At 38.3% G+C, this 111,665-nt stretch overlaps 6 protein-coding genes across 9 annotated transcripts; 2 read left to right on the forward strand and 4 right to left on the reverse strand.

Annotated features, from left to right (window-relative positions):
- Window positions 1-15,407: 15,407 nt before the first annotated feature.
- Window positions 15,408-17,310, forward strand: foxe1 (forkhead box E1). The gene is made up of 2 exons (XM_042485744.1): window positions 15,408-15,484; window positions 15,567-17,310. Exon 2 carries the CDS (start codon window positions 15,671-15,673, stop codon window positions 16,769-16,771), a length of 1,101 nt encoding a protein of 366 aa, XP_042341678.1. The 5' UTR covers window positions 15,408-15,484; window positions 15,567-15,670; the 3' UTR covers window positions 16,772-17,310.
- Window positions 17,311-19,704: 2,394 nt separating this feature from the next.
- Window positions 19,705-34,336, reverse strand: spag5 (sperm associated antigen 5). The gene is made up of 25 exons (XM_042484303.1): window positions 34,248-34,336; window positions 33,700-33,765; window positions 33,485-33,610; window positions 31,113-33,397; window positions 30,801-30,993; window positions 30,511-30,627; window positions 29,759-29,851; window positions 29,518-29,652; window positions 28,936-29,055; window positions 28,753-28,845; window positions 28,317-28,451; window positions 28,100-28,193; window positions 27,834-27,981; window positions 27,614-27,664; window positions 26,191-26,365; window positions 25,333-25,466; window positions 24,669-24,837; window positions 24,204-24,342; window positions 22,237-22,480; window positions 21,040-21,172; window positions 20,831-20,911; window positions 20,338-20,487; window positions 20,161-20,235; window positions 19,942-20,022; window positions 19,705-19,836 (listed from the first exon to the last, which is right to left on the reverse strand). The coding sequence occupies exons 2-25, from the start codon at window positions 33,736-33,738 to the stop codon at window positions 19,765-19,767; spliced, it is 5,082 nt and encodes a 1,693-aa protein (XP_042340237.1). The 5' UTR covers window positions 33,739-33,765; window positions 34,248-34,336; the 3' UTR covers window positions 19,705-19,764.
- Window positions 34,337-36,268: 1,932 nt separating this feature from the next.
- trmo (tRNA methyltransferase O) lies at window positions 36,269-40,091 on the reverse strand. The gene is made up of 6 exons (XM_042485445.1): window positions 39,914-40,091; window positions 39,522-39,682; window positions 39,110-39,284; window positions 37,928-38,085; window positions 37,044-37,637; window positions 36,269-36,652 (listed from the first exon to the last, which is right to left on the reverse strand). Exons 1-6 carry the CDS (start codon window positions 40,000-40,002, stop codon window positions 36,417-36,419), a joined length of 1,413 nt encoding a protein of 470 aa, XP_042341379.1. The 5' UTR covers window positions 40,003-40,091; the 3' UTR covers window positions 36,269-36,416.
- Window positions 40,092-41,118: 1,027 nt separating this feature from the next.
- Window positions 41,119-43,575, reverse strand: hemgn (hemogen). Of its 2 annotated transcripts, none has more exons than XM_042485563.1 (4): window positions 43,353-43,575; window positions 42,904-42,982; window positions 41,622-42,448; window positions 41,119-41,500 (listed from the first exon to the last, which is right to left on the reverse strand). In XM_042485563.1, exons 1-4 carry the CDS (start codon window positions 43,414-43,416, stop codon window positions 41,388-41,390), a joined length of 1,083 nt encoding a protein of 360 aa, XP_042341497.1. In that variant the 5' UTR covers window positions 43,417-43,575; the 3' UTR covers window positions 41,119-41,387. The 2 variants fall into 2 exon arrangements, with proteins under 2 accessions (XP_042341497.1, XP_042341496.1); XM_042485562.1 differs by having other exon boundaries at window positions 42,892-42,982.
- Window positions 43,576-47,698: 4,123 nt separating this feature from the next.
- Window positions 47,699-55,103, forward strand: anp32b (acidic (leucine-rich) nuclear phosphoprotein 32 family, member B). Of its 2 annotated transcripts, none has more exons than XM_042485613.1 (7): window positions 47,699-48,336; window positions 51,134-51,283; window positions 51,378-51,500; window positions 52,645-52,837; window positions 53,122-53,246; window positions 53,337-53,403; window positions 54,932-55,103. In XM_042485613.1, exons 1-7 carry the CDS (start codon window positions 48,283-48,285, stop codon window positions 55,009-55,011), a joined length of 792 nt encoding a protein of 263 aa, XP_042341547.1. In that variant the 5' UTR covers window positions 47,699-48,282; the 3' UTR covers window positions 55,012-55,103. The 2 variants fall into 2 exon arrangements, with proteins under 2 accessions (XP_042341547.1, XP_042341545.1); XM_042485611.1 differs by having other exon boundaries at window positions 47,717-48,336; window positions 54,929-55,103.
- Window positions 55,104-59,762: 4,659 nt separating this feature from the next.
- Window positions 59,763-111,012, reverse strand: coro2aa (coronin 2Aa). 2 transcript variants are annotated; one of them, XM_042484831.1, is made up of 12 exons: window positions 110,715-111,012; window positions 77,469-77,669; window positions 74,166-74,282; window positions 73,187-73,336; window positions 72,442-72,621; window positions 70,628-70,744; window positions 68,878-68,982; window positions 68,696-68,792; window positions 66,887-66,999; window positions 66,674-66,764; window positions 65,150-65,409; window positions 59,763-63,086 (listed from the first exon to the last, which is right to left on the reverse strand). In XM_042484831.1, exons 1-12 carry the CDS (start codon window positions 110,727-110,729, stop codon window positions 62,952-62,954), a joined length of 1,581 nt encoding a protein of 526 aa, XP_042340765.1. In that variant the 5' UTR covers window positions 110,730-111,012; the 3' UTR covers window positions 59,763-62,951. The 2 variants fall into 2 exon arrangements, with proteins under 2 accessions (XP_042340765.1, XP_042340766.1); XM_042484832.1 differs by lacking the exon at window positions 110,715-111,012 and adding an exon at window positions 86,902-87,205.
- Window positions 111,013-111,665: the final 653 nt, after the last annotated feature.

A 111,665-nucleotide genomic window follows, 5' to 3' on the forward strand; every position in this document is an offset into this window, starting at 1 on the left:
CTGACAGCATAGATAGCGAACAGACCATGACAACACCTGTGGAAGCTAAACAAAGGAAAGTATCTGCTTTGGGGCAGACCTGCACCTGCACAGAGAGAAATCCAGGTGAGTAGGTTTCTGATGAGGGAGATTATCAGCATTGTTCAACAGTATTTCCTCTCTCTCCCTCTCTCTCTCTCTCTTTGGCTTACTCACTTGCTAGTAATGTTTCCTCAACAGTTGACCCACCTTTAACCTGCATTTGCACCCGCTTTTGGCTGTCTTTGCCAAGCAAAAGCACCGGGCACCTCAAGACAAAACCACAAAGACCACTTATCATCCAACTCGCTAAACACCGGGAGAATAATTCCTCATTATGTCACAAACGGCATCAATCTAAAATACTTTTTAAGACAATGCTGCTTCAGGCTGTCTGTGTTTTTTTAAATGTGTTAAATTTACAATTGGGGAGGGTTACACTGAAATAACATTCCTTTTCCAGGTCTAATTACAGCAATTATACTGGTAGCAGATCTTTAAAAGATTCAGCCCACAAAGGGAAAGATATGTTGTGTTTGAGTGCCTGATTGCTTGCACACAAGATGTGGCTTGTATCGGCTTTTTCCTTTAAGTACAGATAATCCACATGTGTCAGTGATTGAGGAGGTACAAATCCCACTGTAACAGACACACAGGTGGCACTGGAAAGAAATAGCATACCAGTCTAGATTTCTCTCTTTCTTCCTCTCTGGCAAAATACCATGAGAGCCTGAGTCATAAGAGCAACCTCCCTTTGCAGATACAGGTATGCGTGAGATCTGCAACACCCAAAACACTGCTGCCTCTCTGTCTTTCCTAGATACACACTTACAAGTGGACTGCTCTGCACCACATCCTGTTTGAGTGGTCATGCTCTAGTCTCTTACTCAACTCATGCACAAAGATGTGCTGCAACCACTGCCATTGCATGTGTGTGTGTGTTCTCTCTCGTCTTTTATTACTCTGGCACAAACTGTAACTAGATGATGTGACGTGAAACTTAAAATAACTGGATATCTACTTAATGATCCGTAATTACTCATTTAAATCCAGCAACAGCAACACTGGATATATTTATCTTAACCTTCAAAGAACCAAGGCGGATTCTCATTGAGCTTTGTAAACTAGAAAATATAAGTAAGTATTAAACAAACTAAATTCTCAACTCTCACAGGAGTGAAAGGAACATTTTACAAGGTGGGGCAACGAACTGTGTGTGTGGTTCCTATGATTAACAAAATCTTTTTAAAAAATTAGAAAAAAACATTTCTGCAACACATTATGATAATGCTTCTCTCTCTTCTTCTAGTAAAATACCAGAGTTATACCATAGCTCTATCTAAAAAATATTTAAATCAAACAACGTTCTTTGGTTGAGCTGCTCTCAGCTCATAGACGTGTGTGATGACAAGTCATAAAAAGTCCTCACTTGGTTACAAAGGTTAACATGAACCCTGACAGTAACATGCACAGGCATAAATGGATGAATCATTGTGACTTTGAGTATCTCCCAACATTTGTGTTTTTTTTTTAACTATTAAATGGATTGACATCAAAGTTGGTTCAGACATTCATATTTCCCTCTAGATTAAATGTAATAATTCATAATCCCTGGTGATTCCCTGACATTTTTTCCAGCGCCATCACTGGATCAAAGTTAAATTTTTTCCAAAACCCAGTCACCAGAATAGATTGGCATTTTATGTGTCTGCAAAACATGGATATTTTACATTTGTATGTTATCGTGTAGCAGATTCGATGAAACTTTACGTTTAATAATAATAATAATAAGAGATTTTATTCAGAATGCACTCTACATTTGAAACAAATCTCAAAGTACCACAAGATAAAAGCATTAGAATAGAAAAATTGATTAAAAAACAACTAAAATAAAAGCATATTCAAGAAGAATGTAGCTTTAGGCTGCACCTGGTTATGGTTAGGAAAAGATCGCATTTTGGCATAAAATACCTTGTTTTTTGTTTTTTTTTGCACAATCACCCCTGGAACTGTGGTAATGTCTCTATAAATAAATAAAAAAAAGCTTTTTGTGATATCTGGGCAGAAAGGACAAATCAATGAGGGGCTAAAAAACTAATTTCTATAAACAGATTCTGCAAATGTATGCAGCTTCTGTAGGTGACGATACAAGATTTTGGTATCAGAAGTGTTCGGGTTTCTGTCTGGAGTCTAAGTAATATTAACCAATCACATCTGAACGACAATGAACAGCGAGGGGAAACACATCGGCCAAAATGCAATCTCATATCAGCTATCGTATAACAAGTTGCTTTATAGTAGATAAATGTTTATCAAACTTAGACAAAATGACTGGTACGGAAGAGGAAGTTTTGGCCCAGATATCTGCTGGCTACACCGTGTCAACACAAAATACTGGCCCTCACCCCCAGAAGATTAAATGTTGAGATGGGTGTGTTTGGTAGCTACAAAGCCGTTGGAAGATGCAGCAGTGACTCACTAAAACACATCTGGTTTTGTTTTTTGTTGGTCTGCAGCTTGGCAGGTGTCTCTCCTAGGTGACACGCTATGTCACGGAAGAAACATTGATATGATCCAAATGAAAAGTTCAAATGTAAAGTATCCATAGTTTGAAGAAACATGCAGTGGCAACATTTTTCTTCTGGCAACTGGGCTGTTGTTCAGTTCTTTGGTTTACGTTTAAACATCTGTAAAACCATTGACACATACTTTGTGTTGCCAAATGGTAGCAAGCATGCTAAAATACTTGACAAGGATAGACATGATATAAACAATTTACCTGTTAGCCATCAGCATGTTAGCATGACCACTGCGAGTATATTAGCACTCTAATGTTAGCATTTTGCTCAAATCGCCACTTTGCCTAAGCACAGCCTTACAGAGCTGCTAGCGATGCTTAAGACTCTCAGTCTTGTTATCATGTGTTTTATTTATTTAATTGTTTTTTATGTATCTTTTGTTTACATCTGTGTGTTTTAGGACCATTTTTCAAATTTCTCTTCGGAACAAAAAGGTCAGGTTGAAGTTGAGGAGTCACAGAAAATAGTCAAGTGGTGCACGATGGATGCAGTTTTGTCATTGGAGGAGGCATTACCTATTGCTTTACAAAATCCACTTACTGTTTATGATCCATTTATATGAAAATCAATCATCTCTTTGTATTTAAAAAAATTCAGCAGGTTCAACCTCGCACAATGACAAACATGTATTTTCAGAGCCCTTTTTACAAGTGCTCCATCTGCCAGGCTTAAAAAGACATGTCAGGAGTTTGACAGCTGAGAAAACACGACACTGCGCTCAGGGATATCAGTGGAAGCTGGATGAATACCTGTATCTTCCTGCTTAGGAATCAGAGGATTTAGGCAGCGGTGAAAGCTTGTCAGCAATGACACACACATAAGCCTTCTTATGCATGACTGAAAATTTGCAATACCTACGACCAAAGCAGCGATTATGATCGAGTTGAAATAGAAGGTTTTGTCCATTATTGCTGCAATTATGGAGGTAAATTTTTGGCACGGTGCCTTTTTCACATAGATAAGACAACAGTATATGTCTGGTAAATATGAAGCTACAGCCAGCAGCTGTTTAGCTTAGCATTAAGACTAAAATCAGAGAAACAGCTTGCCTAGCTCTGTCCAAAGGTTACAAAATCCACTGACCACCAGCATCTCTAAATTAAATTTAACACCTTATACTATTCTTACAAATTAAATAAACATGATTTTAAATATTGAGCTTTAGAGGTGTTACTAGGTAGATTTTGTTAACCGGGCGAGCTGTTTCCCTTTCTTTCCAGTCTAAGGATGTATAATGTTCTAAAGATATAGTGTAAAAGATTTAGGGGGATTTAGTGGCATCTAGCAGTGAGGATTGCAGATTATAACCAGCTGAAATTTCTCCCAGCTGGAATTTCTTTGTTGTTGTTCATTGCTCAGGAGGTTTTTACTGTGAGCCAGTTAATCTGCAAAGGTCTCTTCCCTCCCAAAAACATATGGAAGCAATTCCAGTTGCCTATGACATAATACCTAGAATTATCATGAGAATCTTCACCAACATGTTATCAATAAATGTTTCTCTACCACTGTTTTTCACTGATAACTTGAGATGCAGACATTCAGGAGGTTTTTAGCAGGAGTTGAATAACCCACAGAGTTCTCTTCCTCTCCAAAATAAATTGACCCTTTGATATAAATATGTAAAAACACTGAATAAAGCAGTTTCACGTTAAATAAATCTTTGCTTTATCAACACTGCTTGTCACAGAGTAGCTGCCGACTACAGCAGCCGGCGAAAAAACGCAAATGGCCCTGTTTAGAGCCAGTGTTTGGCTTGTTAAGGCTACTGTAGAAACATGGCAGTGCAACATGGCAATCTCTGCGGACGAAGACCCACTCCCTATGTAGATATAAACAGCTCATTCAAAGGTAACAAAAACACAATGATTATTAGTTTCAGGTAATTATACACAAAAATACAATATTCTTAATATATTTCATTTAAGCCAAATCCCACCACCCCCCACCCCCAAATTCTACACACTGGGCCTTTAAAACGACATGACTTTGTAGTTTAAATTGCGTGCCAGTGCGTGCCCACACACAGAAGGCACTGCACTGCACAGCTCCAAAAAAAAAAAAAAACAGCAAAAGCTTTACTTCATGGGAAATACTTTGCCAAAGCCACAAGAGCTCTGTGTGGTAACAACTCATCTCCTCTGACTCCTCCACCCTCCGCCTCGCTTTCAGACGAAGACACACACACACACACAGAAATGAATCCGTGTTAATGAAGTAGAACAAAATAAGGAGGATAGTGCTCAACTTCTAGAACCATCCTAACGTGCAATCCTATTGTGCAACTGAGGTCCTTTTCATGTGCAAGCACTGGTAAAAATGCTCATGTGCGGCCGGCTGGGCTCTGTGCAGGCTGAGACATCTATGAGGTGTTGACACATGGATCCTTACAGAGCCCATCTGACATAGATGCTCTGACATTTGCAGCCAGGCATGACTATAATTGTGAGCTCTGTTACAGTGCAGGAGAGATACTGTCTCTATCAGGTGTGGGTGAGTCATTCTGTGTGTGAGTCATACAAGAAAACCTGATCCGCAACTGACTATGAAGAGGGATTCAAAAGGTGGATCATTTTATTATCTTTTGATAAATTATTAGAATAAACCAATAAGTATACAAATAAAGTTTATTTTCATTGACTTGGTCAAAATATTTTCTTCCCCTGCATTAGAACTGCACCTCTTATCTTGCAGCATTAACATGTGTTGATTATTTAAAGTGATAATTAGTAAAGTAATAAGACCTGATTGGAGTGTCACTGGGCGACTTATGAAGCTGGTCTGTATGGTGACCCTGAGAGCTCAACGCACTGCAAACATACACAACACAAACATACAACAAAATATCTTCAGCAACTTGAGGACACATGCACAGCATTTGGGCCTAGTCCACATGCACAGGTATTTTAAAAAGTGTAGCGTTTTCTGTACATTTTAACAACATGCAAACTGCTTTTTGGGTCACTGAAAATGGATCTTTTGTAAAAGTGCTTCAGGGTGAAGATCTTCAGAAACTGTGTTTTCAGTGATGGGGTGTAGACAAGGAGAAACTGTGTTTTTGGCTTATGATGTCAGTGTGCTTGCCTTTTTGTCCTTTGTGACGCGACACAGATGAGGCGACTTTAGTGCAATGGTGGAGGTGGCCAAAATAGTACTGGTACTGATAGGTCAACATCTTCTGCTCTTTCTACATGTGGCTTTTGGGTTATGGTTATATTACTGCTACTGTTGGTTTGGCATGCTTGTGTCAGATATCCACTGTTTGTGTTTTGCTTATTATTAGCCTGCCAATACAAATAGTCTGGGAAAATACACAAAATGTATTATGAAACAGAATAACATTATGTTACTTGGCTGTAACGTTAATAGCAACTTTTAGAACCTAGGTAGTTGTTAAACTACAAGTAGGTTGTGACGACTTGATTAAAAAATTAAATCACTTTGCATAATTTGTTTATCAATTATAATTGGATTACCATAACTGGTGATCCTTAAATTATTTAATCTGCAGGCTAATAATAAGCAACAGGCTAACGCTGCGTTAACAGCAGACCTGAAATTTACAATACTATCTGAATAATGGGATCACAGTGTTAAATATGCCAAAAAAGTCAGATTTATGTGATTTTCCAACACCATTGATGGCAAGCTGATGTTCAAATTTTACCAGACAATGAATCGATTGCTCTTTTTTGGCTAGCAAATCTACAAAGCAAATCTACGAGCCATTTGCATTTATCGGTGTTTGGCTCGTGGATGATGGCAATTTAGTACCCTGGATCGAGTAGTGTGCGTTTTGAAGTTGGTATGTCTTCATTTGTTTGCATTGTGTCTATTTGCAATGCTTTAAGTTATCAAGGCCACAACAGATCTGGCACTGACGCAGCAGTTCAAATTTATTTAACTATTTAATTGACTCCGATGGGTGTGGACTCAATGTTTGCTACATTGTGTTTTAAACTGTTTGGTGTCAGCATGAAAGGGACTTTTGTGTACTTGGATTTTGTGGCTGAAAACCACAGTTTAACATTGTTTAAGCTTAAAATACAGCACACCAGCACATATAGGTACAATGGCCCAAAAGAGTTTAAACTCTTTGCAGAGTAGCCTGTAATCCAAACAAAAATGTAATGCTTTGCAGTCACTAAAGATAAGCACATCTTTTACTGATATTTGTGGGAAGATGGACAAAAGAGAACTTCTCATTTTCTCACCTTCACACATCTGGCCAACCACAGCATTAAGTAAGTGTGATGTCAGATCATTTTCAGTTTTGGGAAGCCATTTCAAACATTTAAAATGTGTGTGTGTTTACTTGTGTAGGGGGAGGGGGTTTCAGGCCTACTGAGACCGTAAACCTAGATGTCCCCTTTTTCGGGTTCGGGCTAGGGGTCTTGCTGAAGAAATACCAAGGCAGCGAAATTAAGGCAGCACTGTAAGAACACCTCCTTTCTGACATAAACCATCTGTCCTCTTTACACATGTTGATCCTCAAAACTGTTCATGTTGTACAGTAAATGTATGATCACCATTTGGCACTCCTCTCTCAGGTCATCAGTCACTCAGTGTGCCATTCTGACACCACATACTAGGCAGTTTTACATCTGAAAAACTAAAACCTGCAATGTTTTGGTTATTTGAGTTACTTGAATTTAAGGCCAATATTCACTCTCATTTCAGCTCAATTTTTGGTCTGTGCCACTGAGAGAAAAATCTGTCTCTTTAGCCTGGCTTTGGTGGGTAGTGAGGTAGTACTTTTTCTGCAGGATTCTCTGCCATAGTTTCTTATCACGGGCTAGATTTTCTAAAACCTGAAATCACACGCAAGCAAAGGCGCAAAAGTCTAGTGTTCTCTCAGTCCACTTGAATCACAATATGCTCAATGTTTATAATGGGATTCCTGCCCACTGTTGCCAAAATAAAACTACTCAAGCCTTGAAAGGCACCATAATTTATTTCATATTATTCACTATAAATGACAGAGGTTTCCTTTTTTTAAAGCAGTGAATATCATGATGTAAAATTAAGCTTATTTGTATTTGAATTTGAGTCTAATGCTGCTTTTCTGAGTGTGTGTGTGTGTGTGTGTGTGTGTGTGTGTGTGTGTGTGTGTGTGTGTGTGTGAGACGTGTGCGCGTGTGTGTGTGAGACGTGTGCGCGCGTGTGTGTGACGTGTGCGCATATGCTGACCCAGTAAGGCTGCTGTGGAACAAGTGAAAGTTGCTTGTTTGCATTAGCAGCTGCAGGGGCTTGGTGAGGTGCAAAATCCTGACGGTTGACTTGCTCCAAACCCGGGCCAGTTTACATAACTGAAGCACTGCACTGCCCGGGGAGCCTGCCGTTAAATCAGTGTGTGTGTGTGTGTGTGTGTGTGAGTGTGTGTGTGTGTGTGTGTGTGTGTGTGTGAGTGTGAGTGTGAGTGTGAGTGTGAGAGTGTGTGTGTGTGTGTGTGTGTGTGTGTGTGTGTGTGTGTGTGTGTGTGTGTGTGTGTGTGTGTTTAGTAGACGCATTGACAAAGGGGAATAAAACTTGTGGGTACATGTAGTATGAAAAAAAGTGTCAAGTAGATTTATCTAATTTATCCTGCAGGTACAATGAAAGAGATAGTTCACAGTGAAGACCTACAGAGACTTATCACTCGAATCTGAATCTTTCTTGCCCTTAAGGAGCTTAACAGTGACGTCTAGCTCATTGTTTAGTTATCTGGTCATTTTTTTTTCCGTATACGCCTTTCAAAGATACTCACAAATTTAAAAATCATATCTAAAAATGTGAAACAAGTTTCTAAAGATCCTCCATTATCTACTCTTTGCTGCATGTGAAATGTGATTCGTTTACATCCAGTATCAGTGCTAGAGTCATCCAACACCTGTATATGTGCAGCCATCAAATGGTTAAAGTCAAGTGTTCAAATTCAAATGTCTCATTTGTTTGTCTTTGTTTGGAGAGAGCCGTTTCTCTCTGGCACAGCCAGAAGTATATGTGAGAAACAAAGTGAAGGGCTCTTCATTTGCCTTGGCTGCAGCCCTGCTCTCCTGTGCAGCTGTCCCAGCCTCCAGCCATCATTTCTGTCTCCACACTGGGCGGTGATGGACAGGTGGAGGCCTCTCAGGGCAGCATCAATGCATGGCTCCAGGGCCCTTAGTTGCAGAGGCCCCAACATATATTCAGTGATGCCAAACCCAAGTACACTTCAACAGCAAGACTCGGTTTGCACACATGATGAAAGTACAAAGTGTGGACAACATCCATGAAAAATGAATGTTCACTTTAAGGTAATTACATTTAAATTTTAAGTAAGGCAACAAAAGTGAGTTAATGCATCCATACCCGTGCAACCTAATCCTTGTATTGTATTGATTTTCAGAACAATTCCATACTGTAAACAATTGACAGTACAACCTCCCAATTTGTGATTGTGAATTACTAAATTCATACAGTAGCTTTTCATGAGTGGTTTATGTTATTCTCTCAACCTCCTAGAAGTTGAGGATGCATTAATCTCTGTAAAAAGATATCTGCATAAGCAGAAGTTCTGGTAAAGGAAGCGTTCTGGTTTCCGCGTGTAGTCCGAATAGCAATGACCAATCAAGTTTGAGTGAGCACTGGATGCCTTCTGGTAAAAAGTCAGTGGGGGAAGCAAAAGAGGCAGAACGCATTGGCCGAAATGCAATCTCAAAACTTACTGGCTATCGTCTAAAAAAATTTGAGCATTTTATGAGCTTTTTTGTAGATAAAAATCTGGTCATTGACATTGTCTCAACTCCATTCTCATGTCTCAAGTTGCTGATCGGACTGTAAACAATGACCAAAACACGGAAGAGGAAGTCTTCAACAACATTAAAAAAACTTCAACTCTGTCCTTAAAAACTTAAATGCAAATATCAAGTTTTGACAGATTTGGATCATGCAATAAGGCATGCCTTCTTTGTTCTTTTGGTTAAGATGTACAACTAATAAGACAACTTGTGGATGCACCTCAGAAAAGTCGAGACTCCATCTTACAGAATGATAGCCGGTGTACCGCTGTAATCGGTGATTACAGACCTTTCTCTAGCACTGACACATGCAGCAACTATTGATGAAAGTGAACTGTAAAGCTGTGAGCTGGAAAAAACAAAACAATGAGCTGAAACTTCTTAAAAAGCCCTGTAGTAGTGAAGTCAGCAGCAGATTTGACAGATAATTCCCCATGGTTTTGTCAACATATATAACCCCTTATTAATAAAATACTGCCTCGCAATCAGCTTTCATCTACCTTATAATGTGTCAGAACTTATTTTATTGTAATAGTATTTATTTCTCTTTATTACAATTATTGTGATTATGATTTATATAATTATTATTCTATTTTCATTTATTTGTTTATTTATTTTACAAATTTCATCTTATTTTTTACTTACATTTTTTCCTACATTTTCCCTGTACTTAAACACTGGTATTGGATTTATATATGATGATGCTTACATTGTTCTTTCCCCTTGTTTTGTTTAATTTGTAATGTATGATGAAATTAGTTTGTATCGTGGAAGACAAAGTACATTCTTGGATGAAATTAGTCTATAATTAAATTGTCATTTGAAGTAGTGAAAAAAATAAGCATCAAAGCATAATAATTATAAGATTTGCATTCATTGTTACTCAGAGAAAATATTGTTTTTGAAAATAGTGAAAGTTTGTTTCGTTCTAAATAAGAATTGTCTTTTCAGGTCACACGACGACAATCCATTTGGCATGAATGGAGAATCATTTAAGTAACCGAAGCACATCAACACGTTATAAAAACATTTTTGATCACCAATGTTGACACTAGAGTCACCTTTCAGCAGCATAACTCATATTTTTGATCCATCAGCACAAACACTGAGATAAAAGGCTCATGAACAAATATTAACAGTGAGTGCTGTGTGGGTGCCAAATCGTGATGCATAAGCAAACTATGGCAACTATGATCCTGAGCTCCACTAACAACGAGTACCTGAGAAATTACTCACCACTAATTGTTTGTTGCCATAAAGCATAAGAAGCCGTCTTAAGCAAAGGGTGAGGTCGGCTGCAAACTAAACTGCATGTCCATCACATCTGTCAGAAGTTAACGAGAAGAAACCACACAATCAAACACATTATTACAGTCATTAGGATAAGAGTGCATTAACCTCATGCAATTTTCCCTGTGTTTACATTGTGTCTTCAATCCACAAATGTACTGTTTAAAAATCTACTTTCAGAAAGGGTCATTATTTTACGTATTCTGCATGCCATAAATGAACTTACTTTAAATAAAACATAAACTGACTTACTATTAACTTCATCCTTTTTCCTACTGATGCAGTTTTTAGTGTTTGAACTATATCATATATCGTATTCTTCTCTGTGTGTGTGTAGTGTATTTGCACTTTATTCTTGATTCTTTGATTTATTATTTTATACTGTATTTTTGTTATTTTAAAGGTACCTTGCTGCAGAATTTCCTTTTGCAGAACAACAAAGATTTGCACACATATTCAAGGAAAATATTGAAAACTATTCAATTTTTCAATAAACTACAGATGTGAACTCTTAGCATCTTCACTGACTTGATTTTACAAAATTCATTTAAGTATATGTCTGTTATTTTGATCAGAGTAAAATTTAGACAAGAGATCCAAAATGAAAATCCATACTCCCATTCATAAGTTTTTAGATGCTAGCCTATAATAGTAACCTCATTCACATTATGGCTGCAACTGATGATTACTTTCTTAGTAATCGTCAAATATTCTTTTAACGAACTGCTAAGTCGATATATTGTTTAAAAAGATGACAAATGTCCAATCCATTTTTCCAGAGCCTTTTGTGACATCCTCAAATCGCTTGATTTGAAAATTAAAATCTTAAAATCTTTTCCATTTACAATAACATAAAATTTTCATATTTCAGATGCTGGGGAGTCTTTGGTAGTTTTGCTTAATAAATGACTCAAAACATTGTTTCTCAAACTTATATCAATAATGTACCCTGAACAGTCCAAAACAACCAATATTCTGAAACTGACTTCACTTTCCCAGTGAGCAAACCTAAACATGAATGTGATTGCAATTGTTTCGGCAGTTGACAGTTTATGGTGGTAAGCAGTTGCATTGACAATAGAATACTGAATTAAAAATGTGGTTAACCAAACCTATATTTATATTTTTTTTATATATATATAATTATTTAAAGAATTTTGCTTGACTGATCATTTTAGAATTACTTCTTTTTTAAATCTTTCGTACCCTCTACAGTACTCCAAAATACCCTGTAGGGGTACCCATACCCCAGAAACACTGACTTAAATGATTATCAAAATAGATTCACATCGTGCTATTCTACTAATCAATCGATCAACTAATGATATAAGCATTAATGTATATCCATTTACATTTGGGCTGTAACTTATCACAATGACAAGTAATTGTATTCACAAGGGCTGCATGATATGCAAAAATTACATACAATGCAATTATTTTGTTAGATATTGCATTTGCAATATGATTCACAATTTTAGAGGGGTTTTTTTGCATTCGATTTTACTGAAAATAATATAAATGATGAAGATGATGTAATTTTCGCTAGATTCTGGGCCAAAGAAGCATATTCCCATGTTGTAGGCTGGGGCATAGCACCACAATGCTGTATTTATAACAGTATGTTGTGACACATTTTACCTTTATCCAAAACTATTGCACTTGGCCATATTGCATTTTTTTTAGTGATTCAATTAGTTGTGCAGCCCAAATATCCACTGTGACCAAGCGCTCTGCTTTCACTGACAGAGGTGTCAGGTTTGTCCTGTGCACACACACACACTAAGCCTTCTACAGTTTATACTGTACATGCACAACCTTAGACAAATCCCTAGTGTACTCATAGATTACTAATGAACACACAGAAATGTCCACAATGAAACATTTGTGATCCAATAAAAAATTACATTTTGATATGTAAATCCGGCAGCAACAACACACTGAGAAAATAGTCAGTTTCTGTGCACTATAAAGAGAGGTGCATGCTGGCTTTAACTTGATAAAATATTTACAAAAATTAAAGGATGTTAATTAATCACAGGCTAATGTAATATAAACATATTGTAAAATTAAATAACTGCACCGTCACAGTTAAGTGACTTAGTCTTACTCCCGAGACTCTGAGTCACGTTAATCATTGGACAATTCTCCAACTGTAACTTTCTGCTGAATGTAGTGATCAAGTCATAATAAATACTAATTAAATCATAATAAGTAATAATAATGAAATAAAGCATTAAAAAATAAAGTATTGCTCTAATATTGGCAGATTATAAAGGCCTTAAAATAGTCTCAAATACTTGGATAACTTTAGAATGTAAATAAAATGAATAAAAATATAAGCAGTAAATAAATAAACATTAAGCAGTTAAGTATAATCAGTAAATAAAAATGTATTCTTTTCTTTTTACCTTTTACCTTTACGTTCACAACTGGGTTTTTTTTTCAGAGTTATAGGGTTAGGTTTGGTCTGATGTCTCCACATTTCAAACTGTATTTGGTAATCATGAATATTGTATCCTAAAAAAAAAAAAAAAAAAAAAAGGCCCATCCAGACTGATACCGGCACAAAGTTCAAAAGCCAGCATTTGTGAAGGTATGGGGTACATACAGGTTTTGGAGCAACGAATGCTGCCAACAACATCTTTTCAGGGATGTCCCTACTTATTCCAGCAAGACGACTCAAAACCACATTCTGCACATGTTACAACAACACAGCTTCTAAGTAAAAGAGTGCAGGCACAATACTGGCCTACCAGCAGTCCAAACCCATCTCCACTGAACATGTGGGGAGCATTATGACCCACCAAACCTGACAACAAACAGCAACTGATGAGCAAAGTAAGCAAAAAGGAAAAGACTTTCATTTTCAAAATTTCAACAATAAGTTTCCTCAGCTCCCAAACACTTACTGAGTGTTGTTTCAAGGTTTAAACATTTTACACTCAATACTCTGATGACTGTTTGACAGATGACTGATGACATTTTTTCAAATTGATGTTTTATCATTTTAAATTATTTTTATCTTTGAATCCCTTGTCTGCACTTCTGCTATTTTTTATAATTTTTATTTTAAATTGTTTTAAATCATTTAGTAATTATTTTACCTTTTATATGCTATCTTTTAGCTTTTTTTGCTCTGTAAAGCACTTTGAATTGCCCTATTGTATGAAATGTACTTTACAATTAAAGCCGTCATGCCTTGTCTTGTCTAAAGAAAAGGTGATGTAACACAGCAATTAACACATTTTTGGAACATGTCAAATATATATGTATATTTTAAAAAAAAATATATGTGTACAGTTTATCAGTTTCAATATTTAATATCTTGTATTTGTACTGTATTCGACTGAACAAAGGTAAAACATTTTAGGATTTAGGGTTGTACAAAGTTGAATTGAAACTAACAGGTATTTCATGTTAACCTTCATACACCCCACCCCATCATATAACACGGTGATGCCAGTCGAGCTCAGGAGAGCCACAAGACTAAACTTTTCATCAGGCTGTTTGTCTGAGGAAACACACACTCTCTCAGCACGCTCCTGCTCTGACACATGCCCGCAGTGCTAACCCAGCCTGGTGATGAGTGGTGGGAGTGTGCTCCCGTGTTTTCCTCTCTGTTTGTTTAAAAGATTAAGGTGGTGAACCCTCAACCTGTGGAGTCCCCTGACTTCATACCAACAGAGCCGCTCAGAGTGTCAGCATTGTCTCCATCACTGTTGCAGACGAAATTTAATAGTATTTGAAATCAGCTTCAAAGCAGATCTTTCACAGAGGACACTATCCACAAACGAGCCGAGGGTGTGCAGCAATTTCTGCACTGTAATAAGTGACTTTCATACAGGGACAAAAACACTATGACACATGTCCAGAACATGTCCACCACATTTTACAGCCAACTCCTGGAAGACACTGAATCAAAACTAATCTCAATGAGTAATTTCAATGCTGAGAGTTGGTTATTCCTGCCTCTCAGTTTGCGTCCAGGGATTGCTATGATGGCCTATATTTTGCATGCTGAAATCACAGGACTGCCTTTGTCTGGAAAACATTTACATCTCTTAACACAGCTGGCTTGTCCAACCACTGGCACAAAACAAACAAGGAAGCAAGGTAGAAAAACAACACGTAGGTTAAGTTACCACTAAAGAGGCCTTTTAGTGTTAAACGTCAAAACAACATGGACCATTTTGGACTTTTAAAAATAAACTGAGGTCGGCTTTAAAGAGGAATTTGAATATCAAGAGGAAACAATGTTTGTTTTGACAGTTCTGGTCCATGAAACTTAAAAAAAAAAAAAAAAGGCACTGCAGAGAATAAATGATAGTTGCAAGTACATGCATAAAAAGCAATCAAAGATGAACCCTAAAATGATGTGTTGATTCTTTTCCTAAGCAAAAGTTAAAGCTTTTTAAAATGTAATCAGAAAAGTAGATTCTGATTTGGACAGTAGAGATCTTTTCCCATTCCAGGGCATCAACCATTAATCACATGTTCATCAAAAATATGTAAAGAAAACTCCTGAAATAAAAATTTCCACCACAAAGTATGCAGACTTTGTCGAACGTGAACAATAGACCCTTATAGAGCTGTGGTATGTCAAGAGCATGTGATGCTCAGGGGGGTGTGGCCCCTCAGGTGCTCTGTGGAGGTAGTACACTCTTCAGGTAAGGCTGAGTGACTCATTCTCACACACACCTTGAATACCACGCACGGCGCGCTCACACCGTAACTCTTACACTTCACCTGACAACAGTCTGGGATAAAGACGGACACCATTCAATGAAACAGGATTTCTTGGAGGAAGCATTTGAAGAGCTGCTGGTTTTGGACTTAAAGACAGTAAGTTGTTATAAACAAATGTGATCTTTCTGGCACGATTTGTGTGCTGGGCTGATCTCTTGTTTTGATTTCTGCTGTCCAGGATTTAATCAGAAGATAAAAAACAAACACTTCTTCTGAACTGCAGCATTTGCAGTTTAAGTCCACTTCACAATCTGTCTTTTGAGGGACATTTCTGAACTCTTCATGACAATGCCGGTGGTCAAAGTGGAGAAAGACTCTCCAGCAGACACCACCATGTCTGCCCCCAACCCTCCACCGCAGACAGAGGAGCAGCCCAGAGGGCGGAGAAGGAAGAGACCTCTGCAGCGAGGGAAACCCCCTTACAGCTACATCGCACTCATTTCCATGGCCATAGCCAACTCCCCCGACCGCAAGCTGACTCTGGGGGGCATCTACAAGTTCATCACGGAGCGTTTTCCCTTCTACAGAGACAATTCAAAGAAATGGCAGAACTCTATCCGCCATAACTTGACTCTCAATGACTGCTTTATCAAGATCCCCCGAGAGCCGGGACGGCCAGGGAAGGGCAACTACTGGGCTTTAGACCCCAACGCAGAGGACATGTTTGAGAGCGGCAGCTTCCTGAGGCGCAGGAAGAGGTTTAAACGCTGTGACTTGAGCACTTACGCCTCATATGTCCATGAGACGCCAGTTTTCTCTCCTGTCCAGATTGCCAGATCAGCCACATATTCCAACTCAGTCTACAACAACATGACAGTGAGTCCAGCCTACGGGCAGCAGCTGTCCTCGCCTTATTATCCCTCCTCATCTCCTCCTGGGTTTGGACCTGGTCAGACCCGCATGTTCAGCATCAATAACCTCATAGGACACCCGCCTCCAGCCAGCATGCTGGGAGGTCAAGGGTCAGAGGTGATGCAACAGCCCGGGCGCACCTTCAGTCCTGAGGGACTCCCAAACGGGTCCAGTCCCTGCAGCCTCGGAGCCCCGGCTTTCCAAAGCCAACCATGCGGAGGGGCCGTGTCATCACGATCCTCTTCGCATCCCGGCTTCACCTACTCCGCGCCAACCAGCCACCTACACCACCATACGCACCAGGGCTCGTATGGACAGGCCCACACACAGGGGTATGCAGCAACAGGGCGCCTCCACTCCTCAGCCCACGGGTCTGTGGAGCCTGTGGATCATTACGGCAGGGTTTCCCCAGTGCAGCTGGGCTCTTTCTCCCAGTATAACAGTGCTGCAGGTCCCATCACCAACACTGGGGGTTACCTGAGACACCCCACGTATCCAGGGAATATGGACAGGTTTGTGTCTGCAATGTGAGAGTCTAGATCCAAGCATCTTGCTACATTTTTGACAAAATATCAGTGACTTGAGATGGCGCCCAGTTAGCCAGACATTTCCGTGCGCAAACTGTTTTTCTTTGTTCATGACAATTGTTAAGGACAAAACTGAACAGACTGATTAAAAACACCACACCTGACATAACTGTGATTTACCATGTTAACCCTACAACCCACTTTCCACACAGATGGTAATTTACTTTGAGATACACACTATAAACTTCAATTTTTTTATCATGAATTGAATGTGCAAGTTTAATATTTACTGGTGATTTAAGTATAAATTATTGTGCTTCATTGTCATAAGCTTTGCGATAAGTGGCTTGTATGAAGAAGCTTTACTACATTTGCATGTATTTTGTTGTCAAATGAAAATGCATATTAGGTTGTCTTTTTGGAAATAAACAGTGATACAGCACTTTGGTTCTTCAAGAAAGAAAAATGTTTAAATTATTTAGGTATTATTTTCCATTGCAATTTAAGGACTTGGTGCCAGAGTTACACACCAGAATTATTTTATTATGTCCGGAGGGGGGGGTTGGTTTGCCATATATTGAATTGACAGTTATATTTGTAATAGTTATAATTAAACTACAATTCATTACAATATAACAAGTAAAATCAGATCAAGACATTTGCCCTCAAACATCTTTTTCTTTTGTGCGTGTTTTCTTTGCTGTTTCAGCTCAGCGGGTTTGAAGTGTTGTCTGGAGCCACAGTATTACCAGTCACCGTGACCGGCCTCAATTATCATGTCCAGACATCAACACAGCACTTAGACCGACAGACACAGTTAATCTCCCACACAGATCCCCTAATCAAGAAAATGAATTGACTTGTAACTCGATATGTCAGCCTATAAAGTTAAGTAGTTCGAGTCCTTTATCTCAACACGAGAAACCTCCCCAACACGGAGTCCGCATGTCTGACAAGATGAGACTCGTAAGGAAACGCTTCATTATGGTGAAGACACTTGATTTCCCTATCAGAAAAGCAGCTTTGTTGACAGATACGATTTTTTTCCCCAGCAAAGTATCCACGGTATCTGCTAGTTTTTCTGAATGTGAAAATCTTTGAGGATTGTATGAAGACAGCCGTAATCAGCAAGTGTCAAAAGGACAATGATTTCATTAGTGTAAGGTCTGCACTCAAGATAAAAGTGAAACAACAAAGATAAACAAAAGCTTGAGTTATTCATTGGTCCAATGGTCGCCTATAATATGAAAAATTAGGATTTTCACAATGTGCAGTTATTTAATATTATGACATTAATCTAGTACAATAAAAAACAAGGGGTTTAGAGATTTACACAAACTCTGGTGCAGCCTACAGGAGCATAATTGATGTTAAAAAAAACATTAACAGAAAATTACTGTGTACAGTAACATAAAGCTATTAATTGGGAAACATCTTTTTGTTTATTATGCAGCCTATCCTGTAAACGGGGCTCCAACTTACAATTACTTGCATTGTTGGTTAATCTGTTAATTATTTTGGTCTTTACAATATCAGAAAATGGTGAAAAAAATCAATCAGTATATCCCCAAAGCCCAAGATAATGTCCTTAAATGTCTTGTTTTGTCTACAACCCAAAGATGATTCAGTTTACTATTAAAAAGGAGTAAAGAAACTTGGAAATTTATCCCAACTGATTAATCAATTAGCAAATAAGTTGGCAATTAATTTATTGTTAAACTAATAGATTAATGATTGTAGCTCTGTTCTTTAGCATTTGAGGTTGAGTTGTACCTGAGACAAATGTTACTGATGATTGCTAAACTTTTCTTTCGGAGTAAGTTAACAATATTTATTTATATTTTTATATTTTTGTATGACCTTTTAAGGATTTTCCTTAATAAAGTGAGAGACAGAGCGCAGGGAGAATAGAAAGAAGTGTACGTGATGGTAAACTAAACATAATACATCGATGCATTTAGAGCTATGTGACGCTGAACACTACAGAAATAAATTTGTAGTTACATCACATGGAAAGTTACCATGTAAAGTTACCTACAGTAAAAAATTCACTACACATTAGGAAATTCCACGATGTTTCCAAAACTTTCAATGATTTTTATCAATTCCATTCTGCCTTTAAAGGCCTGGAAAATGTGATTGTCCATGACTTTTCCAGGTTTCCTATGACTTTGGGAATCCTGTATAAATATGGCACGCACATAGGAAACATTTTCTAAATTAAGCTGTGAACAGTTTGAAATGCCTGAACTAAATATGGACGGTATATGGACTTCCATTTGTATACGGCTGCAGTTTCAAAGCCCTTTTATACAATATGCAACCTCACAAGGTGCCACCTGCATAAACAGTCACCTGCATTCACACACTCACACACTCACACACTCACACACACACACACACACACACACACACACACACACAATTTCTCTTAAGGATACTTTGACATGCGGACTGGCGGAGCCGAGGATTACACGAAAGGGTCCTTGGATTTGGGGACAACCCACTGTACCTCCTGAACCACTGCCACCCTAAAAACTAGGTAAAGATATTGAACTTCATCATCTGCTCTGGTATAAACATGCATAAAATCAAAACAAAAAAAATAAATAAAATGCAAAGCCAGGTGTAGGACACACAGGTATGACTTCACTCAACATCATCTGATACTAAAAAACAGTGTAGAAAAATTATTTTTCCAGCTTGGAGCAACACACAATTGTTTTTTTGTGTGTAAAACTAACAGTGTATATATGTGTGGTTTTAAATATTTAACATCTTCTGACTCCAAGTAGACAAACATTTTTTTTTTAAATTGTATAACTGCATTTTTTCTTCTTTTTTTTAAAATAAAACAATAAAAAATACACAAACCAATCCATAAATGTTTAAAAATGTATTTAAAATCATACAAAAAATATGACACTTACAGCCTGAACAAATTAAAATATAAGGGGCATAAATACAATGAACATAGCTGACAATAAAAAAAACATGTCAGCCGATGTATTCAACAAGCTGTTGGAGTTGTTCACAATTCTTCACGACCACCGGCAAAGAGTGCAGAGTCTGTGCAGAGAAAACAAACAATCATTACCTCAAATATAAATACATCCAAACATAAAGCATTTACACTCTTGACAAAAGACAGCACAGACGCATTATGAAGCTCACCTCTCTGACTTTATTGATCACCTTGTTTAACATCTGAAGCTCATTCTCACTTTTCTGTTGGTTCGTCTGGTGGATGATTTGCTGCGAGACGTTAGAACATCATGAAAATACTGATTAACATCCCCATTTATATTATGACACTTCTTCAACTTATTTATTATAAAGATAAAATAATTATAGTCACTTTTATGTCATTAGTAATATCAAGCCGATACTTACATGTCTTTTTGCTCTCTCAAGGAGTTTTACTCTGGCCTGCTCCGCCTCCTGAACACTCAACTTCAGTTTCTCCACCTACAGATTAAAAAAAGTAAGAAAGGCCTGAATAAAAAAACTGGAAGCTTTATATCTATTCATTATCTGGCAATTCTAAGACCATAAGTGACAGGACCATACCTCTCTCAACAACTGAATCTTTTCTTCCATAAGATGTGCTGGGTTAGTTGACTGGCTGCCAGTTTTTCTCAACTCCCCCCGAAGAAACTGAGACTCCGCCTTTGACTGTTGGAGAGCACGACGAAGCTCAACCACCTCCTTCTTCAATTCCTGTGAACAATTAACAAATAAAATAATATATTTCGCCAACTATGTTTGAAAAGTAACCTGGACATATTTAAATATTACTAATTACAGTATAACATATCAAAGAAGTTCATGGATGGAATTATAAATTATTCATAAACACAAAGATCAAAAGAAAAAACAGTACACAAAATAAAATTAAAGACAGAAAACAAAAAAAAGGAAAAAGAAAGTAGGGATATATCTATAAATATTAAATTTCTGCATTATCATATTTTCTAATGGAGTAGAAGTTGAGAGCACAGCCTCAATGGCCAACTGTATTTTTAGGGGTTTTTTCAGTATATAGAGAAATTTTGCGGCTTACATTACTGTCGCTCTTGTGTTTATTTAGGATTTCCTGGGTCTCTTGTATTTCCGCCATTAACTTTGCCACAGTTTTCTCATCCTGTGTAAAAAGAAACATTTTTAAAGGAACAAAAAAAAAAACAGACTTTTAAAGAAGCTGGCGCTCCTTTGGAACTCATTTTATTTTGCATGATGGATGAGATCAGCATGATGTACGGGGGTCAGTACCTGAGCTTTCTGCTGCAGTGCCTGGTTTCCCTTCTCAAACAGGCTGTTCAGACGGCTGAGTTGATGCTGCAGCTCAGACACCTCAGCTTCGTGTCTGTTGTTTGCAGCCTGCTGCTCCACCTGCAGCCCAGAGCTGGAACAGCACATGAGATAATGTTGGACAAGAAGGACTACATACATACACTGCCTTGAATTTTAGATAAAGCTCTTGTGAAAAATACTTTTCTGATAAAGACAAAAATTTAAACTAAATGTGAAAAACAACAATCTGGAAACAAAATCCATAAAAACTCAATCAAGAAATCTTTTTTATATCTACCAATGAAATTATTTACGTCTTCTCTGCTAAAGAATGACTTCTCAACACGAAACCTCTGAAAAAGACACTTCATGGTAAATGTGGTTCTCAACCAAAAAGTCTTTGACTTCCAGGGGTCCTTAAGGGAGTTTCAGGGATATTTATTGTCTGAAATGTAGTTGACAACGACAGAATGGTGGTCTTGATCATGTCTAACAACCAATCTCTTGAGATGGAGGTCCATGAAGAGAAATCTTATAAAGTGGCGGTCTCTGACTTTATGTGTATTAATTTAGGGGTTCTTGATAATGAAAAGGTTGAGAACCACTGTGATACAACATGAAGTCAAACTGTCGTTTACATTGATGATCTTATTACTGGAGCAACTAACTGATTATTCAGTTAGTAGCAGCGGTACAGTCTCTCTACATGATACTAATGTATCTAGTGCTGGAAGAATTTCTTCCTTAGTTATTTAATTAACAATCCAAACTAATGGAGACTGATTTTCTATTACAACTAATAATGTAAGTCATTTGTCAAGCAAAAAATGCCAAACATTTTTTTTTGGTTTCAGTTTCTCAAATACAATGATTTTCTGTTTTTTTTTCCTGTTTTATTTCTTTTCAAATTGACTATATTTTGGTTGGGAAAAAAGCAATCAATTTTAAGACTTCATTCTTGGTCTGGAAACTTGTGTTGGGCATTTTTTGCTATTTTCTACCAGTTTGTTAATGGAATGGTTGATCGATAAATCAAAGAAAAGAAATAAAGTGATTTATCATTAATTAAATCAATTGTTAATTACAGCATGACATTTATTAGTTAAAATCTATAAATAGATCCCTATGAGCAAAAATAACCATTTCTACTTCAAATTAATATTTCACAGGACTTACATGGTGTTGTGCATCTCCTCCAGCTGAGCATCTTTACACTGTCGCAGCAGCTTCAGGGTGCTGACGAGCTCTGTGACGGTGCTGCCCAGACCAGCGAGCAGCTCTGCCAGGCTGCTCTGATCGTCCTCGGGCTCAAACTCTACTGCATTTAAATTCTTTTTAGGGGTGACGGCTGCAATGCGGGTGAAGGCACTCGTCTCGCTGAACAAAGTTGCACATTGCGGCTCGGGTGTGTCTGAGGGGACTGAAGAGAAAGTGAACTAAAACTTAGATTGTCTTGAAGGGTAAGTTTAGTATTTTTCAACATGGACCCTATTTTCTCATGTATGACACTTACATGGGAATAATATATTTTCAAACTGGTTCAGCATTGAGCGAGCGCTGTACCAGCTGCAAAACAGGTTATAATGTTACTTGCATGTTCTCACACTCAGTTAACATCCACTAAAAGTGCTTGTTTTTGCTACTGACAGGCTCAGATTGTTAATAAAAGAGTCTGACATCTTATGAAAAGTATTCTTACAGAGGTAGATCTTTTTTTAAAGAGAACACTCCTTGTTGTTAAACTAGAAACAGCCCCGAAATCAACATTGCCAAACCCACCAGACTCCAACTAAAACAGTAACTTAACACATAAAAAGCCAGCATAATTTCATACCTAACTTTAAGGGTTTTTTCAAACAAATCAGAGTTGGTGATTGTTGGGACGGTGGAGAGATGAACCAAGATGCTGTTTGTGAGTTTTGATATTGTCAACTACGATTGATGTGTGTTTCATAATGACAGGAATTACCATTTATTTAAAACAAGTCTGGTGAGCTTAATCATAGTGATTTCAGGGCCCTATCTCATTTAACAAAAAGAATCATACTCTCTAACAAAACGGTCTATCTCTGCACCCATCCTTTCCATAACATTTCCATAACATTGTGAGATACAATGTGAGCCTGTCAGTGACAAAAACAAGCACTCTTAGTGAATGCACATTGACAGTGCGAACATATGGTTACAATGCAGCAAGTTTCACGGCTGCCAGCTGCAGAGCTCTCACTCAATACTGAACCAGTTTTATAAATGTTTGTCCCTATTAGTCACTTTGACAAAAAAAGGGCATGGGAAAAAGCAGGGCCCGGTTGAAAATTAACAAATTTACCCTTTAAATCCTTCAATGACATTTAAGTCCTCTCTGAACTGAGTTTGAAGTGTGTAATTAGATGTACTGTACAATTTTCAATTTCAACATAAGCCCTGAAACTAAGATGCTATCTCTGCAAATCATTTACTCAGAGACGTATTAATTCAAAATACAGTGGGCAATTTTAGTCGCATATTATCCGTGGCCATGCTTATTATTCATGGGGTAAAATGGGACAATTGCGACAGCAGATAAGTATAATAGAGTACTAAAGAAAAGGCAATTTATATCATGGAAAACATAGAATTTTGACCTCTTTCTTTGGAAAGGATAAACATTTTTAGTTCATTTTGAGAAACTGACTCTTAAACCTCCTACACAGGATGTTTATACTACCCTTTCATTTAAATCAAACAGTTGTCTGTGTCACTATTCAAAGATATGTTTGCACCTGCTGTATAACACCATTACATTTCACAATATTAAACATTTTCATATCAGCTCTCACCCCTAATAGAGACAGAAAATCACAAAAGCAGTGCAAGTGTCCGATAGGAATCTGAACCAAGTGAGGAGAGGGATCATGAAGCGAGGTTGGATGATGCAAGCATGACTGATTCAGACTGACCACCAGCATGGGTTTAACCAGCATCGTCAGTGCTAAGTGTGCTAATTGTGTTGAGTTTCAAAAAAACAGACATTAAGTGACTTGCTGCTTTTATGAGCAAATAAAATGTGTGTTTCATTCTTGTCCCTTAAAAGAACCGCATCAGCCTTTAAGGTCATTGATAAAATTATAATTCAAAGACACCTGCAAGGTGAGCTACGGTACCTGGAGGTGTCTCTGTTGTGGCGTCTTCCTCCTTCTCAGCAGTTAATGCAACCATGACGCTGTCGACAAAGGAGCTGGAGGGGTGACGACGCTCCACATTGAGGACTTGAGACTCTTTGTCCTTCTGTGATTCTGGTTTCTGAAAAGTAAGACATGCAAGACTGCATGAAAAATAGGTTTTTCTCCACAGTGTTGCAGTCCACTTACTTACAGTTTATATCAGTGTTTTCCCTTTTTAGTAAACCAGAAAGTTTGACACCACACATTTGGCGAACTAAAGAGTTTCTCTCATAACTGAACTTGAACACAATGGAGCAATAATTAACAGAGCATTTTCTACAAATACAGTTACAGCCTTGTAGGCTGTATCTATGTGTTGAATGTGCACGTATATAAAAATGGGATGAACTATGTTTATATATGTTTTTCAGCTTTAGGTTGAGTAAAGCAGTTCTTCTGAGATACCTGTTCATTGAGTGCTGCATGTAGTTCATTGGTCAGTCCTCGCAGTGTGTGATGCAGCAAAGTAATTTCAGTAACCGCCTCTGCCAGTTTCTCTTCCAGCTCCATCTGGGTTGCACCAGCTCTGGACTTTGTGGTTTCCAGCTCCTCCTGCAAAATCCTGTTCTCATGTCTGCAGCACACGTACACAGACGGACAGACAAGTTATCTTTAGTATACAGACAAAATGCTAAACAACTTCAATTTGTAGTAAGATAAGCACCAGATCTGCTGAAGTTTAGACATAGCTGCCTCCACACAGTTAGACTGAAAACTTGTTTACCCACTGAGATTTTTTTTTTTATCCTCATCAAATATACTATAAAGCCATTATTAATTTAACTTCATACTTGCTACCATCATTCACACAAAATGAAAAACTTTTTTTGGTTTATCAAAAGTCTGTTTCACAGATACAATACAGGTAACCTATACAATAAATAAAGTATATTACACTGCAAATAACTTTGTAGGCAAAGCAAAGTTTCTGATGTAACTCAAAACAGTGGATAAGGACAAAATGCTACAGTGGTAAGCATACTCATCAGCATATTCATTAAAGACATTTTGGTTTTCATTATTTAAAAAAAGAGAAGATTGCATGGGCGTTGTAAGCTTGAAAACTTACTGAAGCTGACTTAGTTCTCCTTTAAGGTCCTCACACTGGATGTTCCTCTCTCGCAGCCCCTGCAGGTTGGCCCTAAGCATTCGTTCACTTTCAGCCACCTGCTCCCTCGCCAACTCATTCTCCATCTGTAAGAACTGAGGAACACACACAGGCAACAGGAAATTATAAAACACAAATCACAGACTATGACGACAGCTCCCCACTGTATGAGACATGTATCTTGATTTTTAGGGCAGAAAGTAATAGCTAATCAACACAGTAATGTGGATTTAAAATCTTTCTAAAACATTTGCAACAAAGGCTCAAATTTAATTGTGTGGACAAAGAAAATAAAATCTATGAAGAATCAGACTACAAGCAGACTGGGTAAATAAACTTAAATTATGTTATGCTTCAGAGACCATAAAGATAGTAAGAGGGTCTAAATCACAGAACCATTCCCAGTCAAAAATCTAAATAAATAAATAAAAGCACTGCAAGTTAGGGATGCTCGATATGAAGAAAATGTGATAACTGAATATTGCAATACCAATGTTATTTGTGATAAACATATTAAAACACCCTCAGTTGTCTTTCTGCTGCTTTTAGTATACTGCAAATACAGATTTCTTGTTGAATAAAAAGATGAGAAGAAATTCCCATTATTGAACAAATTGAACATTAAACTCAAAAGGAATCAATAAAAAAGTGATGTTTTCTACCGATGCTCTCTTTTAACTAACTCAAAAAATCATGGTTGCTATACTGCAGCCTTTTGCGATGCATTTATGGCAAAAATTGACATTGAGATGAAGACAGAAAATGAACAGTTTATTGTGTAGCCCTCCTGCAAGTGTGAACATAAATCTGAAAGCTCACCTCGTTCATATCCCGCACACCACTGAGTTGGGAGCAAACATCCTGGAGCTGCTGGATCTGCAGGTTCTGGGATTGTGTGACGACCTGCAGCTGACTGAGCTGCTCCTCACTTTGAGCCAAAGCCTGACTTAACTCACACACACGCTGCTCCGACTGACCCAGTGATGTTTCCAGCCTGAGCACAGACAAACACAGACAGTGGGCATTAATCAATCAGAATCAGAATCAGAATACTTTATTCATCCCAAGGGAAATTCTGTTCGTAACAGTGCTCCGCTCAACCACAACAAACAGGTAAGAAAAACAAAACAATGCACATAGTGCACATAATGACCGAATAAACTATATACATAGTGCAAAGAGCAGTGCGCAAGAAATAAGAAATAGAAAGATTCAGTATTGTAGGTGACGTGTGTTTTGTTTTGTTCTAAGAAAGTTGGTCCCATTCTTCTTTCAGAATTAAAATAGTTTAGCTCCTAAGATAAGCTGTTTCTTCTCTGCATATTGGACAGCTGTGTGGACAAGTTCCCCGCTAATGTCTGGTGCACACTGGAGGATTTTCAGAATCAGAATTCTGTGTATTGCCATGTAGGTTTTAACATACAAGGAATTTTCTTTGGTGTTTGGTGCATAGACAATATGCATAAGTATACATATACAAAAAATAATTATTTTTTTTTTTGATTTTACAAACATGAGAGGCCACATATACTGACATATTTAACACATTTTAATGTTCTATTCATAAGATTAGAATGCATACACCAAACAATTGAGGGATTTCACACAAACTATAACTTACAACAAAAAAGGCAGACTGTCATTGTCAGCTGGTTGTACTCGTGTGTGCTATATTGCAAAAAAATGTAAAAAAAAAAAAAAAAACAGAAAAGAAAAAAACTAGATGGCTGAGAACACACACAGAATCAGTAGGTGCTGCTGGCAGCTATGATTTTGTTCTAACACATGTAAGCAAACGCAGTTGATGCCTCCCGGTCAGCATGCTCCAACAGGCTATTGCACGTTTCTACTCAATATTCCATCGCTGTTAGTTTCACACTACAGGATTCAAAGTCATTCATATTGAACGTATGAAATTTAGGATTCGAAATTGGGGAGACTTTGATTCAGTCAGTAACATTTAAGATTATGTCCACCCTGATTTGGGAACACCCCTGCAACTGTCAAAAGGGGCAAATGGAACTCAAAATCTGCCCAATTAAATAGATAATAGAAAGTAATGTGGATACCCAGACATCTATGAATACATTTAGAAATAATGTTAAGTTAACAAGAGATATTCATTCATTGGGATTTTGCTCAAAAAAATCATAGCCAACCATTAACCCATTTCAAAGTGAAATGTTTACTTTTGTTAATGTTTCATCCCTAAAGTGTAGACAAAATAATTGTCACCACTTACTCATTTGCTCTGTCTTTGGCTAGCTGGATGTCCTTCCATGATTGCTGCAACCTGAAACAAAAAAATATTTATAGCACCATGCTGTATTTCAGTTAGTATGTTTTGCTTCTTTAAGATCCCCATTGACAGAAATGTTTCGGTAGCCATTCAACATGTGTTCCCTTTTACATCCCTAAGCACGGGTATCATCAACAGATTAGTGTTGTTGTGGTGATCATACTTTGTAGTCTCAGCACCAAGAGCCTGCTCCAGGAAGGTGTAGGAGGCCAAAGTGGAGGAAACAGTGGCAGACAGCTCCGTCACCTTCCTCTCCAGCTGACCCCTCTCTTCCTCTCTTTCTGTCAGCTTCTGACGGAGCACACCCATCTCTGAAATGTAATAAAAAGGAAATGATAGAAGTTTTATAAGCTGATAAAGTATAAAAATATATGTATCGTTTATACAACAATTCGAAAAGAAAAGTGATTTTTTTTTTTTTTTTTTTACCTGAGGTAAGAATTGTCACCTGCAGATTTAAATCACCAATTTCTTCTCTGGCAGTTTGGAGATTCCTATTAGCTTGGTCCAATTCATCCTCAATCTGTTGAGCACAAGATCATTTAAATATAAAAACATACGTCAATGATTTACAACCATCATCATTCTTATAAGACAAGTAGAAAAGAGTTGCAGCGGTTGTAGCCATTAAATTATAAAATCGGACCTGCTCTCTTTCTTCAACAGCCTGGTCTCTTGCAGAGAGATGCTCGTCCCTCTCTCTCAGAGCAGCAGCCGCCTTCTCGTTCAGCTTCAGAAGAATGGGAGCAGTTTTCTGCAGAAGACCTCTGACTGTGCGGAGCTGTGAAAAGATGAATTTGAAAAAGCATCCGTATTATGAGATTTAACGCATTCAAAACAAAGCCGTAAATTCTGTCACCAATTCAAACACCACATAAGAGAGCCAAATAATATAAAGGTACTATTGTGCTGAGAAACTGTGAGCAAATGTGAGATCAAACAACAATAACTATATCGTTTATCTCATCTTCTGTTGCAGCAGATTTGTGACCTTTGGTAATCACCACATGCTTATGTGATCATATCGTTATATACCTACAGTGCTTATATAATTCACTTTTTGAAAGTTATATTGATCATACTTCTTTCATCAAACTGGATTGTTCCTTCATGGTTGTTGACAGAACGTCAGTTGCAGAACTTAGCACGTCAGTGTAGGCCTGGTTTAATGCAACCTGCAGTAGCAGAGGGAATGAAAAATAAATTAAATTATATATTCTGATGGATGTTATGCTGAACAGATTGAATAGAGTTGTTCTCTGTACCTGTTCTGGATAAGTCTGTTCTAGTGCAGCTGACAGTTCTTGCTGAGACCCAACAATCCTCTCCAGCTCTGAGATTTCTGCAGCACAGTGTGTCCTCAGCTGATTTATCGTACTGAAGGCCTGAAAACAAACAACCAGAAAACCACTTAATGCCCATGGAATAAAGAATGCTACAAAATAAACATATGTTTTCTTTGTAAGGTACTTTGAATATTTTCCATTTCTTTACTGTATTAAGATCCACCAGAGACTGAAAACTGCCTCTTCTGATACATTAACTCAATATCAGCACAGGAATTATTTAAAGATCTACAATGCAGAATTTCAAACTCAATCATTACTTATGACCCACTAGAGTTGTGTGGAGGTATATTTATCTTTACAGTATACCTTTAAATATTTTCCATCTTGACTTTTCACAACAAATGATTAACAAAGTATGGCCCTGGTTTCCTGGCTTTATAAAAAAAACAGTCCTGGACCTGCAGGAGAGCCACTTGAACAAGGACTGAAACAGAGATAGAGCTAGAGACAAAACAAACAGTGAACTATTTAGGTTAAGTGATTTGTCACTGTGCTTACCGCCTCCTTGGCTGTGAAGGCGTCCTCCATCTGTATCCTCATGTCATCTCTTTGGTGAAGAGTATCTTTGACCTTCTGCATCATTGCTGTCTGAGTCATCTTCGTTTTCTCTAATAGAGACTTCATCTGACCGTACTGAAACAACACAAGGAAAATACACATCAACTAATTCAGACCCTCTGGACAGTTACACAAAAAAGCATGAAATTGTTTTCATATGCCAAGCATGCACGATACATACATGTGAAACAAGGCTCTGATGATCCTCTCTGACAACATCCTCTATTTGCTTCATGTCAGAGAGAGCTGCATCCGTGTCATAACTCAAAGAAGTCTGTTGGGACAAATCAAAAAACTGTTATCAAAGAGCAAAATCTGGTGTGCCAATGCATTCTTTTCTTCGATAAAGTAAATTAGGGGTCGCCCGATATTGGTTTTTCAGGGCCAATAAGGATATCATTTATTAGGAGTCAATGAGACTGATAACCAATATTTGGAACCAATATGCATTTACATTGTTGTATTTGTTGTATTATGCATGATGACTGAATAAAATATTACTACCACTACTACTACCACTACTACAATAAAAATGAAAATACAAAATTATGTTTAAATGCCTTTAGCAAACTTTCAATCAAAACAGAAATGTTCAACATCATATACAGCATGTACCCCACAACTTTTATAAAAAATATAAAATCAAGTGAAAATTTTAATTAAAAAATGACTAAATAAAAATAGCTCCCTGAGGTTTTACAAAGTAAAAGTCCCTCCCATGCTGACACTTTCTTTGCAATGTTTAATTAATTTTACCAGCAATCATTAGAATAAAATACTGATACTGATAATCGGAAAAATGTCATAAATCTGTCCAAATAATAGGCCAGGCCAGGAATCTGTTGACCCCTAAAGTAATCAGAGCCTTTTGTTAATAAACTTTAAACAGTTTTGCAACATAGATCATGTGCTTTATCATTGTTTATGTCTCACCATGGTGATCCTCATGTCCTGCATACACCGGATGAGGTTCTGCAGGGAACTTCCATCCAACTCCAACTCTTCAATCCGGCTGAGAGCCTCCAAATATAAGTCTCTGTACATTGTGGTCTTTTTTATAAAAAAATAAATAAATAAATAAATAATCCATTAAAAACAGAGATTGTGGATGAACTAAAGTAATCTTAACATCATCATAGCACAATATTTAGACCTACAAGAGTAATAAATGCTTCACATTCCCACTGTCAGCGCCTTACAGATGTTCCTGAATGTGTCCTTACCTGACTGAGCTCAGTGTGGTCTGTCTGCACTAGTTTCTCTCTGAGGTCTGAAGGTGCAGGGCCTGCAGAATGACATCCACTTGCCCTGGACGCAGCCAACTGCTGCACGAGAGCCTCCACCATGATCATGCTAGACCTCAACCTCTGCTCCAGCTCTTGTCTGGGGAGACACTCCAGGCTGCCTGGAGGTACACTGAGAGGACAGAGAAACAAGGAAAGGGTGAGAGGCAGATACAGAGAGAGCTAAAATCTGATTTAACATGTCCTGTTGAGAAATAAATGACAACTAACAAATCCTGAGGTAACACTTACTTCCACAGGAGAGGGTCCGTCAGAGTGCAGGAATCAGCCACAGAGAAATCCCTCTTTCTCTCAAACTGGCCGGATGTGTTGACGCTGTGGTCTTGCCATTTAACAGGAGTGGTGCCCACACAGATACTGTGGGATTCTGCAGGAGTAGCTTTTGCCGATGCGACTGTAACAGCAGCAGGAGGCACAAGGGGAGCAGAGACAGCAGCAGGGCCCATCTTTCCTGACGCCAAGAAAAGAAACTCTGCCATCTGCCGAAGCTGCTGCTGAAGTGGACCATCTGGAATCAAAGGTACATCCAGAACCGGCTTCTCTACTTCAGACTGAGGCGCTGCAGAAGGCTTTGCACCCACATCTACAGCTGGCTCAGTGACTGGGTCTGCCTGGGGCTTGCAACCTAGGACTGTAGAGTTAAACAGAGGACGGGGCATGGGGCTCTCTAAGTGCTCTGTCCACAGTCTGACAGGGTCAACATTAGAAGGAACCACAAAGCTCTTTTCACCCTCAAGAGCAGAATCGTCAGCCAAAAATTGATCAAAAGCAGGACCCTTAAAAGCCTTTAATACAGCGAGGGAGGCTCTCCTTACAACTGGAGTCAGACTCCCAAAAGACACTACTGAGTTGCGGTCTGACAGCACTTTCAAAACATCGGGTCGGTTTTCTGACTGAGGTCTTTCAGCAGAGTTGCAAAGAATGGGTCCATTTCCTGATGAACCAAGAGCGCTGTCTTTTGCCTCACTGGATTCAAAGGGTTCACTGCTGCTTTGCACATGAGAGACACGTTTCACATGGACCTCTGCAGGTGCAAGAGTCTCTGCCATAGCCACCACATGGCTACAGTCAGGAGACTCAGTTCTATGAGGCATTGAAGGCAATGCACTGTCCTCAGGATGCATTAAGTCATTTTCTGATGTTTCTTGTATTTGACAGTTTTTGACAGATTTATCATCTAGTACCTTCAAAGGTGAGTAAGTCAGTGAAGATGTACTGACAGCCGGTGAGTCAGTATCTACCACAATTTCATTGTTTTCCTTGTGGCTGTTAGGTTGTTCATAGTGATCTTGGATTTGATCCTGTGTAGCAAAAGTAGGTACACCATCTTCATCAATGGGCTGGCAGATAACATCCTGGTTATCAGGCAGAGGGGAAGTTTTCTGAGTGCCATCTGAAATTACTACCTCATTTCTGGCATTGATAAAAGAGCCAGATGTAACGCCCTCTTGGCTGCCAGTCTGGCTATCCAGAACCCCTAGACTCATCTGTTTAACCTCACCCACAACATCAAGGCTGAAGGGTAATGGTTCCTGTGTTATGAGGAGGTTGCCACTTGGGGTTGGTGGGTAATTTTCAATATTACAGTATGGGTGATCTAAATGGTCATTACCATTTTGCACCTCTTGGTCACTAGCTAGCATGCTTGGATCTATACCATAATTGTAGGAGTAACTGCAGGTCGCAGTTTGGTCAGTTGGTAGGGGGACAGTCTCATCTGCAGGTTTGATGCCATCTGAAATTTCGATCATTCCTCCAGTGCAGTTAAATGATTTGAAGGTGACATCACTCATTCCATCAGCAGGCTTTTCAGGACCGTTTGTGGTTTTGGAGAATCTGGTGATGACATTAACACCATTTTCACTGCTACAGTAGGGATGATCTGCATGTTCTGCTTCATATAGTTGACCACAGTCAGAGAGATGTGTTGAACTCATGCTCTTGTCTTGTAAAGATTCACCCAGCTGTGCTTTAGGTAGAGGAATGGTTTCATCTCCTGGTCTGGTGACATCATAAATTTCAATCTCACCGCCATCACAAGCAAAGGACCTCCAGGTGACATCTCTCCTTCCACAGCAGTCATTTTGATGAGCTCTGAAATTTTGTGTGGTGTGTCCATCATCCAAGTCATCAAGGGCCAGTGTGGTGTTTGAATTTTTACAGGGACATGCTGCGTCAGTGTCAACTAAGGAAGCATCTTTCCTCTCAGGATTATAATAGGGGTGTTCTATGTGGTCACTGCAAGATTCAACTACTATACTGTCAGAGATGACTGTATCTTCTGTCTCAAACATAGCCTGATCCTTGGGCAAAATAATACTCTCTTCTGCGCACACTGAAGAGCCTGTAACCTCAACCTCCCCACCAGGACAGATGAAGGATTTGAATGTGACGTCTCCAAGATCAAAAGCTGTCTCAGTAGTTGTCAAGTCACCAGTGGAGGCACTGGTTTGAATCACTTTGGTGGGTGGAGGAGAGCGTAAGTGGGGCTCTGGGTCACAGACAGGAACATCACTCTGTTGATGAGAATGAATTAAAGGTAAGAAAAGTCACAAAGACATTGAAAACAACAGGAGCATGAACAAAGAGAAGTATAAACCCACCTTTGTCGTTTTTGCAACATCAGCACCGAGCAGTGATTTTGACTTGAGCCTCGATGATGGAGTTGACAGATGCATTTCATTCTGCAGACTTCTCAGGGGAGTGCGCTCTCCACATCTGTTTGAAGGCTGACATCAACCGAAGTCAAAGTATTATTAACACGTTCTGCCATAATTTAGGAACATATAACGTGCACTAAAGGGCACAAAAGTCTTACCAAGCCTTCTTCAGATGTACTTGACTTCCGAGAAGACATTGCTCTGGAATGCTGTTAAAACTGGCACTGGAAATGAAGACAAAAAATCCTATTAAATGTGTTTAGAAAAAGAAAAGTTAATTCAAATGTCTGGAGGGCGCTAATGTTAAGCCAGTTTCTAGAGGAACACCATTATGAACCGCAAGCGTTAACTAGCGTACCTGACATTACGTTATCTTATGTACGGTATGAATCAGTTGGTTATTCAACTTCGGGCTTATTAGCGCATTAATCAGCGTCAGTAACTAACTAACTAACTGACCGACCGACTTTTCATGTATAACGTAACGCTAAGTTATACTTATAACATAATGTGTTGAAAAGAATACTGTTAGCAAAGGCGTATGGCTCGCATAATCCAAAACTTGGAAAAAGCGCTACAGAAGTCGTTAGCTAACGCTAACTCAATTTACGTTAGTTTACACGCAACTACCAACGGGAGCTAACGAACATTTTAAACAAACCAAACTATAGGCTATGACCTGTGAAATCAAGTAAATGCCGTTTACCTTCTAACTTTAGCCGTGAACTTTAATAGTCGACGATTAAAACTGTTGTAAACGGGTAAACAAACCCTCAGCGTCGAGCAGCCATCAACCGCGTTTCATTCAAAACACAAATATCAGCTCTGCTATTGGTCGACGTATCTTCTTCGGCTGTTGTGTGACGCACTGGACGCACGTAACGCACACTGCCGCACACTGCTGCTCCCTACAGGACGTTAATGGTATTACTCTAAGGCGTTTCTGTTGCTTTAGCTTTCTCCTACTATAGAAATCTACGAAGTTCTTCTTTATAATTTTATGCTTAACCCTTGTGCCCTCCTCAAATTTACTACCCTCTGGATACCTTCGTGGCAAAAATGGACACGCACAGAAAAAATGCTATTAAATCATCATACATCAATATTTTTTTCTGCTTTTTTTTCCGGAAACCATTAAAACAACTTAAGACTTGCTCAAAACTACCAAACATTCAATTATTTTCAGGATTTTTACCCTTTAAATGCCAGTTTGATTGTTTGAATTACTAATGATTTATTATTAAAAAATCACAGAAAATTATTATTTTTTTTTTTCCATATAATAAATAGTAGAGGGGGATGGGACTTTGGTGGTGATTAGAGTCTTGGATGTGTCAAAGATTAGCAACAAAATTGATTTGATTGCATTAGTATTTTTTCTGTAGCACCAGATACTCCCTCTGGACACCTTTGTGGCCAAAAATGGCTCAAAGGGTTAAAATCCTGAAAATGATTGAATGTTTGGTAGTATTGAGCAAGTCTTAAGTTGTTTAAGTGATTTCTGGAAAAAAAAGTAGAAAAAAATATTGATGTATGATGATTTAATAGCATTTTTTCTGTGCGTGTCCATTTTTGCGACAAAGGTGTCCAGAGGGTGCAAAATGCGTCAAGGGCGAATGAAGGACATGTAAGAGTAAAAGACACTGGATTTCAAAAATTTTACACAAAAGAAAAGTTCTTACAAAAATTCATGCCACAAGCTGTAACACAGCCAAAATGATCACCAAATGAAAAAAAAAAAAGTTGAGAAAAATGTACAAAAATGCCTGAGGAGGGCATAAGGGTTAAACATTGTCGAGTCCATTTTATTTATATAGCGCCAAACTATAGCAAATGTTATATATATAGCAAATCAGTAAATGCCACTTTTCATGAATTTGATTATAAATTTTCAAAAAATTAACTTCTTTCATTTGTATTTGTCCCTGTCAACATCTCATCTCATCAATATTTTTGACATATAAACCAAGTCAAACACTTTAATTTCTACAAGTACTTACTACAAAAACTTTTTTTTGCTTTACCTGGCCTTTTAGGTCACTTTCCTATTTTACATTCTTTTTCTGTCACACTGTGGGCTTTATTTCTTTCTACTAAATATTTCTTAAAAGATGACCCACAATATTTCTGACATTGTTGCCCTTAATTTCATCAACAAAAAGGGACAGTGAGGCCATTTCAGCAAGACAAAAATCTTTAAGTTCCTTAAATTAATGTCCTTAAGAGTTATTTCAAGACTTCCCCCTCTTGCTCTGACTCAAACACACCACTATAAAGCTATCACTTTAGAGAGATTCACTGTCACTGTTGGTGTGGGTGATACATTAAACCAGTAGACAAAAAAAAATCAACTTATTCACAATTATTCAGGAGAAGGTGAGTTACTTCCTTCAAAATAAGAAAAGGAATGAAAATGGAGATGATGCATAAAGGAATTTTACACCAATGGAGAATAAGTGTTGAGCAAAGATCAACACTCAAACAATTTTCTAAATCATTTAGAAGTATGGGTCAAGTGGGCAAGCCCTTAATACTCAAATGGAGAAAAAAAACACGACAATTTGCAAAATTTTTGGAGTCACTCCTATTTCTAAATAATTTGTCTTGGGCCAAGCGATAGAAATACAGTAAATGTTCATCACATAAATAATAATATTAATAAATAAGGAGAAAAGGCATTTCTGTTTGAAAGCATTTTTTAATTTGATTTACAAATACAAATTTTTCTGTACCTCATCATTGAATATGTATGATTTAAAAAAAAGTCTGAATGATTAATCTTTCCACTGAAATACAGATTGGTGCCAAGGTGCAAAACATTTGACAGGCTCTTTTTTTTTTTTTTTTTTTTAGTCTTTCCAGCTAAGTAAGTTTCTCACATTGAGGCAACCTGCTGCTCAACAGGTCGAACCTGCAGGACCTCAGCAAAGCCTTGTCCAAACCAGCAGGTGATGTCAGCCGTGTCCAGGGTAAAGAAGAAGAGTCTGTCTCTGCAGCGTGTCCGCCTGTAGACTGACCGTGGGTCTGCTGACAGCACTCCTCTGATGGCCGCAGCAGCCTCCTCTGGACTGCGCAGAAACTTGAACATGGGTCTGTCACTCTCAGAGGGTCCTGTGTGACATGTAAGTTGGGGATATTGACTGGCAGCACTCTGTTACGCTTTGTGTCATCATTCATCCATTGCTGTCAGTATATAAATCCTGCAAGCCACGTATACTGTATATAAACATGTACATATGTATTTAGTGAACATCAGTGATTCTCAAAGTGGGGCATATGATTATAAATTGTTCCTTATAAGTGCACTTTGATCAACTTATAACTGCAGTCAAATTCCTTATATGAGGACACATACTTCAGCTTATGAATTGCTATTTTTTATATTATTTTCCTCACAACAGCACCCTCTTGTGGACAAAAATACAACATCACCCTTTTCATTGAGTGACAATGGGCTTAAACATATCATACTATAATGTAGCATATTGTAAGTTTGTCTTACCTGACAGGCGTGAGGGAAGGAAGTCTGCTAACTCCCTCTCAGCCTGAGGGGTGAAGCGCACCTCCAGACTGCCTACAGGAGGCTCTCTGATCCAGCCAGCGATGGTACTGTACACCTCCTCTCCATAGCAGGGGTGGTCTACTGTGGACTCTGGTGGTTTTGTTTTGGGAGAGGCTGAAACTTGATTCTCGCTTTCACAACTCAGCTGGCAGAGGTCGCCTTGGGTCACATAGGCCTTGACCTCCTCCATTATACTGTGGAGATCTTTGTGGAGGGGAGACTGAGCACTGACTGATGGAGCTGAGATAGTGACTGCATTATCAGCTTCAGATTTGTCTCTTGAGAGCACGCTCCCTTCAGACACATCGTCATCAATTATGCCACTTTTTAGGCCTGACTCATCCTCTGAGTCCTTATGGGGGATTAATATGTCTATTTTGTCATTTAGTGACACAGTGGTCACCCGTGGTTGCTCTGTGTTTGAATCTGAGGCCATCCTGCTGTTGGGGGAGTCGTACTCTGGGATGTAGGGTTTGACGTCCAGGACTGGGGTGCCAGCAATCATGTCAATGTCTGACAGATGTAATGTGTCACCTGGGAAATAAAGGTAGACATGCATTTGTTTTAATTAAGCATACTCAATTACTTGTTTCTGCAGCTGAGATTAAATTTGACAGCTGAACATTTTGACCTTTAAATTCTTAATTACGGTTAGTGGGGGAAAACAATATTCTGTGCATTAGTTTCGTCTGACGTTTAGAGTTTAAAAATGGTCAAATGTTTACATTTTATTAAATTTGTGTATATAGGTCCTCAGAAAGATGAAAACACAAAATTATAACACGATTAACTAGTGAAGACACATTTTTGTTTCTGACACTCACCTACAATTTTATCAAGTTTAGCTAAAGTCAGGCCCAGGGCGTTTGGTCGGTGTGGACTGCGTGTCGAGTAAACACCAACTCTTTGACCGTTGAGTCGAGGAGGCTTCACTTTGGCTTTGTGACTGAGGTGCCCATTTTTGTGAAAAAGAAAGATGATCCTGTAGAAAAAACACGCAGAAGACATGAAAATAACAGTGGATACATGAGCCTGCGAGGAGGCAATTTTGTCAAAATTTTACAAATTACATCCTAAATCCTTGGTCCTGAGGCAGTAGACAACCAAAAAGGTTTAATGCTTCTGCCAGAAGAAAAATGCTACTAAACATGACCTGAACATACCTGATATGCCAAGAAAGTCTAATTATTCAGCCCTGAATACCAAACCAACATGGCTTCATACACTCTTACTAGACAGGTGAAAGGGAACGCATTGAAGTAAGGAAAAGTCAATAAATGTCACAATTAAGAATATTTTAACACGTTTTAAATGTCTGCTTGGTTACAGTCAAATTATGAAATTAAAAGGTTTTCTCTAGACTTTTGACATCAACTATATGTATAATCCATGAAAGTCAAAGCTAAAGTTTGTAGGCACACATCAGTAACCTACGGCACTTAAATAAGGGGATTATCACAGTGTTGATGCTTTTGATTCATTGTCAGGGGAGTGGAAAACATTGCACAGAAACCAGCAAGAACAATTTCTGCTAATATTTGAGGAAATAGAGTGGTGTAAGAGTAAGTCCTAAAACCCGGAAATTAGTTAGCATTTTTTGCACTTCCAGTTTGCTTGTCTCAAAGTGAATGGGCTTTTGGTTAGATGCCTAAAGTATGGTCTTTGGTTAACACAAACCTAAAGAGACTTTCATGTTTTGTTCTACAACATAAAATATGTCAGTAAATATCACCCTTGCAAGTCAAAAGCAGGATCCTTAAGTATTAAACCCTGCAAGTATCATAAACTTTTGTTTACCACAGATTTTCTGCAATAATCCAAAATTTGGTAATTGAAAAATCCCATTGGCTTTTTGAGGAGGGAATGAGAGCAATGCTAACGTCTGGGATGGCCTAAAAAAACATCCTCCCTGCACCACTCTATGGCAACTCCAAACTATGAAGTGGACTTTGAAAGATACACAGAGATGCAAACACAAACATACAGTTCACCAGCTATAGACCTACCAGACATGTGAGTACTGCTCCAGACCCACCAGAGCGTGTTCAGGGTTATTGAAGACACTCTGCTGGATGCGCAGTTCAGCCCTGGAGGGGCCACAAATGGTGGGCTGCCTGGGTGTCCCATTCTTTACAGAGAAACAGGAGCTGATGTAACCAATCGGGACTGTCTGAATGTTTCCTGGAGTGTTAAACAGACAGTGTTTTAATTTATGATATTTGTAATACAAATTCTCGTTTTTGCTGTAGTAACCAGTGCTCTGCACCTTCATTCACAAGCCTCACCATCATTTGTACTTCGCTCCATGCTTTGTTCTATGAGTTTATTTTTGTGCTTTTATTTTATTAAAATCTTATTTTTTGTCTATATTAACATCACTATTGTGGTTGACTTTGTAGTTGTACTGATGGTAATTACCTTGCTCTAATGCAGCCTGTGGTGACGCTGCTGGAGGAGGCGGTGTTGATGGTTGCTGTGTCTGATCTTTCTCAGGTTCACTGAGTTCAATCTTTGACACAGTAGACTGAATGGATATCATATGTTTGCGATGAGCTCTCACTGCACTGTCTAACACCTGCCTATTAAAGAAGAGAAAATACCATGTAAAAAGAAGTAAAAATAACAATGTGTATGGCATGTCAGCAAAGACACAAATGGTAAATACAATGCAACTTAATGTCTGTTAAGGAACATGTTCATATGTCACATAACGTTTATTAACACCGTGTCTTATTAGAAACACATACAGTTACAGCTGTTGCAAAGATTAATGGTACATTCATGTCTCCACCTGTTAGCTGTGAACATACCTCAGGTTCTTGATTTCTTTTCGCATCACAGAAACCTGCTGATTCAGTTTATTTACGTGTTCACCGCAGCAGTCACAGAGAGGACTCATCTTACTGAAATAAAGCACAGACCGTTCTCAATAAGTTAGCTTTTAGCTAGCTGCTGCTAAACAGCAACAAACGCTGACGAAACACGTGGGAATTTCACCATGCGGAAGCACGTGTGGGACTTCCTGTTGGCCAACCAGAAGTGTTTCAGGTGACAACATAATAACTGACAACGAGTGTGAACAGCTCAACAACAACATTATATACTGTTCAGTGTGTGCTGTAGTGTCACTGCAGGTAGATAAACATAGTTTGTAGCCAATATGTACGAAATTACGCATGAATGTTGCAGAAGTCTTTGATGAAATTGCACTGCATGTTTTATATCAGCAGAGGGCAGCCAACTGTTATGTCACAATCATCTTTTTTCTTTTTTTTTTTCTTTTTAAAAAACAAGCTTTATTTAAGAGCACGGTCATTTTGAGTCTCTTCCTGGTCGGCCCTGATAATCTGAGCATCACTGCAGGTGAAGGCTAGAGGGCCCCTGACATTTTGGTCCCCTGTTCAGTAATCCATTCACAGTAATGGAGTATTTTTTACATTGCACTATTGTTACTTTTATTTAAGTAAAGTCCCCGAATGCTCTTCCACCTCTGTATACACAGTATTATTAAGTTAAATGCAACCTGCAAAATAACAGTTTTACTAACAGGAAAATTAAATAAAGTCAGTTATTATACAGACCTGGACAAAGCACAGAGATAAATATACTTTTTAATATGGTTTTAATCTCATTGACCAAAGAAAGCAAGAGTTAAAGTATGTGTATTGTATCAATGTAAAATTGAGTCATTTAAAAAGTAAGTAAAACAAAATAAAAATGACAAATTCTGAATGTCACTAAAGCAAATACAGCCTCAAAAACTATAGGCTTATAAAACAGAATAAATTCATGACAGTCTAATAAAGCCTGTACAAAAACACATTTTGTAAGACCATAAATAAAAGGCTTAAAAATCTTCAATGAATTAATTTAAAGTAAATCTCCTCTGTTTTATTATTAATCATACATTTATCACGCAATAATAAATACAACAATAACCACACTCAGATGATTGTAAGGATTATATTTTATTAGTGAAAAAAAAACTTTTACAAAATTACAAATACAATTATTATCAGTGATTTATATAATTTCCTTTTAAATAAAAGCAGGCAAAATTTGCTGTTTACTAAATGCAAGATACAAAATAAAATTCATGAGCTTCACAGCGAAGCACAAACCAGAATAAATAAGCATACAGGTTGGATTTGGATTCATACATTTGTCAAATAAGCAATGCTGTTTGTTCTCTTCAACCAACAGGCTACACACTAACCAAAATTACACTCAGATACAAACTGTGATGGAAAAGGACGTGGTCTGAGCCAAGGCTGTATGTAAAAATTAGAATGAATATTCTGAGAAATACTTTTGTTGGGGGGCTGTCGAGGTCAAGGTTGAAGTTGAGAACATTTGGTTTTGCTCAGATACACTGATCGATGGGGTCTCAATCAAATCTGAAAAAGACAGTCAGACAGGACACAGTTAATATTAAGATAAAAACTCTTCAATCAGGCTGTGTTTCTTATTTTTCCACACCGTGTATCCGCCTGGCAGTCTAAATTTCCTCTTTCTAACCTTCATTAGCCCTCTTGTCTTGAGGTGGAGCGATGTCTTCCTCCTCATCTGGGCCCAAGTCCTCAATAAGGACTGGGTCAGTGGCCTCCCTGCCTTGTGACTCTGTGTAGACAGTCTCCACCTGCGGAGGAGCTGAAGGAGCAGCTGAAGGAGGAGCTGCTGGAGGAGCTGCAGCTGGAACAGCGGCTTGAGTCAGGACTGGGACTGGATCAGCATCTTGAGCTGGAGCCGACTCTTGGACAGGGACCGTAGCTGTATCCAGAACACTGGCTAAGGAGGAAGCTGCAGATGGGGAGGAAAACTGCGATGGTTTAGGGTCAACTGGAGCTGGAGCTGGATCTTGGGTAGGGATCACACCTGTATCCAGAACTTTGGCTGAAGATGAAGCCGGAGCTGAGAGTGAAATCAGGGATGGTTTGGGGTCAGCTGAAGCTGGTGCTGCATCTTGGACGGGGATTACACTTGTATCCAAAACTTTGGCTAAAGATGGAGCCGAGGGGGAAAAGAAAGCTGGTGTCGGTTTAACTGGAGCTGGCGACGTCAGAGTTGGAGCAAAGACAGGGCTTTGGACGGATCCAAAAACCGGCTGAGGAGCAAGGGCTGCAAGGACAGATGACGGCTGAGATTCAACATCAAGTAAGGGGGTTAAAGAGCCTGGTGTTTGATCGAGGTCGACCTCAGCAGGTGCAGGCACCACCACTACTGCAGGAGCTTCCTCCTCCTCCTCCTGAATGACAGATATCTCTGGCGTTGGCGCGCTCCTCTTGGGCCTCCCTCTCCTCTTTGTGCCACTATCAGCCCTGGGTCTTTTCCTCTGGCTCTCCATCCTGAGAGAGTACAACAATTGTAATCAACCTGAACAAAAGTGGACATTGATACAGCTCTTTCTGCAAAACTAATAGTACAAAGTCCTTGACCTGGATCTGGGGTGTCAATAGAAACACCAGAGCAACCTTTGGTTTCCTCTTGCTCCATATTCAATATAAAGCAGAGGAGTGATAAGCAGCTGGAGTGCTGATAATGTTTTAACTGCGCATTGTACAGTATAATGTTTTATAAAGCAAGTTTGGTTAATACAGCCACTTTAAGCATTCCTAACTGATTTTAAAATTTTTATTTTTACTTTCCATTGCATTAAACAATTATTTACTGTATCATTACATTAGACATATACTGTCTGCACAGCTAGACCTTTGATGTTTACTTCAAATGATTAGCTGTAGATGTAGGTCACTGCACTAACATCGGCTGCGCCTTTCTATAAATTTACCCCAAAACCCACTGGTTAGTCTCCTTTTCTTCTGCTTCAGCCTTTCTCTTCCTGAGAAGATCCCTGTCTCGCAATCGGCGACGGATTCCACCTATAAAACAGAGAAACAGAAACCAATCTAATTAAGGCAGTGTAAAATCAAAGACATACAGAAAAATATGTTTTTAATGCATGACTGGGAAAATATGAGTGACCAATACCATATAAAGATGTTTTTATAGACATTTTTTTCTTCTAGCTACAGACTGGCAAGTCTTTTACTCAAACATTTCAGAACAATAGTTTTAATACACACAGAACAAATGTATCTTAATTGTATTAGCTTATTTGTTGATTTAAGTATTTATGTCTGGCCTGACTACAAGACACAACACAACATGCAAATGAATAACCCACTTACTCAACTTGCAAGTGAGGAAATACTGAAATTCAACAGAAAAGAAATACATTTTAAAACTTACCTTGCTCCTCATTCGGATTTTTATATTCCGACTCTTGTTTCTTTTCTTGCAATGTTCCCTCCATTCTGAGTCCTGCTGTGAATTAATTCAACTCATTGAAGGCGCGCAAGCACAGGAAAGGAGACAGAACAACTTCTGACTGTTTTCTATTCCCACCCCTTCATGAATTATCTGGTTAACCATTAGCGTAGCGCTGGAGGAGTTCTTGCAGCTCTGGTCTTATCATATTTGTGAAGCTGGAGGAGTTGGCACAGTACTGACAGACAGAAAAAAATGACTGGGGCAAGTTGTGTAAGGGCAGATAGGGACAGAATATGCATTGGGTAAAGGGGGAAATACATGTATAAATAGAAGTTGGACTGGTAGACTGAAATGTTTTCTTATTTTAACCAATGAAGAGACTTGAAATTAAAAGGGTCCCCTCTGTTTTGCATGCATTTTTATGTGGAAGTCAGCAGCTGACATAGAAAGCTAATTTGTTGCTGTGGCACAAGTACTGAATTTTTTTAGACAATTGAATTTATAAATTGACTAATATTGTTGACGGTCACCATGGATGTATTACTGAACAGGCCTACTGGGCATGGGTCCAGGGGCTAAAAGTGTGGGGACCCCCATGGCCTTTATCTGCAAAATGCCTCTCAAAGTATAATTACTGACCCAGAAAAGACTCAAAATGACCACAAAGCGATGCAAAGGAACTGCCAAGAGACATAAATTTACCACAATGACATAAAACGACCACAAAGAAACACAAAACAACCAAAGAAGACACAAAATGAATTTAGAGACAAAAAATAAACTACATAGAGACACAAAACTACCAAAAAGGCCAGCAAACGACTTCAAGGAGACACAAAAGTGATCCAAAACAACCACAAAAGACCTTAAAGCGACTCCAAGACACACTTAATTGACCTCACAGTAACGCAAAATGGCCACAAAAATGCACAAAACAACCATAAAAGAGACTAAATCAAGAATACACTAAAGAACACAAAAAATTTCAAGGAAAAACAAAATGACCACAAAAGACCTTAAATAACCTCAAAGACACACCAAACAACCTCAAAGAAACACAAAAAGGCCACAAAACAACTGAAAAAAGGGACAAAATTACTTCAAACTGCAAATGACCAGTGCCTAGGGCCACAATGTCTTATAATCCGCCCATGGCGGTCACACAAAAAATAAAATTTAAAATTAAATGAAGTTCTGAGTATGACATTCCAAAACCTTACATGTTGCTTTGTGCATAGATAACAATAATCATGAATACATGTACTAAAAGTAGTTTTTATGCATGCTTAGTCTGTTTTTTTTAAATAGCTTAATCAGTTATATCGTACTTTGGGTAAACCACTGTTTTAAAAAGCTATCAGATAGACTTTAAAGACTGAGCAAGAAATCCTGTCCTCAGCCGGTGTAGGGGCATACCCATCTTATCTCACAGATGTAGAGCTGCTCAGTTGGGGTGTGTTCTCAATCTTCCCACAGCACATTGAGCCCTGATGTGTGTGTTTGAGCCACTCAGAGAAAGAAGCAGCCCAGCAGAGTAAATAACACTCAACTGCCAATTGCCTCCAGCATTGTGGGGGAAATGTTGAGGGTCTCTTGGTTAAATTCAAGGAGCATCTTGCAATTCACAGACACTTGAGTAAATTATATTCTGAAAACGGTATGTCAATCGATACTGTCTGCTTCATGTCGTACATTTTTTATGGATAACGAATGGGTGCAAAAAAGGTGCAGTCATGGACAGATTGTGACACACTGGGGCCTTTGGGCACAGATATGAAAAATTCTCCACCACCTCTCCTACATAAGAGTGACACATAGACTTTGTGATGGTTTTATGGTTTTGCATTATTATTATTTTTTTGTGTTTGTGTGTATTTTTGTGGTCGAGAGAAGATGCATCTTTTTGTGGTTCTGCAGTCATTTTTGTAATCATCTCTTTGTAGTCATTTCATGTCTCTTTGAGGTATTTTGTGTCTTTTTTTGTTCATTTTGTTTCTCTTTGGGGTATATTTGTGTCTTTTGTTGGTTGTTTTGTGTCTCTTTAAAGTCATTTTTATCTACCTTTGAAATATACAGTATTTGTATATTTCTTGGTCGTTTGTTTTCATCCCTTTTTTTATCATTTGTCTTTTGAATTCATTTTGTGTCTCCTTGGGGTATATTTGTCTTTTGTTGGACATTTTGTGTCTCTCTGTTTTCCCTTTGCATGTATTTCTAGATGTTTTGTGTATCTTTGTAGTCCTTTTACATGTCTTTTTAGTCATTCTGAGTCTCTTTGTGGTATATCTGTGTCTTTCTTGGTCAATTTGTGTTCCTTTCTTGTCATGTGTGTCTCCTTGTAGTTAAAGTGCATCCCTTTGTTGAATTTGTCTCTCTCTTTTAAATAATTTTGTATATCTTTGAGGTATATCTGTCATTCCTTTGCAAGTATTTCTAGTTGTTTTGTGTCTCTTTGAGGTACTTTTGTGTTTCTTAGAGGTATACTGTTTTTGTCTTTTTTGGTTATTGTGTGTCTCTTTGTATTTCTGTTGCACCTTTTTTGTGGTTTTGTCTTTTTGAGGTCACTGTGGTTGTTGAGGTATTGGTATTGTTTCTTTGAGGTCTTTTTGTGTCCCTATGGGTATATTTGTCTTTCTTGGTCATTTTGTGTCTCTTTGTGGTCATTTTTGTCACTCTGAAGTATATTTGTATCTTTCTTGGTCATTTTGTGTCCTTCATCATTTTGTGTCTTGTAGTTCCTTTGCATCCCTTTGTAGCTATTTTAGTCTCTTTCAATTCTTTTTGTTTCTCTTTGTTATATATTTGTGTCTTTTTTGGTTGTTTTTTGTGTTTTTGTCATGTCTTTGTATGTATTTAGAAGTTTTGTGTTACTTTGTTAATCTTTTGTGTGTCTTTCTAGTCGTTTTGTGTCTCTTTGTGGAACTTTTGTGTCTATTTGTGGTCATTCTGGGTTGCCTTGAGGTATATTTGTGTCTTTTTTGGTCATTTTGTTTCTCCTTGTAGTCATTTTGTGTGTCTTTATAGTCCCTTTGCATCCTTTTGTAGTTTTTTTTTTTTTGCTCCTTTGAAATGATTATGTGTCTCTGGGGTATATGTGTGTCTTTCTTGCTGGTTGTATGTCTCTTTTTAGAACCATTACATCTCTTTCTAAATGTTTTGTGTGTCTTTGTGGGGGTTTTTTGTGGTGATTTTGTGTATCTTTGAGCTTGTCACATGTTATTTCAAGTGACATATGCAGGTGACTAAGGGGGCCTCTGACACTTTGGGCCCCTAGGCCTGTGCCTGGTATGCCCATTCAGTAATCCATCCATGGACTTAGTGGAAAGTATGTTCATTCACCTGTTTTGTCCCGGGTAGATTGCATTTTAAAAAAGTCTTGCAAAGTCCATATAATGCCACATATTACAACCTCCTTCACTGAGATACACTGATTGAGATGAACAAACTGTCCCACTGTTAAATTAAAACAAAAACTGAACTATACACACACACTTACAGTCACACATGCAAACAACCTTGAACATTTTTCCAATGCTTTCAGTATCAGTGTCGACTTCCAGCTGACCAAAACACCATAGTTAACTCTTCAGCTGCTAAATGTCCAGCAAACATTAGAATGGACTTCATCTAAGTATGCACATCTTTACAAATGACAGATTGTTATCACCACTACTGTTACAGCTACAAGTAGAAAAGACTATCACTTTCACACACATCCCTACTGTTGCACAATGAATCTCATATTTGAGGATTGTCAGAGCAGATAGTACACTGCCACCCTCTGGAGCACAATTTCAACTACCAAAAGCAGATTTTATAAACAGTTATATTAATATATTTTGTTGTCTATATAAAACTTGCACAAGCCAAAAACTATCTGGGTAATTTATCCTAAACAGTGGCCATGGTGGTATCAGGCATAGCCTGGATCCTTTGTTAATTTTTGTTAAATCTATATTTCCAAATCAAAGACTATACCACTATTTTTTAAAAATCAAAATATAACATATAATAGCTGATTCATATTGTCATATATAAATATCAACAGTTCCTACTCAGTAGACTTCTGCTTAAGGGCTCTGGGGTCTCAGGAAGTAAAGGGGGTTGGGGTTGGAGGGGGTGCTCTGCTCTCCATGTGCATATACAATGCTCTCTTTACTGCAAACCAAACACACCCCTCCTTTCTCGCAGAGTGCCCAAACGGTTAAAGGAATCTGGCATTTATGAAGCACAAGTACAAGACAATTTATCCAGTGTGCACTTTATTGATCAAAATTGTCAAAATGAGTACAAATTGGTTGTCCCACAATTGTGCATTTGCCAAACAAAAGAAGGCAACAGGTTTGACAGTCAACACAGGTTTTCTTTATGATGTTGGATTATTTACACACTGCATAAGAAACAGAATAAATCTAACGTTAAGTACTTCAAAAGTGAACATGTTTTTAAGACAGAGAACTTTAAGTGAAGCAGATAAATTTGACCGTATGACCTACTTTAATGACGTCTAACTGGTTGTATGCAATTATGCGTAAAGTGAACACATGTATTCCGCATTTAATAAATGTGGCTTTATAGACAAAAGGCTCCTGGGTTCACTAAACATAGTAGAGTACTTTTCTTGCAGAAATAAATTGCACCACAGCACCGTTTCGGGGCAGCGTCATGTTTTGTGACTGCAATGCCTTTATAGAGGCGATGGGCGTTTCTGGACGCAGATGGCGCTGTTGAGCATATATTTTGTTTCAGTCCCGTTTCCCTCCATGGTTTCTCCTCTCTCCGACTAACTTAGCGTTTGGCTCAGTTCATTATACAGTCCTATATTCTCCCTCCATTAGGGCATCTCTGCCTTTGGACTGAAGATCCCAACAAAACCCAAGAGAGAAAAGTTTTACTTTCGTAGGGCAAGATGGACATGAGCAAGAGGATCCACTTGGAGCTAAGAAACAGGACACCGTCTGATGTGAGTCGTGCTTTTTAAAACCAACCCTTAGTTTTCTGGTTAGCCTTGCTAGCCAGCTTGCTACTTTTTTGCTTTGCGAGTGACCTGTGTGGCTAATGGTGACCACATGGGCTTTAGATTGTGTTTCTCGTTTATAATAGGGCGGAAAACACTCGCACAACAAGCTTAATCCTTTATACTGGTCTGGATTGGGCGTATGGGGGCAACGAGAGGAGAAAAGCTATATTCAATCGTTACTTTGAAACGGCGATTCCCCCCAGCTTGCTGGCATTATTGCAGTGCTTTAACCGTTTCGCAGCCTCCTTGGTCAGTGGTGCACACACGATTCAGCTCGACTCCCCCGTTGTACCACAATTACTAAACTTCTTTTTACGCTGATAAATTAAGAAATATCCCCCCTGCGCCGCGCTTGGCATTCACATAACGGTATGTTTTATACAGACATTGGAAGCCATGTTTGCTGCTAGCATAACTGCTAAAATGGGGCGCTTTTTTCCCATCACAAATGCTTTTTACAACTAAAATCGAGTTTTTCTTGCATGTGAACCATCGCCGATCACGAGTTATGTGCTGAAATTTCTGTGGACTACGTTAATATCAAATGGCCAGATTCAGCAGCGACAACAAAAAACAGTCACTTGATTCACGAGTCATCCATACCTTGACCACTTCACGTTAAGCCACTCTTACTACAACCAAAGCCAGTTGATATTTACACAAATTGTAGCACATAGCAAACTATTCCCGTTATCGTGGTTTGTTTAAAGCCACGTCTAAAGCTGTTGAGAATCGCAAGTTTTCAAAGGGAGTGTGCAGCCGTTTATTCTCCTAAAATAGCTAACACGCGTGTATAGCAGCTTCGTTACCCTTTCATATCATTGCATCCACTCGTATAATTATTGCATACTTCTTTAATGAAGTCTGGTGATCGGAGTCATTCAGGCAGCGGCCACCTAACTTAGTATTTTTGTTCCCGCCATATTACCCTCCTCGTTACACCGATCAAAGACAACAAAATACACCCACTTGCAAACTAAAAATGTCCAAACACAACAGTTATATCATCTAGTTATTGCTATAAAAGCTAAACTTGGCGATGTTTGCAACTGGATCGATGTGTCGACCAGCGGCTTCTTCTACCGAGCCAGCCTGCTTGAATGACACGGAGATCCGGTGCACCGCGCTTGATGCGTGGGCAGCCAAAAACTCGACGGTCGGCGTTTCCCCTCGACTCATGCACGACATAAAACTAATTTAACATCGAAAAATAGCTTGTGGAATGTGCAAGTAGCGATAATTACTCTTTAAAAGCAGCACTTTTATGCCGTTGAAGTGTTCAGAGAACTGCATACTGTATCTCAGGAATCGCCATGTTGTCATTCTGTCGTCTTTGAAGCTCTGGGAGAAAGGAACTGTCTCCATCTTTGTTTTTACTAAATTTCCGTTCTCAATATATTTCCTTCGCCACTTCGACCTGAAAACGATGTTGTACCCTGAAACAAACTGGCAATATCGGTCGTTCTCTCGACGACAAAGAATATTCCACTTCCCCAATGAAAGCTGGTTTAACGAAAAAAAGAAAATCTTTACTAAGGGTGTATTCGCAATCCTTTCCGTTGCTGTTGGGTTGGCTAATGGCGGGCAGACAGACCTCTGTAGCTGCTCCTCTGCTGCACGGCAGCGTTTAAAAGGGGCAATGGCTAGCCTGTAGCGAGCTAGCTCACTAAAAATCATTGCATTTGTCATTAGTGACTGCATCAGCAGGCCATGGGAAGCTGCTGCTTTGCTCTTCCTCGTTTCAACGAAATCAATATATTATCCGTCGTGCCCGGGTGAATCAAGCACACAGGTGTTTTTCGGTGGAGACACAGGATCCGTTTTCGCTATTTTAGTTGAGAAATCGTGATCTTTGACGTTTGACTACAACTTTTTTTGCAACGTTTTTGTCCAACACTGAATTGCGCAACCAGTGTTAGCTTTAACTGACTCAAACTAACTCCGCCTTCGGACTTGTTTTTCTGATATTTTACAGCAACAACGAAATATCTTTTTTAATTACTTTACACAAAGTAAAGGGGCCACTTTGCCGAACAGACACCCCCCCAGTAAACGCATTATATTTACGCTGATTGCCAACTTGTTTATCATTTTTATTCACAGAAATGATATTGTTTTGTTTCAGAAGACAGTTTGTAAAGTATTTTGTAATATTACTTTGTTTTGTTTTAGAATGAATTGTGATTATAGTTTAGGTCCCTGAAGAGTCCCCCAACATTCACCAAGCTTTCATTTTATTTAGTTAAGTTACATTTTTAATAATAAAATGTTACTATTCTTCCCAATTACAACATCATTGTTTTGTTATAGGCCTTCATGTGAAAACACATGCAGGGATGAATATAACTGTAAATATGACCATTAAAAAACAGGCAAATAACAACATAAAACAACCAAAGGATCACATATGAAATATAAGAGAAAAATAAACTTTGTTTTTAAATTAAGGGGCTGTGAGGGATTTCATACACACACATTAATAATTAATACTTTTGTTTAAATGTATGTTTTTTGGTTGTTTTTTTACTTTGTGATGTTTTTTTCTCTTTTACTTCTACTTGAGTTGTGATGTTATAGTTACAGAAATAGAAAAAAATATTGTTTTATGTTAACAAATGTGAATGATGTACTTGTTTTGCCTACACAAATGAAAATAGTTGATAGAAAAAAAGTATAGTCTCAAAATATCAAAAGCTGTAGAGATTTCTTAAGTGATATATCATGCTTTTCTATTTTTCAGGTACGAGAACTCGTCCTTGACAATTGTCGATCAGCTGAAGGAAAAATCGAAGGCCTCACAGCTGAGTTTGTCAACCTGGAGTTCCTCAGTTTGATAAATGTTGGCTTAATATCAGTTTCCAACCTGCCTAAACTAGGAAAACTCAAAAAGGTAAAAAATGATGTTCCACCTTCATACCTCTGTGTAAAAGCTGAATCGTGACAAGGTGTCCGCTGGAATAATATTTTCTTCTGCCGTCTTTCAGCTGGAGTTGAGTGACAACAGAATCAGCGGAGGCCTTGATGTTTTAGCAGAGAGACTTCCCAACCTCACACATCTAAACCTGAGTGGCAACAAATTGAAAGACATCAGCACATTGGAACCGTTGGTATGTGTTTTCAGATATGTCAGAGCAACACTCAGCACACTCCGTCTGCATGCCTACAGGATATATACTGTACGTTTACACCTAGGTTAGGACAGACACGATGCCTTTTGTTCGCTTATCTCACATTAATGCCAGATTTATCATAATTAGACAAAGCCTTTTGAATATTTATACAAAATCTTGTTATGCACAAAATTGTACTAAAGTAAAAGGCATTACAATTAATTAGCTGTATTAACTCAACTCATAGTATACAAATAATATACAGATTTTCAATTTCAGCACTGCTTTCTGCATATTCAAATATAAATATTATAACTGTTGTTCACACTCATCTAGGACTGCAAATAACAATTGTTTTCCTTATTGAATAATCTGTTATAATCTGATTATTTTTCCGATTGATTAGTTAAAAAGCTGTAAAAAATCCTCATTAAAATTTCCCAGAGCCCCAATAGTCCACATCCCAAATATTTTTCATTTGCTGTCATAAATTACCAAGAAAAGCAGACATTTCTCACATTAAAGAAGCTGGAGCCAGCATATGTTTGACATTTTTGCTTGAAAAATGACTGAAACAATTAATGAGTTCTTAAAATAGTTGGTGTTCAATTTTCTTTTGATTGACCAATTGATAAATTATCTACACTCTACACTCAACATAGACTGCAACTGAAGTGGGTTCAGGAGAGATCCACCTTATCAATTGCATCTGGCATTGATATGGATTTATATGAATTTTAAATAATTACTGGAAATTTATATACAAACAAAAATGTAAACATTGAGGTAAAGTGCATAAAGGATTCTCTTTGTTAGTGGTGCTAGAAATTCCAATGTTGTTTTGTGATCTAGAAAATTATCTGGGAATTCAGTTGAGAAACTTTATAGATAAAATGAAAAAGTTTTTTTGTGTGACCCAAATTATGAAGTACCTGAAAAATCAAGTCAGTTCATCACATTGATGTAAATTTTAAAGTACTTCACATCAAAGGGTATCCACATTACAACACGTATCACCCAACCTTATGCACAGTGTACACACACACACACACACACACACACACACACACACACTAGCTTATAGTAAGACGATACATGACGTGCAGCAGTTTCTCATCACTTCCTTGCATGTGATCAACAGAAAAAGCTGGATAACCTGAAGAGTTTGGACCTGTTCAACTGTGAAGTGACAAACCTGAACGACTACAGAGAGAGCGTGTTCAAGCTGCTGCCACAGCTCACCTACCTGGATGGTTACGACATGGAGGACAGGGAAGCCTCCGACTCAGACGGAGAGGTGGACGGAGACGGCGTAGATGATGATGAAGATGAAGGTAAGAGGATCTTCCCGTTTCTCAGAGATGGCTCAGGTCTTCCTGCTGTAATGATATCTTTAATGCATTGCATAATGCAAACACTCAACACCACACAGAAAGTCCACAACAGCTGGAAAGATATCAGTATAAGAATATATAAATATGAATAAGAGAGTGCAGTTTAATCTTAACACGGCTGTTTGTCCTAAACTTTGTTCTGATTTTCATTTCATGTTCAAGTGTTTGACTTTAGCGTGATTCCACTCTTTGGTTTACTGACTGTTGTCGCCTTTGTATTACAGAGGGAGAGGAGGAGGAAGACGAGGACGGAGAGGAGGAAGACTTTGATGAGGAAGAGGATGAGGAGGAAGATGAAGAGGAGGTAGAAGGAGAAGAAGATGATGATGAGGTCAGCGGAGAAGATGAGGTAATGAAAAAAAATTAGATTGACAGGATTACTTGGCAGATTTTTTTTAGACGCCTTGTTTCAGTTTTAACTGCATTTTTGTTTGTCAAGGAGGAAGACTTTGGTCAGGATGGGGAAGGGGATGAAGAAGATGATGATGACGATGATGATGAAGATGGTACGTACCAAATCCACAATTTAAAAGCTTCCTCCTCGGGGCATCTGGTGGCTCAGTGGATAGAGCGGGCGCCCCATATACAGAGGCTGTGTCCTCGCCGCAGCAGCTGTGGGTTCGATTCCGGCCTCGGCCCTTTGCTGTCTCTCTCCCCCTTTCACACTTTGTCTGTCCTGTCAATTAAAGGCAAATAAGCTCAAAAAACAGTCTTAAAAGCTGTCTCCTTCACTTTAAACCCAGAGCACCTCAAAAACATATCTCAGCGCAGTATTTTACCCCCCGTAAATACAATGTAACACTCCCCTAATCTGTCTCCATATGACAACTCCAAACTTTCCACAAAGCCAAGAATACCTCTGTTTTTATGTCTTAATATGGGGAACATTGCTTAATACACCTTGTATTAGAGCATTAAGTATTAGGGAAGTATTAGGGAAAAAACAACAAAAATTAGTCTTAAATTTGGTTAAATTATCGTGAAATGTCTTAAAACGTGTCTGGTACCTGTAGACATCCAGTTTAAGCTATTCCATAAGATTCAAAGCCAAAATTCCTCTGAATTCAACACAAGTCCTTATTCTCCCATATTCTTATTTGTGTGCACTCAACTATTTTAAGTGAGTAAGTGCAGAATAATTCTACATAATACCATACTGTTTGTTCGCTTTATGTGTAATCAAAGGTCAGGATGGCCTAGTAGAGACAGTGCCCTGCAGATTTTGAATCAATTTATTTGTGCAGAAGCAGCAGATTTAAATAAAATAAATGTTTTAAAGGAATAGTGAGTACATGCACATATGTGGGTGTCACAGTGTATTTGAAAATGGATAAAAAAAATACTTAATCAGGAATAATATGACACCTGCTGGTGGCTCTTTTTACCAAGGACGCTCTGTGCAGGAGAGTTTACAGATCCTCACCAAGTGACTTCCATAATGATGATTACACATTACCCACTATTCATATTACCATATAAAATAAATAAGACATTATACCGGGGTCGGATATAAAAACTGGTACAAGAACGTTAATTGTATAAGGCATAAAAATGAAGACAAGATTATTATTGTGAAACGCAAGGAAGGAAGGGCCAGTTAAATACTGAAATATGTCAATACTGAAGATGCATATCTGACACTGTTTATTTTCAGCTCCTGATCGTGTAACTTTATATCATGTAGCAACAGCAAAACTTGATAGTGACCATTCTTAAACACGGCCCACGCGCCCTAAGATCCCACCAGAGGATGCTTTTAATAACACTGAAATATTTAAGTTGTTTGCAATAGCTAGCACTTAATAAATGTCGAGATCTCTGTGTCTGTATAAGATATGAGTCATGTAAAGATGATATTATATGAAGATTGTAAGAAGGGCCAGGTGATTAAAGGCTTAGACTGAGACCGGCGGTTGTTTTTCGAGCCTGCAGATAGATTTTTACGATTTGTACTATTGTGCTAAATTTAAAGTTTCGTGGTCTTGGCATGTTATGACACCACATGACACAGATTTCCTCTTTACCCCCCAGAAGCAGAACAATGCAAAGGCGAGAAGAGAAAGCGAGACCCAGAGGATGAGGACGACGATGACGACGATGAAGACGACGATTAAGCGCAAAACTGAATACGAGAGCCTACCGAGTTACCCTTTCTCCCCCACAAACCCGAACGTCCACCTTCCTACAACTCACACCGCCTTTGTAATCCACGTCTACCCCCCCAGCTCTGAGCTCTTTTTATGGGGCAAGACTGTACCGGATGGGTGGGCCGAGTGGAGCTGCCACCCCCTTTTTTTCTCCCACCCTCGTCATGGAACTGAGAGCCACCCAACACCCTCCGCCTCACCCACCCCACGGCCCCGAGGTTCTCAGGCAGCCCAGCACTCAGCATTCCACAATTTCACTGTCGACCCCTCTTTATGTATTCCCGTGTGAGGACTTTGGGACTGGTATCTAGTTTTGGGTCTGTGCTTTTAATATTTTGTTGGATGAATTATTTTTTGTTGTTGGGTTTATTATTTCTCATTTTTTGTCTTTTTTTTTTCTGTTCCTTATTTTTCCCAATAAAATTATTGCTATAGCAGCTGTGCAACCAGCGAGCCATGATTTTTAGTGTGGCCGCCTGTTGCACAAATCAAGGTTGTAGCTACATTTTTACTTTCTGTATGACAAAAAAAAAAAAAAAAAACGACTTTGTAAATAAAATGTTAACATTTTGTGCTTTTCTCTCTTCCTGCCTTGATTTTTTTGTGTCCCAAAGCTAACGTAAAGAGATGATGTGATGGCCATCATCCGCTCCTGCTGTTATTCTGTCATGTTTTCTGCACTAATGGTGCCTGTAATCAACAGTCCACAGAAAAAAAACTTTGTCTAGTCTTTCAGTGACAGTTTTGGATTTTTAAAAAATCTTTTAAGTCTGTCTTTATACAATGCTCACATGCCAGTTTATATGTTGAAATAGTTATTAGTTGCTGTAATCATTAATCCTTTACATTTGCAATAAGGGGCCCCTCTGCTATTGAGTCCAGTGTTAAGAGATGAGCAGAGTCTGCACGATGATGAAAAACCTGGAAAAGTTATAAAATATGCAAATAGCAATTTCCAGGCCTGGAAAAGTTTTGGAAAACTAAATATATCCTGAAATTAAAAAAAAAAATTTATGGCCGAATTGTTTCACAAAATTGTCTAATAACATAGAATGTGTTCAAGGACCATTGGAAATGTGAAAATCCAATGGTAATTTCTGGCTGTAAGAATTGCTGTAATTGTGAAAACATACCCTCCAAACCCAGGGGCCCGAGGGTTTGGAGGCCATGTTTTCTTTTAAAATCACAAAACAAAACAAAAAAAATTCTCTAAATTGCTTAACAATTTTAAAGACTACAAAAATGGCCAAATAAAAATAAACAAGGAAGATTTAAATATCTGAAAGGCTTCAGAGAGCAGCACAGGAAAAGTTATGTCAATCAAGGTTTCAACAGCTCTAAGGGAAATCAACTGATTCATGGTACATTTACTTATTCTTTAGGGCTTCTTTGTATTGAGTATTTTCAGGCTCAGGTCAAAGTAAAGACACGAGTCATTGGTGTTTAAGTCTAAAGTGAATAGTAAGTCTTTTTTGATTTTATCAAGTCATCAAAAAAAAAAATCATTAGATTTCTCACTCAAGTCTCACTCAAGTCGAAGTCATGTGACCCAGGTCCACAGCTCTGCTAAAAAGACTAATATTGGGAGATTCCCACTAACTAACTAAATAACCAACTCAACTGCCAGCGTCTCATATAAGCTTTGGCTAATAGTGTTATTGCACAGAACAAGGACTTCAGTTTTTGTCTGCCAGCTAATACACTGGACTCCCAAGTAGGGAGGGATCATTTCACAGCTATTATGTACAGGAAAAATCAGCACAGCGGTGGTTCACAGCCACTTTTTGGTGTGATAAGCCCTTGACAAAGCGATGTCTGTGTGGGGGGCCCTTCATCACAGCCTGTATACCTCTATGAGTTGTGAGCAGTCAGTGTTTCTCATGGTTGTGTCATATATATATATATATATATATATATATATACTGTATATATAAACAGGTAGATAGACAGATAGATAAAATATAGTATGAGCACATCTGCCACTGCTTGCAGCCTGTAGTGTATAATCCATCCTGTAACAAAATATAGTTATTTTTCACCCTACAGAAACAGTAATGTTACCCCAAGATAGAGAGCATTATCTGTAATGCCTTTATTTTTAACACTAAACCCAACAATAGCAGCTAAACTGCATTACTGTGCTTTTGGGGAAAAGATTTTATGGCTGCTTCTCTGCCGCACCGAAGAAAAAATGTTGACTGTCCACATGCTGCAGCCTCAGAGACTCCAAACAGTCTCAAACTGAGAAAGCTACAGGGCCTGCAAGCAGCACTGCGGTTTGTGCAACAGAAATACATAACCCTGCTCAAATATTAAGGGGTTAAACCATTGAGGGACTTTTTAAAAATTTAATTTATTGTTTTGGGTAAATAATATTCTGCTCTATCAGAGAAGACAAATGGATTTTCCAGAAATATTAAAAACATTTTTATGTGATTAATACTTTTGTATTTTTGTATGATCTGGAAACAATATTTAATATTTTCAGTTTTTACTGAAAACAGTTAACAGAAAATTTTAAGACTTCACAATAACTGCATTAAAATGCATCTAGAGCAGGCACAGGGAGGCTCATATGAACCCAGCAACAACCCTTTAATGAAATACTTTATTAAATCAGACAGTGAACGCTACAGTCGAGTCTGCAGCTACATTATTGCTCCAGTATATTGTAAGAAACTGTCAGAGTGTGCATGCTTTAATACTGAGAGGTCTCTGGAATGGATTGATATTGTTGTTGTCATTTGGCTTGTTGAGATGTTTTTTGGTATTGGCCACATTCATTATAGAGCAACAAAATGATGATCCATCTATTTAAAGTTTTTAGTACACCAAAGCATCATCACTGTACCACAAAATTGTGGTGATTCATACATCAGATAACGTGAAGAAAACAGAAAGAAAAAGACTCATGAAGAAAGGACTCCTTTTCCACTCCTCACTGCTTATTGTTAATAATTTATACTAATGTATACCGAGTGGAGATTGAAATTATACTCTATTTGCACACACGAGCCACTGACTGACACGGGGTGGTGCACCACAGATATCAAAGAATATAAGAGGGTATATTTGATGATCTAGTTGGCAGTGAAGTCAATATTTTGTTGTCTTAATGTCTGACTGTAGATCTGAAGTAGTTTCATTTCACCAGATGAAGAGATACTCCAATTTAGTGCTGCAGTTCAATAAAGCTAAAAAAAATGTCGTAATATAACAGTCTTTGGTCCCCAGTATGAGTCGAGCTCAAAAATGCTGCATCCTACCATCCCCCATGATGCAACCATAAATGCTCCCTTACTAGCAAACACATCTTTCAATTTCCACACAACTAATTTGTAACACAGGCTTACTGTTTAAAGAAGACAGAGGGCATAATTAAACTTTAATCACAGGCTCAGAAGCACTAATATCATTCCTTCAACTAGAAATGAAAGTTGAAATTATTACCAATAAAACATACTCTTGCTTGATTCAATACAATCAGATGTTTTGTCTCTACAGCCTGACTTGCTGTTCCCTTGCGTGACAGTGACTGTTTTCAGAAAGACGAGGGCTTGGATCTAACTAATAGTTAGACTTCAAATTCAGAATTCCATGTGCAGCCTGATTAAAAGCATCCTCACTGGGAATGCAAAGATGGTTTGATTGTAAGCTAGTAAGTGGAAACACCTGTGTTGATGTGCAAGGCCTGAAACAGGGAATATACCAGAGGACTGAGCTTTGATAGAGTGAAATAAAAACACTGGAGTTGAAACGATTAGTTGATTAGTCAACAGAGTGCCCTAGGAATGAGTCCAAAAAACTGAAATCAGTAAGCATTTCAGCACTTCAGGTTCCCTCGTCTCAAAGTCAATGTTTTTTTTTTTTTTTTTTTGAATGGGTTTTTGGCTGAAATGAGGTCTGTGGTGAACACAAACATAAGAGACGTTCACGTTTTGTTCTACGCCATAAAATATGTCAGAAAATACCCCACTTGAAAACTTTGAAGCTTTAATGTGTCTTAAAAAAGTCGGATGCTAACGAGTGGCTTAATGAGAGTACAGAACGTCATCACACTGAACCGCTCCAACACGGTTTTATGGCGTTGTTGTGGTGGCAACGTTGAGTCGTGCGACTGTGGTGTAATTCGTTTATAAGCTTACATTAGCTTTTAGCTTCTGTTGATTGCATTTAGGCTTACCATAAAATTTTGTCCCTTTGTGACGTTTATTTTGCGGAACAAAATGTAAAGTGTAAAAGTGTAAGTAGTTTTTCAATAAGGTTTGCCACAGAGCTTATTTTCCAAAATTCAATGGAAAAATCCCATTGGTTTCTTGAGAGGGAACCAGGGCAATGCTAACTTCCATGTTCCTACAGAAAAACGTCATCCCTCGGGCACTCTTTTCGCAACTGTTTTGATCAAGTTGGCTGCACAAACCAACATTTTCTTGAATTAATTTAGCCTCACAGCTGCACAATGCTAATTAGCTACGTGGTTAGCCCTGTAGTAACCTAACGGGCTTCTTTAGGTGGCAGTTGATGACCTTGCAGTTTTAGAGGCACAGGTACATGAAGAATGACATTATAACATATATACCCAATAAAATGTAGATATGAAAATGAATTAAGAAATCATGTGTTACAATAATGTTTTAATAATTTCTTTAACCACCTTTTTTTACACATTTCTTTCATATGATTATTTCTTTATTTTAAGCTTGTTTACTTATTGAATATTTCGAGGCTCTATGTATGTGATATAACAAAAAATCTGCAATTGACATTTCATTCACTATAAAACAGTACTGAAGAAATGGTCTCCAAAATGGCAGCTGCATTTTTATTTAGCTAGAAATGTGCAGTATTTGTTTTTGAAATGAACTGCATCAAGCATTGAGTTCCCATGTTAACCTAAGATTTTTCTTTAGATGCACAGTGTTGGCTGACTTTTTAAACAATCCTTTTTCATTTGAATATCCAGGCAGATTTTTGAGAGGCAGAAATATTATAAAAAAATACAAATATTATTTTTTGGATGGGGAAATTCTACTCTGGTTGAAATGGTTCTGGAAGTAAAACAGGTCACCTTCAACTGTTGTGATGGGTTCAAAGAGCCAAATCAGTCAATAAGAAAGTCAACTGGCCGACTGTAAAAACAGCAGCAGGCTTTGGGAATGTGTTGAGACTTGTCGACCAGCAGCAGCTGTGGTTTACAGTTTAAACTGGTCGGACGTTGCTGCTCCTGGACAAAAGTCAGCCACAGATGAAGCTGTGCTGGAACTGTCCCTGCCAGGGGTCAAAAGGTTCACAATTGTATTGAGGGCAGTGTGTCTGTATGTGTGTGGGTCGGTTTGGCAGTTTCCATGTTACATCTCTGAAGTGTCCATAAAATGTAAACCAAATCTAGAATATCATTATGGTGTTTGTGCCTCTGACTACATAAACACAGGCATGCATGGTAGTTTGTGCTGGATCTAAGCGGTTATCTGTGGATCAACAGTTATATTGTTGCCTAATACAGTATTTTGCAAGCGCTTCTGTCACATCTTTGCATATTTACATGCCAATCAAAGAACCGTTCCTTTCATCATGGAGATTAGAGAGAAGGGAATGTTTACAGTCTGAGTGACAAATTGGGCAAAATCTATGAACATTATTCAGAAGTTACATGGGGGGGAAATACATTTCTATGTGCCATCAGGATTACATATTTTTAAGATATTTAATCTTAAACAGATCATCACAGCTAAGCATTTAAAAACATCAATGAGCTGCCTGTCACATGTAAGTAAAATTTATATGAAGTCTGCCTGTTGAAGTCACTTCTGTTCCACGAGCTTCATTTGTCATTTCACACAGAGGGTTTCTCTAAAAGCTGAAACATCATACTTCTCTCTCCATTTTATAGTTAAAAAAACAAATATCTACTCATCTGTAGTGGGATTTATCAACATGGTTGTCTTAAAAGTTGAGCTTGACAAATCATTCTTTACCTTGGAAACAGCAGTTGATAAACTAAACAAGATCCACTTACTTACAAAATTCATCTGTTAACGAAAACTGTTAAGGCTCTTTGCCCAATGACAGCTAAAATGGGCTCTAGCCCCTCTGCGAATGAATGAATGAACAAAAATAAGTAAGACACCTTGAGCAGAGATTTTTTTAAACTGAGAATTAACTGTGAATAGGGCTGGGTACAAAATATCTTTAAGTTATCGACTAAAATAAAATATCGACCGTCCCGACTCGTCGCTGAATTAGCAAACTTTCTGTTGCTGCTGTCTCTGAGGCCGCTCTCCTTCCAGCAGTTCAACGTCTGCCTGGTTAGCATGAGCAACACAGCAGCTAACATTCAACACTGAGATATTAAATGGTCCAAACAAACGCGTAATGACACAAAACGGCTCGACTCGCTCACAGAACGCATTAACAACCGTTAGATAACGTTAGCCATGTGATGCAAACAGTAAGTCATGTCACTTTGTGCATGCAGGGCGACTCTAACCAACTGTCCCTGGCACACTGCACAGCATGGCTCCCTCTGCACTGTGATACAGCTGGCGTTTTGTAGAAAGAAAAATAGTTCATATATAAAACTACTCACAATAAGATTTGTGGATTATCTTGTGTTTTTGTGGCACAATTTCTTGAGAGAAGAATGTTTTCTGGCACTTTGAGCACCACAAGCTGAGCGCCATCTAGCTCTATTATATTCGAGAGAAGGCAGAGATCTCTACAGCTGATGTTGCAAACACTAAACAGCTCACACCAAAAAAATGTAGATTGATAAATAGCACAACAGATGAGAGAAATTATATATATTTTGGATTTTAGGGTGAAACTGTCCCCTTAAAATATAAACAGAAAACCCCAGTATAATGTTTCAGTTTTTTCCAGACAGCGACAAAGGACACCCTCTTACAGAAAACACATTCAGAACTGAAAGCTTGTGGAAGACAAGCTAACCCACATATGGTGCAGGACTTCAGCTCTACAATGGCTTTAAATTGTTGCCTCACAGTGACGCCACATCAGGAAACATTAAAGTAGCCTTTTTGTCCTTTTAAAAACAGTGTGCATGCTGTATTTTCCAAAATTACAATTGCGAATTCAAGTACTTGATTTAATAATAATTTTTCTTTGACTGTATTTTAAAATAAATATAAAATTAAGAATTGCTACATGGCATCAGATACAGAATTGGCTTATATAATAGCTGCGGTGAAACGGATTGATTTTTCACCAATTTTCCAGTCATTAAAAAATAAAAACAAAATGCAGCTCAACACAACACATGAATACAGCTGGGATCATGATATCGCCATTCATTTAGATCACTCTCATTCAAGCACACAAACATTAAAATACCACAGCCATCTCCACTTACAGTAGTTTAAATATTAGAAGAAAATAAAACAATCACCAAGCGTAGAAAATAAATTCATCAATGTCGTACAATCAAACAGAATGTCTGCTCCTGCCCTGCAACAACTTTCAAACAACACGCAGAGAGCCACATCATTCAGTCAAGACAGGAGCAGACATCCGTTTTATCTCTCTGCTACAAAGAGCATAAAAAAGCTAAAAAGTACAATTAACTTGCATAGCTGTGAAGCGTATAAAAGAAACAGGGTAAAGGTCAACAGGTGCAAAGAGTTTTAAATCATGTTACAGTTGGGCGAGACTCCGTGTCTGAATGTATGTACATGAACAAAGAATATGTGCACCGTGTGTGAAACTGACAGACGGAAAGAAAACACAAAGTTTAAATCCCCCGTGTGTGCAGTGAGTGTGGTGGGCTCATTAAAGGAGAAGAGGTGCATCAGGAAGTAGAGGTGCGGTGGTTTGAAGAAGGGTATAAGTTTGTACAGTAATGCATGTGCTCCCACCAGGGGGTGAAGGTGAGGTCGTGGGTCAGGCAAGTCTTAAAGTGAGTGAGACTGGGAGTTTTTGATGTTCTTAATCTCCAGCTCCAGCTGTTTGATACGCACGTCCCTCTGGCTCAGGAGTTCCCTCAACCGTCGGATTTCCTCCTGCTGCTTGTGGAACTTCAGACGCAGCTGTGGACAAAACACATACACAACATATTTGAATATATCAGGGTGTCATTTCCAGTAGAGATGGGGGAGATGTAAAATGTTTCTCTACTTTTAGGTTTCAATTTGATATGCTCACTAAAAGCAGTTTCCACTATCTGTCCAACTGACATTATCCAGATGATTTTGATTAAGGATGGGCATTGAGACTCCGTACCAATTTAGTATCAGTTCCTCACTGGTCAGTGCCAGAATATCAACAAATCATGCTGTTATCTGCATACTTACTAATTCAGGGTTCCTGCAGATCCTTATAAGTCTTAAATGAAATTAAATTCAGCAGTCTGAAAATAAGGCCTTTATTGGCATTAAATTGTCCTAAAATAATGGCTAAGTTTTTAAAAAAACAATACAAAAACAAAGGCCTCTTGCATTAACATCACAAAAAAGACATATTATATGTTTGTTACAATTAATATTCAAGCAAATTTCTCCCTAACCTTACGTAATTCATAACAGTTCAGTTTTGTTTTTTTGTGAAATTGTGGTGTTGAGAAATGTCTCAAAAATCTTAAATCCCAATGCAGGAACCCTGCAACCATCTCCATTTGCCTGTTTTTTTTACAATCCTCCTGTATTTCTACCACTTTAGGACACATTTTCTTCCTTTTCATTATCATAACCTCTTTCTGACACTGTAAAGCATGTATAAGCTCTACAACTCTAAAATGCAAATCTTAGAGTAATCTGGCATGCACATAACGCGGAGGTGAGCTTCTCGGCCCCGTCCTCCTCAGTGAGTAAGAGATGGAAAGTAATGGAGAGTACGAGGATAGAAAAACTCAAGCAAATGGATGCTACAGGCAAAGCATTGTACTTTTGCACTACAATAAGCATTGACAGGAGAAAAAAAATCTATAAATGAATGAAAATTAATAGTAAAATTTAAAATATTCAACAGAAAAATTCTGTTTCAGTGTACATATTATTTGGTCAGCTGAGTGCAGAAAACAAAGTCTATGAAACTCAAGTTTTTCTGGAGTAGGAACCTCCAAACCCCAGGTTTTGGTTTTAAAATCCTCATTTTTTGAGGTCTCAAGTTTCTCAGTATGGCTATCAATATTTATGTGACAGTAATTAATTCTAACGTAACGTGCATTTTAAAATCCCAACTGTCCCCTAATGATGATGACGAAGCTGCCTGCGTCAGGCGCTCTCCAGTAATGGCTGACGGGGAAAAACACTCAAGTGTGAGCTCACTTGAGCGTTAGTTTTCTTTGTTTTCTATTTCTCCTTAAGGTTTTAGCAAAAATCACTCAAATAGGAGTCAGTAGTTGACTTAAAATACACTGCAGTGCCTGTGCTTATTAAAATATATGAACATACTGTTATATCTTATAGGAAAATGGACACAGAGCAATAAAATATCCGAGTCTCTGAATACAGAGACAATACTTAAGTAGGATTAGTTTAATTTTGGTTTTGGTCTTTTCATAGGATTTATAGTCAAAAACAAAAATGCAGAGCACACTGGCCTTATCCTTCAGCTTTCTGAGCAACAGCTGGTTCGCACTGGACTTATTTACCTCACATTTTTTTCTCTCAGGCCACACAGAGTCTGCCCTAACCTGATTGGTGGAGCTTGTTTACGCAACCTGACATGACTCAAAATGACTACTCAGCCTCCTCTGCATGTTTTTTGCAAGGAAAAATTCCTTAAATTATTATTTTGATTTACTGCTGGCAGTTTAGTTTTATTGATTTAACTGAGGATTCGAACTGAACATCAATAAAAGCCACAACGATTTGATTTGATTTTTTTTAAGGTCTTGTCAGGCTTAATTAATGTATTCTATTTTAATTTTGTGGTTAAAAAAAACTATCTCAGTGAGTAATTTTTCAAATTATTGCAACAACAATTCAAAAGTTTAGGCCACACTTCTAATATTTGAAATGGACACAAATATTAATTTTTATCATACATAAATAGCAATGACATGTATTTTTTAAACCTCTTGCACTGAAAACAAAATTCGTGTACCAACAGTTGAATATGAACTTAAAAAATAACCAATATCCACCAGTACCTCATTTTCTGTCCTAGGCGGAGAGCAAAGTGCAAGGTCTTCCCCGTTGCTAACAGGTGTCCTATTCCTCTCGTCCTCTGTACGGCCGCTGTCCTCCATGCCATCTTTGGTTCCCAGTTGATCATGAATATACGCCAGTTGCAGCATTCCTGGTCTGCTCTGAGACCTGCGAGTGTCCACTGAGTTCCCCATCCCCTTGCTCATCTCTGAGTACGACTCTGCTATTTGACTTCCAGGCTTCAGAGACATTAGCACCGGACCTAAAGACAACGAGAGAGATGAGAAGAGGGAGATAAGTAAAATATATAGCTTAAAATATAAAAGGTAGTTTGAATCGGTCCTACCAGGATCAGCTAAAACATTAAGTTTTCTGATTTACTTTTACTTTACAAAGGATTCTCCACCACTGGTAGGAAATTACCAGTGGATCAGATGAGAATTTAAACAGTAAAGCAAAATACAGTGATGGCAAAAAGCCTGACTAAAATTACAGTACTTCCTTAATACATCAGGGCTATCACCTGATATTGTCACATATCATCTAAAGTATTGTGATAATCAGAGCTCGGTGCCAAACTCCATACTTTAAGGGCACTGACCAAATTATGTCAACACCACCATGTACCAATTTACATTAAATTAATTAGTGCCATATTTCTGTACCTGAGAGCACATCTGGGTTTAGAGAGTGACTTATAATATATAAAGAAAGAGAGAGAGAGCAAGACTATGTCACCACTGAAGCTTGTTTAAGTCAAGGTGAGTCATGGTGAGGTCAGGGCGATGGCAAGCTGAAAGCCGTCACAAGGGTGGTTACACCTTTCAAAACTCAACACAGACAACCCTAACTGCAACATTTGTAATTCAAAATACAAATCTGATCGGTAGTTTTTTTACTACCTGCAATGACCCAACACATTATGAGAGTCCATCTGCACTGAGAGAGAGAGAGCAAGAGTGACAGAGAGAGTGTAAGAGAAGGTGGAAGGTGGACTATTGCACAGTGTTAAAAGTAAAGTGTTTGAAATGTGTAAAAAAAATGTTGTGTTTTACAACTGAAATTAAATTTTTCTCATTACAGAGAGAGCAATCAAAGCAAAATAAAATGAAAAAATAAGTATCGAATTCCAGTTACTGGTACTGGTCCAAATGTGAAAGTTACCCAGCCATAGTGATTATTTGATTAAAAACTTCTGAAATGAAAACAAGAAGAACATTGAAAAAAAAGGTTTTTGATTAACGTGTCGAGAGTTTTTTTCAATGTGATACATAGTATTCTAGCAAATGAATGTACTTAACATCAGTTTCTTTCTTGTACATAACATATTTTACATAATTTTATGTGCATTTGCCAACTCAATACAAAATAATTTCAACTATATTTCACCACCCAGCCCTGTTTGTGTTTTCTTCTCTTTTTAGGTATGTTTTAACCCTAATTATAATTCAGTTTGTCATCACCAGATCTATAAATCCCTCAGCACCTTGTCAATACAAATGTCTCACACACATATTAATTCTGACCTTTATCGATGCCGTCGAGCCACTCCTCTGCAGACAGAGCAGGTTTGTTGCCAGCTGTCATTGGATAGATGTCTTCTTGGTATGACTCCGACTGGAAACACATATACAGGACATTCAGACAGACGTACATACACCAATTATTAGGCTAAAATTGAGTGCATTTCTTTTATATCCTCTTGTGTATGTTGTTTGTGTGAGTCGATGTTCTCTCACCCTGCGGGGTACGATCATGGAAAGAGGCTCGATGAGACTCTTGATTGTCACCAGTTTGTAGAACCTGAAAACTTCACAGGAGCTCACGTCCAGACCTCTCTTAGGCATCACGCCTGAAGGAAGACACATAGGTTGAGGCTATAATATACTTGAAATATCTTTTGTTATGTTTTATGAGCATTAAAGTAGAAACTTCCCCCCCCCCTAGCATTTCAAAGTGGTATTATTTTTGGTTCTGTTTTCCTTCAGCCAGGAGGAGTTTCCACAGTTTATTCAGCTGTTCCACCGTCCACCAATTCTGCTAATAGGGATAGTAACTTCAAAAAACTTTGATTAATACTCTTGGGTAACTGGGGATAGTGCCCGATAGCTAACGAGGAAAAAGAAGCCCCGTCCTCTTCATCTTGTGGTTGCGCAAAGATTGACACACTTCCTTTGTGCCATAAATATTCATCTTCCCAGGAGATCATACCCGGTGGCAGACAGAATTGCAAAGTCGAAGTAAGACTTAGAGGCAGCCCGTCTTATCATTGATGGTGTCATGACTCTATTGCTATTACATTGTGCAATTAACATTTACTCCATAATGAAAACTTAAAGCAAAAACCTGTCTGTTTCTACTTTAAGTAGTGCAGTACAATCTAAGTGGGTTGACTGATGGAGAAAAGGAAGAAATGTGGGAAAGTGCCAAGACTGAACGTAACTGCAAACAAGATGCAATTTTATGACATTATGTAGAGCAGGCAAAGGGTAAAGCACAGCCTGCTTTACCCGAGGGCCACTTTTGCCAGGAGCCAGTTAGTAAACAAATAATATTTATCAGATGAACAAAGGAGGCAGTGCAAATCAGGTGTACACAGGTGCATTTTTAGGAATTTACAAGTCCCTGTGTGAATCGAATCATTTTATTTTTGAGAATTAGAAAAAGTTCAACATTTTGTAATATGCAAAAGTGTTAAAAAGCCATTTACAGCTGCACTGTTATGTTTGTACTGCAATGGAAAAATCAAAGGTGGCAATGCAGGATCACACCCACCCTCAGCACAGGCTCAGGACGTTGTGCAGTAAAGAAATGACAGACTTTTGAACCCTTTTATCACAAACCTCAACGTACACAGGCTGTTTTTATCATGAGACCCCTACAATGATTTGTCACTAATATCTTTAGGAGTTATTATACTTTTTGGACTGCCAATTAATTTGAAGTTGGGAAACACAATATTCTTTGAGTTTTTAGTTGTATACTCAGTCTGACATGCGTTTAACTTGGATTTGTTTTTACTACAGGATGTTCAGTGGGAGCAAAAAGGAGTCTAATGTACTGACATATATATCACATGTTGAGCTGAGTTAAAGTTTGACATGGTGCTAACTTCCTGCAGCGCGAACACTGAGTTATACCTCAGTTGTATCTCTGTATTTTAGCAGCAAAGAGCAGTTCAGTTCAATAAAAATGGCCAATCATACAGGTTTCTAAACAGTTGGTAAACATCTTCCATCCAACAATATTCTTGAGTTTAGAGTGTAAAACATGAGTGCATGTCTGTGTGTCTGCTTGTCACTTCATATGATCTACAACTTTGCCCTGATCGGCTGGTTTGGTTATTCAAATGTTTCAGGCTTATTTGCACAGCAGCTTTGCTTACAGGTGCAGGCAAGTCAGTACAGACAGAAGGCAGGCAGAGAATCTTAACAGACACATTTTACATACAATCAAGTAAGGAAATAGTCTAACATAATGAAGTTGATTAAAAATAAAGTACATAGTACAAGTGTATTTGTGTGTATTTATGTGCGTGTGTTTCTTACCCATTCCTTTCTGAGGTAGGTGCGAGCGGTACTCTGTTAGGTACTGGATATACGGTTTTTCTGAGCTGATCTCATAGTACCTGATATTTCCGTCACCCTGATTGAGACAAGAGAAGTCCTTATGACAACAATATTATAATAAAGAAAGTGTGGACACTTTCAGGTTATTTTCAAAAACATACCTTTCCAGCAAGGTAGAGCATGTGTGTGTCAGGGTCGTAGAAAGGAAAAATGACTCCTGACGAACCATCCAGGTTCTCCTCTAACAAAGGCACGGACATATCGTCCTACAAACACAAACAAAAACGAAAAACCAACACTTAAGCACCAGTAATATGGACAACACTCCCTGATATCAAAAGACTTAATCATTTAAATCCACTTCTACATAAGAAGCACTCTCCAGTGTTGAATTAAAAACTCTGAGTGCTCCCTAATCCGTGCGTCAGCTATAATCTTCCACCCACGACACACACACACTCACACACATCAAAACACACCAAGTTCACCACTTTGTCCACTAGATGGCAGAATTGTGTGTGTGAGAGTTTCCAGGCCAGGAGATCAAACATTAGCATGGAGGAGCTGTTTTTTTATTGACATGTTTTTACCTAGTTTTTTCTACAGTTGTGTATGATTGACACATGAGGCGATTTGGAGCAAAACAGGAGAGCAATTGAGTTTTTGAACAATATCTTCCAGTGTTTATGATATCATAACATCAAACTTTCCTCACCCTTTTGGTCTATATATATTCAATCTATATTTATTTCAGTATTAAACTGTCCTTTTTTATTTTATGCTGACTCGGATGCTCATACACTTTCATGATGGAGGCCAGGAAAAAAGGCCCACTAGACTTGTAATGTGCCAAAGTTGAATTTATATCATAATTAATTCTCCATTATTGGGATTTTTCTTCTTTCTGGATCTTTACCCTTAAAGCAATATTTCACAATGAAAAATGACCACTTGTATATCGATTTCTCACCACATGACACCTTGACTTTGTTTTTTTTCTCACATGCCTCAACAGTGAATGAAGAATCAAAAAAGGAAAATGTTCTTCATGAATTGAGGTACACTGGGATCATGTTTAACTGAAGCCAAATCACATTAAAACATCATTTCACAAAAATCATGCAGTATAATCCAAGTCTCAATTATCCAGTCGTATGCTCAGTGCTTTCCAAACACATGCATTTTCAGTAAAACATTCAGATTAAAACATGTTAATATAAAGAGTCTCATGCATAGCTGAGTAGTGTGCCTGGGCATGCGTATGCGTTTGAACTCTGCTAAAGTGGAGCTCATACGCACACGCATGCTCAGGTAAGCTGAGGGCATGCTATTCACAAGCGGAGGTGTTTTATATTGTAACTTCTGAGTGAAATGCACATTTGGGAATCATTGAGCAAACGACTGGTTAAATAAAAGAAATAATATAAAATAAATAAATTAAAGATGTTTCGGTTTAGTTTTACTGATGTAAACGCTGTTGTCATTTTTGGATTCTCCTTCCACCATTGAGGCATGTGAGACAAAGATTTCCTCACAAACCAAAAAATGTAACAAATCCACCTCGCAACTGGTCATTTTGCAGGTAAAGTATTCTTTTAATACTAAATTAATTGAACGGATTACTAAAAATAAAATTACTGCAAAAGACTGATCTCGTGGTCTTCATCGGTGAATGGAGCTGGTTCGGGTGTTACCACATGACCAAAAGGTGAAGTTCAGTCACCTGATAACAAGTGACTTGGTGCGTTAACACATGACAAAAACTCCACATATTGACACCTGATCCAAAGATTAATATCATGAAATGCAGGTGAAAGTTTGGTAATAAAAAAAAAAAAAAGATACTAAGTGGGATTTTGAGTTGAGATGATTTTGTCACAAAACACTTCCTGTGCTGTGACTCTCTCTCACCTGATCCCACAGAGCAAACTGTCGATCGTTCCAACGTGAAGTGCCTGATGTGAAGAGCATCTTCGTGTTACCCAGGATTAGCACCTTGCTGGCTTTGTGCGTCTTGCAGCTGGCTTCCTGCAAACACAAAACACAACATATATCATGCATTTGCAGTTACATAAAACGTATAGACCAATAATAAAACTCAACACTACACCACTGTGACATAATGTTCCTTATGTGTCCACGTGAGCTTGTTTGGCAGGTCGTGAGAGCAGATTGATGTAAAGTGTGTGAGTCACCGGCTGGTGACCCACAGGTCTGTGGAGTTATGCTCAGGCCAGAGGTGTCAGTTTTGGCTGTGTGGTGCTGGATGAGTGCCTGGGCTGGGAAAAAGAGGAGCAGGGGACTCCCACTTACGTAATTACTGGCTGGCATATAGTGCACAACAACTATGGCTTGTGATTTTTATGAGCTGCATTTTTAAATGGATCATTTAAGCTTGTTTTTACTCAAATTGAATGTCCACTAATAAATGGACTGTATTTATATGGTGGTCTTTTTTTAGTTTTTGGGACCACACTAAGCACTGCACAGAGGTGGAGGCAGGGGTGACCATGTAAAGTGCCACCTGCACACGCACACACACACACACACACACACACACACACACACACACACACACCGATAGAACAGTGACATTTGGGGTTCAGTACGCTCTGATATATAGACTACAGGGACTAGGGATGGAACCAGTGTTCTTCTGATAGTGGATGACCACCCAACATACCCAGAAGTAGTGTTTTCAGACATTCTTCACTGCAGTTTAAAGGTACACCATGCAGAATTGCCAGTCACTGTTTGGAAACATGATTTCCAGTGAGAGTGAAAGTAAAAGCCAATCCCAGATTCACTCTTGTTTATGGTTTATTCTCACTTTATTTGCATTTTTTGGCACAGTTACTCTTGGATTGCTGCTGCATATAGTCCGATGCCAGGTTGCTACCTTTTTAAAAAGCCCCAACCTCATAAGGTAAGGTAAGGTAGATTTATTAGTCATTTTTTTTCAACCTGCTCATCTGGGCACTGGGGGGGGGGGGATGAACATAAATGTCCCAAACGGAGAAAATAAGAAGAGAAGAAGATGATACAGGCAGAGGGCAGAGTCTCTGCAGAAAAATACATCAACACAAACTTCAAGTGGGTCTTAAGTGATGACTGAGAGGGATTACTTTTGTGTTAGTTTAGACATTAATTTTTGGGGAAAATTCTGCATAGTATAACTTCATGGTAAATTAAGTTATTTTGCCAAGAATGCATCCCAAAAAGTGCTTCCACTAAAAAAATATGAAGAAAAAAATGAAACAAATTGCAAATGAGTCCCTAAAACTAATTTTTAAAAAAACAAACAAACAACAGGGGCGCCCACTAGCTCAGTTGGTAGAGCGGGCCCCCCATGTACAGAGGCTACTTGCCATAGCAGCCGCAGGTTTAATTCCAACCTCGACCCTTTGCTGCATGTCATCCCCTCTCTCGCCCCCTTTCACGCTTAAGCTGTCCTATCAAATAAATGCAAAAAGCCCCCAAAAATCTTAAAAAAACCAAAACAAAAAAAATGGTTCAGCTGGTAAGTGTTTGCTACCTACTTGTTTTCTTTACATTGTCATGTGATACTGTGGATTAACTGATACACACTGTAGTAACTGCTGTAAAGAATAAGAGCAATCCCAACTTTAACTGCAAAATTTCCTAAAAACACAAACTACACACACACACACACACACACACACACACACACACACACACACACACACACACACGCATTGCATCACCTGCAGCAGGTTTCCTGAACGTGGCTCCATGAGTCGGATCTTCTTGTCTTTGCAGGTGGTGGCGAAGAGGCTGCCGTCTGTGTTGAAAGACATGGAGAGAACGACGTCTGTGTGGTGGCTGACTGTCCGTATGGGGTTCTTAATCACCTGCTCGGGACAGTCCAGGTTCCAGATCATCACCTACAGGTGTGAAACGCAAAGACAGGCTTGGATTTTCTTGCAGGACATTCCCTTACTGAAGTTGAAAATTTCCGACTGATAGCAGTATTTAGTTAAATAAATACTGTAACTGTAACTGTAACATTCGAGTAAAATGTCTGAAATATTTTGTTTATTTGTGCGACTTGATATCACCTAGTACTTTCTATTAAATTCAGGGAAGATGCAATTTGCCTGTGAGGTTGACTTGGCCACATCTCTGCTTACAGCGCAAATAATAGTTTAGAGTGAAAGTTTTCTGAATTTTTGTGGTTATATATGAAGGCCTTGTAAATACTTCATCATAAAGTCATTTCAGGCCTGTTGCCCAGAGCTATTTTTATTATGATTTGTTAACAAGAACTGTTCTGACACAAAGAGCTGCAACCTGTTTGACTGCATTATAATATAACATAACTGCTTTCAGTATGTCACAGCGAGTCCTCCTCAATGCTTTTTTAGCTTGTAGTTTTATTCTGTCAGTGTTAAGGTTAGTGTTAGTGTGTGTGTGTGTGTGTGTGTGTGTGTGTGTGTGTGTGTGTGTTACCTGGTAATCATAGGCTGTACTGAAGAGGATGTTGTTCGCAGTCGGGTGCCACTCGATGAGGCCCACTCTCCGGCTATGACCCTGAAGATCCTTCCATGGTACTGTGAGGTTCTTCAGCACGCCATGAGGAGGGATTTCCCACACTTTCACCTTTAAACACACACAGGAGACTATATATCAACAAACACACAGTGGTGGAATGTAACTAAGTACATTCACTCAGGTACTGTACTTAAGTACGTGTTAAGGCACTTGCACTTTACTTGATTCTTTTCTTTTTGTGAAACTTTCTACTTCTGCTCAACTTTATCTTGGAGGCACATATTGTATCTTTAATGCACTATGACTACCTGGCATCTTTAGTTACTTTGCAAATTCAGATTTTTTAAAAAACATATGAATAGCTTATAAAATATGGTGTGTTGTGATAAATTAAACTAAAATGATTAATTTATTGGCAGAAAATAATAAATAAATAATTCCTAGATCATTTCCACCATAACTTATTACAACAATAACAGGATATTTTTACAGTGTGGTAATAGTACTTTTACTCAAGTTAAGGATCTAGATACCTCCTCCAACTCTGCAAACACACATACACAAAACAATCTCGACACTCATCAACTCTAAACCTATAAAACATAACTTTTGCAAAAACAATTCAGGGTCAACTGGACATGAAAATAAATGACACACTAAGTAAAAACAGTCTTAAACCCTGTTGACTCTTGCTTTCTCTTTCTGTGTACAGGGATTAGTTCTGTGCCAGATCAGAGCAGAGGAATGTGTGGAATGACTTTTAGTTCTTCTTGAAGGCTAAACAAAAAGGCAATAAAATGATATCCCTGCTGTTGCATGCACATTTTCCAGGGAAAATGATAACACTTCAGCCAACCATTTTGAAAATGTACTGTGTGTGTGTGTGTGTGTGTGTGTGTGTGTGTGTGTGTGTGTGTGTCAGTGTGTGTGTGCTAACCGTGGCATCCTCAGAGCACGAGGCAATGCAGTAGTCGTTGAAAGGATTCCATTTGACATCTAACACATTTCCTCTGTGGCCCGATACTCGGGGATGGTGAGGGTCCACTTTACCCGTCTGAGACACAAACACAGAAAAAAACAAAAACAAAAACAAGACATATTAACTTAGAAATGTGTATTATGGGATTGAAGGAATAGTTTGACATTTTGGGAAATACGCTTATTGCTTTCTTGCAGAGAAGATTGACACCACTCTCATGTTTGTATGATAAAAAGGAGTTAGTTAGCTTAGCTTACCATACAGAATGAAAACAGAGGGGAAAAAGCTAGCCTGGCCCTTTTTCTAAAGGTAACAGTATGTGCCCACCAGCACATCTAGAGCTCACAAATTAGCACATTAAATCTTATCAGAAATGACAATGTACAATCCACTGCAGTACTACAGTATGTGTCAGGCGCACATCAGAGTTGTCTGCACAGAACGCACAGCTGCACAGTAACAGAAGTATACATTTGACTAAACTACATACCTACTATTTTTTTGGCTGAGTTTAGGCTGAGTAACATCACTTGGGCAAGTTATCAGACTTCATACAGCTCCCCAAAACCTGTAAAATGACTCCTAAAATTGGTGGTATTACTCACTAAAGTTTAAGAACTGATAGGAGCACCTTTAAAGACAGCCAGCAAGTTTCTACATATCTAAACGGGACAGGTCGATCTCTGCAGGTTGGCACAAGCCCCACAGCCTGCCAGCAGTCAAACTCTTCTCAACATTAACATGAAAGCTGAAGGTGGAATAACACTAAATGTTTATGACTTACGCCCTGGTATTTGTCAATCCTGTTACAAGGGAAAAGTCACTACTGTCCTACTGAAGATTTTCTGCCTCAACACGACTGCTAATTATTCTGTTTGTACAAACAGAACCTTCCTCCTCCTGACACACACACCTGTGGGCGAGATTACTCTGCAGGTGAGGTGTGTTTGGAGCATGCGGATGATGTAACCAGGAAAGCTAACACGAGTAAGCAGAATATGGCACTTCTTGTGTTATGTGTGTTAACACTCTCCACAGAACAATAGCTTATCTGTGAGTGCAGACACAAAGACAGGAGGTGAAGGGTGGCAGAGGGGGGAAGTTCCACCTCCTCGAGACACTAAAAGGAGGCAAAGAGGGGGGTCAAAGGATGAGTTATGTCATTCCTAAGCTCCTATGCAATTCCTGCCCATGCCAGGCGGGTGGTGATAATTCACCGAGACGCTTTAAAAGATTGAGACAGGCAGAGAGAGGGAGAGGTGTTAAGCATGATGGATCATTTTAGACTGGAGATATCCAGCCGGACTGTAAATTTAAGCAGCCCACGAGTGAGGAAGTCTGGCTCAGGGTATTTGAGAGATCACTATTGTTACTAATAACACCGCTGGATGTGATAATTTGTATAAATAACGTCAGGGAGAGCGTTTGATTAATCAGGTTTAAGGTGAAGTTGGCGAGGAAGATAAGACAGAATAATGAGGAGGAAAAAAAGAAGACCACATGCAATGTTTAGGTTGAAGCTGATGTCGGGGGTTTCCTGGTATTTAGAGATTCTTTTGGCTCCAATGCTGCTGTCCTATTTATAACCTGAGAGCAGAGCTGTCTTTTCCAGGTGTGCTGTGTGTGCAGGAGCAAATAGAAACTATGAACGATACTGATCACTCAGCAGATTACACTGATAACAATCTTTTTATACTGAAAAAATAATAATCAGAAATCTGCTAAGTTCAGTTAGAAGTGAACATTTTCATGCTGATTTTTGCCCTCTAGTTAGCTAGCTGGAAGAAACCTCAAGCCAGTAATACTCAACCTATGGCCCATGGGCCAAATCTGGTCCACAAAAGGGTGCCAGGTATGATCATGATTAAAACTGGGATTTCTGCTTTGTACTTTGATAGTACATGGGGTACCAGAGTGCATGTCGAGAGCTTGTTTTAAAAAAATTGCATAAAAAAAGCCAGGAACACCCCATGGAACCCCAACAGCAAAGCCCCAAGCATCCTAAAATGCATGACACACCCCTGCATCAACCTGAACTACACCAGGCTCCAATTTGTTTATTAATTGGCCGCTGGCCTCCTTTAATTTTGAAAAATTGTCCTCTAGACAAAGCAAGTCAAGTATCTCTGCCTTCAGCTATAAACTAATTAGCAACAGTATCAAACATCTTTTTACGCCGAACAAAATATTGATGATGAACGATAAGGGGCATAAGACATCTTGCTTCAAGACAAGTTCTCCTAAAAAATGCACCAGACAACTATTGAGCTAGCATCAACATCAGAAATTTGATTAAGAAATTAAGTTATTTTAAGTTAATTCAATTTGGGATCAAGCTAAGTTTAAGAGGCGCAGTTTCAGGGCTGTGATTAGAGCTTGTTAAGCAGTTGAATGCTGTGTGGGACAAATGATGCAATGCCTATTTTTATATTGTTCAGGATGAACGACGAGTTTCTCTTCTACAATGTTATTTAAAAAGTGACAGAAGCGTTTTTCTCCTTGTCAAATAATTTAACTGAACTTCCATTTCATTTCATTTTAACATTTACACTGAAACGTTCTGTCTTAGAAAGGGGATTATTTTGTTTTGTTTTGCCATAACCTACCAATAACAAGTGATGCATATCCTAGAAGTTAATGTTGCTTCTTTGCAAACTCCTCCTGAAACTGTGCGTTGAAGACTTTGAGCTCGACTGACCGAACATTGATTAAATCCATTACGAGCACTAGGAGGGGCCAGAGAAAATTGATTTATTCACAGATTATCTGCCTCACATAGTACTATTGGGATAACGTTACAATTTTTAAGAAAATATGACACTGCATTTTTTATTTGCAATGTAATGTTATAGGTGAAAGTTCTTGCACCTGCACCACACCTTTCAATATTCTGCAGTCCAGTATAACAAAAAATACCATCCACTACGACCTCAGTGGGAAACCTTACAAATTTTCTGATCTTGTGAACAAAACAAAAATTTATAAGCCAAAGTCAAATGTTTTAGACCAGAGAAATGTCCATCTGTGTGCAAAAAAACCCACCTAATTGAATTAAGTGGACAGTCAGAGTTCTGCAGCCAGGCTATTTATATTCATATTCCCAAATTCCCTATTTGTAGAAAAAAAGGCCACCTTTCAGAGCACATATCGACAAAACATATCATAGTATCCCTTATCAGCGACAAGAGTGAAATAGTGTGCATGCCACTTTAAAAAGCTGACATCAGTCTGTGAAACCTGCCATAAGATGGAGATACTCACATGATGGACAGACAAGACCAGGAAGGCCCCTCCCCCGGCACACTCAGTGATGACTGCCAGGAAACGTGGGTTGACAGCACAGAAGTTGTTGTCCTGGACGCTGCGTGTGATTGGCACACCATCATAGCAGCTCTCCTTGGTGGCGGCCTTACCAAACACGTGGCGGAACTTGGAGCTGCGGTACTGAGGACGCCATGTCATCTGAGAGAGGAGAGAGAGTGGGAGAGAGGAGAGGGGAGGTCAGCCAAGGAGAATCATCTCTCACAGTTATAGTGATGGTGCTTTTTATAGGTGTTAATACTCCTGTTCCTTTCTCATGGGTGAGGATAGATGTGATCGATTTTTGCAAAACATGAGCAACCAAGACAGGCTGGCATGCTAGCACATGGAAGCTCTGGAGTGATATACTCCTAAGGAAATTCCCTGATATGCAAATTACGTTGGTTATCTTTCTTTACAGAGGGTGTGGTAAAACCACCAGTGATATAAGCATGCAAGAGTAATTCCTCTCTTCAATAAAAGCAACAATATAAACAGAAAAACCCTGTGGTAACAGTATGAAGGTGCTACCTTTAACAGAACCTCAAGCCATTATTACCCACCTTTTTAGCATTTATTTTTCAGTTTTTCTCTTTTTTATTTTGTTGTTTGTAAAGTAGACATGCTCTGCATTTCATGTTAATGTTTTTGAACAAGTATTTCATAAAACTGGTTGTCCATGCAGTAGAAAGACAAAAAGACTCTGGTCTTACATGACCAGATAAAACTGAGCAAAGGAGCTGTGGCATCCGTTTTTGCTCAAGAGGTTAAAAACCTACAGCTACCAGAATGCACGGCACCGCAACAGACCAATAAAGTCAACAAATAAACAAGGGTGTGTTGAGGACACAGTTCATTTTAGGATGTGGCAAACAACGCAGTATGTTATAGATATGTGAGGGAAACGGTGTTGCAGGAAAAGACAATATTGCGTGGTGTTCCACAGGGCATTATTTTAGTCCCACTTTTATTATATTTGTTAATATTTGTTATTGTTATTGATGTGATGTGTAATGATGTTTTTTACTTGTTCCCTATTCTCCTGTTCCGGAGTAATAAGAATATAGTTATGCAAATTTGAGCAAAAACTTTTGAAAGTCTGGCAGTTGTAAGTGGTACATAAATCACTTAATTGTTTGGATTATGTTTGTGCAATGTGTTCATATTTAAAAAGTAATGATAATGATTTAATAAGCATGCACCAAAATTTTATTTATCATATCGGCTGTATTTTAGGTCAACAGGTCTGTGGGGAGCATCTGAGGAACTACGTTTCAAATAAGATAATGACTTTATTGCTAAATCGGTACTTCTAAGCTTTCTAAAGATGAAATAAACATTTCTGAAAATGAATTAGACACCTGTTGCTGCATCTTCAAATCCACACAGTCTAGTCATTTTGAATGAATCTAAAAATAGCATCTTATATTGAACTAGGGACAGTTTTTGAACAAAATAAAAGATTGAAAAAGAACTATTGATGCAAAGTGGAGCAGACTTTAAACTGGCACTGAAAGACTGACAACAGTTATGTGTGAAAAATCTTGTTTATGGTTTTAAAATAGGGTGTATGAGTTCAGTGTTTTCATTTTCCTTATTAGATCATATTTTATGTGTTGAAAATAACAATATTTGTGGTAATGACTAATTATATTTGTATTATAAACTGATGGCCTATTAAATAATGTCAGTATTACTATGACTTATCAGTGTTATTCTTAATATTTGAGTGATTAATAACTCTTATCCAGCAGATCTGTATGAAGTTATTAAGACATTTTCCAAAATAAATAACTTACTCAGTCAACTATAATACAATGCATAAATACAGATAGAAAAAACTGTGGCAACCTCCCAAATCCTGAGTCTCTTTTTAGCCACTTTCCTTAAGCTAGTCGATGTATATGTCATTATTGTGAGAGATAAGTGGCTCTGGTCCGCTGGGACGAGGCCTGGCCAGCCGGCGTGTCTACTCTGCTACTCTGCCTGGCTCCCTGCCTGCTGCATGGTCATTACTTATGAATTAGGGGTGGAGGAGGTTGATGGACAAGATGTTAACGCAGAATATGGATCCAAACAACAACACAAGGAGAACAAGGAAGTGAAAGGGGAATGGATATAAAGCAAAGCAAATCCATCACAACTCACTGTTTTCTTACTAATGTCACATCACCTGAAAACAATACCTGCCCTTAAAAATGATGGCATCATTCTCATGTTTTATGTGCACTGCCCTCTTGCCTTTCAGATGATGGCCAAATAAATACAACCAAGATGCAAACACGGTGACATCACAGTGAGTGAAGTAAAAACAACAGCATTTGGTTGGTGTGATGCCGGTGCGGCTGCAGCAGTGCTGAAGCGAAGCTGAGCAGGGAATGAAACTGACAGACGGAGAAAATCTGGTAAAAATAAACAAAGCAGGAGAATCATAGAGTAACAAGAACGCACGGGTGGAGATCATGACTCTAGATGTCTCGGTTTACTCTTCCACCTCTCACCTTCTACCCCGAGGCCGTCACAGAGAGCTTCATGCAGTCACACAGGAATGTTTCCTCACCTGAAGACAAGCTTTAATAAACAGCTCAGGTGTTTGAGAGCCTGGCTGCCTGTAAGACACTATCAGTCACAATGTTGGTCAGTCACATCCATATGACCACCCTGGCTGCTAAACCGCTAAAGTATTCACACGCTTAAAAAACCCACACACATTTTCCATTGCCTCACTACAAAAAGCAATGTCAATGATAAAAAAGCTTTTGAGCAGGAGAAACATCATCCACAAAAAGGGCTGCAATGACCAATGATCTAATTCAGTGTCATTATTATTATGAATATAGACCTGTCATTCCCAAACAATGATCATCATCAATCATCCAAGTTATGACAATTTATCCTGTGGGGAATATGAATGTGTAAACCAAATTTTACAGCAATTAATTGAATAGAGATTTTTACTCAAAACCACAAATTTGGGCGCCCAGTAACTCACCTGGTAGAGCAGCTGTTAACTTAACTTAACTTAACTGAGCTGCATATTATCTCATTTCTCTCCCCCCTTTTCACTCTAAAGCTGTACTGTCGAAAAGCCAAAATAATAATAATAAAAAAAAATACACAGATATCAACCTTGAGGTGGCACTGGAGAGAAAGTCAGTGGATTTCAACTGTCCCATTAAAATCAGAATCACCCCATAATTCGGAATGAAAAAGACATATGCCATATTGAACTAATACAAGACACATGTTGCTCTGACATTTTTAAGAATCTATTCAGTTTAAATGTGCAGGAGAGAAATATTACAATTATTTCTATGAGAAAGAAGGAAACCCTCCTGATCTGTCCCTCAGCCTGTCTGTCACATCACGACCCACTGCTCAGGCAACGAATGCGTTGTGAGTCACGACTAATGAGAAGCTGCGGTCAGACATATCGTAGCAACGCGGTACCTTCCTCTGTTAGTGGCACAAGACTTCAAAAAATGATAACCTACAAGTGTAGTCTGCAAATTTTAAACAAAAAAGTAAGAAGATGATAATAAACAAGGGGAAATGGACAGTGATTACCTATTGCGGGGATACGTGAGTGACAATGTGTACAAGGCCAACTGTACCATCTGCCACCATATTTTTTCAATTGGTCACACTAATTTGTGACATGCATTGTGAGATATTTTCATATAGTCCAACCTGCCCCATTCCTTATTCCCATTTCAAGAAGTTGGCAACTCTAGGGATCGATTGATTAGAAGTCATGGCATTTTTGGCTTAACATTGTGAGTGTGGCTTGCATGCCTCAATCAATTAAACTATTAACAGTAACATGTGCCCCTTTACATATTTGGAGGTGATATGCATTCATGTTGTGGTTTGCTGTAGTTGTCATTTATTCCTGTTCTGTAAACCCAAACGTTTGCTAATGCATGTGTTGCAATGCTCAGCTACCTGAAAAACATTCTTGATCATTATCATCTCTTTGTGCTTTAAAAGAAAAGCCACCTGTTTAGCTCAACAATAACATAACTGATATTTAAAAAGTTACTTCCTCGTAGGAGCTTGAATTTACCAAATAGCACAAAAAGCTGACACCCGTAAAAGCATGAGAGGAATAAACCTCAATAAGAGAAAGCTTAAAATTTCTACATTTGACCAAAATTTTGAATACATCTACCAGTCGGTTTTAATACTCAGTTAAGCCATGCACATGGTATGCCGTGCACATCTGGGTCGATATAATCAGCATTCATGTATCACTGAGGCTTACAAGACCAGAGGGAGAGGCTTCCAGGGCGGAAAGCTAAGACATCTTGTCACATCTAAAGCAGGTTGTAATCAGGGCAGCGGCAGCTTCCTCTCAGCTGTGTCTTGCAGCAGGTACACAGCAGGGCTGCATGGTGGGCGGCCTGTCTCACAGAACTGATGACGAAAACACTATTCTGGCTATTTTTACACCGGCTTCTTGCTGATCAAAAGACAGTCAGGCACATTCACTGACAGCAGAGAAACAGTTTAATTCACAAGGCTTTTTTGACAGCCTTTGTGTCTGGCAAAATAAAATAAAAAAGCACTCCTTTTTGTCAAGGGAGAAATTTATTTTAGTCCATGACCAGTGAGTCACAGCAGCAACCGCAATAAGGGGGCTGTAAAAACAGTCATAAACCCAAACTGAAAACACAGATATGAAGATATATTGTACATCTGGTTTGCTCTACAAGAGTTCTTGTGTGGGTCTGTACTTGTATATAGACTTGCAAAGCATACGTATGCACCTATCCCTCACCTACAGGCTGTCTTTTAAGCACCTTATAACTCATAAACACGTACACTAGACGCCACTCCTCTCTTTGGCTTGCCACAGCTCGGTGCTGGAGGAGGGGGAGTTCAAAGTTTACTCACTAGTGTCAAGATAATGTTACTTAAGCAGCGTCTGGGCCTAAAGCTATGAGTTGAATCTGGACTCACATCTACTATCAATACCTCCAACTGATTGTCTGCAAGAACTTTTGGCCCTCTCCTGAGTGGTGTAATGTAACAAAGTAATAATACTACTAACAGTAATCCACTACATTTCCCTTCAGCATTTTAATTACTACAAAATAGGGAAGGAAGGAAGAAGTGGACAAACAAACTATTGAAGGAATGGAAAAGAAGGAAAAACTGGATTTTGTTCTTTAAATCCTTTAAGTTGTAAAAAAAAATGTTATGTCATGAAAAAATAAACTACATTATTCTCAAACTTAAGAAGCTTGCTCTTTTGTTAACAGCATTTTCTTGCACGACTTTCAGTACTTAGTTACATTTAATATCATAAATTACTTTTACTTAAGTATGGTAAATATCAGATCCTTTTAGACTTGTACTCAGATAATATTCTAATAGGTGACTCTAACTTCTACCAAATTCATTTTCTGGTAAGATATCTGTACTTTTACTCAAGTACGGCTTTTAAGTACTTCATCCACTACTACCCAACAGTAACGACCTCACGACCCCAAACCTGATCCAAAAACTCACTACCTCTGAAATCAAGCATGCACCAGCCCCGTCTTCTCAATCTGACGATGTAATGTTTTGTAAACGCTCCAAGTGTAATTGAAGACGAGGAATGTAAAGGTGTGAACGCATGCCAGTGAGTTAACAGTATGTGTACACACATTGAGTGTGTGAGACACACTTCCCTTGGTTCAGTCTGCGATCACACACAGATGACAGCACTCAGCCTCTGTCTTGTAATAGGATAACAGCCACAGTGGTAATCCAATAGCTGCTTCATTTGCTATAGAGCACATGTGTGAATGAGAATGACAGGATAAGACGGACTGCGACTGAGGGTCACTCTGTGAGTGTCTTTAGGCTGGGCAACATTTTAGTTTGGTGCAGTAAAAGAGTTCTGACGAACAAATTACGAATGTTCATTTTCTACAAGAGGGCGTGTTTGCACACATGTCAACATTCAGTGTTTTAGTGTAATGATGTCTGTTATGTTTTAAAGCACTTTTTGAAGCAATGGCATCCACGGTTGCACATTTAGATGTTCAGATTACTTCACAATAGTTCTTTATCCTCTGAGGCAGTTTTACAAGTGAACAGACAGAAAAGAATCAATGATTAACGTATACAGGAGCCCAGTGGGCAGGGTGTGGATAATATGAATACAAAACCAATCAACTCGTGGATGGGAAAAAAAAAAAGATGTTGGAGTTACATTATGTATTTAGAAAAGATTGACAAAAAAGGATGGTTTGGGAGAGCCATGAGCTCCTAATCTGGCTTGCACTGACTTTTTTTGGTCCCTTGGCAACTTCATGAATCTGTGTTTGATACCATAGTTGAGCAACCCCCCCCGAAAAAATTTCAAAAAAGTTCGACAAGGAGTTTTATGTGGGTAATGTAAGCACTAGATTTGGCAAGAAAGAAGTCTGGTAAGATTGGATATGAAGCTGTTATCCAATCCAATTCATGACAACTTGTGTTTTTTTTTGGAATTTTAGCCATTTCTATAGCTTATCATTATGTTGTATTCATGAAAATAACTGTGGAGATCTGGGAACAAAGTGAGTCTACTTTAATATTAATTTCTTTTGTTAAAAGTCAGATGGGCAAGAAACGCTTTAAGTAAAAACATCAATGGTTTAGACAGATTATCTGGAGCGAAAAGACTTAAATTTTACTCCCACTAGCGGTATTACTGTTGGGACCGATGTTGCAAAGACAACCGATTGCTTTCCGTTTCTCTGAGCCTTAAAACTACCACAGTTACTTCGGTTCTTTCAATGTCTGCCATTTCTACTACTGGAAATAGCAACTGCTAAGAAATTACACTGATACTCTTTAGTAACTGGGAATAGCTACTAATAATGATCAGGGAAAACAAAAGTGCTATCTTCTTTTATGGTTGCACAATGGCTTACATTTCCTTTGTGCCATAAATCAAACCGTCCTTGTCTCAGGACATCATACTCGGTGGAGGACAGAATTGCACAGTGAGCGCAAGGCTTGTGAGAAACCACTCTAAAGGCTGATGGTGACATTCTCTGGCTATTACAGTGTACAATAAACATTTACTTCAATAGATTTAAGAAAAAAAAACTTTATTCATAATAATCTGTAAATGTTCAAGAAAACTGCACATGCATGACTACTGCGAGGCTAGTGAGTCAAAGCTGAACCCAGCGTGTGTAAACTATAATGTATTTTTAAAAAAGACATCTTCATCCCAATTTTACTATTCAAATACATAATTTGACTAACCTGGGGTATTGTTTAAAACCTCTGGTTGCATGTGTCATGTGAAAGGGATGAGAGAGGGGATGACATGCTGCAAAGGACAGCAAGTTAAACGCAAACCTACAGCCACTGTGGCGAGATCACAACCTTAGTAAATAGGGCACTTGCTCTACCAGGTCTACAGACTTCTTTACTGCATTACCACAAACCAGCAATAAACTTGGTGAGCGTCACTACAGTGAGTGATTGTTTTTGGTATGACAAATGGAAATACCAATACACCAAAACTATAAAATAAGACCAAAATTATAATAAAATGGAACTGTCCTTTAACGGTGTTTGCATCTATCTATAGAAGCTTCATTGGGACAGGTATTACATGCATCCATTAGCTAATAAATAACAATCCTGTAATTTGCAAAACAGTAAGATACAGATCATGGATTCACTAATACACCTATAGTCTTATTGTAAACTGACACAGGGCATATACAGTAACACATATACACTTAGACTGTGTGTTATAACAATACTGTACTGTTATCAACAGAAATATAAATACCCTATAACCTATTTTAATGAAACAAAATATGCCAACATGCCCAATGCATCAGTTTTAGGACCTTGACACACTCAGCTAGTTGTCAGTCATTGGTCAATGTCAGGCCTTCGGTGAGCATCTGTTGCCCCAGTTTTGGCGGTGTGTCCCGCACCATTTGCACTAGTCAGCCCGTGATGGCTTTTTCTCAGCCGATTTAGCATGTTGAATCGGAGTCAGAGTTGTCGGAGCCTGTTGGTGAATGAAATCACTCTGATTGGTTGTTCAGCTCAACATATGAAAAAAGATAAACTTGTTAAATGAGATAATATTTTTTTTTATATACATTGAGCTCTTAAGCCGAAACTGGTCGTAACTGTCTGTGTTAATGTTCACAAGCGCACAGTAAATATCATTCGTTCTTTCAACATCAGGCTGTGCTGTTAATGTGCTAATTGGCTAACGAGTGTCTTGAATCCGTCCTGTCAGTCTTCCAGTGACAAATGCAGACTACCGCCACCTGCTGGTATGGAGAGATATTTCCTCTCATGCAGGCACAGAACGTGCATGTGTGTTGGCCGTTGGCTGCAGTCTTCATGTACAATCTTTTGACAGGCAATGACAGGCAACAAACAGTCGACCTCGTCGTCAGTTGTTCTTTAATTTTGTTTTTTTGTGGCTGGGCCTTTACATAAAGTACTTTGCAAAAGTCTGAAAAGTTTTCCAATTTATATGAGGAAATATCTGATCAAACAAAAAGCAAAAACAGCCTAAAAATCAGATTCAATGGCAACTCTTACATACTCTGTGCTATAGGGGCATAGTTTGGTTTGAACCCAAAAAGTCTTGAGGTTGGAGCTCTGAGCTTCACTTCCACAGCTGTGACGAGCAGCTCTGCATGCTCATAGGTTCATAAACCTTGACGTGAGAAACAGGATACCAGGCTTAATGAAAAGACCTCAAACAGACTGCGATTCAAACCACAAGGCACATATTTCAGTGAATGGTAGTGTTTTGAAGGGTGGACGCCGCCATAAATAGCCATCTGTGGTGGTGGAGATGACTTGACTGGGACGGTGGATGATGATGTCATCTTCACTGTTGTGGAACGGCTTTAGTTTCATATTGACATTTTTTTTCTTTTTGGTCGTCAGCAAAAAATAGAAAATACTTCCACGCTTATGGAAGTGAATGAGTGGCTACTTGTCCAAGTTTGAGGAATAGGATAATTAAACTAGAAAGGGAGTGCAAGTCAAAGTCTGCTGTCAAATAAATCTGTGCACTGCAGGGAAAGTTTTTTAAAAATAGTTTCTCAAGTATGCACAGATTTGAGGCAAGGAGCTGGTTGGAAGAGAGGTTTCTGTTTCATCTTGTCCAAGCCTGCCTTCATGCACATGCACACTCACTTTGAATCCCCACAGGGGGAAAAAGTGAGCTCTCTCACACACACACCTACAGCATCAGATATTTGTGGACAGAGGTCTAAAGAGTAATGGATCAATAACAGAATTACAGACACAACGGAGCAAAAAAGAAATCAAGAGAAAACATGGAAGGCAAAAGAAAAAACAGTGCAATTAAGCAAAAGGGAGTGAGAGAAAGTCAAACTGGCAGATGAGCAGCACTCACCCTGTCGAGAGAGTCGACACTGGCTCAAGAGGCAGCAGTAGGTCCTTACGTGAGTGAAAAAAAGTTCTCACGTCTGGGGGGCAAAAAAAAAAAAAAATCTAACCAAAAAAATCACTTGTCTTGCTTTATCTTAAGCACATGGATCAACACTGACCTCTACACACACATGCACACCAACACACACACAGCCCGTCCTCGATCGTACTACACTACTGTCCGAGCAGAGTCCTGACCGAGCTTCTTCTTTGATGTGCACACAGACAGTCAGAGGAGACGATGTGTGCGTGTGCAGCATGAAGCCGAATGCGTGTGTGAACAAGCAGGAGGGGAGAGCGCGGGAGTGTGTACACTCCCTGAGAGGGAGGTGACTACAAGGAGAGAGAGAGAGGAGAGAGAGAGAGAGGGCAGGTAATCACACTCCCCCTCTCTCTCTCTGAGTGCCGCTCCCTCTCTTCACTCCTCCACAGTGTTTGCTCAATCAGGATTTTTTGCTCCATCTTTCAGGAGAAGGAGAAGTCAAGAGGAGGGTTAGTTCCTCTTCACTCTTGTTGCGCAATAATAAAATAGCCTACTTGTCAGATTTGTCTTTTTTCTAAATTCATAACTAATAAAAACACACTATACTCAGAAGCGTTAAGTTTATTTGCGTGGCACCTTTTAAACATCAAGTCAATTCAAAGTTCTTACTTTAAGGCAAATCAATGATGAATACTTGAGTTTGTTAAGAAAACTTTGTTTTGCTTGAATGCCTCCACAAAGTGAACCAAGAGTCTAAAATCAGGGACAATTCTTGAAGAACACACTGAACATCAAAGTATAATCAAAGTCTCAGGCCTCGTCCACATGGACACAGACTTTTTGAAAATGTTTTTTCCCCCTCCATGTTTCTAAAATTCTCGTCCACATAAGCACTGTTATAAAAAAGCAATCCATGTACAAATGAAAAGGCAAAACACAACTGAAGCTTGTGTTAAAAGATGCCAAACCAACAGGCCAGGATATAACTGTAACCCAAAAGTCACGCAAAGAAGACAAAGAAGATGTTGGCCAATAAGAAGCCTGAAAAAAGGTATTACAGGAAGACAACCTATATTTATACATACATTGTTTCAGTCAGTGGTAGCACCACACAGTAAAGTAAATAGTGCAGCAAGTTACTACAAATTTATGGTGGGGAATGAAAGCACAGTAGTGCAGTCCATTAATCAAAAGCAGGAGATCCCACATGGTCTAGAGGTGGTTTGAAGGGCCACACAATAATTAAGAATTGGACTTTCAAAAAGCTGAGAAACCTGCAAGTAGTGCTGCAACTAACGATTATTTTTTGATTAATTGTTAAAAGAAATGTCAAAAAGTACTCCCTTAACATTGTTTGATTTGTCCAACCACAATCCAAAACCCAAACATATTTTTTTACAATAATTATTGATATGACAAAGAAAAACAGAAAATAATCACATCTGAGAAAATGAAACCAGCAAATATTAAACATAAGTAGCATTTTACTTGTAAAGTGACTCAAAATATCAAATTAATAGCAGTTCATTTTCTTCAAACATTAATCAAACATTATCGATTAATGTTTGATTATTCTTTGAGGCTGCAATATCCTGACTTTAAGTCTTTAGTATTGTGTGGGTTTAAAGCACTACACTGGATCCTATATGTACCATAATGCATTTCAAAAACATTTTTTGTTAGATGCTCCCAAACTGATGAAGTTTTTTATAGTTCATATTAACTGTATAATAAAGGCTTTCTGTGGAACCAAACTGAAAGTTTTCATAAACACATAAACTGATATTCATGTGTAAAATTGGTAGAATGCCCCTTCAAAAACGTTAATCCCCCCTGTCACCTCCATACCGTCTCCCATATAATAATAAAGACAAAAATGCAGTTTTTAATTGAAAGAGACTTTTTCTTTGCATACATGACTGTTGGCTCTCTGAAAAATCCTCACTTATTGTATGTCTTTTCATTCATTCATTAGTTACACTGTAAGAGTGAAGGCCAGTTGTTCTCCGCTACCAACTAATATTTCCTTTTAATGTTAAAATCTCTGGCAGTCCCTCTCAAACCATCTGTCCTCTGTGAAGTCCAGTCTGACGCTCCTCACACTTAAGAACCTTCAAGTTAAAGAAAAAAGGTTCGAGGTGCACTCAAAATTAAATTGGCTGAACTGTTTGGCAGAAATCCCAGCTGCTACAAAACCCATCCGGCCGTTCACATGGCTTCAGCTGGACAGCGGTGGTTATCACTCCAGGTCAAACTGAAGCATTACGTAATAGCACATTAGCACTGGAGGCTAGAAGAGCTAACAGGTCGATAAGAGGGCGGGCTGAAATATGCCGGCCTTCACACGGTCAAACGGGGGTGTAGCCCTGTGGCTGATCAATTGTTGTTATTGCACAAACGTGCATGCCTGCACGCCAGTTTTAAAGCACACAGACCATCATGAGGGTTTATTCCTTCACCTGCACTGATTAGATGTGATGCTATCTGTGAGGTGCAGATATTTAAGGCTAACTTATCCAGTGTTGTTGTGTTTCAGATATTTAATGCTGGTTTAATGGCTTAAAAAAAAAAATTACCTTTCTCAGTTTCATCTTAAATCTGCAGTCTTGTAAGTGTTAAACTTTTTTGTTTACTGTCTTGTGTACCCATGCAAAAGAGAGTGAACTGCTCTCATTAGACCGCCCTGTACAAATATAGGTTGAATTAATTAACTAAATTATCAAAGTCAAAGTGACAATAAGACACTGTGACAAGAAAGTCCTGCATCTGAAATTGTTTTTTAGTGCAAAGTTGCACAGTTCAAAGTTGTTCAAATGTGCTTCACAGATTTTGGATCAGAAAAACAGTGTTTAAGTACAGAAATATAATCGGCTAAATCATTATCATTGTGCAGCATGGCCTCTTTTTAAGTGCTGAATATTATGTTGAATCATTTCTACTGATGCATTCATGTTCAAGCTAAAGTTGGGTTGATTTCCAGTTTTGTTGGTCCAGCGTACCAGCTTAAACCGGTTTGATTTTATACAAACCAGCTGAACCGGCATTTGTCATTATGACACAGTGTGGCCAATTAAAAAGTAGCCTGCACCTGCATGACATATTATCATAATAATCATACAAACAGAGCCACTCGTGTCTCACAGACTGTGAGTAGAGCATGGCTAAATGAAAGAGATCAAATTTCAGCAGAGATGGAAGAAAGCAGGTGCATGTTGTGTTTGTTTACTAGAAAGTTCATGTGTTTTTTGGGGTGACAAGAGGTGACAAGGTGGACTTGAGACTTGTAGTCTCTCAAGTAAACTAAAACAGCATCTCTATGGCAACATTTCACACTTGAATCTGACAAAAGAGGTTTCCTAAATACAGAAACACCATTTAGAGCTTAACTCAATGCCCTATTTCTATCTATTCCTGTCACTCACTTATAAAGTGTTGCAATGGATAAGGAACAGCTGAAGTATGAAGCTGAAATGAGAAATTATCTACACAGTGTCTTATTATATTACTACAAGAAACAAAATAAGGTGGCAGCTGGCCAGAAGGAGCTCGCCAAAAAGCAAAACGTTTCTGTTAAGGTAAATGACCATTGCTAATGGCAGTCTAGGCTATATAACATATTTTATGTTATTTCCATTTAATATCACAACATAAAATGTCTGTTGCCCATTTGAAAAACATAGAATGACAGCAAGTGCTCACCTTTAAGTGCTCATCTTTTAAGTAGTTACATCTCCAGCCTGATCTCAATCGCGCAGCTGATATTTATGTAGTTTGTTTACATGAAGTAACAGAAATTAAACATATGTAACAGATTCAGTGTGGACACAGATTTCAGACGTTATATTATGCTAGATGATAGTTAGACACTAGCTTTCGGTAAAGTCTGGTCCGTCGTTTGGCTTGATATCAAATCAGTCAGAAAATTCTCAAACCAGTCCAACCCTAATGTAAGCAACAATTTAATATTGTAGCTGATTTTAACTTCTGTACACACTGCTGGTGCACTTTAATCTGTGGCAATACATCATGGTTTGTAAGATGATAAAAATGTTTTTAAAATCTGCACACAAAACATGCATGTTGCAGCTTAAAGTTATATACTGCTAGAGTAAAAAGGAACTGCCACACACCCACAGATGCACACACACACGCATACACTGCTGATAAAGTCGGCCACAAACACGTCTCCCACCAAATACACAACAAAGTCCAATGGTCACACACTGTCTCTGAGATAAGAAACAAACTGGTACAGATGTGGCTGGCTCATCAAAGACAGAGTTTGACTCAACAATTTCCGAAAGCATTCAATACACAACATCAATCGTCAAATGTTACCCCATTAATATGTAGATTTTTAACTCTTCAACCAGACAGATACACAATGTTTGTTTAAATAACTTCCTGGTAGAAAACCCTTGCATCGCATACAAGGGCAAACGCTGCCTCAGTTGGTTGATTTTTAGAAACCTAAAAAAGGTCCACAAAAAAAAAAAAAATTAATATATAATAAGTGTACGCTATTTTAAAAATATGTTCACTGCTTTACATTGCCCAATGCAGCCCTTTCTGTCCAGGAACTGAGGCCATTATTAGAACAAGGGAGATGCTGGTTGACTGCTGCCTCACTCACTTAATGTAAAAGCAGAAAAAATATTTTAAATATACTTAAACTGAGACATTTTGCTGCAGCTCCTGTCCTGGCTTCTGTGCTGGTAGATTTGGTTTATCAAAACATACTTCACCTGACTCACCACTTGGTCAATGGACTTGTTTAATGCATTGTGTCTTTTTGAAATGTTTTTCACAGTTTCTGCTCATGAGATGGATACAGTCTTTTTTAAAATAAACTTTCATTTTATTTTTATTAACCTTAATTTAAACAGGAATAGTCCTATTGAAATTCAAAATCTTTTTTTTTTTCAAGGGAGTCCTGGCCAACACAGCAGCATGATGAATTTCACAAAAGAACAAACACACTTAAAGCACAACAGCAAAAAGATTTAAAAACAATCAGCCAATTAACAACAAACAACTAAAAATAGCAGCGTTCAGTAGCCCGACGTTGGTAAAACTCTTTGCATTTTAATTTTTTTCTTTGTGCAAGAAAATAATGTGACCAGCTTTAGAGTGTTAGCGCTAAACATCTTTGACTCATCATTCATGAGGGAAGTGAACAGCGGACTCCTGGGTGAAAGTCCAGGGTTTGTTGGACACATCTACCACCCCTCCTCCCACCTGCCATAAAGGGACTTTCCAGCTCCTTGTATGACGTTGCTACCAGCGGCGAATCAAACTGACCAAATCAAATCAAACCGATCAAGTGTTGGTACTTGATGAGATGAGAATAACCTCCATAATTGTAATAAAGTGGTTGTCTCCCGGAAGTGATTGTTGTTGTTAGTGATGCGGTGATTCACTCAAGACAGATACTAAAATTTCCCGGAATTACTTAGAGACGCGTGGCTGATATAATCTAAGCAAACATGACACACACACACAGATCACCATGCCAAAGGTGTGGTCGAGATATCAAGCAGGCAGACAATGTTTGATTGGACAGTGCCGCCATATTTCTGCTCCTCTTATCAAAACAGACAGTCAGCTCTGATTTATGAACTCTTTACTGGCAGCCGAGGCTCCGTTTATTGTCACACTGTATTCCCTCTAATTCATCTCTTGGCTCTGGATTAAACCTTGGCGTTTCTAGTGTGTGTGTGTGTGTGTGTGTGTGTGTGTGTGTGTGTGTGTGTGTGAGTGTGAGTGTGTGTGTGTGTGTGTGCGCGCATGTGTGTGTTTCAATTATCAATAAGGACAGGGCAGGAGTCCTAAAGGCCTCTGACTCTTTCCAAAGAGCTCAAACCACAAAGGCTCACTCTCTAATGACAGATCACACAGTCGCAGACTAATAGCTGGCTGCTGTGAGAAAATAAGCCCGAGCCTTTGACACCACAGAGACACAATGACCTTCCCTTCCTCACTTTGTCATTCCTGATTAGCCGTCTGACTCTGTTTTGACTGTAAAACACCTGGTTTCAGTGCCAAGTGCAATCCTATGTTTCAGATTGCAGCCTGGAGTGAGGTTTTTGCTCTCTGCACTTGAGCGGAGTGTTTTTCACTGTGGGCTTTAAATGCTTGAGTGTTTGCACCAACTGAGCAAATAGTGCAGTCCCATTCAAGCATATACTTAGCTGAACAGGTGCAGTCAATAACTGAATAAGTCAACTGGAGCTATTGACATCCAGTATACACAGAAACCTCCATTAAAGACAGATTAATTTACATGTGTCACTCAGAGAGCAAATACATGACTAAATGACTGCAGGGCAACACCTTCCCCTGAATAAAAAACATTTTAAATTACTTAGTATGGCACTAAAATGAGTATTGAGCACACAAAAAAAGCAAAGTTGAGCTTTTTTCAATGTATCTTTCATTTGCATATTGATGTATGCTCTGGTTTAGTGCTTCACAGTACAAATGAGGAGCCACAGCTGCACAGACACACAGGAAAGACACTGATCCAAGAAGTCGTTACTAGAGCCTGACCAAAATATCAGCCAGCAGATTATATCAGACGATACTGGCCCATCACAGATATATCCATATCAGTTTATATGTTGCCCGATATGCACAATATGAAATGTTTATTTTTAACACCAGTGAATGAAGAAAAAGATGCTTAAAGTAAATTCAAGTTATAAAGTTTACATAAAGTTAAGTTTATTGTTAAACTGTACTGTGGAATATTCTGTCTATTGCATTGCATAATTGCATATATACAATATTGGCCAATATATTAATAGCCACATTTTTTTACACCCCAATATTGGTATCTACCCCAAAAATACAGCATCGGTCACGCTCTATTCATCACATACACTAAAATGTTCCAATTTATACAGTATGTATGTAATTCACACTCAATTTTGGGATATTGTAAGTGATTGAGGGCAATTAAAAGACTCCAATATGGCAAATAATGTAATGTAATAATAACTTTAATAGAAGCACAATTAAATGGGGCAGATAGTGGGGGGGGGTGCTCTATATTGTAAATTGATGTCTATTTTCTGCTCCAACATCTACAGTTTTACCTCCTGAGGATGATAAAGTGTTCACTGTTGACTGATCAAATTTAAATGCAACTTCCTTCCATGGGAAGAAAAAAAATTGATTTGTACTTAATGTTGAAATGAATGAAGAACGCATCCAAAATCTGTCCAAAAATGTACAGATGTTTTTTTTATTCTTTATCTCCACCAGGTGTAAGCCTGGAGGGGATCATGCGTTTGCTTGTGTGTGTGTGTGTGTGTGTGTGTGTGTGTGTGTGTGTGTGTGTGTGTGTGTGTGTGTGTGTGTGTGTGTGTGTGTGTGTGTGCCAAAACATATACATTTATATTGCAATATGCCATTAAAATGCTCTGCAACGACACTGAAATGTGCAGTGACTTTAAAATTAACACTATGAAGTGTGAGAGCAAGCTTACGTAAAGAACCACAGAAGTAAAATAAAAACATGATTGATCAAGTTTCAGATCATATTCAACTCCTGTGTCTCAACATGCAAAGGTGTAACTAAAGTATGCTGATGCAATCACTAGGTTGCATCTTTTGCCACAGGGTTTCTCCACATTTTCCATTTCAAAATTCCATACGCATCCAGACTTCTCTGTAGATTTTACAGACCTGTACAGATTTTACAGATCTGTAACATCTGAAAACAAACTGGCAGCCCTCAGAAAACTTGCATTGTGGCTGATTAGATATATTAGATATAGATATTAGATATTAGATTACTATCTCATATATATATCTTATACTATATATTTTTTCTGTTTATAAATAAGAACCAAAAATGAGTTAAAAAAAAGTTCTAAGTTAAATAACTTAATTTCCACCAGATCTGTGCAGCTTTGCTTATTTCAGTGTGTCCATGCAAATGACCATAACCGCAGCCGTAAAGGTTACCTCTGACAGAAATTAAATCCAAACATATTAATGCATATTCTTTCAAACTAATTCGGTCGTGGATGTTGGATTTGCAAAAAATAAAAAAAATAATTAATTTAAAGAAAAGAAAAAAAAAACACTGTTAGACTTGATGCAAGCTCATACGACTGAAGGTCTCTGACCGATGATTCAAATCTCTGACTTTCAAGTGGCAGCCCTACATACGTCTTTGCCTCACTTTCTATGACATACAGCTTGCTTCTGCTCAAACAGCAGCAACAGCAACATGTTGGCTGTGCTGGCTGCCGGCTCCAAACACCATGAAAAACATTCTGCTTTGATCAGTTTATATTTAGAAATGCTGAATTTTACATTTTAGAAAACAGAAGAGGGCAATAGTCTGTAAACCCAAATATAATTCCACACTCTTTTTTTCTGTACTTATGCAGACCTGGAAATTACAAAAAATTAATACTTTTCCATACAGTGCAAGAACCCTGTTGCCACCCAAAGTTTGTTTCCAGATCCTGTATCAGAAAATAAAAATCAAAAAGCCTCCCTAAGTGTCTGAGGTGATGATCGGCTGAGTTTTTAAAAAGGTGATGGCAATCAGCAAACAGGAAGTTATGTGGGCAACCAAGTATTTGATAAGATGACCAACAGTCATTTTGAAACTATGTTGCTGATGTCTGCGGTTCTGAATAAAGAGCCACATTTCATCAGATGGACGACTGAAGTACACTGTGTGACGGTGATCTCACCTCCTGGTAGCTTAAATGTTACATGACTCACGTGTTAACATGCCTGTGCAGCGCACCTCATTCTTTCATATCTGATTCACTCCAATAAATGCATCAACACAGCTGTTCCTGTTCAGTGATATCACAGCCTCACTAACCTCCTTACATCAAGTTTGGCAGCAAAACACAGTTTGTGCAGCCAATAATCTCTGAATTCACATCAAAAGAATCACTCAGGAAAAAATGCATTGCACTCACTTTTAAAGATCAAGACCCACATCGAAGTTAAAATCCTATTACTGAGACGTATTTATGTGTTCTTTGATTACTGTAGACATAAAGAATTTAATCTTTCAGACAAACACATCTGGCATCCAGAATTACTACTAAACGCTGGGTTTGATGAGCTGGAAACCAGATCAATTTCTTTACTGGTTTACGGTAAAAGGGTCCAGCCTGCAGATACACTGGATGGAGGCTGCAGAGCAACAACACGTGATGATCAGAGAGACACAGCTCCACAAACCCGGGGCACATAACAGTATTTCAGGTACTCCAATATTTTGTTGCAGTTTGTCAAGTAGGCCTTTATTTAGCTGTTTGCTAAATGAAACTAGAAGCACAACTAAAATCACATTTCTGTCAATTTCCACTCACTACATGCAGCATCTTTTCAAAATAAACTTCCGTGTTCACAGGAAATGTAGATTTGGTCACCAAAACTACTTTGGGTCTGGACAACAAAACTACTTTGGGTCTGGACAACAAAACTACTTTGTTCGGTTTAGAAGATCATTTAAAGGTCATGATTTGGGTTAAAGGTACGGGTACAGGTACGTCTGTTACATAATTTTAACAAGTGTGAACTAGTATGTCAAGATGGAAGTGACATATGTCACATGACTTTGTTAGACTAAAATTACCGCCACATGGTTGCATGCCACCATGATTTAGTCAAGTTGCACTTACAGTTTATATCCATGTCTGCGAAATTATGGACGGCTCACACACATCAGTTAAGTACACAACCAAATTCCTCCCCTTCTGTGCCTGAGTTATGGTGTTGAGTAATGACCCAAAAAAAGGTGTTTTTGTAGTATATTATGATGTCAAAAGGAAGTTGGCCTGAGTTAAGCCCAAAAATATGTTTTTTGAGGTCAAATATATCTTGACCTTTGACTACCAGAACCTAACCAGTTTATTCCTGTCCAAGTGAATGTTTGTGTCAGATTTGAGGAAACTCCCTTAGAGCGCTTTTGAGATATCACATCCATTAAAGTGTGATGGACAGAAACCCTAAAAACGTATCTGGCCATGGCTATCGTATAAAAAAAAACATTTCACAAGTTTAAAATGTACTAAACAATATAAGCTCATGTCTTCTGATGCCTTCATTTTCCTTCTATTCTGTGCAGCTGGAGCACATGAAATGTTTCCATGTCTCCTAATTTGACAGAAGAAAAAAAAACCCGAAAAGAAGCACATAAGATGCTGCCCCATTAAGAAATTGCAGGCTATTTAAACTTGAAAAGAAAATTCTCCCCCATATCATATGAGGTAATTATAATTATGGATCATGTCACACTGTAGCACAGAGGAAAGAGTGTGTCTCAGGTCGTAGCCTCCAGAGGGTCTCTGTTATCTCGTATTAATTACAGCTAAGCCGAGCTGCTCTGCAGACAGCCAGTGGCCTCTGCAGCAGAAGCTCCTGACACAATTAAAAATATTCAGCATCAAAGCGAAGAAGGAAGAGGAAAAAAGATGTGCAAAGGCACAAAAGGAGGTTTGATGTTCTAAAATTAGCTCAAGCAGCTCTGCCTTAGGATTTGATATGTTAAAGAGATGCATTTTATAGCAGAATTTACTATCTGTGATAAATATTAAATGACAGATAGACTGAAGGACGATCAATTATTCAGCAAAGGCAACAAGCTTCTTCCTCAGCGCAGACCAAACAAGTGACACTTAAATTAATACGGTGAGTCTCAGCGGCCAAGGCCACCCATCCATCCAACCATAGTGACTGTAGTCAAGGTGAGTTTCACTTTCTGTGACTCAAAGGGATTAGCCCGCCTTTATATAGGCACAGCCTCTCCCTATAAACAATTCACAGACGGCGTGCTGCTGCAGTGCACGCTCCACTATCAGGCTGAGGGACGCTAATCAGATCACCCACATTAGCTAACTGCATTAACGTGCTGTGATACTCGACACACAGAATGTGCAGCTCGCTGCCGTGTTGTGTCTGACATCTCAAACTGCAGAGTAAAACGTCTAGAAGAATACTTTGAGGAGTACAATCACAACATACTAAACATGATACTCTCATCTCGTGTAATTTTGTGTTTCTGTTTTATTTTTCATTATTTTAGATTAGTTTCTCCTGTCATGTTGTTATCTGGGTCATGTGATGACCTTTCATTGGTTCCTGTTACTATATAGGTGAGGCCACACCCTGATTGTCTGTTTTAAAAGGCCTGACAAGGACCTGCAGTATTGGAGGCAGCTCTTTTAATGATTTAGACACTATTAAAAAAGGCTTTTTAATATTTCATTTCTCCTTTATATATTTTTTGGAGTACCTGGATTTCCTTCCTGTGATACCAAACATGAATGTTTGTACCAAACTTAATGGTTATCCACCCAACAGAAGTCATGACATTTCACTGAAAACTAATCTCTATAATCAGAGTAAGAAATACTTAATTAATCCCGCAGGCTGGGGGGTGGGGGGGTTGTGATGCATTACAGAGAAAACACAGAGAATGGTAGGATTAAGAGATATGCAAAAATATAAAAATGTGCATTGTGCTACATTAGCATTAGCATACAAACACACACCTCACCTGCTCACACTACTGCCACTACCACTCACTAAGCTAGACTGTTACCACAGCGCCATTAGACTTGACGATAAATCCTCTGCAAGCTGGAAACAAACTAACAGCTCTCCAGTTCGCATATCAACAGTATATACAAATCGCAATAGTGCTCCATGGTGGCAAAATGAGACTAATGGTCAGGAGCTCTGTAAAAGCCTGGCTCTGTGTGTGTGTGTGTGTGTGAGAGAGAGAGAGTGGCGGAGAAATGTTAGAGAGAGCTAGAGAGCAGAAAAACTGGTCACTTGACCGCTGACCTGGCGGATCACCAAAAACATAGGGTTCACCCTCAGGGGACCATATATGTTTGGACAAAATGTCTTTAAAATCGGTCCAATAGTTGCTGAGATATTTCAGTTTTCACCAGTGGCCGACCAAAGCTGCCATCACTGTTTTGCGATAAGAAGCAGCAGAGGCATTCACTCTGTCGCTCTTGTCAAGTCTAACAAACGAATACACAGTCATCTAATCAGGGAACAAACATACATCTGCTCTGACAGCATTTTTCATGAGGTACAACCATTACGGTTACTTTAGGGCTCTGGGATCAATATGGTGCGCACACAAACACAAACACACACACACACACACACACACACACACACACACACACACACACACACACACACACACGTACGTGTAAGAGGCCATCTACTTCTCTTCATGAATAATGAATTAGACTCTGCTGACCCATCTGCTCCTCGATTAAGACCCTCTGACTGCAGAAAACAGCACAAGCTGAACATTGCTGCTTAAATAAACAAATCCTGTAGCTGCTGATGGACTTTAAGATCAATTTAACATTAATGAAAAAAAAAGCTGTAAGACAGCATTGGATCCCAACCTGGGAATCACAGGATGATTAACAAGTAAAGTGACAAACATATCTACATTTCTCTTACTTTTGCTCTCTTATTTTCCTGTGAAATACTGTAGGTTCTGCCTATTTAGGCCTGTAAAACACAGTGAAAATAATCTGAGAAGGTTAAAAAAAGATCAGTTTTCTCTGGTGTTCATAGCTCATGTAAATACGTAAATCAAGGATTCTCAACTTGTTTTGCCCAGGGGGCACTTTTGTGGGCTGACAGGAGGCCAGGGGCCCGTAACTATACAAACATCAATATTAATATACAAACAATTAGCCCAGACCTCTGTCAGGGGACCCTCCCCTTGCACTTCCTTGCACTTATTTTAATGCACAACCTCTATTTTGATGCCTTTCTATGCACAATGGCATCTATTTTCATTCAAAATACGAGAAAAAAATACATTTATTTTCATTGTGAATTATGGTCAGCAGGTCACCCGGCACACCTACAGTTGAGTATCACTGACATGAATTAATGTTAGTTTGTTGTAATGGCTGGGAACAACCACCTGCTCATATTTTAATATATTCATGAATTGGTTTCATTATAAAAATGCATTAAAAGTATTTTTATTCTATTTATATTCAATGCACTTCAACTAAGTGGAATATTTAAATACATATGTGCATTATATCCTGAATATGTGCAAAATTATCATTATGTGTAATATGTATATTATATTTATTCAACTTTAATACCCTGTTTTTTAAATGTATTTGTTTTTATACTTAAGAAATATAGTCTTTAATGTGTCTGCTTGTTTGTGAAGTTTCAGCATGCACCACTGGAGACACCTAGTTTTGTTGTTCAGCTGTACAATGAAAATAAAGGCATTGAATAATTAAGCCTGAACATATGAACTCTTAAACGAGTGAGCAGGGGGAAGGTACGGGATGAACAGAAAACATTTTCAAAACACATTTTTTATGTTTTTCTTGTGTTGCATTAATTGAGCAGATGCCATTTCCAGCTGCCAGGATAAGAAAGAGTCTCAATTTGAGAAGTGGGTTAAAATGGTGCAGCTGGCAGATTATTTTTTAATCCAGGCTGACAGAGGAGTGAAAAATATGACGTTCCAGGTTTTTCAAAGTTTGCCAGGCGTTTATTTTCTAGAAAAGGGATCCTTAGGTCTGTGACGCAAAAGTAAAGCTAATGCATGAGAGGCTGCAGAAAATGAAGGGTTAACCAACAATGTCATATTGTTTTATTCTGTGTCCTACTGGTGCGCTGAAATTTCCTATCTCCCTTATGTTTGTGGCCTTCACAGCACCTCCTCCCTGCAGCCTGAAAAACTTGTACAAGAGCACAGTGCGCTTTACATTGCACAAATCCAGACTCTCTCTCCCTCTCTATTTTTTAAGTAATCCCCTCCCTGTTCGCCCCACGTGGGAGCAGATAATCCTCAAACAGTCGGACAGCTGTCATGTCAGAAACGTGCAGGACAACCTGCCACCACTGATCTGAGTGGCAGTGATGTAACACTAAAGACTGGAGACACAGACAGGTCTTTTTAAGCTATTGTTGAAGAAGTCATTAAACTGTACTGTTCAAATAAGCCAATCCTGCAGTGACAGGACACAGCAGGAGCTGGTTTAGCTCGGGGGGAGCTAGTGGTCTTCAGGCAGTCTGTGTGTGACAATAACAGTGAGAGGTTCTGCGGTCACGTGCAGACTCTCCCGTTACATAAGGGCATTTTAGGATTTCCTAAACCATTGTCAGGACGCATACAGTAATCATCCTTAACATCCACCAGCAGATTGTTTCCTAAAGCCTCTGCACTCAAATATGGCAGATTTGTTTGAACCTGTTTGGTTGCTGCCCTGAGAGCATCGAGCAAGTGAAAAACATCATATAAAAATCATCATCACTGTGATTTCAAAGATTAGAGTTGTTTACGACAGAAAGTGTCGGATGATGAACCCACTTTATCTTTATACAGCTCCCCCATCTGATGAAAAGTGTTGATAATGACGCAGATCAGAATTATATCTTGATGCAAAACAAGAGGATAAAGAGAGGAATCAAGACAAAACTGAGCTGAAACAATCAATAGAAAATCAACTGGCAATTTTGATCATCAATTAATCATTTGAGATTATTTTTAAATGTGTCAAAAGCTTATTAAATGTAAAGATTTGCTGTTTTTCGGTTTCAAGACTGTCAGTTAAACCAAACATCTGAAAGGACATCACCTCAAATTGTGCCATTTCTCTTCATTTTATAGACAATTGATGAATAATATAGGCAGAATAATATGTAATGAAAAGAAATTTGTATTTGAAGCCATGACACTGAAATTAAACTGCCCACATTCCTATTAGCTCTGGTGACCACTAGCTGATGGTGTGTTATGTAAGATAATGTTAGTACAGATTAGTGGTTGGGGAAAAAATAGATACAGCATTGTATCACAATATTTTCTGCGGCTATACTGTCTCAATACACAGACATGTAAGTATCAATATTTTGTTACATAAATTATTAATGTTGCAAATACCATTTAAGCTTTTGGTGGCCTGCTAGAAAAATAAAAACAGTTGCTTTTTCAGTCCACATGTTGCTGGAATAAAAATAATTGAAGTGAGATGAACAGACTGAAAACAGTCTTTCCTTAATTTGCAGCCAAAAAATGGTAATAAATCGTATGTTTTTGGATTACTGAGCATATTGGAAAACATTAAAATCACAATAATGTCATAATACGGTGATAATATCATATCAGGGGCCTCTGGTGATTCCCACCCTTAGCACACATAATGCTGAAAAACAGACTTTATGACTCTTTATACTTGCGTTACTGTTACACGACATTTTAGCATTAAACATTATTCTGTAATGTTTAATGTTTTATGTGCATCTTTACAAAGAATGCACGGAAAACACTATTATGATTCTAGGATGACAAACTTTTTATGACAAAATCTTACATTTTACAAGAACAGAGTGCCTCATTTTACATATTTCTGGATAAAATAATTTGTCTATGACTCCAGAAAGATACATTTTAAGTCTGAGTTTGAGAGCAGGAGGAAAAAACAACATGACAGAGAGGCAGGTCTTCATGAGGTTCAGTGAGGAGTGAACCACATGGGGAGTGGTGGTCGAGGAGGAGTCAGATTTGAGGCCCCTGGTGGCTTTGTTCTGGGCCTATAGTCATGTATGAGGCATTATTTAGTGGCAACATCAGGTTTTCCTCCTCCACCACCTCGAGGCACAATGAGTGTTTTGACTTTGAAGCAACAGAGGACATGAGAGGTGACCTCATTCACCTTTAGGTAGTTTCTAACTTGTTCCTAAATCAGTGACATAATCCAGCATAAAGACAAATAGGATATTTATAACACACGTGCACACGCACATGCGCGTGCGCGCACACACACACAGTGATAGTTGCTGGTAGGACAAAACAGCTAATAAATTTGTTGGTTACAGCAGCTCAAATTAGGTCTGCAACTAACAATTATTTATCATTTGTAGTTCATCTGTCCACTTTTTTTTTGATGATAAATCATTTAATCATTTTGTCAATAAAATGTCAACAACCTGTATATAAATACAACCTACAGCCAAAAGTCCAAAGCTATACAGTTAATTCATTCATTTTTATTATTTTCATTATTTATTAATTTACATGTAGGTCTATACCAAAGAAAATCATGATTTTTTTCTTTCACATTTAAGAAACATGAAACAAACAAGCTTTTTTTTTTGCTTAAGAAAAGACTAAAAAGTTTATTCAGTGATCAAAATAGTTGGCAACTGATTTTCTGTCAATCAACTAACTGATTAAACGTTGCTTTTCTCTTGTACACTTAATATCTGTGGGTTAACTAGAAAAAAAATAATTGAAGGTGGTATCACAGGCTGAAGTTGAAAGTTCATTTATCTTTTGTAGACGAGACTATTCTTATCACACAGCGGTGCTTTGAGCTAAATGTTAATGTCAGTATGTTAACTCACTAATTGTTTAGCAGGTATGTGTTTATGGTCGCCATCCCTAGTTTAGCATGTTAGCAGGTTACCGTCTGCTAATTAGCGCGAAACACAGAGTACAGCTGAGGCTGATGGGAATTCAATTAGTTTTGCAGATATTTTGTCATAAACCAAAGTAGTATACAATTTATCACTTTAACCTGTACGTGCCGCTAAAGAAAAATCAGAGGATGACTAAATTCGGTGGGGTTCATCCTCTGGGGATCGTTAGCATCTGTAATCATGCAATGAATCCTTGTTGATAGGAGTGAATAAAATATTGCCAGTGAATCATTAATAAGTCACAGACCTTCAAATTGACCATACAGCTACAGATTTTCACCATTTTGTGTTGTATTCATCATTCTGTACAAACATAGACCTCAACAGACTGACCTGGTTACACAATGACTAACAATCCTTTAATTGGTTTCTCACCTCAGTGCAGAGTGACACCTGATGATCCATCAAAGTGCCACAAACTCGACACATTCAACAGAGCAGCATGTTCACTATCTGGGCATCAGGAACAGTTGGACGTCCTCTTATCAACTGATGTCTTTGACTCATTTGCATTAAAGCGAGAATGCATCAAACCATGTAAGACTGCAACTAATATTTTTTCAAAGTCAATTAAACTGCATATTATTATATTATTTTGTTTTATAATGTATGTATTTTATCCATATATTTTAATTTAAATGTTTTTTTTTTATTTTGTATATATTTATCTTTTTTTTAAATTTATTTTCATTTAATTTTTATGTCATAGATTCTCATTTAGTTTAATTTTTTTAACTTTTATTTAATAAATATCTAATTAGAATGGTTGGAAAGAGTCTGAAACCCATGTTTTTCATTGCCAATGACTGTTTTCTACATTATTTTTGGTGCATTTGATTATAAACAACTTTACTTTTTTTTCTTGTATTTGTTTGCATGATGTCAAAAATGGAAAATATGCATGTCACAGTCACCTATAGCCCAGGGTGATGTCTTTAAATGTCTTTTTTTTTTTTGTTTTTTTTGAAAAACAATTCAATTTCAGTCTTGGCCTCAACAAAGCATATTGTTCATTTTGAATTAAAAGTCCACAAAATCCCCTGAATCCCATCTATCAATGCAGATCATTTGATGTGATTGAAAGCTCCAGATTGGCTATTTAATGAACCCAAAGATAATTAGTGTATTGTAATAAAATACTACAAAAAGAGCAAATATTTCCATCTGAGAACCGGAAGCCATTAAATTTCTTGTATTTTTGATTACAAATAGACTTAAACAAGTTGAATTCCAAAACTGACAGAAAATGCATTTTTCTGTATTTAATTTTGCGTCAATTAACTTATCAATCTGCCAGTTTTTCCAGCTCTTCTTGCCCTACTCATTTTGTCTCATTTCCAAGTGAGATTAAAAACACTGCACCTGCAGTGCAGACTACTACTTGCTATGAAAATGGCAGCGCATGTAGATGCAGCAGCCTGTAGCTCCTCAAATTCTTGCTATTTTTTTGCTATATTATGCTACTTTTTTAAACATTTTTTCGACACCATGGCCCCTTCTGCTGAAGCACAACTTTTCTACGACAGAGAAACACTTATCAACATTGGCAAAAGTTGTGTGGTGTTTGCACTGAATGCAGCAGACTGTGAAAGGATCTCCACCAACGGCATTGCCGAGCGGCCAGTCAGACTGTCTCCAGAGGGGAGAAATTAAACTGAAAACGCCGGACAAAGAGAGGGAAGAGAGCCGGCATCAGGGCGCGGCTGACTCGACTTGGATCGGGAGCTGTTCCTCGACCAAGCCTTCTTTTGGCTAATGTCTGGTTGCAGGAGAATAAAGTGAATAAGATGCGATCGAGGCTCATTCAGCAACGCTGAGACTGCTCTACGCACATCTTCACAGAGACATGGTTAACCCCTAACATCCCGGATAAAGCTATTGCACTGGATGGACCGACCTTGGTGGGAGCCATAAGGACACTAGAATCTGATGCAAATTTAAAAAATGCACTGCAGGAATTTAATAACGGCATCAGCAGCAACATGCCCAAAGAAACACATGGATTCCTCATAGTAGCTGGTGATTTTAATAAACTCATCTAACAACTCCGAAGATGTAGCAGGATCAAGGACAAACGTAATTTTGTTTAATAAACTTTGTGTAAAAATGACTAATAAACCTACCGTCTACATTCTATAATCATGAGTGTAAACATCAACAGGCGCTGTCTGAGGTAACAAAAGCACACTGTTTGTCCAGAATACAGGTTATACCTTATTTGGCAATCACTTTATTGCACAACAGCAGAGAGATACGGGTCAATAAGGCCCTCAGGCCCAAGGGCATATTTACTCAAACGCACACCTTCAATTCACAGCAGTTATTACAGCAGGTAGGACTTTGATACCTGTAACTGTTTGTGTATCATCTCAGAAACTGTTATAACGTGGGCGACAGTGAGCTGTAGTACAGGATAAACAGAAAATAACTCTGTGGAAAAACAATAGAGTCTCTGAATAACTGAGCTCCTACATAGCAAATAGCACGAGTCACAGGTTGGACAAAATGGGAGAATCTCAGGTATGTGTTAACAGTCTGTGTGATAACATGCCAGAGATAAATGGCAGTTTATGGCCAAACATGAAAGTGCACAACAGATTTCACTAGAGACACAAAGAGAACTAAAATAGAAGCAAATACACGGTCCTTAAACACAACAAACTCCTCTTCAAAAAAATGTAAAATAAAATTTAACCCAATGAAACCTAACAACATCACTTTTCTTGTGCTTCTTTTAGATGCCTTACACACATTTTTAAACCTCTGAACCCTGAGCAAATTAGTGTGATTTTTTTCAAACACGTAGAAAAAAAGGCAATGAGCAACTTAGCAAAAAAAAGAGCTAGGGCCAAATGACTAGGGGAAAAAATTGGAAAAGCCAGGGAAAAAAATTAATTGATAATAATCACAATAATTTATTTAGAATTATGTTACAGAATTATAATAATTTTAAGCACTTTTCAAGTCTTTTTTCATTATTCCCCCTTTTTAAAACTGTTTTTCAGGTAAATTTCTTACCTTTTTACTAATTAACACAACATACAATCAGTCAATAGAGACAAAAAATGACGTACAATAAAAATAAAGACAGCAAAACAAAATGGGGATACTGCACAGGCTTTCACCGATGGGTAAGAGATATGTGGTTTAAAAGAAACAGGGAGATATAGCAAAAAACATGTATGTTTTGGGTCATTTCTTCTGTTGTTGCTCATCGCTTTCTTCCCATGTATTTTTTTTTTTTAAAGAAATGAAACCAATCTGCTTTTGGTTTTAAAGTGTCAAAGGCTGGTGAGGTTTATTTTTGGCTGTGGGACTTTTCTGTTTCTCACAGGTTAGGATGCAAACTCATTAGTCTAATGCTCATTTTGGCAGGAGTTTGCCATTCGGTGGATGACAGGCCCACTTAGAAAGATCTGGAGCTGGCATGACACCTCCACACTCAACTCACACAGCGACTCATGTTGTCTCACTTCAACGCAGCACATTACAGCCTCTTACAGCCTGAAACGCTTTTCAGGCTTATGAATGAAAACCTGGTGATTTTACGACACACAGCTTTGTTAGCGCCACTAATGAAAAAATTCACGTGCATCACACCAAAGAGCGACACTTAATACATTTCAGTCCAAGTAACCTCATCAAACGTGTCCGCAGAAGCCACAGGAACTGAAAGAGAAGAGGGCAGTATTTTATATGAAACCTGCATCGACATCTCTTTTTTTTTCTTGTTTTTCTTGCATATACTCTTTAATTTTAATGTTTAATCATATGAAACTGGGCTTTTTTTCTCATTTTGCTGGGGTCCATCTGCATCTTAGTTTGAGCTAATGCTAAAAACTAGATATGGGGAATATGGATGGAATAAATGTGCGAAAGTAAAAATAATATATTTCAGATATCAATATACAGCATTACATGAAAACTAGGCAAAATTATCACAGGTGAAAAGATCGACTTATCATTTATAATAACTTATTTTTTTAATCAGAGGTTGCTTAGAATCAGTCTTGGAAAACCATACCATATTGTGGCCATATTGGTCCAAAAACAGTAATAGTGATTTATTGAGCAGATCGATATTAAACTGTACATGAGTCAAATCCGTCTTTATGCCGTGGACCGGCCTCTGTGGAAGTGATGCCACACTGGAGGAGCCCGTTGGCAGAAAGTCCTGAGTTTCTCCCACTGTTTCCACATGTGGGGAACATTAGCCTCGGGTCATTAAACACGGAGCTCTCAAACTGCTTTTTCTTTTGTCTTAAGTTTGTTTACGTCCGTCCAGACAAAAGTGAGTAAAAACAATGAACCATCTGGTGGTAAACTGGTGAACGGACAGAATACAGTCACCCACAGAGACAAATAATAGATTTCACTTCTAACTAATGATGTGTTTGCAGACATGGAGATGGCATTATGAACTGAACGGGTACGATACCGAATATTCTGGATATTGTTGCTGGTGGGACATGTGAGACAGGCGGGCGGCAACCAATGATTTTATTAATTATTATTATTTTTATTATAATTCGACTGTTCAGTCTGGCTAATAAATTGAGATTGTTTGTTTTGTCCAATAAATTAAAAAACAAAGATATTAAGTATATTGGGAGGATTACTTTTTGGCCGTTTAATCAATTAATCAATTTAATCAATTAAGCACTACACAAAAATATCATACAGTTTTTGGTAAGTGTCAGATATTTCTTGTTGAATTATGACCCACCCCAAAAAATGATTGAAATGAGTCATTTATAAATCGAGATGTGGGGATGCTTTAGGGCAGTGGTTCCCAACTGGTGGGTCACGGTACAAAAGTGGGTCACACGTCCATTCTAAATGGACGGCAAGTTACTCGTGTACGTGTCACGTTTGTAAACACTTTATTTTGGAGTACAGTGAATTTCTGGCACAGAGCTTTTTTTTTAAAGTGCCTTTTCTATTTATTCTTGCAATATTCATTTTGTGAAATAAATAATATGTGGTATTTTGTAATGTGTGGATGTTTAACTAATGACTACAGAGAAATCTGGACCCTGTGACTGGACCAACTGGGACCAGCTGGCCTTTGGGATCCTTGCAAATAAAATGAATTGTTTTATTTGGAGCTGAAACTATAAGTCAATGAATCTATCAGTCAGTCAACAGAAAATTAATCAGCATTTATGCATTTTGATTATCAATTAATTATTATATAATTTTTTCCTGCGAAAATACCTCGCATTTGCTGATTTCAGTCACTGAAGTCGCTTTTTTTTTTAAACATATATGATAATAAAAAAAATTAGATAAGATAAACTAAGAAATCCAAAGAATTCTCGTCATGATTTAGGGAATTATACTGGTCATTTTTCAAAAATATTTTGTAAGTTTGTATGACTAAAATGATTCATCATTCAGCAGTTAAAATAATTGTAGAATTGTTTGTTTTGTCCAGAGAATTATTATTAACCAGAGAAAATCCTCACATTTGAAAAGCTCAAAGCAGCATTTCTGCTTAATAAATGATGTAAACTATTAATCAGTTATCAGTAAAATTGTGGATTAATTTGTCTTTCAATCAAGTCATCAACCAATTAAATCTGAGTAGACTCGACTTTTCAGTGCTAAATATGAATTTTAGTGTAGTTTCAGTTATTTCTCAGATATATTTACCAATCTGCTGTGCATTTTTGTGATTTTTGTGCGCTGTCTCTGAAAGTAATCTGATTAAGTGGTAAAATAACATGAGGCGTGAGGAAACGTCAGGCTTTCTTAAAAAAAAAAAGAAGAATAGTTGGCTAGTTGTTGGCACATTTAGCTGATAAATTGATTAATCAATTAACAGAAAATTAATCAGCATTGAGATAAAACCAGCAATAAACGGTGACTTGCAGGCCGGGACACCTCTGTCTGCTTCATTTATAATGGTATGTTGTGACACATTTACCTTTTTCAAAAAAATGCAGTTCTTGCAATTTGGCTAATGCTCTTGGACATGTTGTGATTTTGATAATATTTCAATGAATTGTGCACCCCAAATACTCCCAATCAAAACAAAGCAGAAGACTTCTACTTTGAAAAAATTAAAGATATTTACACAAGCAATTCCCCACCAGATCTGAAGGATTGGTATCAGGCCCAATCAAGGCATTTCTTAACTGATCATGTTGATTATTTTGAGCATGTGCCCTGCATGAACAATTTCTAAAGACACATATCAGTTTGTCTACTTTCTTATTTTATTGAAAAAAAACAAAAACAAAACACTGCACTACTTGGAATTGTGGTAAGAGCCACATAAAACATGTTTACTTTGTTTACTTTGGTTTTTTTTTAAAGAAAATAATTAAAAAACTTTAAGGAACTGTTTGGATGCAGGCCTTTTTTTGTAATGCATTGCAGAGCTATGAAACTGTCACGCATATACACTGGATTGATCTCAATAACTTTAAAGTACTTGAAGTGTGAATTGTGCAGCTGTATTATCCAGGTAAGTATCGGGTCAGATACTCAGTATGAAAAGACTCAGATCAGGATTGGGGGTGAACAGAAACCTTGATTGGGACATCCCTAATTTATACCATAGAATGATGCAGAAAATGCACAAATTGGTGCAAAATAATCACCACGATGCAGGAAGTAAAGTGTTTGAAGCTCAAAAGTTTGTGGCAGAGAACCCCACCCCACAAAAAACAAGCTTTTTAATATAGGTTCCCCCAGGGTTCACATGAAACCTATGTCCTTGCTTATATGGCACTAAACCTAAAATCTTCGGATTTTGGACTGCTCTTCCTGTCACAAGCAAATCTGAAGATTACCGGTATGCTTTGGGCTCTGGGAAACAATAATGAGCATCTAGTTTTCGGGGGGGTTTTTTTTAGAACCAAAACCATTAAACACCGTCCATATTCATTTGAAGTTATGTCAGAGAGAAGATCGTTATTGATGTGATCAGCCTCAGTACAAACAGCTGTGCACTCATGATAAAACGGCACGCTATCTGCTCAGAGACTGTCGACAAGTTTAAAACACGATTAAAGGAACCCATAACTTTGTACTGCACAGATCAAAACACGTGCATTTTAAGCAACTCACGACCACAACTGTAAAACACCTCCTCGCACACTTGAACCCCGAAGCTGTGCTTTTGCTGCCCGGCTCGGTCAGAGGAGCCGCATGGCAGAGCTACACGCTGCAAGTGTGCAGCCTAAAATTAAACTGTCCGACTCTGAGCAGCACTATCCGTTTATCCCGAAGAGCAGCGCTGCAGAAACACGCCTGCAGCGGGACAAGCGTGCGCCAACATGCTGCACGAGCTCACACTGAAGTAAACTCACCTTTGAGACGGTCATATGGTGCGAGAGGCGTCGGCAGGTGGTGGCAGTTTTCCCCGGAGAGGAGCGCGTGAAGTGCAGCCGTGCAGGAGGTGGCGGTGGACGGGTCGTGTTATAACACCGGTGGTTGTGGCATGGTGGTCATTTAAAAGTCATGATGCTCGGCTCGACCTTGAGAGTCCCCAAAAATAAAAATGAAAAAAAACAAAAACAAAAGCTCACAGATAGAGCATGTCCCTCTGCGCACAGTCACCATGAAAAAAAAAGAAAACAGGAGCCCGAAGAGGAGGAGGAGGAGATGCGAATACAGGATGCGACGATGAGGAAGAAGAGGAGGGAGGAGGAAGAGCAGGGAGGGGCAATCCAGGTCGATTACGAGCATATTGTGTCACCAATGGGTGATAAAAGTGCCATTAAATGCACGTAAAAACTAATTTTTACAAATTAAAAAAAATATTTATTGAACTCCGTCAGACCCGATTTCATTCCAGTTTCCTGTAAAATGATAAAAATGAAAAATTATTATGTACATTAAAATAAATTATTTGCCCTATGTAGTCAAGTTTGCCTATTTAAATTCCATTTAAAATCTCCACCGAATTGAGTATTTCTACCTCAAACCAAAAAAGTACTATAATAATTGAAGGTCCAGTGCAGGAGCGGTGCTAGGATTTGAGGACATTTGGGGTTTAGCTCAGCTCAGTAGGGATGTCCAAGGGAGATTTTTTTTTTTTTTTTAATGAACAAGCTCTACTTTTATGCTTTTTTTTAATGCACTCCTGTCCCTCATTTACCCTTAGAAATGTTTTTGTTCAGTTAAGTGTGCTGTTTTTATTCACATTTTGTTCCTGTAAAATAGCCAAACTATCAGACTGATTTATTGTCTCAAAAAAATACATACCATAAAACTTCAAAACAAAAAGCCTGGTCCCAGTTAATGGCCCAGTCCCTTTT

Source organism: Plectropomus leopardus, chromosome 4 (assembly GCF_008729295.1).
Source record: "Plectropomus leopardus isolate mb chromosome 4, YSFRI_Pleo_2.0, whole genome shotgun sequence".
In the NCBI taxonomy this organism is placed as follows: domain Eukaryota; kingdom Metazoa; phylum Chordata; class Actinopteri; order Perciformes; family Serranidae; genus Plectropomus; species Plectropomus leopardus.

What these genes read in the sequence shown, in the direction of transcription:
- hemgn (XM_042485562.1), bottom strand. Translation starts at nt 43,416, where the DNA reads ATGGAGGGAACATTGCAAGAAAAGAAACAAGAGTCGGAATATAAAAAT. An exon ending in ACTAACCAGTGGGTTTTGGG is followed by an intron (nt 42,449 to 42,891) that starts GTAAATTTATAG and finishes GTACTCTCTCAG; the next exon opens with GATGGAGAGCCAGAGGAAAA. An exon ending in AGACAAGAGGGCTAATGAAG is followed by an intron (nt 41,501 to 41,621) that starts GTTAGAAAGAGG and finishes TGTCTTTTTCAG; the next exon opens with ATTTGATTGAGACCCCATCG.
- trmo (XM_042485445.1), bottom strand. Translation starts at nt 40,002, where the DNA reads ATGAGTCCTCTCTGTGACTGCTGCGGTGAACACGTAAATAAACTGAAT. An exon ending in AAAGAAATCAAGAACCTGAG is followed by an intron (nt 39,683 to 39,913) that starts GTATGTTCACAG and finishes CTTCTTTAATAG; the next exon opens with GCAGGTGTTAGACAGTGCAG. An exon ending in ACAGGCTGCATTAGAGCAAG is followed by an intron (nt 39,285 to 39,521) that starts GTAATTACCATC and finishes TTAACACTCCAG; the next exon opens with GAAACATTCAGACAGTCCCG.
- foxe1 (XM_042485744.1), top strand. Translation starts at nt 15,671, where the DNA reads ATGACAATGCCGGTGGTCAAAGTGGAGAAAGACTCTCCAGCAGACACC.
- anp32b (XM_042485611.1), top strand. Translation starts at nt 48,283, where the DNA reads ATGGACATGAGCAAGAGGATCCACTTGGAGCTAAGAAACAGGACACCG. An exon ending in GAAACAGGACACCGTCTGAT is followed by an intron (nt 48,337 to 51,133) that starts GTGAGTCGTGCT and finishes TCTATTTTTCAG; the next exon opens with GTACGAGAACTCGTCCTTGA. An exon ending in AGGTCAGCGGAGAAGATGAG is followed by an intron (nt 53,247 to 53,336) that starts GTAATGAAAAAA and finishes TTGTTTGTCAAG; the next exon opens with GAGGAAGACTTTGGTCAGGA.
- coro2aa (XM_042484831.1), bottom strand. An exon ending in TGCTCTACCTTGCTGGAAAG is followed by an intron (nt 68,793 to 68,877) that starts GTATGTTTTTGA and finishes TGTCTCAATCAG; the next exon opens with GGTGACGGAAATATCAGGTA. An exon ending in GCTCGACGGCATCGATAAAG is followed by an intron (nt 65,410 to 66,673) that starts GTCAGAATTAAT and finishes CGTTGTCTTTAG; the next exon opens with GTCCGGTGCTAATGTCTCTG.
- spag5 (XM_042484303.1), bottom strand. Translation starts at nt 33,738, where the DNA reads ATGTCTTCTCGGAAGTCAAGTACATCTGAAGAAGGCTTG. An exon ending in AATCCAGTTTGATGAAAGAA is followed by an intron (nt 28,452 to 28,752) that starts GTATGATCAATA and finishes ATCTTTTCACAG; the next exon opens with CTCCGCACAGTCAGAGGTCT. An exon ending in TTGAGAGAGCAAAAAGACAT is followed by an intron (nt 20,023 to 20,160) that starts GTAAGTATCGGC and finishes AACGTCTCGCAG; the next exon opens with CAAATCATCCACCAGACGAA.